Source organism: Ruditapes philippinarum, unplaced genomic scaffold (genome assembly GCF_026571515.1).
Source record: "Ruditapes philippinarum isolate M1 unplaced genomic scaffold, ASM2657151v2 ctg6274_1_1_1_1, whole genome shotgun sequence".
NCBI classification, from domain to species: domain Eukaryota; kingdom Metazoa; phylum Mollusca; class Bivalvia; order Venerida; family Veneridae; genus Ruditapes; species Ruditapes philippinarum.
The window spans coordinates 61,578-205,756 of NW_026863885.1; the positions used below are offsets into that span (position 1 = coordinate 61,578).

General features: G+C 33.8%; 3 protein-coding genes and 1 long non-coding RNA gene across 4 annotated transcripts; 2 read left to right on the plus strand and 2 right to left on the minus strand.

The window, feature by feature from the left end:
- Window positions 1–40,696: 40,696 nt before the first annotated feature.
- LOC132723655 (uncharacterized) lies at window positions 40,697–75,689 on the minus strand. Its single transcript, XM_060708416.1, has 5 exons — window positions 75,392–75,689; window positions 74,800–74,962; window positions 73,877–74,030; window positions 41,671–42,034; window positions 40,697–41,107 (listed from the first exon to the last, which is right to left on the minus strand). Exons 1-5 carry the CDS (start codon window positions 75,687–75,689, stop codon window positions 40,809–40,811), a joined length of 1,278 nt encoding a protein of 425 aa, XP_060564399.1. The 3' UTR covers window positions 40,697–40,808.
- A 9,909-nt stretch (window positions 75,690–85,598) lies between these two features.
- LOC132723656 (myb/SANT-like DNA-binding domain-containing protein 4) lies at window positions 85,599–86,504 on the plus strand. Its single transcript, XM_060708417.1, has one exon. The coding sequence runs from the start codon at window positions 85,599–85,601 to the stop codon at window positions 86,502–86,504; it is 906 nt and encodes a 301-aa protein (XP_060564400.1).
- Window positions 86,505–87,455: 951 nt separating this feature from the next.
- Window positions 87,456–89,002, minus strand: LOC132723657 (putative nuclease HARBI1). The gene is made up of 4 exons (XM_060708418.1): window positions 88,953–89,002; window positions 88,576–88,726; window positions 88,065–88,383; window positions 87,456–87,652 (listed from the first exon to the last, which is right to left on the minus strand). The coding sequence occupies exons 1-4, from the start codon at window positions 89,000–89,002 to the stop codon at window positions 87,456–87,458; spliced, it is 717 nt and encodes a 238-aa protein (XP_060564401.1).
- A 6,112-nt stretch (window positions 89,003–95,114) lies between these two features.
- LOC132723659 (uncharacterized) lies at window positions 95,115–96,739 on the plus strand. The gene is made up of 2 exons (XR_009624776.1): window positions 95,115–95,392; window positions 96,533–96,739. It is a non-coding gene; the product is annotated as an uncharacterized LOC132723659 (long non-coding RNA).
- Window positions 96,740–144,179: the final 47,440 nt, after the last annotated feature.

Sequence of the window (144,179 nt, forward strand, 5' to 3'; positions counted from 1 at the left end):
GAAATCTCCATGCGTCTATGAAACCCAATTCACAAAGTAAGTTTTTAACTAACGAACACCAATTTTTCCTATTAGGATTATAAAGAACATCATTATATAATATGGAATGCCGGTTATGGAATGCCGGTAGGGACATGCCAATTTGCTTATTTGCCAATTGCTGAATTGCTTATTTGCTAATTGCCGATTTGCTTATTTGCCAATGGCTGATAGTCTTAACGACAAATTTGCTTATTTGCCAATTGCTGAATTGCTAATTTGTATGGAAAGCCATTCTGCCATGCGAATTGCTATTTGCGAATTGCTATTTGCGAAATGACAAATGCGAAATGATATTTGCTTATGGTAAATGCAAAATGCTTATTGGCACATTGTTATTTCCGATCAATTTCCACCATTAATTCAGACCGCTGTCTTTCAGGAAGGTAGGTATACGTAGTAAACAGATATTTGCGAAGTAAAAATAAGATAAACAGTAATAAAGAATATTTTTCACATGTTTGGGTTTTTAAAGCTTCAATTAAGGCGTGTTGAAGGATATGATCTACGAGTCAGTATCCTCAAAGTACTTAATGCAGGAGGTACTTTGTACCAAGAATGACCAGATATTACAAATAATATTAACATAATAATATTTACATAAGCAATTTCTTTTGTATGCAGTGTTTTTCCTATTAATTTTATACAAAATATGGCATATTTTGAGGAAAATTAAAGTTTTATTTATCATATTCACAGAAATGTAACCAGTGGTTTTGTTAACGATTTGGACCCAACATGACATTTTAAATGTGTGTGCCAATGCTTATCAAATGTTTATCCTTTTACTGTGTGATAAATATTGAATAGAACTTTAGTATCATTAGCAGTAATTGACCATTTATATATGTTTTTAACTTTTTCATCAATTGTTTAAAAGTCATTTCCGGTATTTCGCTTGTATATAGTGTAAATAGTTATTAAGATTAATAAATATCCAAGCTACAGTTTCAAATACTTTTGATATGAAAAGGTCTGTAATAGATTGTGCTTTGTGAATATTTAATCATCTCAAATTGACCAAAATGTCACATATTGTTGGAAATTCCATGAGACGCTCTATTTTAAGGAAACATTTGCTTTCTATTTGCTTGCTTGCTAATATAAATAATAATACTCTTTCAAAACATTTTATAGGTAGTGCTCCTACTTTAGAAGAATTTATGGAAACTCCTGTCCTTAAAAGCATCAAGAAAGATGCCAACAAGTTCTCTAGTTGTTGCAACAAAACAGAAAATAAAGGTATGATTTTTAGCTCCAAGAATATTTCAAGATATTGTACTAACCCTGGTGTCGGCAATCGCGTCCGCTTCACAGCTTGGTTAATTTTTGCGGGCAAGTACAGTAGCCATTGTCACAAAGATATCAATTTTTAAAAAAAATACTCATTATGACAGCAGGCAGCTGTTATTGTAGATAAAGGTTTAAAACTTTGACCAAAGCCTTACTGAAAAGCCATCCATAGTAATCTGACAGTTCCTATTGTTGATAGTAAAAACTTAGCAATAAGTTCTTGATAAATGATCTACCCGAACCAAAAAATACATACAAAAACTGAAGATAGAAGACTGGGTTTGATTTAGACTATTCATTGACATTAATGGTAATGAACACTGCCAATGCCCTGTAGCAAGTAACTATAAATACTTACTGTTATTGTTTCGTATTGCAGGCTGAGGAGTACTAATAATACGCTGTGGGGTGAAGGAGAACAAAGCTGGAGCTTAAGTTGATGCGCTCTATAAAACACAAAGTATTGGAACTGCACTTAGGTTGTAATGATGACTATGAAACTGTGAGAAACAGACTGCTAGTAGATCTTTAATTTCATGATGAATGTTAAAATGAGGGTTATATTATCCTTTTAATTATGGTGGACGAGATGTTTGATGAAGATAATTTTTCTGTTTTTAACTACATTTAACACAATAAGAAGTATGTTGGAGCCACAAAATTATACATGGGTATGCAAAACAAACCACTAATGTACTTCAGTGACTCTGAGGAAAAAGTGTGTCCAGCTGAAATGTCAGCAAAACGAAGCAAACCGGGAAATGTAGGTTGAGCTAATGCGTCATCGGAGCAAAGTGGCTCAGCAAATGCGCAAACGGAGAAAAGTGTGTCAAGAGAATTCAAGGACTTGAAAAGTAGAGGTGATAATTTAGAATCAGTAGATCGATTACGTCGATGCTAATAAATTATGTCCAGTATATGCCACCGATCCAAAAAATAGTCTGTTACTGTAAAGAAATGTGATGTGACTTGCTGGAATCTTATGCCAGGACTTAAATAAAATGATGGTCATTAAAGTTGTGGATCATTTTTACCTTCTTTTCTAATATTTAAACTTTTTTATACTGATATTGTAAATTTTGATTGTATCTCTGTCAAAATCTCTAATATAATGACAACTTTGAATACACGAGCTTTGACTGTAATACGACCAGCTCTTGTTTTAATTCTGTTCAATAATACAAAAGAAATTATTTCAAAAGTTTGCTTTATTTTTTTTCTTCAGAAAAATCAATTGCACTGCCCTATTAAGGTCCCTTCATATCTAGTTTTCTTTTTTATTTATTTACATGTTAAATAGTTTAGTGTCATATTAAATAAATATGTAAGGAAATGAACGCTTTCATAGTCCTTTCTTTCAAGACATTTTGTTAGACGAAAATATATTTGTTTAAAATTTTGGGTATTCATATAACAAGAATTTATAATGTTACTTCCTATTACTAGAACATGTATGTACTTCACCTCTTATTTTATGTACCGAAATGGTAATGGTGTGAAGTTTCCCTATACTAGAATGAGTTGGGACATTTATCATGTGTATTAGTTATGAGTACAATTTAACAGAATTTATGTGTGGGTTGATTCTGATTGTATTATTATTTCAGTCTTTGCTGTGTATTTTTTTTATTCTAATGTGCAGTCATTTGATGCCAAAACAACAATATGATGCTACATGTATGTTTTCCCTTGAATGAGTCCGAATAAGTACAGGGTTCAACCTCGTTGTCCGTTTGTCTGACCGTCCATTTGTCTGTCCGTCACACGTTTGTGTCCGCTCCACAACTCTTCTATAAGAGGTATTCACTTGAAACTTGATAGGAAGCTATATCACATGAAAAAGTGCAGTGCAAAAGAACCATAACTCTTCCTTTCATAGTTTATGAGTTATTGCCCTTTGTAAATTTTATACAAAATTCTTGTCCGGGCTATATCAAAAAGTATAATAGATATCAATTTGAAACTTTGTAGGTAGATTAATTACATATATGTGAAGTGTTTTACACGAGAATCATAACTCTTTTTTCATAGATTAAGAGTTATTACCCTTTGTAAATTTCAAAAGTTAATACATGTCCGGGTCATATCTCAGATAGGTCAATACATCTCATCCGCACATACGCAGAAAAAGATGAACACTTTTGCAACATGCAGCGCTGTTGAAAATAAATATAAGCGTTACAATTTGGCCTTTATGTTAAAAGAAACATTCCATTCTGTAATATATGAGGCGAGACATTAAGCTACTTCCGTTTCTGAAATGACCCGGCCAGTTTAAAGTTTGGTTTGAGATCACAATGTAAAAACATTCTTTTAATAATATAAAACTTATTAATATCTCATATTCTAGCTTTATATTTTATACTGGTAATATTCAATCATAGCATTTGTATCAATGGATTATCTTTTGATATAATATCTGTATTTTAAGCAAGATTTTTTCCAAATTCATATAGTGTTACCCATAAAATTTAAACTCTGCTTGGAGATACCTAATTTTTCAATATGCTAATAAGTTTGTTAAGTTAAACGTGTGTTTCTTTTGCCTACTTTTGGATATTTTGTATCTTTATTGTATTATAACGTGCATGTTTCTGAGATTTACAGAAAGAAGAAAAAGAGATTGTGTCACTACGCAACATAGTGAGTCAGAAGCTTTGCTGCTGTTGTTGATGATGATGGAGATTGCTAAGTTCAGCTTGTTAATTTGTAGTTTATAATCGACGTGTTTCTTCACTTGAATTTGATTCTGATGTGTTCTCTCCTTTAATTTTGTTCTCTGTTTGCATCAAATAAATAAGACACATGATTTTTACAAATTTGTTGGTTTTTTCTCAAATATCTATCTACCATTACTGTTAAATCCCTCTCAGGGACAAGTACAGTCGTCCTGTTTTACCCATATAGAGGGAGAAGGGGAGTTCCAATGAACTGTGCAGGCACATAGCACTCTGAACCCACAATTCATTCATTGATACGAACTTTTACGCTATTTCTAATGCTCGAAGAAACACCAAATAGGTCCCCGTCAAGGATCGAACTTGGGAACTATCGCATTCCATGCGAGCGTCCTACCAGTGGACCAACACGTCTCAATTTGGGGGATAGCCTATTGTTCTAGGAAAAATGTTAGTATTTTGCATTTTGACCAAAAATTAAGTCCTCTTTTCGCCGAGGAACATGAATTCATACATGGAAATACATACTGGAGAGATACCAATTAGTTTTAGTACTGTTCAGCCATGTCGTTTGTGTAACATGTTCTATAATTATTGCCAACTTCGCAGCTTGTTTATGAGTTACATATAATGCTTCGATAACCATATACATAATAAATTTAATGAATTTACTTGTTCAATCTAAAATTGACACAGATGCGAATAATAACCCCCGCACAACAAACTTTAATTTCATTTTATACATAAAATGTCTAAGTTCAAGGGCACATAACTCTGCAATGCCTGAATTGCCAGTCATGCTTATATTCACTTGATGATTATGATATAATTCAAGATTGAAGCCAGTCACTTAAGAAATGTGAAAGCAGTTTGCTCCACAATCTTATATGTTCAAATAATACATATGTGCATGTCTATATTCAAGGGCATCTGCAATGCCTGGATTGCCCTAACTGACTTTTGTAAAATGTATATCTTCACTTCATGATGATGATGTATTGTAAGTTTGAAACCAATCCCTAAAGAATTGTGAAAGAAGCTGGCGCCACAAGAGTGTAGGTATATATGCATACAGACCAACCGACCACCCCAACAACCGACTCAATAATTCCCCTTCTCAAACTTTTTTTGCGGGAGTATTATAATGGTTAAATAATGTATATGTATAACAAATGAATCGATAATTCTTTATTCTTAATTTTACTAAGACAACATGATTTTATTTACATGTATTCCAAATCTTTTCACTTGCATATATTTCCATGATCAAATTTGAAAACAGTTCAAACGCTCTATCAAGATTAGTTGGCATCTGCCATCTGTATTGTTCAATGACAGAAAGGGCCCAGTCGGAAAAACATTTTTGACAGCAATACTGATTACGTTCATAACAGTTTTTATTTGCAAGCAATGATCAACCTCCACCTCATCAGCAACTTTGCTCTGCTCGGTACAGCAATACAATTCAGCAATAGTGTACATCATGTTTGGTATTTCAGAAACAGATCTTACATTCTTCATCTTTCGCACACGATGCTTATTCCAATGGTATGCATGATGTTGAAGTTCATTACGAATTGCAGGAATGAAACAGAACTTCAAGCAATATATATGAAGAGCGTTGTCTGTTTGCAAAACACCACTCAAATTAATCCATGCACGTCTGTAACAGGGATTATCTCAAATATTGCCAAAACCATTCGATCCTTTGGTTGTGATTCGATGATCTATCCATTACAGCACATCTTGTAAACATATCATTGTGGTGAGAACGAAGAAGCGTTTTGACATCAGCAATATTTACATATTCTGTAGCCAGTCCATATGAACGGAACCTTAATTCTTAAGCTCACGAATTAACTTTAAAAAGTAGGTGCAAGTCAGACATGGATTTTTGTTTGTTTCGTCTACTTTGAGCCAAATCAACCTTCTGCTCCAACCATCTTTTGCCTCATGAATACAAATCCCTAAAGGCTTTAATTTGTCGTTTCCATCTATATGCCACATATTGTTTGAACCTTTAACTCTCTGTAATTGATGCAGCTCTTTGTGGATCGTTACAGATACAGTGTATTACGTCCCTTACAGTTGACTAACAAAACCGGTGGGGTGATTTTAGTGTAAATAATTTAATACCGAATCTTAGAATGTATCTAGTCCGACTATTAGTAGTACATGTAACTGTAAATGGAATGAGAGACACGAGTTTAATTTGTATGTGCCAGTTTATCAAAGAACAAAAGATAAATTCGTCAATTTGCTGGTCATCCATTCAAGTCCCGGCCCAGAGAGTAAGAATTAAGCGCATATAGCAATAACATTTCGCATTTGTCATTTCGCAATAATCATTAGCAAATGTCATTTCGCAAATTGCATTTCGCATTTATCATTAGCAAATGTCATTTCGTAAATTGCAATCGGCATGGCAGAATGGCGTTCCATAAATTTGCTTATTTGTTAACCGCTGGTTTACGTATTTGCTTATTTGCCAATTGCTAATTTGCTTTTTTGCAATAGAAAAAGTTTACACTGTGCCGGAAGTATATGGAAAATCTGACTACAGACAACCAGTTGAGTCAGATCTGTTAACTTTTACCAACAGTATTCTTGTAAATTCAGTGTTTTTCCAAGAATACTGTTGGTCAATGAATTTAGTTGCAGTGATGCCTACGCAGATATATGTCTACAACTGATGGCTGACATGTCCTTGAGAACACAGACGCTTGGGGGTCTGATCCCGTACCCCAACGTGATACGTGCCCCTATAAACACTCATTTTAAAATATTTTAATATTTAAACACGAATTGGACATCGTTAAAACTGGTTTTCAAGCAATTTTTACATATACCGGTATGAAAAAATACCATATACCACCAATTAAGTCTCAATAAAGTACTTAATGGTTTTATCGTTGTAACAAATGTCCAATTCGTATTTAATAAATATTAAAATAATTTTGATATAGTGTTTACAGACGCGTATCACGTTAGGGGCAGGATCTGACCCGCCAGCATCTGTGCTTGAGCATGCCTTATAATGTGTTGCAGCTATAGATCTGTTTGTGCAGCTTAAGTCAGAGATTGATGGCATAATAAACACTTGATTAGTCATATATAAGTGAAAATTATTGGGTAAAGATTGAAAATAAAAGAACTTGAAAACAAAACTATTTCTTATTTTATGGCATATAAAATGTCGTTATTCTCAGCAGATTTGTCACAGAGGGCCTCATTTTAGTGGTACGAACACATAGTATCACAAATGATACATTTGGTACATGCTTAACACGGGTGTTTGTCTTTGCACTTAAGCAATATGCTGCGTTTTTAGCTCTGTAAGATTTTGAGATCACTTATGTCTGTTTGTGCATCAACATTTTGCTTTGGTTCAATGTTTTTGAAATTTGGTCACACTTTTCCATTTCTTCATGTTGTACTTTTACATGCTATCAGGTGACCATGACCATGATCATGACCTAGGGTATCATGGACAAAGCCTTTTTGAATATTGTGTATTCATGCTGCCTATTTAATGCTTATGTGAAGTTACAGTTAGATATAAGCAAAAGTAACAGAGATATGACAGAAAAACAAAGGCTTCTCAGTACAATACATTGGTGACCTTGACATTCAGTATATAACGGGCACAGCTTCTTCATGTACATGTACTTTGTATGCATGCTTGTAACGCAAAGTTTATGCAAAGTTACAGTAAGATGCATGAATCAGCAAAAGTAACAAAGATATGACAGAAAAACAAGTTACCAAGAAAACCAATGCATTGGTGGGTAGAACAGCATCCCTATTCTCTGAATAGTGGAGCTAAAACTGAAACTCGAGATAATTAGAAAAAACAACTACTTTCTGAAACTGAATTTATTTTTTTCGAAATTGATTAAAATGTATCCATCTGTCTTTCTACCTATATTCTAGGTAATGATGGATTGATCATAATTGTCACAAGTTATAATTAACAAAACTCTATAAACATAATAACATGATATAGGTTCATGAGCTTGAAATAAAGTCTACAAAGACTTGTTATTTTATATCAAACAAGAACTTCGCGAGTCGGACGTGTCGCCTGACAATAGCATAAAAATTTATATATATAAGCAAATAAGCAAATCAGCAAATAAGCAAATTGGCAAATCAGCAATTAGCAATTAAGTAGTTGGCAAATAAGCAAAGTGGCATGTCCCTACCGGCATTCCATAGCCGGTAGGGACATGCCACTTTGCTTATTTGCCAACTACTTAATTGCTAATTTGCTAATTGCTGATTTGCCAATTTGCTTATTTGCCAATTTGCTTATTTGCCAATTTGCTTATTTTGCCAATTTGCTTATTTGCCAATTTGCTTATTTGCTGATTTGCTTATTTGCTTATACATGTATACATAATTTTTTATGCTATTGTCAGGCGACACGTCCGACTCGCTAAGTTCTTGTTTGATATAAAATAACAAGTCTTTGTAGACTTTATTTCAAGCTCATGAACCTATATCATGTTAATATTATGTTTATAAGGTTTTGTTAATTATAACTTGTGACAATTATGATCAATCCATCATTACCTAGAATATAGGTTGAAAGACAGATGGATACATTTTAATCAATTTCGAAAAAAATAAATTCAGTTTCAGAAAGTAGTTGTTTTTTTTAATTATCTTGAGTTTCCGTTTTAGCTCCACTATTCAGAGAATAGGGATGCTATTCTTAGTAACTTGTTTTTCTGTCATATCTCTGTTACTTTTGCTGATTCATGCATCTTACTGCAACTTTGCATAAACTTTGCGTTACAAGCATGCATACAAAGTACATGAAGAAGCTGTGCCCGTTATGTACTGAATGTCAAGGTCACCAATGTATTGTACTGAGAAGCCTTTGTTTTTCTGTCATATCTCTCTTACTTTTGCTTATATCTAACTGTAACTTCACATAAGCATTACATAGGCAGCATGCATACACAATATTCAAAGAGGCTTTGTACATTATACCCTAGGTCATGATCATGGTCATGGTCACCTGAGAGCATGTAAAATGTACAATATGAAAAAATGGAAAAGTGTGACCAAATTTCAAAACCATTGAACCAAAGCAAAATGTTGATGCACACACTGACATAAGTGATCTCAAAATCTTACAGAGCTAAAAACGAAGCCTATTGCTTAAGTGCAAAGACAAACACTCGTGTTAAGCATGCACCAAATGTATCATTCGTGATACTATGTGTTCGTACCACTAAAATGAGGCCCTCTGTGACAAATCTGCTGAGAATAACGACATTTTATATGCCATAAAATAATAAATAGTTTTGTTTTCAAGTTCTTTTATTTTCAATCTTTAACCAATATTTTTCACTTATATATGACTAATCAAGTGTTTATTATGCCACCAATCTCTGACTTAAGCTGCACAAAAAGATCTATAGCTGCAGCACATTATAAGGCATTCTCAAGCACAGATGCTGGCGGGTCAGATCCTGCCCCTAACGTGATACGCGTATGTAAACACTATATCAAAACTATTTTAATATCTATTTAAATACAAATTGGACATTTGTTACAACGATAAAACCATTAAGTACTTTATTGAGACTTGGTGGTATATGGTATTTTTTCATACCGGTATATGTAAAAATTGCTTGAAAACAAGTTTTAACGATGTCCAATTCGTGTTTAGATATCAAAATATTTTAAATAGAGTGTTTACAGGGGCACGTATCACGTTGGGGTACGAGATCTGACCCCAAGCGTCTGTGTTCTCAAGGACATGTCAGCCATCAGTTGTAGACATATATCTGCGTAGGCCTGCATCACTGCAACTAAATTCATTGACCAACAGTATTCTTGGAAAAACACTGAATTTACAAGAATACTGTTGGTAAAAGTTAACAGATCTGACTCAACTGGTTGTCTGTAGTCAGATGTTCCATATACTTCCGGCACAGTGTAAACTTTTTCTATTGCAAGAAAGCAAATTAGCAATAAGCAAATACGTAAACCAGCGGTTAACAAATAAGCAAATTAGCAATTCAGCAATTGGCAAATAAGCAAATTTGTCATTAAGCCTATCAGCCATTGGCAAATAAGCAAATCGGCAATTAGCAAATAAGCAATTCAGCAATTGGCAAATAAGCAAATTGGCATGTCCCTACCGGCATTCCATAATATAACGTATTATATACTTTTTAACATATTTGTGATCTGACATATGCTAATGATTAGACAAATTTATCCAGAAGAATTATCGTGGCTTAAACTTTCAACTTGCACTGATGTCTTTGATTGGTCTGAGAATATCTTATGTAACATATACTAATAAAGTTGTCTTACTTTTATACTGTATACCATAAATATCTCATCGTCTATTTTTTTTTTTACTTTATTTTAATCAATGTATCAAAATTTAAATGAACATAAAAAGGACGCTGTTATTACATTTGTAAATGTTAGGTGCATTTTATTACATAAATTTCGACTGTATGAACAATATTTTCTGATATGCTCTTTCGGTAAATTCATCAGGTAAATCGAACAAAGTATTTGCGCATACTACACACGTATTCTGCTTATATGATTTATGGCCGAGTTATGTGCCTTGAATAAAAAAGATGTATTTTTTGTGTGTTGCCAGCCCTACAGAAGCTTGTCTGGACCATTCCTCAGAAACCTACGGTGCAATTTAAACCAAACAGACATACTTTTTCTACTTTTTGCCTTACTACTATTTTTCCTGTAAAGTTTGAATTTTTACAGGAATGATCAATACCAAGAGTAATTGTGCATATCATCGGCATTTTCCGGTTCAATTATTTTGTCAGAGTTATGGCCCTTACATGATTTTTATTTTTAAAATTTGTCCGGGTTACTCCTACTAATGAAACATTACCCTCAAGTACTAGCGCATAAAAACAAGGGTTTTCCGGTTCAATGATTTGTGGCTGAGTAATTGCCCTTGTAAATGATTTTTGTGTCTCCTGCTACACAGTTGCAGCAACATGCAATTGCCTATCATAAGGCGACACTTGTGATCACTGATAGCTCTTGTTATAATGCTAAAAGGAGTGCCCAGTGCTATCTAAAGTTTCCTAATGTAAGTTGTTGTACGAAAAACGGAACGACTGTACAATATTTTGATAACAAATATAAACCAGTTTAGAATGCCTTGTAGCAATAATTCTATTTCAGAATGTGACCTTTATTGTTTTAACAATCACGTATCGGTCATCTTTTGGCTATCTCCTAAATTCAGCATGTATCTTGGTAATCTTTCCTTACATTTACCAGTTTTACGGAAAAAAAGAGCAATGAACCCACATATCACACCCGTATGTGTAAATAGGTAGGAACTCACAAGCTATAATTGAAGATGGTTGGGTAGGCCAAAGACATGCATGTATATAGGCTATATTTTAGGTGAGGGTCCATCCACCCGGTGAGGCACAAAAAGCAGCTTTTGCCGTCGATTATGACTTGGGAAATATCACCAGTCATGCCCCTATAGGGTTAATTTTGAAGTACAATTTAAAGTGTTGATAATTTGCCTTCATGCAATTTCCACGTAGTATCAGCCAAAGATATGAATTTTGAGCTTAAGTACATGTAGGCCACTGTGCGGCGGTCAATAAGAATCTAAATGTACAATTATCCGAGACAATAATCTTAAAAGGGCTCAATAATCTTAAAAGGGCTCGCGCACCCTAGTACACCATCCTCGTTGACTCTCGGCTTTAGTCAGGACACAGTAGTGCGACACCTGCAATTAATTTCATGCCGCCTTATACGTAACACAGAGCTGTAGAAAACATGCGAACTTGCAGTCTTACATGTAGCATTGGTTCTTCAATCATCTGCCGATGCCCTGTGCCTTCTTAACGACGTACTCGAACCGAGGGGAAGAGAGGTGGCCATAGACATATGTAATGTTATGTGGTTTTGTATATGAGTATATCACAAGTAGACAAACGTATAACTCAAATGAGAAATAAGATACACAAGTGTGTTCTATGACTACAAGTTTAATACTGAAGATAATCTCTTAACAAGAACTGTTGGACTACTTTCTAAGCATGCGCATGTCTACATTTATATAAACAGTCTCATATTACATCTCTCTTCTTTTAATAAAATAATTTGATTGTATATCATAACAAACAGACATTTAATATTAGAAATATGTTTTAAAAGTTTAAACACTGATAATATTATTGAATCTGTTTTAGAAATTATTTTAGCTATTTCATATATAAGTATAATTAAAAACAATCATTACGAACTAATCTATTTATTTACACAATGATCGTTTATCAGATGTATTATCATCAGTCAGTTTACTTCTGATAGGTATCATTCTGATAACGAGTACTAGGCTTTACAATTCTCCCAGACCGTGTTACATAATTACCACATGTGCTAGCCAGTGGTTGAGAGTTAATAGAAGGGTCACTATTTTGTGGGAAACTTTTATCAGGTAATTTGATCTTTTGTGTGCACGATGAATCAAGTGCATTAGGGAGAAAATCGGTTGTTTGATTTTCTTGGGTTTTGATTAGAAATTTCCTATTGCGACAGTAAATTGTGCCATTTTGCCGGCTCGCCACGGCGAGCCGGCATTACGTTAGGATTTTACTGAGAAACAACCTAAAACTCCGAATCCATCCAAAAATTTAAACGAAGCTTGGCTTCCAGCTTTCTACAAAATTTATCTATCAGGGCTAGGATCAAAAATTATTTAGCCAATCAAATTTAATCTTACATAGCGTCAAAAAACCTTCAATTTTCACGCCATTTTTAAAAAGCAGCAAGTATTATTTTGAGCGCAAAGATATACTGATAATTAAAATGTTTGTTTTCATGAATTCTTTTCAATAAATCATATTTACACTGACTTTTGATTTAGCGATCTCACCTGTTCCTCTGTAGTAAGTTTTCGTTTGGTTAATTAACATAAGTGTACATCTGGTTCTGTGCATTTTTTTTCTTTTTCCTTTTTTCCGGTCATTTTATCCTTTCCGGTATTTAGTGTATATATTTACTGGCCGGGATCCGGGACGCCCGGACTGGCCGGGATCCGGGACGCCCGGACTGGCCGGGATCCGGGATCGAATAAGATTTAGAGGAAAAACTATTAACTATATTTGTGTTGATTATTGTCGTAATGAAAGGCCATTAAACGTTAAGTTTTTTTTATTGTATGTAATGAACGTTAAATAAATTAAACTTAGGATATAAATATATTTAGAGCTATTTATTAACAAACTTAAAATGCGGAAATCACAATACTAACAATTATATGCCTAATTAATTGGAAAAATCAAAGACTATATTCTTGAATTGGTCAAATCCCGGGATTCCTATATGTTTTAATACGATCCCAGTTTTTTTTGAAAACTTTATTCTTGGCCTGGCCAATTCCTGGGACCTCTATATATTTTTATACGATCCCGGCTTTTCTGAAAACTATATTCTTGAACTGGTCTATTCTTGAACTGGTCAATTCCCGGGATCCCTTTATGTTTTAATACGAAAAACATATTCTTAGACTAGTTAATTTCCGGGATCCCTATATTTTTTAATACGATCCCGGTTTTTCTGGCTGAATTCACTGACAACTTATGTTTACTTAAGGACTTGTGTCTGTCACTCATTCCAATACTAAATAACATATTATGTGTACAACTTAACTTCGTATAAAGGGACATCTTTATGAATTCTACCTATCTAACATTTTTTGGTCAAGGTCAACAGGCCATATAGTAAATGTGCATAGACATAGGGACTTCATTTTATCGAGTGTAGAACAAAAGCCCCCCCGGACGAAAGCCCCCCGTCTAAAAATGACAAGGTGGACAAAAGCCCCCCACCATGAAATTTTCAAATAGGACAAAAAGCCCCCCCCCCATCAAAAATACAGGTAGGACAAAAGCCCCCCCCCCCCATCTTTTTTCACACGCACAGGTGCTCAAATTCATCAAATTTCACAAAACTTTTAAATGAAAATGAAATGAATTTTGTTTAAATGTTTATTTATAATGTATATATTGAAGTGATAACAAAGCTTATGATAACAAATTGAATAATGCATGCATGCGATACCGAATTCATAGCTTTTCATATAACAACAAGGGTCAGAAGAGTAGTAATGTTTAATGTCTTTTGCAAAGGGATCAAATTAATATCCTTAGCACGATGTCAACTACATGTGATGTCCATACATATCTTTTAAACACATAAAAAACACAACTTGAATACACTATATGAAAATTTGATTGACTAGGGGGGGGGGGGGGGCTTTAGTCCTACCTTGACTTTTTATGGGGGGGCTTTTGTCCTATGTGTAAATTTCATGGGGGGGGGGGGGCTTTTGTCCACCTTGTCATTTTTAGATGGGGGGCTTTCGTCCGGGGGGGGGGGCTTTTGTCCGTATCCCCATTTTATCTGTTTACATGCATCTTCATATATACTCATATTCCTCTTTGTTAAACTGAGAGAACTGGCTTCCATCACTTTTATTTTGATGTTCGCTCAAGTCTCTTCAGCTAACAGAACTGTCATTTTTACATTTAAACGCACCCCTGGAAAAAAAATTACGAAGCGAGTCGCTACTAGCTTTTTTAAAAGCTAACCTTGTGTGTCTTTACATTGTATGACCTTTCTCTATTCTTTGAAGTAACCTTTCCTGGTACCCATTTTTTACCAAATTGAATACGAACTGAGTCATTTGCTTGAAGTGGACTTAGACTTTTTGAGTTTTTATCAAAATAATATTTTTGTTTTGACTTGATTTTCTGCATTTTTGATTTAACCACTGATGGACTAACTGTCTGGGGCGGAAGCCTTTTTTTTCAGAAATTGGAACTACAGACTTTGTCCTTCGTCCCATTAACAACTGATTTGGGGTATAAACACATTCTAAAGGTGTGTTTCTGTATTCTAAAATACATACATATGGGTCTTGCCTAGATTCTTTTGCCTTAGTTAAGGTTTTCTTAGCAATCGACACACCCTTTTCAGCCATTCCATTTGACCTACTATGATAAGGTGATGACGTAATGTGAGTAAATCCCCATGATTTCGCGAACTCGGCAAATTCTGCTGACGAAAATTGCGGTCCGTTATCACTCATGCAAATATCTACAATTCCATATCGAGACATATGTGCACGAAGTTTTTGTATTACGGTATTTGATCGAGTATCTGGCAAATAGTCAATTTCAAAGAATCGACTATAATAGTCAATTGTTATCAAGTAATTCTTACCATCATGAGTAAAAATATCTGTGCCAATTTTCTGCCACGGTCTATCAGGAAACTCATGACTTATAAGCGGTTCATTTGCATTTGAATTACGATGCGAGAGACAAGTACTACACTGTAAAACAAATTCTGTGATTTGTTTAATCATGCCGGGCCAAAAGAAATTTTCTTTCCCACGCTCAACCGTTTTGTTTACACCAAAATGCCCAGTGTGTATTTGACCTATAATTTCAGAGCGGAGTGATTTTGGGATAACAATTCTTTGACCTCGAAATATAAGACCATTTTCATAACTTAGTTCATCCCTATGGTTCCAGAACTCAAGTATATCTGATGGGCACATTGATCTTTCCTCTGGGAACCTTCAATGATTGTTTGTTTTAAAATGACCATTTGTTTATCACTGCTTGTTATTTCTGAGATATTTTGCAATTTTTGATCAGTGAAGTGGAGTTGTTTACATACAGTATGCACATGTGTGTCAAGTCCTTGAACTACTTCTGACTGCGAATCTGATATACATTGTCGAGATAAGCAATCACTGACCGGGATGTGTTTGCCTGGAACATAGATAACTTTAATGTCATACTTTTGTAATTGTAATGTCATACTTTTATAATTGTAATAACATTCTCTGCAGTCTAGGTGGTGCGGCTGACAATGGTTTTTTGATTATAACAGCGAGTGGTTTGTGATCTGAGTGTACAGTCACATGTCTCCCGTATGTGTATTGATGAAAACGAGTACAACCATACAATATGGCTAATAACTCTTTCTCTATTTGAGCATAACCCTTTTCAGTTTCGGTTAAACTTTTCGACGCATATGCAATCGGTCTGCCATTTTGCATGAGACACGTGCCTATTGCGTCCTTCGAGCTGTCAGACTCTAATGTGAGTGGTGCTTTCGGGTCATAATAACCTAACACAGGTGCTTCAGATATCATGTGTTTAACCTTTTGAAATGCTCTATCATGTTGCTCTTCCCAGCAGAATTCGACATCTTTTCTCAAGAGGCTCCTGAGGGGAGCTGTCGCATCCGCGAGATTTGGCGCAAATTTTGCAAGGTAGTTAACCATACCTAAAAATGTTTCTAATTTTGGCCTCGTATTTGGAAGACCTATTTCGCTTATAGCTTTGACCTTGGACTGGTCTGGTTTAAGACCATCCTTGCTTATTACATGACCGAAAAATGGTACTTCTTGTACACTAATTTTGCATTTATCTGGGTTTAATTTGACACCCTTTTCTCGTGCGCGCTCAAGCACGTGCTTTAGATTTTTATCGTGTTCTTCCTGCGTGCGACCGTATACAAGAATATCGTCGACTATTGCAGTTACGCCCGATAGTCCTTCGAGAATTTCGCTTATTTTCTGCATAAATAAGTCACCGGAAGCCGATATACCAAACGGAAGTCTAAGCCATCTATACCTTCCGAACGGCGTGTTAAACGTAGTTAGCATTGACGAACGTTTGTCAAGCTGAAAGCTCCAATATGCATGCGTTATATCAAGAATACTGAAAATTGATGCGCCGTTTAGTTTTGATGTAATATCTTCTAAAGTAGGCATGGGAAAATGTGGTCTACGAATTGCCTCATTTAATGCTTTAGGGTCAAGACATATTCGTAATGCCCCAGTTTTGGGCTTTTCTACAACGACAAGGGAATTAACCCAATCAGTAGGCTCATTGACTTTTGTGATTATCTTGTCTTTAATCATTCTGTCAAGCTCTGATTTTACACGTGCTCTTAAGGCGTCGGGTATTCTACGTGGTGGGTTTATAGTCGGTACTGCATTTTCCTTTAAATGCAAACTGCACTGACCATCAATAGTTCCAATACCAGAAAATAGGTCACTGTATTCTTTCATGACTATTTCTCTGGTAAGAAATGTTTTATTCTTGTCAGGGAGGGAGTGTTCCACAGAAAATGTGAACTTAATCAGGCCAAGGTTTAATGAAGTTTGCAAGCCTAAGAGAGGGGATGCATTTCTATCTACCACATAAAACTTTGCAATCATTGACTGATTTCCTAAATAACAAGTCAACATGACTGTTCCCAAGATTGAAAGTGCTTCACCTGTATATGAGGTTAATTTCCAATCAGGGGCCTCAAGTGGGGTACTCAAATTCAGTTTTTGAAATTGTTGCTTGGGCAGAATGTTTGCAGCACTGCCAGTGTCAATTTTAAATGATATTGGGCATTTGTTTGGGCCAAGACAAATTTCGGTTCTAACACAGTCTGGAGAATGTAAGCTAGTACTCACCGTATTAATTGAGTATCCATCAACTGCATTGCACAAGTTTTCTTCAATGTCACTATTGTCCCCTATTTGATTGACACTTATAGCGTTTTTCTGTGATTTGCACTGCTTTGAAAAGTGATTCATTTTGTTACACTTATAGCATGTAGCCCCTTTTGCCGGACAGTTTGTTCTCTGGTCATGTCGCGTGCCACAACGTCCACAAACATTTTGTGATCCATGTCCTTGCATCCTTCCCGTCTTAGTGGGTCCATTTGCTGATTGTTTTCTTCTATAATGCCTTTGCGCCTTAACAGCGTCAAATTGGTTGTTGCGCGGCTGCCCCCATGGTTGCCATCTGTTTTTGGCAATATTCGTAATTTTGTTTTCACCAAAAAAAATCAAATAAAAAATTAATTTTTCTCAATCTGCAAGTCATGTTGTATTTATAGTCTAGATTGAAAATTGTGTGATTTATTGCCATAATTTTAGACATTATTCCAAAATTGTAATTAGTCAGACGTATTAGAAATATTTACAGAATCTATATATTTTGAATTATATTCTTTAGCTTCATAAGATAACTAATGAACGGGTACAAATTAACAAATGTATTCTGACATTTTTGGTAATAAAACATAAGGATATATATAAAAAAACTGAGCTATATGGCAATTTATTTGTACACAGTTCTTAAATCCTATTCTGACAAGACGCTAGTCTAGATATGTTATTTCCTAAGCCTCTAAATTATATATCCCGTATTTCATAGGATAATGTTAAATAAATTTTTATTCTAATGTAAAATTTTGTATAAGAAAAGCAACATTATAAATTTCTTGTTTATTTCCTGTCAGTAATCATCATTTTATGTTTCCGTTAAATTACTCATTTCTGCTTTTAGGTTAAACTAATAAAAAAAAATCTTAAGGATTGACCAACACTGTAATGTTTGAAATATGTTTGAAATATGTTTTTCATAAAGTATGTTCATGCACGACAGTACTAAATACAAGCTCCTTTGTATGCCACCCATCAAAATAAAGCAAACATTAGATTTTAATATGAAAGTGTTTTTGATTTTAGAAAAACAACCGCAGATGCGTCGACCTGTGCCGACTTGAAAGTTTAACGATATTCTAAAAGTGAAAGTTTGGTGATCCGGCATGAAACAATGTTGTTAATTTCAATGAAAAGTGTGTTACAACATCTCATAGAAGCGCATTTATTATTGAAACATTGATAATATTGATAATATGCCATACTCCTTTTCCAGATACTTTCGCATGAACTGAATACACTACAATATAATAGCAATCATTGTATTCAGCCAATACCTATTTTAGTGCATTCATTTAAGCTACCTTACAAGTAAATAAAAAGCAGAAGATTGAGCATAAAACTGCATTTGTATAATAAATGCAAGCAATAAGTTGTAATGTTGCAAAGTGATTACATAATAAAATATTGATCTTGTAGATAAGAGATTCCATGCATAAAAAATAATGTGAAGTAATAATGCAGCTATTGAAATAAAATGATTAAAGGGACTCCACTGAGGTTTAAAAGCCTAAAGACATAACATTTGAATTTCTTACATAAATGAGCCGGGGCACTTTAAACCGAAATATATGCAAAGATAGTTCAGAAATATACTTTGAAATAATTGAAAATCGTATGTATATGCTTTTCTTAGTCCGATCTGAGTGAAAAGCGTTTAAGCGCTTTTCATTTTTGGTCAATTATTTACAAGTGAATAATTATTCTAGAAAAACGAAGTGCGCGAATGATCTGAATTTTTACACAAAGATTAGAGGTCTAAACCTACATCAAATGGTACATTTAATAAGGAAAAAAAATTCAGTCCCATCATATCAAAAAACCTCAGTGGCGTCCCTTTAACATATTTATTACAGTTTATCAATAAATATTCTAATTTAATCTAATTAATGATTTATCTTATTCAATCCCGAATATTAAGGCATTACTTGTTTATAACGAAAGTTGTTTTAAAAGAGTTGAAAGAGTAGATGCATAACCTATAGAGGTCAGAGTATTGTTTGAAAAAATATATGTTTGCCTGAATGTAAATAATTCAAAATAATTTCAGACGAAACGCATTATATTCTTTGCTATCCCCTGTACTTCAACATATTTTAGAAAAGTCTTCTTTTAATAAATTCAGTAGTTCTCATTTACTTTGTTGATAAGGAAACCCTCTTTTGTCAACAAGAACAAAAAGGTAGCAATCTTTAACGAAACTGGAAATTTTTCAAGGTTAAACTTACTACTACCGTGTTTTTGTCGATATTTTGACGATCAAATGAAATACGTTGTTTTGATGTACGAATATAAAAGATGGCAAGCATTGCGAATGATATTACCAAACTAACTAATCCATACAAAATATAACTAGTTTATTTTTGTAACGCGTGTGTATACTGTGGACATTCATTTAAATCAAACAGATTCAATTATCAATGTTGAATAATTGCTTTATGATTATTTGAACATCATGAAAAGATCGATTTGTTTATTCTTCATTTATGAAAAAATGAAAAGGGACATAAACATTGTATATTTTATAACTAAGTCTTGTACTATAACATTCCAAACAATTACTTGAAAGTGTTGTATAATATCCAAAATGACTGTTTAAATATATAAATATATCACGAATATAAATTTAAGGCCGGGGCTATAAACATTGCTAACGTCTGTAATATAATGTATGAAATATGCATACTAAATAATTGCTGTAAATTCTGTTACATAGTATAGATAATACAATGTGAAAATATGTGCGTTTCTGTATATATTTGGTTAACGTTTACGTCATTGCAATTATGATGTTTTTAATGTATCGGTAATTGCTAGGTTTAAATTAATTTCCGATTTTACTGACATGTAAGAGTGTAAAATAAGTAATGAATATTTATCAATCAGGACGAACGTTAATGTTTTTCAATTCAGGATATTAGTTTAAAAAATAAAACAAGATTCTCTTGCAGTTGACAGCATTTTACATTTTATTATTCAAAAGCATATTATGTCTAACATAAATGTTCATTTTGCGGACCTTTCTTCAACACTACTGTTCTTTGTCCAAAAGTGATTGTAATCAATTTTATACACACTTTACATGTTAATCTGCTTGATGACAAAAAATCATGACGTGTATATACTTACATGACAAGTATTATTTCAACCATTCAGTAGAGGAAACTCTCATCTGTTTTGATTTGTTATTGGCGTCCGCGCCGAAGCGCGGCGCCCTTATGGAATGAAATCAGATTTTGTGAATGGGCGACAGCAACTTCTCGAGCCTTTTATTATGACCACATAATAAAAGCCGATCATTCCGATCGGTATGAGGGTGCTTGATTAAAAAAATGTCTCGATATGAACAATGAATGGCGAACTGGAGAATTTCACAATGCATGAAATAACCTTTTCCGTCTCTTCGTTTTTTTTATTTATCATTTTGTGAGTACACAGTGGGTTATTAAGGTATGTTAAAATATAATGATGAGTTGATGACCTAAACATTCCGCAAATCTATTTATAGAGGGATGTACTGCTATCGGTAATTCCGGTCTCTCCCGGTCTATTTGACCGGGATTTTACTAGTGACCGGCGAATAGACACGTTTATTTGTCCGGTCTCTCACGGTTTGGAGTAGATGTTTGAATATCGTTACAGAAACAGAACAAATATTTTACAGATAAATAAGCTTTTTTCCATAAATGAATGTGTGTCACTTAGTTTGGTTACAATAATTAATAAACACAGATGAACTCATTATTATACATAACATACAATTCGAAAAAAAAACAACAACAACAACAACAACAATGCATGTTTCATTTTTATCTTTATGAGATAAAAAACAATAAATATGTGCAATAATTGAGAGCAAAAGGTACATTTTTTACGGTATTAATATGACCACTATCAACTTTTGAAACATTTTTATTTAATTTGTTATTTCGTGTATTAGTAAAGATGCCGAGGAATTATTCAAATTACAAATTAGATTTTATGATTATTCAATTGGATTGATAATTTAAAAAATGATAAAGAAAAATACAAAATGTACATGTACATTGTTTAAGAATAACAATACAATAGTATTATTTATTGAAAGATTAAGATAATTACTGACTTTTTCCAGTTAAGTTTTGATTTATAATCGTCAGTCAATATGACAATTGAATTCTTAAAATTTATTTTACAATTTTGATAAAAAAAAGAGTAGTAAACGTAAAAACTCAGTATTAAAAAAGCCACATAAAACACAAAAAAAGAGAGAAAAAACAATATTCATAAAATCTGTATTTTTTTATATTAAATAGATAATTATTACAATTATTGTATAATATTACCAATTTCATGCTCAACATGATCAACATGGTAATATAACCAGTGTCATATTTTTACTAAGTGTTGAACAGATACCTTAATAGGGGGTCTTCGCTAATAGCGATAACATTATAAGAGACAATTCCAACAAGTTTGTTGATCATGCGTTACACATATGAATTATAAATGAACGTAAACATGTATATCCGTTGCTATTTACAATCACGATCATAAAGAAATAACAAGTAATATTCTAAATCTCTAGCATGCCGAATCAAAGTTCATAATGAACAATGTCTTTCGTCCGTTCATTCTGGTAAAAACAAAATAACCATTGAAAAGTTTATAAGAATATCTTGTCATCATATGTCTACTAGTTTATCTTCACTTTCTGCATTTCTTGCTTGGACGCCCTTTGATGCTTTGCATCAATGCTCTTCTTGTTAATTCTTTAGACTAATTTTATTTCATGATGATGTTCCTCGTCATATTTTGCCTTATGTTTCTGTTTAAGACTATTTATTGACCATGTCTCATACTGGTAGAAATTTGAGACTTATAGTCCTAGTTCTTTGGTAAGATATGTATATAATATATACGTCATATACTATCAGGTACTTCATGTCAATTATTTTTGTCCTTCTGGCCATTAATTCCAATACTTTATTTTGTTTTGTTTTTGCCTTTACGGGTTGAGGAATCAGAATTGCAGCCACCGTTAGAACCTTCATGAGGCAAAATGGTTTTCAATTATTTGAATCAGTGCAACTCTTACCTCCAGTAGGTTAACGGTTTTGGCTCCTGTTTGTAACACCTGCCGGTGATATGTGGCGTGAAAGATGTTGTACATAACGTTGTCTCTCGTGAACAGATTTTACAAAGATTTGAAGTTAAAATGAAATGAGAATAGCCCATAAAGAATATATAGATTAACAAATATCTTTTTCAGTTAATAGTTTCTCATTACATCATAAAGTGGCGGCTGTCAAAATTCGCCAACATCACATCAAGCTGGACTGTTAAATCGCGTTGCAAGAATTCAATTTGAATACAATATTGGATTTTCAAGGAGAAGAATGCTTGGAAATGAAATCGTTTTGCCCGAAACGGTCTGTCAAAAACATAGATTGTCATATGAGGCGTTAATAATAAATTTTGCTAAATAAATGGATTTTTATTTTTAATCATTTTCTTCGAGTAACTATATAAAGCAGCTTTCATTTAAGGGTTAAACAAAGAATGTCGGAGATCTAGTTTTTATATTTCTTTTCGACGCACCACCAACACAACATTTTCAATTTTGCCATGCTGGGCATTCTTTAGGGATTCTGTTTTTTTTCTCTATTTTATTGTCATATCAGTGTTATGTGTTATTTGTGCCGTGGTATTCTAAGGTTGACAACTTGTTGTTGTTAATTGATATGCATTAATTTCATGAATTGTACAACACCGGCTTATTGCAATGGAGATGAACGTTCTTTCCATCCAGCTTTATAAAAACATCACTTTTATTCAGGGTTAATGGTATTTTAACGGAATCATATTTCGAATCCGATCACACTCGTCCGCATTCAAAACTTGCTCCATGCAATGCATACGCAGTCTTTGTTTGGCATGGACAAACATTGCACAAAGTACCGTTTCATTTGAAAAGCACGTCTTCTTTATTCTGTTCTTCTTTAAATAGCCAGGCAAACCGGATTTGCAGCTGAATTTGAACCCTTATATTAAACAGTGTTGCAGACGACGAAAACAAATTTCACTATTAAATCATTTTTTCTGAATTTTAGTCTTCTGTGTGTGACATCAGTTTTAAATATTCTGCAAAATTGGCTTGCTCTGACTTATTATTCTAAATGTTATAAAAAAAATTATTTGACAAAATACAAATCACACAATGATAATTCCTAGCAAAATATGTCTGTGATGGGTTTAATTTGGGATGAATGTCGTAAAATCAGACCTCCAATTTTTCATTTTCACAACAAATGATGCCTGAGGTCAGACAACCGACATATTTGATTTACGACTTAGTCTATATAACATAAATTTATCTGATGTAAATTAACAATTAATCTGTATTAATACGATGTTATTTTACTAGCCTGTGTCGAATATGTCTAAGCTATATAAACAAATCAATTAATTGTTTAGTTTGTTATAGCCGACTTATTTTGTTTCTATTCATGTGTTCACTTTCGAAACACTGTTCTTTAATCCGCCGTATTCGGTATTTTACATAATGAGATTTGTTCTTCAATCTGATATTTCTCTCGCTCGTATAATATACGAGATATTTTATATTTGGTTAAAATAATTCGATTTATTTTGTGTTTCAAATTAACGACAAACCTCTATCACAAAAAACTAAAGGATAAATAATATTAAATTCTAAATTGATATCAAAAAGGTAATTTATTATATACATTTTATTTTGATATACTAGTATATCTCTGAACCATGTTTAAATATAAAATATATTCAAAAGGCGGGCAACAAAGTATACCAAAGAGAAATTGTAAGCACATACTTATATCACAGTTTGGAGACCTTTCGTATATATATCCATGCACAGTGCGTTAACTGGATAAACTGCAGGTATAAATTAGATGTACTCCAGAGCATGCCCATTGATTGGCTCATCCTTGCTACGCCCCTCGTACAAATCAGATATCTTCGTGTTTCGCTTGTAAATGGACTTTAAGGTATATCTATTTATTAATAAAATGTTAACACTCGATCATAATTAATAATACATAATAAGTTACTAACTTCTTATCTGCACGTAGACATATTTTGTTTAACAACATTTTATTTTTCGTGTTAAATTTCATTCTCAAACAATTTGTTTGCATTTTTAATATTCAATGTTACATTCAATTTGGTACTTTTTATAAAAAAATGATTTTTCTACTTTTAACGTATAAGGAAACTTTCATCTTTCAAATTCCAAAAAGTACGCTCTGTCTAAAATAGACACAATAGACTTTTTTTTCTTAATGAAATGCTCTTCAAAATGGCGGACAATGGTAAACAATCAGTTCGTTATATGTAAATCTGTTCGCTATAAAAACGCCTGATACAAAGAACTAATTCGCTATATGCTTACAAGGAACTCCGGATATAAGGAACAGATTTTGAATGTCCCAATGAGTTCGTTATAAGCGGAGTTTACTGTAAATATTAAACCTTTTTGCTTAACTCTTGATAGGTCATGTAAAATCTAATGCCATCTTCATTTAATACTGTTAGATATTAAAAGACAGATCGGGATAGTTATCCTCGTACTTTGGCAAAACGTTGTCATAATAAAAAATGTAAGAAATGTACAAAAAATAAATCATATGAGGAAAAAAATGTCCACGCTATAATTTCTATAGCTAAACGTCATTTAACAGGCTCAATGAAACCGAGCATGCAACATTTTCAATCTTGCCCTTTAGGCGTACTAAAGGGATTATGTTTAACCATTATATTTTATATTATTTCTTTGACTAAGAAATGTGTACTTTTACATAGGTAACAGTACTTTTTAACACTAAATATAATGTGTATATTGTCGTAAGAATAAAAAGGTGGTAGCCTCATAGTATAGGTCACAAGAGCTCAATACGAAGAGTCATCACCAGAGTTGTTTGCAGCCTTTATAGCTTTTCGCGTCTTAAATACCTTTTGGTGGAATAGTCAAAAAGTAAACATCCGTTTTCCTCGGAAATGATCGCATTGGAATATACATGTGCCAAAATAGAATAACCAGACGAAATGATAATTAAACGAATTTCACCAGTGAAATTTGTGGTAGACATATCTAAAATGTGTTCAAACGCTAACGCCCGGGGAACATTTTCTCCCTCGGGATAATATTTTACTCTAATCCACAAGCCTCTGCGTTATTTGTATACTGGTATACTGTACATCAACTTCAAAACTGTAATGGTCAAAGTCAACTGTAGATAGATATATTTTTAGCACCTTTTACTATTAATATTTGTTATGTTGTTGTCATGAAAAGGACTTATTATTTCATTTTGCATTACACGCAACTGCTTCATTTTATTACTGATTCAATGATGAGTTTTTGTAAGCAAGACCGACAAAATGTCGGCTTTTATTAATGCTAAATCTAGTTTGTTTTTGTGATTTTGTAATTAAACTGACAAGATATAACCTGATGTTATCATGTCTTTTGGTAATAAACTTGAAACACTTTGAGTACATTTCATCCATATACCGTATAACTGGTTATTTCTGCGGATAGCTAATTTCTGCGATATTTTGCGGGTCCCTTCCGACCGCAGAAATTAAATTCGCAAATTTTCGTAGCTTTATATCTAATCTAGTAACCCGTTTGTCACCTCAATTTACCTGTTAAATTAATCAATACACACTACCCGCTGGTAGCCTCTCGCTCTAGTGAAAATCCTAGAAACGTTGCAAAATAAACTGTATTGTATAATTGTATTGTATTATTTTGTATTGTATTGTATTGATAAAGAACTGTGAGGTGTTTGTATCGCGTTCTCGGTGTAGTCAATTATCACAAAGGATTTTACATGTAGTTTACCTCGTAATAAGTTTAGCAAGATTGTGTTTGTAGGCTGTAAATTGAATAGAAAAACGCAGAAATTAAATTTTATAATAGTTATTGACGAAAAGCGCAGAAATTAAATTCGCAAAATTTAGTATACCCATTTTCAGTCCCAAAAACGCAAAAATCTGCACCCGCAGAAATAACCAGTTATACGGTAGTTGAAATTGGATTAAATGGAATACTTCAGTTTTTAGATGGGTTATTTCCATATTCGTATTTCTGTTGTGCGAATTTATAAGGGAGCAAGGTGTATTTGACAATTTGATTGCCGCTCGTAAATCTTTGAACGGGCATGGTTAGTTAATCACATGTAAAAGAATAGAGAATGCATAACTGAATAATGTTACACTAATTGAGTATAAGCTGTTTTTTTTATTAATGTGATTGTGTGTAAACCATGAGATCAGTCGACGCATTTGTTCTACTAAAAGATACTACTTGTATCTGTACAACTACATATTTTTGATACATTGAACTTGCCTCTCTTTGTTGCAATTATAATTGATATATTCCGAACCATTTATTTACTGCATACTTAAGATGAACAACAAAAATATGTTATGAAGAAGACGTAAAATCATACAACTTTAATTTCTAATATGTTTAAAATGTTTAATAAAAAATGTAAATAGGTTTCGAAATTGTGTTCAGATTTATTCATGTCTTGTGTTTCGCTTTTAACGACATCTTATGTAATTGCGAAGTTCTTGTTTAGTACCATTGCTGTCTGGGTAACCTGATTTGCAGCCCGAATTTGACTTGCGTTCATTGAACGCCGCTTTTCCTGGTTGATCTTGTTCATCATATTTGATATTAGGCTGTTTATTCGGTCTTGACCTGGACGATGATAACATGAAGCATTTAAAGACCTTTTTCTCACTTTCTCATGCAACAACAATTTGTTTTGTCACTTTATTTCTGTAGATAACGTTTATTTATATCAGCATTAATTTTATAGGCTAGATGCACGAGCCACTTTGATTGTTAAACAGTTTTTGCCGCCTTTTAGTTTTCGCCGTGGGAGATCTGCTTTAAAAATCTGACAGGAATACAGTCAACCTAAGATTTAAATTATGTAATCTTAAACAAATGGAATTTACCCTCCATGATAGAAGTTTTCTAATTTAAAACCAAAATAATTTATAGTGCAATACAAAACGGCAATCAGTGAAGGGATTCAAACTGCTTCTTGTTTTAAGCTTTAGTGATTTTGAAATAACAGCAATAACTTACTTTAAATGATTGATAGGATTATTTTACATTATATCTTAAACATCTAAGTCAATTTTATAAACAAGCAAAATCTGTCTGTTGTGGATTAAATTGGAGATTAAAATCGTTATTACAGATGATCCATTCTTCATTTACACAGCCAATGATGTATGAGTTCAGACAACCAGCAGAAAAAAGAGTAACGACTAATGTTTTTTGTTGTTATTTTGCTGTAAAAGTAACTGATGTGATTTTCATTTGTCTGCGCCAATAATGTGTTTGTTTGGTTGGACTTGCTTTAACGTTTGTTTTGTTTTTATTTGATTTTTATTGTTGAATTCTATTTTATTATTATCATTATTGTTGCTATCGCAAACTATGTTACTCATACCCTTATGTATGTTTGTAATCGTTACATATACATTTTCTGTAGGATGCCTTGGAGTTGCCAAAGATGTTGACAATTTTAAAAGCCAAAACAAATAAAATTTTATAGAAAAACAATGAAATTTTAAGGACAAAACATTAGTGGGATTTAAATTATGCATAATATAATCTGGTTTGTTCGTAATTACTTGTTTGGTTGTTGGTTACATTGTATGTAAAATTTTATAATGTAATATATAGTGTTATCATACTTCGATTATACAAATACAATCTGTAAAAAACATTCATCTTGAAAAAAAGCGCTTAATATATAAGTGGTGCGAAACAATATTGAAATTGTAATATAATTGATAACATGTTGAAACTGAAATCGAAATAGTTAAGTTTTCCAACATTTTACAGAGAACACTAAAGACTTATATTTTTCAATTTGCTTTTAGTACATTACACAATAAAAACGGAAAGGTTTTCACTGGTAGATTGTATATTGATTTATGCAATACACTTTTGACGTTCCTTAAAGTTAACGTTTTTTTAACTTATCTTAACTTAGCTTCAAATCGCACATTGCTAATGTGTAGAGCAACAAGATAAATTTATACAAATTAGAAACTATTGTTCAATACAAAATTACAAATCAAACAAATTTTATGTTTAAAATTGCTATTGTATAGCACGCGACTCATCTGGTGACTCCCCATGCCAGACGAAATTTCCGGCATTGGTTAAATTAACGAAAACACCAGTCTGATATGATAGAATGTTTGGTACGACATAAAATGGAAAATGATAAATATCGTTCACAATGTTTTAACTTTCTTATCCCGATCGTCAACCTTTTACGTAAACAATTGTTCTTTAGCGATATCTCTTAAGTTTTAATAATTTTATGGTCGATTCTCGAAAAAGTTATAAGGTAAAAAACATGAATATTGTTCATAGACAGAACAGAATGTTCCAGAACAAAATACATTGTGCTTGTTTAAAGTAGGCCAATGCTGTTGTGCATGCGCAATTCACTTTTGAGGCAATACACTACTATTTTTATTTCATACAAGCATTTTGAAAGTATTCTTTTTAAAAAATAAAACAATATTTTGCAGCAGATATATAGCTTTATACACTTTAACGCCATTCTTTTATATGTTACTGTGAGAATTCGGACTAACAAATAGTTTTCTAGGTTTCCTATGTCACATTTTTTTATAATTTTAACCGATCTGAAACTGATATAGGTAACCTATAGACAACGTTAAATGTATATAGTTTTAACGCTTTTACAAAGTAATTTGTGCTATGTTTATGTCCTTAAATGGACAGATTATTTCATGTGTCCGCTGACACGCAATAATTTTTAATGATTTCAATATCAGTTTTTGACAATGAAATCGCCTTTCATTTAGACAAAATTTAACTTTTACTTATTTTGCTGACAACATTTGATCTGTAATTTTGTTTGTCTGTTCGGGGATTAACTGAAAAATAAAACTGAAAATATTTCATCTTATATTTGCAAAAGGAGAAGACATAAGTGCAATAAAATGCGTAAATATTTTAGATGGAATACTTGTATAATATATAAGGCATAACACTATAACGTGGTTATTGCGCGACTTGAAAAGGAACACATTTGTTATCAAAATTACTGCTAGATGTAAGGATCGTTTGCTTAATCAAAGTAGGAGTAATGTTTCTGTGTACTTACAGGTCGGATTGGTTTTCAAAGATTTAACATTACTTTGGTTTTGCAGCTGCCTTCATTTTGTTTATTCTATAAATCTTTGAAGGGACATGGTTAAGTCATCAAACTTGCAAAAATATAAAATACATAATCAAATTATGTTACGTTAATTGAGTGTAAGCTGTTTTTGTAATTAATATGGTAGTGTTTTAAGCATGAGATCCGTTGATGTATTTCTTACATTAAAGAAAACTGCATGTATTATCCCAACTACAACTACTCCGTTGTCTGTCTATATTATATATGGAAATTAGAATTATACATTTAACACACAAATTAATCCTGCAATGAAAGTTTGTTAAAACTATATAATATCCTGGAATAATATGTTTATTCCTTCAAAAGCTAATAATTATATTGAAAATTGTTTTAAGGAACTAAATAAGCATCTCATTTAAGGGTAAAACATTCTTTATTATAGTGGCTGATTTACGCCATGTCGTATTTTCGCTTTGTTGCCTCGAAAAAAATGCAAAAAAGCGAAAACACAGAGAGACGACAAAGTCCAACTTTGTCGTCCCTTCATGTTTTGCTTTTTCGCATTTTCGAAGCAACAAAGCGAAAATACGACAGAAGGAGGGCGCACATATGATACATAAATTCTGTCGTATATTCGCATTCCATCTGTCGTATTTTCGCTTTTTCGCATTGTTACAGTTTCGTTTTTGTTTTTTTTTTCGTATTGTTACATTTTCGGATTGTTTCATTTTCGCATTTTCGCTTTTTCGCATTGTTACATACCTAAACGTTACAGCTAATGATATTTTTTGTACCATTCATTTCTTGTTTGCCTGCGTTAAGTACCGTGAACTAAGACAAGCGCAGTATAATACAATATGATCTAAATACAATATATTTATTGAAATTTTCTATGAATTTTTATTGTTTACCTTTTATTGATATTCGTGCAATATGGGGAAGACAGAATAACCATCAAGAGATCTTTGTTATAAAGACCTGAGGAACGCCTGACATCATGGTATAATGTAATAATGAATAAAAATGATTTTACATATTATTATATAAATTTTAAATGAACTTTATCCAACATGCACTCTACGTAATCAGATAAAGTATTCTTAAAATCTCTAGTACTAGAATAACAGACATTATAAAATGTTTTCCGGGGAAAATACACCTCAGTCTCAGACATATCTATTTTAAGATGTGTGCGAGCAGTGCCTTTATCGTAAATCTCATGTCCCACCCGTCAGCAAAATAAACTGATAATCTAAAGTTGGTAGGAACAAATTACTGTATTAATTATAATAGTTGTTGCATTAATTGATTCAAAACAATCTGAAAGCCTTACCGTTATATTATTTAATTAGTTTACATGTGTAAGGAGCGGGGTGATACTTTTAAATTATACATCTAAATAAATACAACATATCTTATATAGGACTATTGAATAATGAATTGATGTCTCCATGCGCATGTACAACCGGAACGCGAAAATGCGAAAATATAACAATGCGAACATGTAACAATGCGAAAAAGCGAAAATACAACAATGCGAAAATGTAACAATGCGAAAAATCGAAAATGTAACAATGCGAAAATGTAACTAAGCGGAAATGCGAAGAGATGACAAAGTGATACTTTGTCGTCTCTTTGTGTTTTCGCATTTTTGTATTTTGAACGCGAAAAAGCGAAAATACGACAGATGGAATGCGAATATACGACAGATTTTATGTGTCGTATTTTCGCTCTCCTTCTGTCGTATTTTCGCTTTGTTGCCTCGAAAATGCGAAAAAGCGAAAACAAGAAGAGACGACAAAGTCCAACTTCCAACTTTGTCGTCCCTTCGTGTTTTCGCATTTTGAGGCGAAGAAGCGAAAATACGACATGGCGTAAATCAGCCTACATACTTTATATTGAATCATTAAAAGGGTACAATGTTATTTAAGCTGATCATTATCTTTCACCATATCATATTGATGAAAAATAATATTTAGTAATGTATTTGGAACATTTATCACGAGTCAGCTGTATTTCAAACAAATGAACAAGGAAATATGTTTAAAGCACATATAGAAAATGTTTCGTTGTATTCAAAATTGAATGTTTCAGATATGTCTATACTATCAGAAATATATTGTCTAAACACGTGTATATACCAATAATAAGAATTTATTGTATAACATTTAAAGCCCAGTTACTTTTTAAAGTATGTTTCTCTAAACACTGCATTATATTAAAACGTTTTTTTATGTATAAAATCGGCTGCCAAGTGTACGAAACAAAGTGTTTGTAAGCATTGATATACTGATTACTGAAAAAAAAAATTATAGTGGAGTGAAATTACACAAGATCTGGATACAATACTATAAAAACATACCCTTTATTATGAGAAAATATACATATTATTGATTTTATAAGTTATAATAAAATATAAATGGCGCAAAAATTATCAACCTCAGCGCCCCCTGAAAGTCTGAAATAGACTTACAGCATGCATAATCTTAAATTAGAAGCATGAATTTTATCGACACAACAGGCAATACTGTTATCTAAAGTACTTTTTACTTACCTTACTTTATAAGATGATTATTGTAAAGAAATAAAGGTCCAAACACATGTCAAACAAATTTGAATTATGTAAAATTCCAAAATGTTTAAATAAAACACACTTTGTTTGTTTGTGATTCGCTACACAAGGAATAAACAGTCAGTGGCTTAGTTAAGTGTAGATGATTATACCTCTTAAGTAAGATTTATAAAGTTTTCAAACGATATAATTGTTGTGCAAAGCACATTATCCTTTATTAAGGTTAATTTATTCACTACGAATGGAATTATTTGAAATGTCTTTATTCACAAATACTCACAAGCGCTTCACCATATCTCCCTATTCTATCATATTATAGATAAACTTTGCAATTTCCCAATATACACGTTTGCACCTCAAAACAGTATTGGAATAATGCAAGACAACGGGGATGAAATTATCAAATTATCGTACACAAGAAACTCGATGTTTAATCGCTTAAACTATTTCATCTGTTTTGTGATAAAATGGACGGAGATAAATTTTGGTAATACCTACGGAATGTTTTGTTTGATAAAATATTTTGATAACATAACAATGAGATTCAAGCATATTTTGAATAGTGAAAGCTATAAATAATCATATCTAAAATAGTTGTCTATTTGAATATTTTCTATCTCAATGGATGTTTTAGATCCGTTGCAATGGATGTTAACGTGGATATTTGTTTTGCTTTGATTCTGTGTCAACACAGCTGTAATATATAAGGCATGACTAACAATCAGCAATAAACGAGCAAAAATGTTATCAAAACTTCTACATCAAAATATTCCAATAAGAGTATATTTTTAAATAATTTATAAATGCATTAAATTGCTCTATTTCTTTCTTTATTTTTGATTGATTTATTTATTTATCATTATTATTTTTTGTGTGTGGGGGTTGGGGAGGGGTATTTGATTGAAATATTTTGAAAATACCTTGAAATGTAAGTCGATGTTTTTCGCTTAGAATTTATTATCTCTTCTGACCGCCATCTTGGTAGCCATATGCTTAAGATAAGAAGATAAAGATATCTCATAATTCAATCATTTTCATGACAACTGACAATGAATCTTCTACATATTGGTGCAATAAATATATTTTGCTTCATATGTATAAAAATGCTGTTCATTTTTTTTTGGGGAGGGGGGGGGGTTCATAGTTTTCCAATTATATTATTATATTGAATATTGACTCCAAACATGGCTGTTGCATTTAGGAAGGGAGGTAAACATTGTAAAAATTGGAAACAATCTTTATCTTTTCCACGCTATTTAGAAAGGGAGGTAAATATTGTAAAAAAAAATGGAAGCAATCTTTACATTTTCCATGCTGTTATAGCTGTAATAACGAGTTTAATTGGAATTCATGTTCATTCCATCACTACAGTTGAAAGTGGTTGAAAATGTATAATAAATCTAAATAAGACAATAAGAATAATTTAAGTGTGTGCATGCTCATTCCAAGTTTACATTAGTTTGCTGCTTTTGGAATTGAAAAAATAACACACATAATTGACTTCCATAATGATATATTGAGGCTCCTTATTACAAAAATAAGATAGAAATGTCTTCATGTGGACCACAGATCATGTAAAAGAAATTAAGGTTTTTCATGTAGCTATATTTGTTTAAAACATTTATTTTGGTTTTAGAATAACAAGAAGTTTAATTTCCTTACAATGGAACGCTTAACCAGCTTGCGGCAACACATCCTATCTATGGGACCAATGCAGACTTTGACAAGGTGTGCATATGTCCGATATTCAGTCAGTATTTATTGGGAAAATTATCCTAGAATCATAAATGGTTGTGTGGTTGAGCTGATCTATTGACCATATTAGTCAAGGTAAAACCAAAGGGTTGGTTAGCTTTTTCGCTTTGGCCATCAAAACGGTTGTATTGTAAGGATTTATTTACATAAACATTAATCTTGTGCAGAGGTATCGACAGCTCAGCATGTTGTCCCAACTTGCATGCTATGAAAAATGGGTTTGAACTTTTCTTCCTTATTAATACATAATCATTTCAAGCGATATTTAAGTGTTCTTCTTTAAGTATATACCTGTATACTTTTCTTTCTATTTATTTCATTTTTATATACAATATTTGACTCAAAATAACTGAAGTTAATGATTATGTTGCAATATTATTCAATTTAAAAATGAATCAATAGCAAAGAGATAATACCATATTGGAATCAAAATTAAACAATGCAAACACACTTTATGTTGCAATTATACTCTAAATAATCATAATTGATTGATAGATCAATAAAAAAGAATAACCTTTTTTTCAGGCATTATATATAAAAGATTATGATTTTCCAAGTTTGCTACATTTCTTCACCAATCTCATTCTCAATTGTGTGAAATGAGTTTTTTTCGACAAGCAATAAGTGTTTTCAACTAAGTTAACAAGTTAAACTTTGTAAACTAAAATATATATTATATGTTATTGCCCCTATAAGGCAAAACAATCTCAACTGCTTTACATCCGAAATATTATTGTACTCAACTTCAGCCAGAAAAATAATTAAATCAGTTTGGTCGCCAATGCACCAGACAAGTGCCTCCCTTCTTTACTAAATTCCGATGATTTTCTTCTTAATGGAGCCCGATGTATTTATTGTTTTGTATAAGTAGGGAATTGCGTGCATAGATGATATAGTCAAGACATCTTCCAAAACCTTGTTAAAATGAAGGAGAAGATGTTGCAAAAAAGATTTGTTTTAACTGACATATCAATGTTTTTCATGTTATTTAATGATATATTTTGCAGAAATTGTTTCCAACATTGTATTTTTTATCATAAATAGTGTTCATCTAATGTTGTGATTTCGAGTTTAACTTATATGATCTGTTATTATGGCAAATGCAGAATGATAGATTACTCCAAAAACATTTTGTTTTCTTATATTTTATTACGATGAGAAGTGTTTGTGCCAACATAATGTTACATGTATTTTGAGTCTGTCTTATATTTGCCCAGTAACGATGTTCGCTCACGCAAATTATAATGCATTCAATATATAACGATCAGCCGTCAAAAGCGTATGTAATTGACAGGTTGCATGCTTAGTTTTGATATTATTATTCGGCTGCAAATATGTATCAGGCTTAAATAAAATCATGCGTATAAGAAGAGTTTTCATTGGTCATTTTAAGATTACAAAATGAAATCTGGGAATCTCATTGGCCATTCTAAAATAAAATGTAAAAGATAGTTCTTGCCATTATGAAATAAAATGTAACGGATAGTTCTAAAATAAAATGTATATGATAGTTCTTTAACCTTTTTGTTTTTGAACAGAAAGAATGCATTATGCTTTTATAAACTATGTTCTCAAATATGTATTATTTCAGATCAAAGTACAGAAAATATATTCAGAGAGCATTAGAAGTTAGGTTAAATTTTACACAGCCTGGATATGAAAGGGGCTTTCATGAGATATATGTTATTGTTTTTGACTAGGAACTAATTCATCTTAAAAACACATGATCCTCCGATTGAAATATTGAAACAGGACTTTTCACCCTATTCTGACGGGATTTTTATACTTTGTTAGGTTATATGGAGATCTACCTGGACTGTTGTTAAAAAGACTTATGTTGAGCAAGTCATTGCCCTTGATTTATAACAATAGATCTACAATTATTAGGTCAGACTTTTATGAAACAGACAAAATGCCAACATAACCCCTTATTCTCATTAACTTATATCTTAAAATGAGATTGCAAAAGAAATAAATCTGACTGATGTAAAAGTTGAAAAAAGAGAAAAAAATCAGTTATTTGCATAATAATCAACAATGACCGGCCTTAAACCCCGACGATTTAGCCTTTGCTTGTCGTTGCGTATTGGTCTCTATTACAGTTAATTATCATTTCCTATATTCAAATTTGTATGGCGTCTGTACCAGAATGTCCAATTGATTGATTAACACATACCATAGACTTTTTTATATTTCCCAAGAGGTATATGTGTCTTAAGAATGTGTTCTTAAATACAAAAGTACAGCCAGTTGATTGTTACTTGTTTTCATCAATGACACGGCTGATCACGGTTTTGGATTTATGCCTATGAAGTGACATTTATTTTCAATAAACTAATAAAAGGAAACAAATCATTTGAAAAATTGATTTTATGATCTATATTTTTCATTTTGTTAGGGTTTTTTGTTGTCTTTTTTAAATTACTGATTTGACAACTAAGAAGGATTATCAATAATTGTCAATTTGATGACATTGTTCGTGTGGCTGGATATATAAATAGCACTCGTGTTTCAGAAAAACTTTCATCCTATGGTCTGTTTTGTATTCAACTCATGGGTTGTAATCAATAATGTGCTTATATATTATATACTTCCAATAACACAAATTGTTAAAATACTCAGTCCTATATCCCAACAAATGTTAAATATTAAATATTTTTGAAAAATAAATATAAATGAAACATGTGGACACATATAATATAGAACAGTAGTACAGAACACAATGTTATCCTTTAAAGTTTAATAAGGTTGTTTGATAACGTACTCTATATATGTTGAAAAAAAGCTCCTGGTTACCATATATCATACTTGGTATATTTTACTTTATGGAAAAAAAAAAGAAACTCAAAGAAGGTCTTGGAATAATATTCTCAAAAAAGAAAGTTTAAATATGTGAAGAGTACATTTAAAATTGGCATTATTGCTATGTTTTCTTTGGTTTTCATTTTTAAAATTCATTTTTACTGGTTGATAATAAAAGAATACACATTATGATCCATGGCCATAACGTATTATGCACACAAAACTTGCTTAAACACATATCTAACACTTAATTTTTATTACAAAATCGTTCTAAAATATTATTAAACGATTATTCTTAAATAAAAGAAGAGCATGTCCATCCCAGATAGCATTCTATATGGGACCCATGTGGGGCCCATATGGGCACCTATATGGGTCCCATTTGGGCTGCCCATATGGGCCCCATATAGGAAGTGCAACCGGGTTCCAAATGGGTCCCATCTGGGCAGCCCTTATACTCAATATGGGATTCACATGGGCCCCATCTGGGCAGCCCATGTACACAATATGGGCCCCACATGGGCCCCATATGGGCAGCCCTTGTACTAAATATGGGTTTCAAATGGGCAGCCCAGATACTTCCATTATGGGTAGATTTTGAATTCCGGGGTAGATCTATATTCAATTACTTCAATTACAAGTTTGCTGAACGTTTAGATAGCAACTGCTTGCTACAGAGCATGATTCTTGTACTTGCGTTAAATATTCAAATGATGTTTTAACTCATTCTGTTTCCTGGAACAGACAGATTATGGCACAAAGCCTTTATGATCATGCAAGAAAACAATACACAATGTATATGCTTTAACAATGTAACTTTATTTAGTAATCTCACTTATGGTAAGTGTATATCATATATATACAGATTCTCAATACATTCTGTGGACGCCTGATGTCAACAAAGAAACCTTTACTTATGTAAATAAACTTAGAAAAGTGTACAATATAAAAATCTAGTAAACTGTACATATTTGTAAATCCACAGAATTTCATTTTGACTACATAGTTTTTAATTCAAAAATACAGAAATATTAATTATTATTCAAAAAGTCCCAGGTAGTAAATATTACTTTGGTACACTAAATAAGCAACATGTAATTGAAAACTGTTTATAATGTACGAACAAAATAATTAAAAATGCAGTTTTATAACATTAGATACCTTACAGATCACTATAAGGAAAAATGAAACTTATGCTAGACACTGGTAAAACTTTACAGAAGGTCTTTGGAACTCCAAGAAATATATGTGTATAATGTTTAAATTTCAGTGAATCAACAGTATGACCCCAAATGTCTTTTTAACTTTCTACATGATTCATAGCAAAAGTATTATACATTTACTGTAATTCATTACAAATTTCTATCTACCAATTACTTTCATTTTCAAATGATACAGATCTACATCAATTAATATAAAAAGTTGTTCATTACAACCATGTATTACACTTTGGTATTGTAGTGCTGAAGAAAAAAATGTTATGCATCTCGTGAAAAGTAACAAATATAATAAAACAAAACCTTGGCACAGTTGTAATACTGTTCATAGATGTGTAAACAAAATATTATGCAGCTGATGAAAAAAAATTCATATAATTAACAAAACCTTGGCACGGTTGTAATACTGTTTATAGACGTGTGGACAAAATATGCAGCTAATGAAAAGTAACAAATATAATACACAAAAGGTTGGCACTGTTGTAATTGTCAACAAAATATGCAGCTAATGAAAAGTAACAAAAAGTAATACAAAAAAGGTTGGCACGGTTGTAATACTGTTTATATAGACGTGTTAACAAAATATGCAGCTAAAGTAACAAATATGATACACAAAAGGTTGGCACGGTTGTTACAAATTCTGTTAATAGACGTGTAAACAAAATATGCAGCTAATGAAAAGTAACAAATATAATACACAAAATCTTGGCACATTGAAATACTGTTTATAGACATGTAAACAAAATATGCAGCTGATGAAAAATAAAAAATAGTTTGTACAAGTTTGTAAAAATCAATAATAATTAAAATGTGATATTACACAAAGATCAAATTTGTTGTGAAGAAATTCATTAAAAAAACTTGTCAGTAAAGATAGTTGGTTTCAGTAATTTCTCCGATATTATCAAAGTTTCAACAATAACAGCAATAAAGATTACAAGAATCATCATTGTAAAGTATTTCAACTTTATTTTCAAGGTTAATACCACATCTATATATGTGTTCCCTGTTAGTGTCAAGTTTTGACAAGATGTTATAATTGTATTGATCACTATCAAAAACATTCCCCAAGCATTTAATGTCTTGATTTAAATAGTAACAATGTTTTTTTGTTTGTTTGCTTCATTTTACGCCTTTTACGTCATATAGGCGGGTAGTTTCCTAACCATCGTTTCTGGAGAGTTACACCAGTACTAGACTACCTTCCTCCGTGCAGTAACAATGTTTAATGGAGAAAAAAAACAACAGCATATAGACAACAGAAAAACAGCATATAATGTCAACAACAAACATAACATAGCAGCAGAATATACTGACTAGAAGGCAAAATTTGACTAGACAAGAATTTTGCATTTACAAGAAAGACATGCTATGCTGATGACCTCAAACATTAAAATTAGCAACAAAAAGTATAACAAGATAAACAAATGAGCCGCTTACTGTAGTTCTGACCCTTATCACATTTTAAAAATACCTTGATACATATTGACTTTCAATCAGTGGAATAACTTATATGCAGATGAAGTAAAGGTTTGAAAATGTAAAATAAAAGTCATTTATTTTATGCTTTTGAGTGTATTACTGATGTATCCGTGAAAAATATATTTGATAATTTCACAGTAAAATGATTAAAATTTCAAACTTTTCTATGACGAGACTACTTTTTAAAGATTTTATCATCATTCAAATTTTTTGAATTCAATAAATAATATCATGGCTATTCAACGTTGATTGTCAAACTTATTTTTCAGCCCAAGACTTCCTGTATTTATGAGAAATGGGACTTAAATTCAACTAAAATTGATGTTAACAGTGGGGAAAACAGATTTAATATTAACGTTAATATTGAGGAAATTTCATTAGCATAAAATAAAAAGACACTTTATTGTTTGTTGTGTAAGATGTAATTTTATATCATTGAAGGAACTTTAAAAAACAGTGTTCTCACGAGCGCATAGCCACTCATGAGAATACTGTTTTTAAAGCTCTCTTGATGATATAGAATTTCATCTTCGAACAAACAAACAAATATCCTCTATAAATTTGCATTTTTAAATTAAAAACATGTCTAGTCACTTCCTTCATTTTCTTCAGGTAAGGTCTCTGACACTTTGTTTCTTGCTTTTCTTCCCCCATCGCGGTCCCGCGCCCCAGCCATCCACTTTGAAACCTCTATTTCAACATCCTTCCTCGTTGCAGCCTTTGTCGGCAAGTTCCTTTGGACACATTCTACAAAACAAGCATTCTTATCCTTAAAGAATGAAATGAAGTGAAATGAAGGTATTGAAACCATTCAAAGGTCATAAGCCACCTTGTAGCATTTTGAGCAGTATAAATTGGAATATAAACTAATTCTGGTATGTTTTACCAAATATAGATGTTTGTTTCCTGGTTTTACATAGCTTTTAACAATATTTCTGTGATATAGCTGCAGTCAGTTGTAAGCTGATTAATTAATAATTAATGTTGAAAACGAGGCCAACTGCCCATGTCTTGTGCTCATGGCTATTATAGCATATATAAATAACATAACTGTGTCAATATGAATCAAAAGATTAAAACATGCCAGTTTTTAATTCTGAAATTAATGCAGCAAAGTGTTTGTCCACTGTGCAATATTTTCCAACATAAATATAGCAGAATGATTATACATTATCATCAAGTGCTCACCACAGACCATTATGTTATTTCGCTTTTAGGCCAGTGGATATGGGGTATACTTTTTTCAGTTACTAATGGAGCAACATACATGACTAACACTATGCTTACCACAGATGAGAGCATTGTCTGATCTCCCAGAAGCTCATCGAATGCTTCCATCTGCTCAGGATAACGAATAGGGAATGAGATATCTTTCGGAAGTTGCAGCGGTTGGTCATCTGCTGCTGACCTTAACAGCATTCGCTGCACCATCCTCTTAATTTCACGATTCTTCTCTCGCATTGTCTCCAAGACTCGGAGAATCTGTGTAACAGCAGCTGAAAAAAAGGATTCATAATTCTAGGCCATATACTTTTAGAGCTATGTGTGGTCTGGATCCATGCTGGTCGCAAACCCATTATGTTGGTTTTGTCATGACCCGGCTCAAATGAAAAAAATCCAGTATTTTAAATTTTTCCTTGGCTTTAACAGTAATTAACGCTAAAATCTCAAAAGGATTGTTGAGTGTGCAAGGTCACAAAATGTGAAAATGATAAGAAATCATGAATTAAACTTAACATATTTTTGAGCCTAGGCATGTCATTTGGTGAAAATAAACATTCTTGACTCTTCCAGGGACCGTAACTTTGGATAACAGTAGTGGGGTCAGGCAAGAATATGCGCACAAATTCACATCATGATAAAGACTAACACAAGTAATCATCAATTTCTTTTGAATATTTTTTGAACTAGGGGCGTCACAAGGTGAAACTTTCCATTTTTGGCTGTGTCACTCAATCCAGCTTGTTATAACATTTATTGACTTGTTTTGAGAATATAACATTTAATAAGTATGTACTGTAATAATAAATATATTTATAGCTCCGAAGTTTATACTTACTGGGCCCAATAATCTGCCCACGGAAGGGTGTATCAGAAGCACCTTGTATTGGAGAAGCACTTTGCACATCACTGCTGGCCTCTCGCAATGCCTGTGCAGATAAGCGAGGCGGAGATGAAAGTAGGCTTTGTGACTCTTTGGGCGTTGTTGCTTGGTCAATAACTTGTGGTGGCCTACTCTCTGTGTCTGTCTCATTCTCATCAGTGCCACTATCCGATTCATACAGCCTTTTTGATGGCCTATAAAATACATATACATTAAGTGAGTTATTGCGCCAAGTGACAATATGATTATGACCCGTAATCAGCTGGCAAACATGTACTAGTCTATGTTTACGTACCGAATTGTTGTGCCGCAATTTTGTCTACCAAGGATTTTTAGCATGAATGCGTTTGTTTCCCCGATAGATATTTCATGAACGGGAAGGGCTAAAGACTTGGTCCCATTTGGAAGCTTAATACAAACGTGAAAGTGATAAAAGATTTTTTTAATTGTCTGGACAATTGTTTTCACAACGGCCCCGGAAGTATCTCCCTTGCTTGCAGGCTCGAATCTGGAGTTTCTGGCCTTCTCTTAACTTAAAGTATGTTTTTAAAGGGGGGTATAATTTACAATTTTTTTCGGTTTTTGACCTTTTAAAGATGAACACAGGTTTAATTATCTTTCGGGTCATATTTTTTCTTCCCAGGTCCGATACTCGTGCCTGTGCAACATAGGGCTTGGTTGGTACTTGGAAAAAATACTTGAATACACCCATAAACACTTTTCATATGAACTACGTAAATAACCGAGGTATATCGAGTGAAAAAATACGAGTTGTTTCCCTTATCTTCGAGTAAAATCGATATCTCTTACGCTAAAACAATACAAATTAAGCCATTTTTAAACCGCTAGTTTGTGGTGATTAAATGTCTGATTTTAAAAATTATTACATCAATGGAAAGCTTGGGATCTTAGCTTTGCCACAGTATATAATTTTACATATTTTTTGTCACCAAAGTATTTAAATTAACTGTTAAACCTACCATATGACCATTTTACATACGATTTATACAGCGAGATACGCAACCGGTTATCTTTACTCGAAAACCTACTGATAAGAAAAGCCTGTCGTCTGCTAGTTGGGGAAAGTGTTTATTGGTGTATTTGTAATAATAAGTATTTGCATTTAATATTTTAAAATGCTTATGAATGAAATATTGGTTCAAAATGGAAGGGACTTCTAAGGCTAGGAGGGGTCACTGGATTATGATGGTGTCCCTTTAAAAAAGGATCTCTTAAAATTTAGTCTAGATAGAAACAATATTATTAAAATGTTAGTGTCGACTCCGTCACAGTTAAGTTATTCAACAATAACAACTATACACATCCATAGGTCAGCTAAAGTGCCTAATAGTGGGTGTAAATTCTAGAAAATGTCGCAAATTAAACTGACAAACGACTATCGCGAAATACCATGGCAAAGACAAAAACAAAAAATAAATGACGGTTTACACTTACCTACATACACAATAAATGTGTAAGGATATAAAATGAAAGGTCGTTATACGAAATCGTGGTTAAATGTTCCGAATTGAAACGAAATATTGTTTTCGTGTACAATTTTACAAGTTAACGTTTCAATACACAATTTGATTTTAAGCGGCAGCGGAAATGCGCATGCTCGAAATAAATTTTTCATCAAATGCAGATTTTTATAAATTATTTCTGAATTAATAGTCTAAAACACATTTTTATATTTAGATTATAAAAATTAAAACCAATTTAAAAACTAAACAAATTAATTTCTCGCACATGCTCAGGCATGCTAATATTTATTGGGTTGCCCGAATGGGACCCATATGGGTCCCTCATGGCTTGTATATATGTTAATGCTACGATTTTTATAAAAGATAATAGCAATTTATGCCAAGGTGGTCACACTATAGCTCAAAGTAAACAAGTTCTAAAGAAATAAATAAACGAAAAATCGTTTTTCCTTATAGTGCTGTAATATGGGACCCATATGGGTCCAATATGGGCGTACCCAAAAGGACTTGCCCATATTGGTCCCATATAGGTCCAATATGGGCATACCCATATGGGCTTGCCTAGATATAGCCCATATGGGTCCCATATATGCATGTTTGCTGGGATAATAAATCATTCGCACACAACATTTTTAATTTTGATTAATATTGTTCTTAAAGTTCCTTGTTAGTATAGTCGTAATTTATATTAGCCGAGTTTTCCTTGTACATAGACATTTACTGAATTTCCTGTGTAGATAAAGAAACACGAACATCTTAAATGAAAATGAATATTTGCAACGAACAAAAAGTTGTGCGTAGTAAATGTATGCACGTAACCTCAAATGTTTCAAGAACTTTTGTGGATGATATCTAAATAATTAACTGCACACTGCAATAGCAAAGCGCTTTAAACAAAACTGTAATGTAAAATCATCATTCTAGTGTTAACTTTTTAAATGACATTGTATCGATACCATGGGATCATGTGATTGTAAGTAGTACGTCTGGTGAACAGCTTTATAAACTTTCGTTCCAAAACAATAGACAGTAAAAGGCAAGTTTGATTCGACGATAGAATTATCTGTATTCTGCATCGGGCAAAACAGTTAATCAATCGGATCCCTTATGTTCCAGACAAAAACTGTCACTCTTAATCTTGATCATATTTCATCCCATGAAGACAGTTTTATTCCCTACCTAGCACCGCAAATGGTGTGATTTATTGCAAGCATCAAGACTCCATCTTTAAATTCGCGCCAATTTGAAATATAAGTATTAAAACTATATATTTAAAAAACTGATTTCAACAGCTGTCTTATTACTGTCTTGTCACATTTATATTTGCGCTGGTTGTGTAAGTGAGAATAATGAAGCTTATATTTATCCAATTTCCTATCATTTATCATTGCAAATTATACCACTACATGTTATTTAACACTTGGCCTGCAGAATATACCAATGCAGCCACAGTTTAGCACTTCAGCTGGCAAATCTACAAACGTGTCGTTCGAACAAAGCCTGCACTGTTTGGTTTTCGGGCAAGAAATTATTGTGAATGAACTCAATAAATGCCCAAAGAGCTAAACAAATAAATTTTCGTTTACACTTAAAAATATATGAATGACAATTTATGTTTGTAACGCCCAACTGAACACCTTGATTTGCAAAATAATAAATACTTATGCTCTACCAGTTTCATTCAATCTTTTCTTTTGGCGTCCATGTTTCTTAAAATATAAATTCTACTAATGTTCGAAAAGTATATCAGATTAAACAGAGTACTAAGTAGTAAATGAAGTGAATTTGAAAAAAGCAATGTGTCTTTTAAAAGTGAATTGGTCTACAATGGACGGTCTATTACTTCATCGATCGAAGTATGAGGGCGATTCGCGAATGAAATTTTATTTGCTTGGACATGACTTGGCATCATAGCCTTTAACAAACTACATTTGGCTTTTAAGTTTATCTTAACCAACCAGAAATTAGCAATAAATGTAAAACATTCTTGCTCAATGAAAAACCACTCGACCAAGGCGCAATTCATTTGTTAATTAGAGTATTAACAAATCGACATTTTGCATAAAATGGCCATTCATTTGAAAGGTTCGTGTCAATACTTTTCTTTACTGCGTACTTGACTTTATTATAACATTTAATTATCATTTTCTGTATTTGATTTTGTATACAAAGAGGTGTCAGACTGACTGATTGATTAACATACTCAACAGACGTATTATATTTCCCCAGAGATATATGTTTGTATAGAACGACCAGAACACCCATTAGATACAACATTTTCTTTTCAACCATTTTTTACGATATTGATAATAGGTACTTAATTTAAACGTTTACGGGCATTAATTAACTGAACTTAACTTCTGTTTATTAAGAAATGAATCGGTGGCAAACTGAATTTAAAAAGGCTGTTAATTATCGAGATTTTCTTTGATATAGATTGTTTTGAAAATTGCTGTGTTTGCAATTACATTTTACAATCCCAATGGTGGAGTTAACATAAGATACATAAAAGTGTGTTTAAAGTACAAAAAGTAGTTTATGTTATTTCAAGAAATATTAATTAACGCTCTCTATGCACAAACATCAATAGCATTACTAATCTAAAAACAGTTAGTTTAGAGCGAATCAGAACACAATCTTGAAATACATATAAATGTGTAATTTAAAAGTAATTACATTCTTGAACAAAAACAGGAATGATATTTGGAAAATACTACAGCAGGCGTTAGAATTTATTCAAGCACGTACAATTCCTTTGTCTGTAGATAATATAAATTGTCCACAGCTAATAAGAGCCCCTACCACTAAAGTAGCGTAGAAGTGCAAGTCGAAAAGGTGAAGGAGCTTATTGTTTTATTTCATTCGTACATATCCCCCTGGGGGGTCCGTGGCCGAGTGGTTAAGGTCGTTGACTTCAAACCACTTGCACCTCACCGCTGTGGGTTCGAATCCCGACAGGGACTTTGCATTCTTTCATGTGAGGAAGCCATCCAGCTAGCTTACGGAACGTCGGTGGTTCTATTCAGGTGCCCGTTCGTGCCTGACATGATGCACGGAAGGGCACCCGAGGTCTTCCTCCACCAGTAAAGCTGGAACGTCGCGATATGACCTATACTGTGTCGATGTGACGTAAAACTCTAAAAAAACAACAACAAAAAAATATCCCCATACCGACCCCAATAATGATTTCTCGACGGCAAAGTGATCTCTATAATGTTTTTTTTTTAATTTTTATTATTATTATTATTATTATTATTATTATTATTATTATTATTGGTTTCAGTAGTACTACTAAGATACCAGTAAGTTAATGGGGGTGCCTAGCGTTCTTTTCCAACACAAAAGCTGTTCCATGTAAATGACCTTTGCATGGACATTCAAATTAGTTTAATAAAAATATTTTATTATATGCGTCTATAGATATCAACATTATAGATAAATTTAGTAAGGAAACACGTAAAAATGAATTGACCCGTTACAGTATATCTCAAACTGTAGTACATTATCAATATGTTTTCTGAGAAAAAAATTTAAGAAATTCTAACGCAATCAATATACATGTATTTTCAATGCTTTGTAATACTCATTTCCGCTCAATGGAAAATTAATTTACTTTAATCACATTCTTTAATCTTCAAACAGAAATAAAGACGCGATTGCAAAATCGAAATTCAATCAAGCAAGGCCAAGTATTATGTCAAATTTTTGGCATTTTGAAACAGTAGAAGACAATATAATTCAAAGACTCTAATTGTCTGTGATCCAGGCAAAACACTGTCAATCTCAATCTTGATAATATTCCATCTCAATAAGTTCTTTTGGTTTTTTTAATTGTATGATTTATTGTCATAATTTTAGACATCATTCCAAATTTTTATTAGTCCGAAGTATTAAAAATATTAACAGAAACTATGTATATTTTGAATTATATTCTTTAGCTTCATAAGATTCTTTATGAACAGTGTACAAATGTATTCTGACATTTTTGGTCACAAATCATAAGAATCTACAAACAAAAAATATTTAGATCTTATAATGTATTGTGCAATATAGCAATTTATTAATACACAGCTCTTAAACCCATATCTGAGAAGAGGCTATCTATATATATACTTCCTCAGCCGCTTAATAATATATCCCGTATTGCATAGGAGAATGTTTAAAATATATATATTTATTCCTATGTAAGTGTGTATAGGAAAAGCAACATTTGTCGTGATTATAAATTTCTTATCTATTTCCTGTCAGTAATCATCATTTCATGTTTTCGTTAACCCATTACTTCATATACACGCCTTTTAACGCCTTTTTCACCCCCCCCCTTTTTGTTGTCTCAAATGATGAAAAAATGCCTTATTTAGGCCCCAAACACTTGTTTTTGTTTGAGAAATGTTGTTAAAAAAAGTGACCTCTTTTTCGGCGCGGCCCCCCAACCAAAAGATACATCAGGGGGTTGCCAGAAGGGGGATGTGCCCCCTTCTGTTTGGGGGGTTTGAAGGGGGGCGGAGTCCCCCTCATCGCCAAGAAAATTTTGGACTTGTGAGAGGCTGTAAATGACCCCAGATTGATCATAAGGTAACGTGTAACCAACGCTGAAAAGCATTTGACTCTATCTCAATCCATTGAGAAGTTGCAGCACTTTGAAATCAATTTTGATGGAAAAAATCAACGCAAAATAGTGATTTTTGGCAATTTTGAGATGTCCCCTCGTTGCCATGGTAACAGAAAATTTAAGCCTGAGCATGTTGTTGCAAGGGCAATGGTCCAGTCAACATTTGTGCCAAGTTTGATTAGTGTTGAAGCAGTTTTTATAGTATTATAGCAATTTGAACTTGTAACGGGAGACTTTTCAATGAAAACAGCCATTTTTCACAAAATGCTCATGAAGCAATGGGTTAAATTCATCATTTCTGTTTTTAGGTCAAGATTATAAAAAATACAATTCCTAAGGATTGACCAACACTACAATGTTTGAAATACATGTATATGATTTTGTATTAAGTCTATTTATGGACGACAATACTAAATGCAAGCTCCTTTTTATGCCACCCATTTTAATGTTAAATTTTATTATGAAAGTGCTTTTGATTAACAACCACAGATGCGTCACACTGTTTTGAATTGAAAGCTTGACGATATTCTAATAGTGAAAACAAGTCTCGTGGTCCGGAATGGAACAATGCTGTTAATTTCCATGAACAGTTTGTAGAAACATCTCGTTGATTCGCATTTATCATTGAAACATTAATAATATGCCATCCTTCCTTTTCAAGATACTTTCCGATGCACTGAATACACTACAAGATAATGACAATAATTGTATTCAGCCAATACCTATTTTAGTGTATTCATTTAAGTTACCTTACAAGTAAATAAAAGCAGAAGATTGAGCATTTACTGCATTTGTATAACAAATGCAAACGGTCAGTTTAAACGTGATTAATAAAATATTGATCTTGTAGCCAAGAGATTTTATCCATAAAGTAAATAATGTTAAGTAGCAATGAAAATACTGAAATAAAGTGATTAATGGCATCATATTAATGACAGTTTTTCAAAAGTGTTTCATCAATTAATCTTCTAATTAAATGTAATCAATAATCAATCTTCTTCAAACCAAATAAAACATATTTAAGCATATTTAAGGAAAGGTCTTCTTTCAATACATTCAGTAATTCTCATTTATTTTGTTGATAAGGACACCCTCTTTTGTCAAAAACGAACAAAAAGGTAGCAATCTTTAGCAAATCTAGAAACATTTCAAGGTTGAAATTACCACTACCATCCTCATGAGTTTGTCGATATTTTGACGATCAAATAAAATAAGTTATTTCGATGTACGAATATAAAAGATGGTAAGCATTGCGAAAGATATTACCAAACTAATTCAATCATACAATAAATACCTAGGTCATTTTTGTAACGCGAGTGTATACTTAAAATATTAATACAAGTAAAACGCATTCAAATGTCAATGTTGAATAATTGCTTGATCATTTGAACACCTTGCCAGAATATATTTGTTCATTCTTCATTAATAAAAAAGAAAATTGAAAAGGGACATAAACATTATATGTTTTAATGACGTTTATAACAATTTCGTGAAAGTGTTGAACAGTATCGAAGCAAGACTGTTTAAATATATAAACATATCTCTGATATAAATTAAGGCCGATGCTATATATCATTACTAACGTCTGTTGTATATTGTATGAAATATGCATGTTAAATAAATGCACAAGTGATCACCATAATAAGACGATGTGCAGAGCGCAAAAAATTGGTTGCTAGACTCAAGGTCAAGGTCACACTTAAAGGTCAAATGTTAAAAAGTCTTCATTTCATAATAAAAAGTCAACATTTCGTGTCCGCTCCATAACTTTTTAACCGCTGTAAACGTTTGGAAATAACTTGACACAACTGATCATCATAATGAGACAATGTGCAGAGCGCAAAAATTTGGTTGCTACCCCTAAGGTCAAGGTCACACTTAAAGGTCAAATGTTACAAAGCCTTCATTTCACAATAAAAAGTCTTCATTTCGTGTCCGCTCCATAACTTTTAAACCGCTGATTTTTTTTTAAATAACTTGGCACAAGTGATCATCATAATCAGACAATGTGCAGAGTGCAAACATTTTGTTGCTATCTCCAAGGTTAAGGTCACACTTAAAGATCAAATGTTAAAAAGTCTTCATTTCATACTAAAAAATCTAGATTTCGTGTTCGCTCCATAACTTTTTAACCGCTGTAAATATTTTGAAATAACTTGGCACAAGTAATCAGCATAATGAGACGAAATGAAGATTTGTGTTGCTACCCCCAAGGTCAAGGTCACACTTAAAGGTAAAATGTTAAAAAGTCTTCATTCCATAATAAAATTCTACATTTCCTGTCCGCTCCATAACTTTTAAACCGCTGATTTTTTTTTTAAATAACTTGGCATAAATGAGACGACATGCAGAGCGCAATAATTGGGTTGCTATACAAAAGGTCAAGGTCACACTTTTAGGTCAAATGTTAAAAAGTCAACATTTCGTCTCCACTCCATAACATTTTTACCGCTGAAATTTAAAAAAAATAAGTTGGCACAATTTATCATCATTATAAGAACATGTGCAGAGGGCAATAATTGGGTTGCTATACCCAAGGTCAAGGTCATACTTAAAGGTCAAATTATGAAAATCTACATTTCGTGTCCTCTCCATAACTTTTAAACCTCTGAGACATTTTTTTAAATAGCTTGGCACAAGTGATCACCATAATGAGTACATGTGCAGAGCGCAATAAGTGAATTGCTACCCAAAGGTCACACAGGTCAATGTAAGAAAGTCTACATTTCGTGTCTGTCCATAAAATTTTAACGGCTGCAATGTTTGTAAGATAACTTGACAGAAATTATCACCATTATGACACTATTGGCAGAGTACAATAATCAAGTCACAACCCTGAAGGTCAGGGTCACATTCAAAGGTCCAATGTAAAAACACATATTTTTATGTCAGCTCTATAACTTATTGACAATTCAAAGATTTTAAAATTACTTGGCACAAATGATCCCCATTATGACACATCTGCAGAGCTCATCATCCAGGTTGCTACATCCAAGGTCAAGTTCATATGTTCTCCATAATCATTTGACTATATGGACAATTTTAAATAACTTGGCACAAATTATCACCATCGTGAGACTGTGCTTATGATATGCATGGCACAACATCAAGGTCATGGTTGGTAAAACGTCAAGAAGTACGCATTCATCTTCCCTGCGGAAGGGGATTTAGCTGTCCTTCAGACTGCCTTGTTATTATAACATCTGACTAAATTTCCTGTTATGTGTACAATAAGCACGACTTAAATGATTATTTGATTTACATTTACAGTTAAATGTTTTATATACAATGACATGTAATTTTCCAGGTACAGCAGTTTTTATTTTATAAATAAAAAGCATATTTAATTCTAATATGAGTGTCCATGTAGCGGACCTTTTTTCAACACTTCTCTTCTTCTGTCTAAGAATGTCATGAAATGATTCTAATCAATTCCTTACGCACTTTACATGTTTATCTGTTTGATGGAAAGAGAACCATGACGTGCATTTAACTCCTATTAGAACTATTACTATAAGCATTCATTAGTCTGAGCAAACTTTCATCAGATTTTAATTCATTCTTTAAACTAATTTATTTCATGATCATGTTCCTCGTCATACTTTGTAATATTTCAATTAATAGTTCGCTGATAGTTGCATCAATACTTTACTGTCGCTACATTTATATCATTGGTTTCTATTCGATACAAGAGATATGCTTCAAAGCAATTTTTAAGTTAAATTTGAGATAAGTAGATATGGGCCAATAATGTATGACTGTGTCAACCAATTTTCTTGATACCTTTGATTAAATACAATGTCCGATTACACATTACTATATTTCAGGAAACATTTGTAATAAAAACATTTCTTCAGTTTTTTTTAATATGGAACTATTGTTTCACATGTATTTAAATGTTTCACATTCTTAGAAGCTACAAGAAAAAACAAGAGGGCCATGATGGCCCCGAGTCGCTCACCAGAAACAATTGCTTTTCAGTAAAAGATAAAATACTACCTAAGAATGCTACAGACACAGTTTGGTGATCATCCATCAATTAGTTCTGTAGAAGCAGACGTTTAAAGGTTTTTCTATTTTTATCTTTTAAAAGGGCCAATCAAATTAAAATGAGCAAATTTGAAACTAGAATACCTAAGAATAATACAAATTTTGGTGATCATCCATCATTTAATTTAGTAGTAGAAGATGTTTTAAGGTTTTTCTATATTTAGCTATGTTGACCACTAAAAGGGGCCAATTGAAATGGCAAATCTGAGGTAAATCTGCCCATCAGTTTCATAGAAGAAGATGATTGTTGACGCATGACGCCGGAGTATCCCCCTTTGATACTATCGGTTCTGGTGAGCTAAAACAATTAAGCTTTCTTAAATTATTGCTATACCAAAACCCTTTTAAATAAGGTTGTTATACGTATTACAATCGACATGAGCAAAATGTAAAAGTTTCCGTGTTTGTTATTAAGATGGTCAATTATTTCAGAGAAGGAAGCGCACCAGAAATGTCTCTTATCTGATCAGCTATAATTATCAAGTATTTCTTTTTGATTTGCTTACTTTGTTTTCATTTCTGGTTAAATGTTAAGTCGAAACGATCCTACACTTATATAGTACAAGTGGAAAAAGACCAGAAATGCCCCTGTTTGAAATGAGCATTTGACACTCTTTACAGGATATTTGTATTAAATTCGCAATTTTATTCATCATAATGTGGACACTGCTCGCTTTATTCTGATACAGCACGGATGATACGTTTTGCTTTTTATAACATTTTGATAAGATACAAATCTGTCGTACAAAGACAATTATCGCTAAACTGCTTTAATCTATACCTGTGTGCTTTACATATATATGTAATAACTTAGCGATATTTCCTCAACGCTGCCTTTCCTTTAAGAAAACACAATCATATTATTGTACTTTACTCCTTCAAGGCATCATCTGTATCTTACCAACATTACGTGTGGGTTTTAATTACCTTTTTTATTTGTTTAACTTTATCTTAATTGCTTTAACCACTCTCGAGTTCAATGTGTTTTCCTGTTCTTTTTATTCAACAAAAAATTTAACATTAATCTGTTTAAGAAAACTATTTCCGTATATTAACTGCAAGTCTGATCAAATGTATATTTTATTAGTTTGTATTGCATTTAAATTGTGTTGTTGATACCAAAATGTTAAAATGGTTTTCAATTTCTTATTTAAGTTACATTCTCACAGTGCATGTACATATGAATATTTAGAAATGCTTTGGGTAACTAAATTTTTGAATTATCGTGGACATTCATTTTCAAACTGACCTGGCGTACCCATATTGTCTTTAAAGAATCTGAAACTAAATACATGTATAAAATTTAACGCTGCTAGTAAATATTTATACGTTGATGTACGAGTATGACTTTGTAAATAATAAGTATTTACAGTAATTGTTTTACTTTTTTATTGTAATTATTTCCACTATACCTTAATTATTAAAATTTACTTTAGTTTATTTGTATTATTTCTATCACTTTCGCATTAGTTTTATATATAATCGTGCCTTATGTTACTGTTTCATACTATTTATTGACTATAATACATACTGGCAGAAAATTGATACCTATAGCCCTAGGTTGTTGGGTAAGATATGTATATAATAACTTCATATATTATTATGTACTTTATCTCAGTGTTTTTGTCTTTCTGGCCATTGATTCCACTACATTTTGTTTTGTTTTTGCCTTTAGGGGTTGAGGAATCAGAATTGAAACCGGCGTTTCAACCTTCATGATTGTAAAAGGCGACTAAATGGGTTCCAATTATTAGGGTCTGCGCAACTCTTAGCTCCAGTATATGAGGTGGTTTTGACTCCTGTTTAGAAAAAAAAATCCGGTTTCGGCGCCATATGACCTAATTTGTGCTGGTGCGCCGTAATACCAAACAAAAAAAGAATACATCCTGCCGGTGCTGTTGGGCGTGAAAGATGTTGCTCATTGCGTGGCCTCTCGCGAGAACAAACTTTATAAAATAAGCAGTTAAATTGAAAGAAGAAAAACGCTAAAAGAATATATAGATTGACAAATATCATTTTTCAGTTTATAGTTTCCCAAACTATCTTAAAATGGTGGATGTCAAAATTCGCCAACATCACATCTAGCTTGACTGTTTAATCGCGTTGCAGGAATTCAATTTGAATACTATATTGAATTTTCAAGAAGAAGAATTGCTTGGAATGAAATTGTTTGACCCGAAACAGTCTGTCAAAACATAGATTTCATATGAGGCGTTATTTAAAGATCTTGCTTTATAAATGAATTGTTATTCCTATGAGTATCTATATAAAGCAGATTTATTTCATTTAAAGCAGCATGCCTCTAGTTTCATGCTAATTTTCAAGAAAATTTGAAAATGTATTTATCACTATAATATATTGTGAAGTTACCAAAAGAATACAATTTACGTATTATTAATGGCACTAACAACCCTTGTAAATTACCAAAATTTTGTCAAAATACACAAAAGGACCTTACTGCGTTAGTAAGGAAGTAGAAATATTTAATATGGTTGTGTGTTGTAAGGTGAGACAAACCAATGAATACTGTAGCGAATGGCTTTATTTTTGCTATGTTTTATATATTTTTATCATTCGAAAGCTATGAGTTTTACGTACGTAGACCATACTTCTAAAACAAATCATATGAGCTTGATGTAGATGTAAGTAAGGTATTTCTTTTGAAACATTAACTTATTTCAGATAATGCTTTTTTCAGCGTAAGAGCAATTGCTTTTCCCCACAGAAACCTTTCCCCACAGAAATAGTATCAGCATTGGTGATCTCTATACCCGAAACGTCATTGTGGGGTTAGTTAAAAGGTATTGTAGGTCCAAAGTAATTGTTTAAGAAATAAAAATAGGTTTTGTTTAATTTTTTTTAGGTGCCGATACGACAGAAAGAAAACTAATAAAACGTAATGTAATAATGTTTTTTTTGTGATAATAAGTGATATAAAATGTATTTTTATGTTACGTGTTTAGATATATTTAAAACATCGACAGTTTTAGATGCAGATATTTAACTATATAGTGCAATTGATAAAGGAAGATAATTTTATTATAACAATTTAAGAAGTTAAATCTGATTAACATGTTTGTTTGTTTTGTGTTGTTGTTGTTATTACAACGTATTAAGAACGAAATTTGACAAAGAAACTGTATTATCTGGGTAAATAGTTTATAGAAAAATAAAATCGTTAGCACTTGAACAATGTGTCAAATTCAAATACTATTAACATACAGATAAAGCCTTGCTGTTAGCAATTTGAATTATAATCATTTCTGCATAGAGGTACATATGATTGATGAATGTCCTACATGATTTAGTGCAAGGTATGAAATATGTGTCTGGTCTGTTTGATTCAAAAACGAATGATAAATACATACTTTCTATGTATAAATACTCTCACTAGTATCTCTTCATTTATTACGACGTCTATACATATCAAAACTACACATTACTGCAACATTTTAACAGTTTCACATAATTAAGGCATAAAGCCGCATATAAGTCTACAGTATGGAATTAGCATTTTCACTCCCCCTGAGGTATGTGACGTTCATCCAATCGCCAGTCTAACCGTTCCTCACATTCTTGTCCAGATGAATGAATTTTATTAAAACTTTTCCACATTGATAGAGACATTGAGAGAAGGAGAGTTTGCAGTGTCACGAACCATTATTCTACATTGATTAATTGTGATTTCTCGCCCTTAAGTAAGAAGTGCTTGTCCGGTGGGTAAATCCTAAACAGGCAATGAAATATTATTGTAACATCATTAGTTATAGAGACTAGTTTCACTGATAGTTCAATTATTTTCTATATAATTAATTATTAGATATTAAATTATCATTTAGGGAGGAAATTATGCAAGGTAGAATTATAATTCTAAGAAACTGCACTTTCTGTTACTAATCTGTATCACTGTATGTGTTTCATCAATTCAATCTCCGGACAGGTTTTATTAAGAACATGTATTATCCAGGAAGATAATACCCAAAAGGTAATGCGATGACTTTAATGCGGTGACTTTCCAGCTAAGTTGTTGAATAAAATCTCTAGACCTTCCGTGCATTATTTAAAGTGCGAGTGGGCACCTGAGTAGAACCACCTCGATTCTGCTTACGTGTCAGTTAATGTCTGAAAACATCTTAATTGTAAACATTGCGTTTGACGTATTACAAATGAAAGGTAAATGACGATTACATGTCACTAACAAATAATGCTTATATTAATTACTGAATTGTAAGTTCATGACTAGAAAGTAATGTAGTTTCAGACATTAACTTTGATTAAGTAAATGATTTTCTTTGAGGGTAAGTTCCAATATTATAGGAACTCTAGGTCTATATAATTTTTTTTTAGATAATACTACTATATTAAGTTAAAGACTTTTGCTTAAATGTTCTCTGAAGGTAGTTGAACTATTATTCAATCTATATCTTTTTTAAGCACACCTTCCTACATTGGCAACTAAGTGAGTGTTTCCTTATCCATTTTTATGGAAGTACATTGCATTATATCCTCAACAAGAATTTGTAGCAGAGTTACCAACGTGCCCCGCCTCGGGGAAGTTTTATATGAAGCATAACATTGTGCTATTTCAAAAGATTGAGGTATGGATCTAAGGATTTTCAGTCCAAAACTATGAACAATGCTAGATCAGCAAATGCAACAATAAATTTATTAAAGAAATAAAATGAATGTTAAGCATTGACCTCTTAGTGTGACCTTGACCTTAGAGGTAGGAGTCCAGGTGTTGTGCATGACATATCGTCTAATATTGTAACTCTTTTCAAAATCCCTTGAACTATGAAGAAGTTACAGATGGGACACAAAATATACCCTCTAACAATCTATGTTAATCTTTGACCTCTTGGTGTGACCTTGGAGGTAGGGACCCATGGTTTGGACCTGACATATCGTCTTATTATTGTGATTATTTGTGCAAAGTATTTTTTAAATCCATTGATCTATGAAAAAGTTATGGACTTGACACAAAATATACCCTATAACAGACTATGTAAATCTTTGACCTCTACATGTGACCTTGACCTTGGAGGTAGGGACACTGGTGTTACACATGACATATCATCTTATCATTGTGACTATCAATTCAAGTATTTTCAAAATCCCTTGATCTATGAAGAAGATATGGACAGGACACAAAGTATAGCATATAACAGACTCTGTTAACTTTTGACCTCTAAGTGTGACCTTGACCTTGTAGGTAGGGGTGCAGGTGATGTACATGACATATCTTCTTATTATTGTGACTATTTGTGCCAAGTTATTTCAAAATCCCTTGAACTATGAGGAAGTTCTAGATCGGACACAATATATACCCTTGAACAATGTTAATTTTTGACCTCGAAATGTGACCTTGACCTTGGAGGTAGGGATGTAGGTGTTGCACATGACACATCGTCTTATTATAGTGAATTTTTGTGCCAAGAATTTCAAAATCCTTTGATATATGAAAAAGTTATGGACCGAACACAAAATATACCCTATAACAGACTATATTAATCTTTGACCTCCAAGTGTGACCTTGACCTTGGAGGTAAGTGACAGATTATTACGCATGACACATCAGCTTATTTTTGTGAACAATTGTGGCAAGTATTTACATAATCCCTTCAAAGATAAGAAAGTTATAGACCGGACAAGACATATACCATCAAATAGACAATGTTGACCTTATATGAGCAAGTGCGACCTTGACCTTGGAGGTAGGGGTCTGATTGTGGCGCATCACACTAGCAAATAATTGTGCCAAGTTATTTCAAATTCCTTTGATATATGACAAAGTTATGCACCGGACACAAAATATACCCTGTAACAGACTATGTTAATCTTTGACCTCCAAGTGTGACCTTGACCATGGAGGTAGGTGACCGGTTGTTGCGCATGACACATTTTCTCATTATTGTAAGCAATTGTGGCAAGTATTTACAAAATCCCTTAAAAGATAAGAAAGTTATGGACCGGACACGACATATACCCTCAAATAGACAATGTTGACCTTGAATGAGCAAGTGCGACCTTGACCTTGGAGGTAGGGGTCTGATTGTTGCGCATGACACATCGTCTTATTATAACAAACATTTGTGCCAAGTGATTTCAAATTCCTTTGATAAATGACAAAGTTATGGACCGGACACGAAAGTGTGACGGACGGACGGACGTATGGACAGACGGACGGACAGAGCCTATTTCTATATCTCCTTTTTTTCTTCGAAAAGGCGGAGGACAATAAGGAGTACTCCTGTAACGTCATTTATATTGTTTTGCGTTAAACTATTTCATATAATTTCCAATCAATTTCTCCTACCGACTCAACTCAAAATATTTTCTAATTTCTTATGACCCATTTGCAGTCAATATTGGTACCTATGATGCAATTATTAAGCTGCATTTTATTTTCAATTCTGGCAATGATGTATTAAACTATACTAAATGAGTTCTTTATGTATTGCACCAAACGAGTCTATATCAGGCGTTTTTACCCAGTATTGTTATAAACATTCTTAATGACGTTATTGACACACACTATTACCTTTCATTGGAGTTAAAGCATGATTGTGAATGAGCACAAACTTTTATAGTTACAATATTTTTGAAAATTATTATAAAGTAAGTTAGTTTACTTCCCATTAGCTGAACAGTATGAGACTTCATTAATATTTATAATTTCTAGGTTTATTTCGTAGTTGATCATTTAACATTAGTAGCATTATTATGACGAATTCATATCTTACTATCTATCATTAGTACCTGGGTATTTCACGAAGTCTTCGCAAACAAAAGTCAATGGTTTGAAATACATATTTTGTTTCATTTACTGTTTAAACAAATGCTTTGTAGAATAACTACTTCAATTCTAGAATAACATAACTTATCGATTATTAAGTTTAATAATGGCTGAATACATTTGCACCGCATAATATTATTTGTGAGAACAATTCCATTTCGTAATGTGTCTATAACGAAGGGCATAAATGTCATTTACATGCTCAAGGGGGAAAGTTGTGACAATGTAATTAAGACTGTTTTTGATTAATTCCTTCGCAAAATTCTTTATAATGGGAGTATTAAAAATGAGTCCTTGTTTTTAAGGTATTAGCACCCTAATGCATTACCTCCGCGTTGAAGAGTATTCAAATAGGCTAGAATTACTGTTAACTACATTGAAAATGAGGGTTTCAATCCCCAGAAGGGTCAACTTTTTTTTTCTTTCTTTTTTTCTTGTAACATTATTTATGTATCTCACATGTCCCATATGGAAAGAAAAAAGTGTTTAATTTTGAATTTTTAATTTATATAGGTATTTATTGGCTAAATTATGCTAAATCTAGTAATAAATATGGTACCTGATATTTTCAAAGTGTAATATAATCAAAACTAGACGGTAAAAGTATTTAATATTTTACAAGATCAACCAATATACTTTTTAAAAAAAATTAGGGAAATTTTGAAAACAGGCATTCATTTGGGTAAATTTTAAGGATTTTTTAAAAAAGGCTCCCTAAGTAGAAAAATGGTCAGACAAATGGTAAAAATGGGTGGGGTAGGGTAACATTTTTATACAGATTTCATAAATTTTAAGTAGAAACCATAATTTTGCTTATGTGGATTGTTAGCTGAATGGTACTATTTGTTTCTTACCAAATATTCATGAGAAAACATTTTTCATTAGAATGTTATTGCAGATTATTTAAAGGTTCCTCATTTCTAAAAAAGGGCCCTCATAACATCCTAGCTTGAGTTCAGAAAAGTGGCCATAACTTGATTTCCGTACGGTAAACTTTGTTTAAATTTTGCATACAGGCGTACTTTAAGGTATACATCTGACCTATGATGTCATTTCTTTAGTTCCTGATAGTGCCCATTAGGGTCCTAATACCTTAATTCATGATTGATGAAACCATTGTTTTAAGAAAACACTGAACATATATGTAGAATAACTGGCATAGAACACACACTAACTTTTATAGAACTTACATGTCCATGAAATGAGATATTGATGTTTTATGTAGAAATGTACTAATAGTTTTACATGTGATTGTTTTGTTCGAGTTAAACTATAATTAATTTATTGTAATAATTATGATAATAATAATTATTATTGTTGATTTTATTATTGTATTTACAGGATGATAATATTAAACATTTTAAAAGTAAGAGGAAGACCGTATCCGGGTGATTAAGATCACTTGCCCCTCACCGCCATGGGTTTCAATCCCCGAGAGGGACTTTTTATTTTTCATGTGAGGAAGCTTTACAGCTAGCTTTTGAGACGTCGGTGGTTCTACTCGGGTGCATGTTCGTGTCTTAAATATTGCATTGAAGGGCACCTTTGGTTTTCCACCGCCAGTAGAGCTGGAAAGTTGCCATATAACATGTGCTGTGTTGATACGACGTAAAAGCCAACCAAACATACAAATATGAAATAGAGAAAAACAGAATCCCTAAAGAAAGCCCAACACGGCAAAATTGTAAAATGTTGAAAACACCTTTTAACTGCTTGATGTATTCTAAAATATCCTTTATATATCAATTGATTTGTAACTTATAATGGTAAAAGTACATTACATAAGATAGGAACGACATTGGATAGTGTGCATTGTCGTATTGTTAAAGCCAACAGGTTGAGTTTTCTTATAACCCCCGCCGAGTACTGGTTATTATTTAACACAACAACTGAAGACATAAGGCTTTATTTATATATTAATCATGGCATAAACTGTAATATTCTTTGAACGTGAAGCCTTGTACCTTCAAACAAGAAGAATTTTTAAGTTTTCACTATATACATATAAGGAAAATCTATGACCCCCTGGAGTGGGGCCAATTTTGACCCCAGGGCTAAAATTTGAACAATTTTGGTAGAGATCCTATAGGTTATATCATATACCAAATATCAAAGCTCTAGGCCTTGTACTTTCAGACAAGATTTTTTAATTTTGCATTTTTGAAACTCCTTTTCTGGCCTGTGACCTACTTATGCAACAGACCGAACCATTTGATCAACTTTGGCAGGGGACCACCTAGGATCATTCCTGTAAAGTTTGTTGCTGTGTGTCAAATACTTTTTGAGTTACATGCGACACAAGTTGAAATTGCAAAATTTTACTAAGTCAAGGGCAATAACTCTAAAAAAATATCCAGACAAAAATACCCAGGTGCACAACTACACATGCTGATCAACATTCCTGTAAAGTTTCATGACTCTAGGTCAAATAGTTTTTGAGTTATAAGCGACACAAGTTGAAAATTGCAAAATTTTACTAAGTCAAGGGCAATAACTCTAAAAATACTAAAAATATCCAGACGAAAATACCCAGGTGCACAACTTCACATGCTGATCAACATTCCCATAAAGTTTCGTTGAATTTCAGCCATTAGTTGCAGAGAACTACTCCGGAAACAAAATTCGGACGGACGGATGGACGGACAACGCCAAAACTATATCCCCCTCCCGATTCCATCGGCGGGGGATAATCAGTTCAGTCTTGTGTTCTTGTTTTCATTCGAGAATCATATTTGTGAAAGAGAACAAACCTTTTTATGACAAATAGCATTTCAGACAAATTAATAATTACAACTCTCATAAAATGTTCTTTTGAAATTGAGAATAATTGTTATAAAACCCCGAAGACATTGCCAAGGCAGTTAAATAGAATCGGTTTTGTCCTTGTAAGTATCTGTCTTTTGCATAGTGATAGGACAGCGTGTACGTAACCTAAACTCGGCTTAATACAGTTTTAAAGGTACTAACAGTTGTATCCTATCAACGTCCATTGTATATCCTTACGTCATTTGAGTTCATATGTAAGTCAGTAAATTCGTAAGACAAAATGCTATAAAGAGAGATATTTACAAGTAACTCATAACCTTTTTATTCATAATTATTTTTTAGTAGATTGTACATTTTGAACTCAAAAACGATTGAATTTTCGTAATAAAAATTGCTATTGTTAGCTTGAGTTAGGGCGAAGAATGCGATAAACATGGAAACTGTTTTGGCATAATTATAAGGTCACAGTCCGAGCCCTCAAAGTCAATAGATGACAATCACTGCCAAAAACCTCTACTCCTCAGGTTTCAGGGTCAGGGGCCCATGTGTTATTGTTTTTTTTTTTATCAGAAACTGTTTTTTGGCAATGAAAGGTTGTCACGTTGTCCTTTGAACCCGTGGTCCAAAATTCAGAGGGGTCATGTACAGCTCAAGACCAATACTTCTTTGAAGTTTGTGTGCATAGGGCCCATATTGGTTGTCAAAATTATAGGTTGGAAACTGTTTTTGGCATACAAGTTAAATTTGACCTTGGACTTTGACCCTACTTTAAAAAGTCTATGTAATTAAAAAGTGTATATGTTAGTTAACTTATTATTTTATTTTATTTCTTAAAAAATGAATATTAAATCAGATTGCATTTGTGTAACAAGAGCCACCGTCAGGTGGGGGCAACGCTCGACTTTTTCTACCAGAAAACAGTTTAACAAATCTTTAAAAAATGATTTTTATTGTCGAGCTGCTTGCTGTGAGCTAGACTTAATTGCCACTTTTGGCGTATACTTCAGTGTATGTGTGTCCATGCGTCCGTCCTTGCGTCCGGATTTGACCGGTTTATATCTTGCTTATTCTTTAAGGATAACAAAATAATTTGGTACAAATGTTCACCATTATAGGGTGGTGTGTCACACACAAAACTCATATCTGCTGCTCAAGGCTTATAGGTTCAGGCTTGAAAAAGGATGAGCAGGCTCAACATTCTGCCTGTAGGCATGTCTTGTTAAATCAAGTTTTTCCCTTTTTTTAATTTTTAATAGGTTATCTAGTCAAACCTTGTTGTTGTTGTCAATCGCTATACACATAGCCAGATTACAAATGTGATCGAAGACCAACAAGAGATTTCCAACAATGCAAAGACCCACAATTTTAAATGTTATATGAATAATTAGTTTCAATTTGTTTGCTATACTTTATTTTTATCTCCAAAGTACCTCAAAGCACTGCAATTATTAATGTAAAGCACAATCATATTCAATGTTACACAATCATCTTTAATATAATCAAAGGCCATACAACTATTCAGAATGATATAACCTTTTGGCAAATAGCATATTGCATAGCAGGAATGATAGAGAGATAGAGAGATAAAATTTCAATTTATAATTTAATGATCTCAGACGGAATCACATCTGTCAAATCCATCAGACACGATGGCTAAATTCAACTTGACCTTCATCATATTCCTATGGCATCCATATATTAACTTAGAGTTGAATGTGTACAAGTGTTGGGCAGATAATGAATTGAAACTGAAAATTTATTATTTCCTTCAATGTTAAAGGGGCATTTCTCTGCCTTATTTAAAAAAAATCGTGTATACAGTATATTACATGGTAAAATATTTGGTCTATTAGAATGGCTATTTAGAGGCAACACATTATCAAGTATAATTGACTAACCGAGCAAAACTGAATAGCACATATCAATTTATGTTAAATGTCAAGCTAGCATTAAGTTAAATTACAATATTTATGGGGTGGAAACAGTTTTGCACAAAATGTACGGTTCTGTTCCGATACTTACTACAGTATTTTACGTACATTTTCAGATATTTATTTTTCTTCTTTAGACATATTAGTAGTAACGTCCAAATAAACGTATACCAAGTAAACTCAGGCCACATTTGGTTATAGATCGATTGCAAAATTGGATAGCACTTATTCAATAACATCTGACGCCTAAAAGCTTTTTGTGCCAATGTGTAATCGATTGAAACAAATGGTAGGAACAATATTGTGACAACGCATATAAATGTTAAAAATTATATTACAAACCTTATAACGAAATATATACTTTATAATCGATATGTATTACTTAGAAACTATTGTTGTCAAAGATTTTGCATACTAAAATACATTATGTATATTTAAAATCCTTCTTTTAGGAGGAAAAGAAGGAAATTGTATTGTATTTGCAAAATGGACATACAAACACATGTTTAGATTTACGTTGAAACAAAATTTGGTTGCAATATCTTGTCCTGCTTTCTACAATGCTGAAATGCTTAGTCATACAGTCTTCTTAATGTATATTTGTCAAATGGCAATATGCTATATACTTTGTATGAAAATTGTCTAAAGTCGACTATTTCTTCATGTGTTTCTCATGAAGCATAAAAGATGCTCAATGGTCCAATATTGGCACATTCTTTAAGTTGATCTAGAAATGCGCAATATGGCCTATACTGTGTTCGTGAGTCGTAAAAACCAAACAAAAACGGCAGTTTAGATAGCGCTACAAACAATGGCGTAAACACTAATTTACTTCTTTCATTTAACTCCTAACTCATCTTTACTCCTACAAAAACATTAAATAACAATTTGCTTATTACAAAAAAATATCGTGTGAATAAAAACGGAAAAGATTTTATGTAATTAAATGTCTCTGGGATTATTGTTTAAACTGTCCTTGTATTATAGCACGTACAGGGTGCTTTTTGCATGCCAATTATAGCCTCAATTTCTATCACAACACTGTAAAACTAAATGACACAGTCAAGTTATTGCATAATCAAATCGTTCCTATTAATTCCATCTTATGATTTATAATCGGTCTCATCTGTTTGTGACCTTTAAAACTTTTACAAAATAAAAGATATCAAACTAAACAAGGAGAAAATATATCGTTGACATTTGGTGCCGTCCTTACAATTTTAATACCGTCAGTTAGACAAAAATGCCAATTAAATTATGTTTATTACGAGACAATGTCACTTTTTACAGTAGTTCAGCATTGAGACAATGTCACTTTTTACAGTAGTTCAGCATTGAAGCCTTGTATAAGTACCAATAATAAAGCTTTGCAATTGATACATAATTTTGCTTTTTAATTATTTTTCATGAATGGACATAACACATGCACCAGATATTAACAGAAGGGCGGATATCGTTTACAGAATGGCACCGGAATTGGATTACACACCTGATGCTAGAAAGCTTTTTACTTCTTTGTATACTATGAAAGTCCTCAGATATGAAATACAGAAAACGTGCGGAGAAGAGGTTTATTCGTACATATTATATTCATATCGATAAAGGCCTAGGTTCAACATGTAGAATATATATATGATTAATGTGTATCTTACAATTGTTATATCTTTGTTAAATTAATAAGGTTTAATAAAACCGAGCCTGCAACATTTTCAATTTTGTTGTATTGGACTTTCTTTAGGGATTCTGTTTTCTCTATTGTATTGTCACATCCGTGTTATTTGTGCCGTGTGGAGGCTCTAAAAAGTCTCCCCGTACATTTAATCAATGATGTTATATTTCCGATCCTTGAAGATCGTTCAGCACGTCATTATTGTTGTGTATACATGTTATGTGGTACTTTTAGTTTCTTCTATTTGGACATTTTCAACTTGGGTGGTTCCAGTATTCCTACTTGAATACTGTATAATCACCCTTTAATATCCATTAAAAATAAAAAATCTGACAATATCATGGTAAAGAAACTTCTTTTACGATTTCATGATATACTAAAAACAAAATATGTTAAATTATATTGGATTCCAAGCCATGTAGGAATACGAGGAAATGAAAAAGTAGATGCTTTAGCTAAACAATCATTAAATTTTCAAAAAACTGACTTATTGTTACTTGCTTGTGATTTTAGACCGGCTATAAATAAACTCGTATCAGCTGAATTGAAAGCAAATTGGGACAATGCCGTTTTTAATAAACTTCACGATATAAACCCATCTCTTGATATGTCACCATCTCTATCTCTGTCAAGCCGCCGTGATCAAACAGTTCTTCTTCGATGCCGAATTGGACACACTAAAATTACCCACTCTTATCTCCTCACAAATGACAATGCCCTTTCTGTGTAGGTTGTAATGAAAATTTTACTGTCAAGCATTTTCTTCTTGAATGTCATGATTTTTCACAGGCCCGTAATAGATTTTATTCTGTAAATTCACTCAAAGAACTTTTTAATACAATTCCATCAAAAAACATAATTGATTATTTAAAAGAGATAAACTTGTATTCTAGGATCTAATTGGCTCATTTCTGTTGTCATTTACAATTTTTTACATAATATTTTAAGCCTATTATAGCATTCGGCACGATATGGCCAGTTATGTGTTGACGTGCCGTAAAAATCCAAACAAACAAAACAAAATCACCCTTAGGATATGTTGCCTGCTTTTTAAATTTGTCTTTTGACGTCTTATCTGTGATATGCAGGCTTCATAACCTCTGATCCCCTTTCAAAATTCCATTTTATTTGGTTTCGCCCATTGTTTTCTCGTTTAGGGCAAAGTCATTCTTTTACTTGGGGACCATACGCCGCTTTTCATGGAATGGCACTACAGTGTCACATTGAAGGTTCCATGATGACCGCCGTATGAACACATCTGCGGATGTTTCTAAATTCAAAATTTCGCCATTTTCGTGTTAAATGTTGAATTCTGCTTGCCGGTGCTAGGGGGCGTGGACGGTAACTTGCACTTTCCAGTACCGTCCATGAACAGGCTCAATTAAACCGAGCCTGCAACATTTTCAATTTTGTTGTGTTGGACTTTCTTTAGGGATTCTGTTTTTCTCTATTATTTAATAATTATGTACATATTTATAATTATTTTTGGGAGATGATCTTATTAATGAAAGCTTTCTTTTAGCAGTGTTTGCCTTAAAATGAAAGATGAATAGGTTTCGATGAGTCTGTTAAGGCGCCAGCTTGTGTCACTAATTTCACAGGAGCTCCTAATGCTCTTTTCATAAGAATGTATTGATGGTTACATGTAAATGATCGTTGCAAAGACAGTATAACCGTTTTAATTATAATTATTTCCTTGATTGTGTCCAGCCATAATGTCACAATATAGATTCGCCTTAATGATGTTTGGAAGCCGTAAAATGTTGTAAAAATGTAATTTTGCTGTTTTAACTGCTATCGAGGGATCACTATTTTCCGAAAATTTAAACATCACAACAGCAGGTTTCAAGTTTTGTGTGGCAGCCATAAAAAGTTATTCCGTACTTCACTTCAGTGTTATTTTTTCTGGTCCTTCGGGATCAGAGTCCAGCACAGTTTTTACATGTGGCGGCTGTAAAGTCTTCTCGTACTTTTTTCCAAATTGGGCGGGTCCAGTATTCGTACTTGAAAACTGTATAATCACCCTTAGGATATTTCGCCTGCTTTTTAAATTTTGTCTTCTGACGTAATGTCTGTTATGATTGCTTCATAACATCAGATCCCCTCTCAAAAGTATATTTTAATAAGTTCCGCCTATTGTTTACTCGTTTAAAGCAAACGCATTCTTTTACTTTGGGACCATACGCCGCTTTTCATGGAATGGCACTACTTTGTCACATTGAGGATTCCATGATAACCGCCGTATGAGCACATCTGTGTATGTTTCTTAATTCATAATTTCACCTTTTTCGTTTAAATTTTGAATTCTGCTAAGTCCGGTGCTAGGCCACTATATGGCAGATTAATTTACTTCAATCAAACCCTATGATATTGAAAAAAGAGTGAAGGTCAGATTGTTAAATCAAAATTCAAGAAAGCAAGGTCAATGTTTATGTCAAATTATTGGCCTTGTGAATACTCGTGTAATTCAAGGACTTTTGTTTTCTCGTCTACGGTAAGTATCTTCCCCATTGCCTCTAGTTTTTATTTCTTTGATTAACCGCCCCCCCCCCCTTCCCCCGGTCTCCTTCCCCTTCCTCTTTGTGGGCCTATTATTCTTTTCCTTGAATTCCTAATCAGTTACAAATTATTTATCATTTAACGATAAACCTGTCCGTGCTCTGTCTTTGTCCTGTCCTGTTTTTGTTTGGGGTCCGCCGGGGCTCCTTGCCACTGGTTCTTGTTGCTGGGTCATATGGGGGTTGCGTTCATTGAACGCCACCTTTCCTTGTTGATCTTGTTTATCATATTTTTTGATTGTCTATCTTCCAGACAAAAAATATGATAAACAAGTCTATCTTCCAGACAAAAAATATGATAAACAAGATCAACAAGGAAAGGCGGCGTTCAATGAACGCAACAGTCAATCTCTATTATATTACATCTCAATAAATTTCGTTGTATTTATAGTCTGGATAAAAATTGTATGATTTATTGCAACAATCATTTACATTATTCCCAAGTTTTTAGAATTACTAACAGAAACTATATATTTTGAATTATATTCTTTAGCCCCAGTTTACTTTTTTTACAAACAATGCATGTGTACTGGCTTTTTCGAGACATATTCAATCATAGTATTTACAGATAGTTTAGATATAATACGCAACATGGGAATCTATTAAGCAATGTACATAGCTGATAAAAGCCGCTACTTTAGTCCAATATTATTTTCCAAGCTCTTTAATAATATATCCCATGGTGCAAAAACAATGCTTTACAATGACAAATGATCCATACAATATACCCATTTCTCCCACATTACAATGGGAATAGTCTCCCATTATACGAAATGGGATTTTCTCCATATGTCAAAACAGGATTTTTTCCCAATTATCAAGATGGGCGCGTTTCAACCACATTGAAAACGGGAGATTTTATTTATTTATCTTATTTGGCATTAGTGTTTAAGAGTTCTTTAGTGTTTAAATGGTCAAAGTTTACTAAATTCATGAAAAATCATTGATTTTAGCTCACCTGAGCTAGCTTAGAGTGTGCTTTTAGGATCATTGAATCTCCGTCGTCTGTCGTCCGTTAACACTTTAGTGGTCACATTTTGCCTCAATCATTATCAAACTTGATCAGTATGCTTGTTTAGGTAACTAAGGATTCCCTTGTATCCGATAGCTGTCTCCGAAGTAACTTATCAACCTAAGAAGTTCAGCTAAGCATCCTAGATGAAATACTGCATTACATTACAAGTTACTTTCTTAGCTAGAGTAAGACATTGTCCAACTACGATTCGGATCAGAATAATCCCCAAACTAAACGAGACTTATCTATTTTATGATCACATCTGTGTTATTTGTGCCGTGTGGCGGCTGTAAAAAGTCTCCCCGTACATTTAATCAATGATGTTATATTTTCGATCCTTGAAGATCGTTCAGCACGACATTATTGTTGTGCTTGTGGTATTTTTAGTTTCAACTTTTCGGCATTTTCTAGTTGGGTGGTTCCAATATTCCTCCTTGAATAATGTTGAATCACCCTTAGGATATGTTGCCTGCTTTTTAAATTTGTCTTTTGACGTCTTATCTGTGATACGCAGGCTTCATAACCTCTGATCCCCTTTCAAAATTCCATTTTATTTAGTTCCGCCCATTGTTTTCTCGTTTAGGGCACATGCTTTTTATTACTTGGGGACCATACGCCGCTTTTCATGGAATGGCACGGAAGTGTCACATTGAAGGTTCCATGATAACCGCCGTATGAACACATCTGCGGATGTTTCTAAATTCAAAATTTTACTATTTCACGTTTAAATGTTGAATTCTGCTTAAGCCGGTGCTAGGGGGCGTGGACGGTAACTTGCACATTCCAGTACCGTTCATGAACAGGCTCAATCAAACCGAGCCTGCAACATTTTCAATTTTGCCGTGTTGGGCTTTCTTTAGGGATTCTGTATTTATCTATTTTACCTTGGTAAAGTTGAAGTTTGGTTGAGATTTTATTCAGTCATACTGCTACTGGAGGGAATCAAATGAGATGCGCGCCGGACCATGTCGTATAAATCAGTCTTTAAAGCGCAAAAAATTAATGCACTTAACAAAAAATTAAAATACTCATTAACATATCGACCTATTCACAACAGGTCAAAAAGGGAAGGGAATCCATATGAATGGGTGGGATTTGATTCCCTCCAGTAGCAGTATGACTGAATAAAATCTCATCCAAACTTCAACTTTACCAAAATCTGGAAACAAAGTGATCCCTCGGAAGCATTAATCACAACAAAATTACATAAGAATTGCAGACTCGGTTTGATTGAGTCTGTACATGAGGGATAATGAATAAGTGCAACATCCCTCACGCCCCCTAGCACCGGCTTGAGCGGTACTCAATTCTCAACACTCAATAGTGCTGGCATCAATGATCCCGAAGGACCAGAAAAATATAACAACACTGAAGTGAAGTACGGGGCAACTTTTTACAGCTGCCACACAGCACTTGACACCTGCTGTTGTGAAGTATAAAAATCTGGAAACAAAGTGATCCCTCGGAAGCATTAATCACAACAAAATTACATAAGAATTGCAGACTCGGTTTGATTGAGTCTGTACATGAGGGATAATGAATAAGTGCAACATCCCTCACGCCCCTAGCACCGGCTTGAGCGGTACTCAATTCTCAACACTCAATAGTGCTGGCATCAATGATCCCGAAGGACCAGAAAAATATAACAACACTGAAGTGAAGTACGGGGCAACTTTTTACAGCTGCCACACAGCACTTGACACCTGCTGTTGTGAAGTATAAAAATCTGGAAACAAAGTGATCCCTCGGAAGCATTTATCACAACAAAATTGCATGGAACTTGAAGACTCGATTTGATTGAGTCTGTACATGAGGGATAATGAATAAGTGCAACATACATCATGCCCCCTCCCACCGTACTCTCTTTTCAACATTTAAAAGTGATAGAATCAATGATCCCGAGGGGCAAGAAAAAATATAACAACACTGAGTGAAGTCCCGGGCAACTGTTTTACGGATACCACACATAACTTGACACCTTCTGTTGTGAAGTATAAAAATCTGGAAGCAAAGTGATCCCTCGGAAGCATTAATCACAACAAAATTACATAAGAATTGCAGACTCGGTTTGATTGAGTCTGTACATGAGGGATAATGAATAAGTGCAACATCCCTCACGCCCCCTAGCACCGGCTTGAGCGGTACTCAATTCTCAACACTCAATAGTGCTGGCATCAATGATCCCGAAGGACCAGAAAAATATAACAACACTGAAGTGAAGTACGGGGCAACTTTTTACAGCTGCCACACAGCACTTGACACCTGCTGTTGTGAAGTATAAAAATCTGGAAACAAAGTGATCCCTCGGAAGCATTAATCACAACAAAATTACATAAGAATTGCAGACTCGGTTTGATTGAGTCTGTACATGAGGGATAATGAATAAGTGCAACATCCCTCACGCCCCCTAGCACCGGCTTGAGCGGTACTCAATTCTCAACACTCAATAGTGCTGGCATCAATGATCCCGAAGGACCAGAAAAATATAACAACACTGAAGTGAAGTACGGGGCAACTTTTTACAGCTGCCACACAGCACTTGACACCTGCTGTTGTGAAGTATAAAAATCTGGAAAACAAAGTGATCCTCGGAAGCATTAATCACAACAAAATTACATAAAATTGCAGACTCGGTTTGATTGAGTCTGTACATGAGGATAATGAATAAGTGGCAACATCCCTCACGCCCTCTTAGCACCGGCTTGAGCGGTACTCAATTCTCAACACTCAATAGTGCTGGCATCAATGATCCCGAAGGACCAGAAAAATATAACAACACTGAAGTGAAGTACGGGGCAACTTTTTACAGCTGCCACACAGCACTTGACACCTGATGTTGTGAGTATAAAATCTGGAAACAAAGTGATCCCTCGGAAGCATTAATCACAACAAAATTACATAAGAATTTGCAGACTCGGTTTGATTGAGTCTGTACATGAGGGATAATGAATAAGTGCAAGCACATCCCGGTCTTCCAGCCGCCTGAGCAGCCGGCGGCGCGCCCGCATCTTTGAAGTCGGCTGACATTGCAGTTAAACTTTTATATACGCAATTCTCTCATAAAGGTATCAGCTCAACTGATGCTGGACGTGAGATGCGGATGGCTATCCTGTTATGTGCATGAGTGGAGAAGTTACTTCAATGATCCGGCGACATGAAACCAAATAGTCAGACCGACACTGAAGTGAATCGCTAAGGCGGGCGGTGAGGGGATAGACTTGGGCACACTTGTTCTTATACATGCATGCCTCACAGCACTTGACACCTGCTGTTGTGAAGTATGACAAGATTGTGGAACAACGTTGATTAGTTAGTGGCCGTTCGGGATAGCTGGTGACGTTGGATAGACGCCGGCTTCATACAGAGTTGTGGTAAGTGCAGGCGTTGAGGTTCGGCTAACTAGCAGCGGTCGATGTTTAACGATTGCGGACACACGGGAGATGTCAGTGTATTTGAGAAAAGTAGCGGGCCTCGTAATCATTAAACGAGGACTACGTGAGTGCTTAGACGTGCGTCATGCAGCTACGCAACAGCTTGCTACTAGGGCGTTCGATACTAAGACAGATCTGGAGTAGCTAGGCCATACTGTGGACGAGAAGGACTAAGTATTACACGTATTAATATGTGGCGGGTAGTAGTGGAGATTTGGTAAGGTTCCAACGCTATTCGGGGTGAAAGCACATAGTAACTTTCACAACAAATCAATTCTAACACTGGTGATAAAGAATTAGGGTCAGGACTCGTTTGATGATGTCTCTTTGTACATTGAGGGATATGAATAGAGTTGCATAACATCACGCTCATCGCCTCTATGGCAGTTGGTCTTTGTTGAGAGATGTTGATACTCACATATTTCTCAACAGCTACACAATAGTGCTGCAATCCAATGATCCTCGAAATGCGAGCAGAGAAAAGTATATACAACACTGAAGTGGAAGGTACGAATGGGCACTTTTTACAGCTGCCTAGCCATACAGTTTGTTTCCCCACAGATTTTTTAACTCCTTCACAACATCAACAACACAGGCAGGTGCAGCATCTTGACAACGGTTTGCTGTCTCTTGTGAAGTATAGAAATATCTGGAAACAGAAGTGATCCGTCGGAAGCATGTAAAATCGGAGCATACGTTAAATTACATAAAGAACTATGCAGACTTCTGGTAGGGTCAAACATTCTGGAAACACAGTTGATTCCCCTGCGGAAGCATTTTAATCACAAAAGTAACATAAGAATTTTGCACTCAGACACGTCGGTGTTGTATGATGTCGTTACATTATGAGGGGATAATGATGAGTGCAACATCCCTATTTATTTCGTCCGGGCGCCCTTACTGCACTCCGGCCAGGCTTGAGGGTACTTCAATTGATATCTGCCCTCTTCAAGTGTCTTCGTAGCCAATCACTTTTGATAGTATGTGGTTTGGCATCATTGGCACGCTGAAGGAATCAGACAATATATAATAACACACTGAAGGTGAAGTACGCGGCGCAAACTTATTTACGGGCCTGCGGGTCCGGGTTACAACGGCAAGCTTGGTGGAACACCGAGTGCGGTATGTGGTGTGGTATAAGTTACATAAATTCTGGAAAAAATGTGATCTTCCACTCGGAAGTAGCAGATTACTCCATCAACAAACTCAAAACATGAAGATCAAAAAACCGAATTGTCAGTGCAAATTTTTGGAATTGTGACATTTGAGTCTGTACATGAGGGATAATGAATGAGTGCAACATCCCTCACGCCCCCTAGCACCGAAGTCTCGTTTAGTTTGGGGATTTTATTACGTCATACTACTGTCGGTCTCAAATGACACTTCAAAGCTGTTAAGGCATTAAGCAATACGAAGTAGGCATAATACTTATACCATAATTTAAAATAAATCAAAATACCTGATAACTGTAATTAAAAGTCTGTATACTGTTTCATCTAAATTTATTCTTGAAGCACTGCCCTTGCGAAACTACCCTTGTCTTCATTGATGTGTATAGATTTATCATAAAATTGACCGAAAGTCTTTATATTAAACCATCCAGCAATCGACAAAATATGTTCTATAGGGACATTCCTTGCTTTTGCTCTAGATGTTACTGACCCTCGAATACTATGTGGCTTAAAAATATTAGTGTCAATTCCTGAAGCACATAAACTGTCTTAAGCCATCTACTGACTGTATCCCTTGACTCATTACGATATGGTTTAATATAACTAATAAAAAGAGCTGTTATGTTTCCACGAATAGACTGTGTGCAATTTAAGTATTCCTTCAAGACAAAAGTTACACAAAGACGCCTGTCAGGCGGATATGACCTCAACACTGCCTGTGTATTATCAGAACCTGGTCGAGAATGTTTTAAAACATCACTGTACAATAAAATAACAGAATCCTTCTGCTTCTTCATATTTCTTATATCAAGAAGATGAATTGCCTGAGTCCTACAAGCAAGTGTTAATGCAATAAGCATAACTAATTTCAAAGTTAATAACTTCAGTGATAAACTTTTCACTGGCGATAAAGACCTTAAATATTTTAAAACCACTGAAACATCCCATGTTTCTTTATAACGAGGTACAGATGGCCTCAAATTGTAAACACCTTTCATAAATCTTATGACAACGGATGAGATCCTGCTGCAAATCCATCCACAAGAATGCCAATCGCTGAAAGTGAGCTACGGGCAGTATTAATTCCACTATAACCAATGCCAGATTCAAAAAGTTGAGTTAAAAACTCTAAAACATAATTTACAGAAGAACAAATGGTACTAATTTTCCCCTCATTACAGAACTGAAACCACTTTTTGACTGTTGAGTTATACTGTTTTCGTGTTCTATGTCTCCATGAGGATAAGATTATGTCAACAGTTTTCTGATGGAAGTTTTCTTGAAGAGAGAGATCTCCTGATAACTTGCATGCTATTAGCACTATTTTGTCGCTTAAAACATGATTCTTGTCTGTTCCTGGGAGAATTAGTTATTTTTTCTTGCGTGGAAGAATAACTGGAAAGTCAATCAAAAGATTCATCAAAGGAGTCCACCAATTCTGAGTGGTCCGTCGAGGACAAACAATCAAACATGTTGCCTTGTCTAGGCGAATTTTCTGCAGACATTTCATGATCAAACTGAAAGGTGGAAAAATATATGAATATTCAGATGACCAATTTAAAGAAAAGCATTGACATATTTGGCCTCTGGATCTGGGTACCAAGATACAAATTTATCTATTTGTTTGTTAAGCCTAGACGCAAACAAATCAATAGTAGGATTACCCCATTGATCAATCAATTTCAGAAAAATTGTTCTATCTAGCATCCACTCTACATTTCCATTAAATTTACGAGAACAAATATCAGCTACATTAGTTCTTCCTGAAATATAAGAGGCTGACAACTAAATACTTCTATCTATACACCACAACCAAATTTGCTTTGCAAGATCATTACATAACATAGACTTAATTCCACCCATTGCATTTATGTAAGCCATTGCACAAGTATTGTCAGTTTGAATTCTGATGTGAACATTTCTCATGTCTTTACAAAATGCTTTCAATGCATAATAAATAGCCAAAGTTTCTAAATAATATATGTGGTTATCAGCTTCTTTTTCTGTCCATCTACCACCAATTGACAAATTATCTTTCACCGCCCCATATTCATGAGACGACGCGTCGGTGGTTATAAAAACAGAAGGACTATCATGAGTAATATGTCTCTTTTGTGAACGCAAATTACAAATCCACCAAAGTAACTCAGATTTCATAGACAGAGATATCTGCATAAAAGCATCAAAATTACCAAAATTTATCTTCAACAGCTCAATTTTCTGCCATTCAATGTGCCGATAATGCAACGGCCCATACTCAACTGCAGAAAAACTTGCAACTAGTAAACCAAATACTCTGGCCACTTTCCTTATAGGAACACTTTCTCGTGACCAGATATATAAGCACTCAGAAACTATTTCAGCAACTTTTTCTGATGGTAAAGTAACCAACATATTTTCAGAGTCAATAGCAAATCCTAAAAACCGTATCTTTTGTGTAGGGACCAGCACTGATTTCTTATCATGAATAATAAATCCAAGATAGGACATTAAACTCACTGTATCGTCAATATTGTGTTGACAAAGTGAAAAAGTGCTGCCTAGAAGTAAAGAATCATCAATATAACCTGTATTAACATGACCTTTCTGTCTTAATGTTGAGTAAACAGGCTTATGTCAGGTTTGGTAATACCCTATTTAAACAGATCATAGGAATTCCTATGGGTACTAATTGTGCACCCCTGGTCGCCGATTTGTTTTTGTACTGCTATGAAAGAGACTTTATGTTGAGTCTCTCGGAAGAGAAACAACAAGATGTTATAGTCGCATTTAATAATACTTCCAGATACCTTGATGATATTTTTAATTTAGATAATCCTTATTTTGATCAAATGGTGTCTGACATTTATCCGCATGAACTACAACTTAATAAAACGAACTCTTGAAATTTTAGTACATCATTTTTGGATCTTCATATTACTATCGAACAATAATTCTATTCACACGAAAAATTTATGATAAAAGAGATGACTTTGACTTTTGTATAGTTAATTATCCACATTTGGATGGAGACGTACCCCATGCAACATCCTACGGGGTTTATGTTTCTCAGTTAATTAGATTCGCTAGAGCTTGTAACAACGTAAAGGATTTCAACGAGCGGAATATTTTTATTACCAGCAAGCTTCTAAAAACAGGGCTACCGCTATCATAAATTACGGAAATATTTTACTAAATTTTACAATCGTAACTTTGATTTAATTTCTAAATTCAATAGTGATTTAAAAACTCTTCTGCGACAAGGGATTAGCCAGCCTGGATTTTATGGCGATGTGGTTTACAAACTTCGTAAGATTTTGGGTCATGGTAATTTTTCTGCTGTTTTTTACTAAAATTATTAAACGTTTTATTAAAAGAGGTTATGACCCTACTATTTTAAGACATACTGCATGTTTAGTGTTCAACCCTTTTACGGTTGGACACTGCGCTTTCCTCTTTTGATTGCATCTGACGGACCAAGTGGGAGACTCTATGATGGATAGTTCGTAAAGCCCTTTGGGACTGAATTGTCTTAATGTTCGTCTTCTGCCTTGCTTCGTCGGGCCCTTGTAGGTGATTTTCTTGTTGCTCTGTCTTCCTTTAGGACATTGAGTACTTTTGTTATGGTCATTGGGTTTACTTTTATATGTTTCTACATGATCATTTTAGTGTTTTTACTTATTTAACCTTTTGTAACCATGACAACTGTTAGAATTTCACTTGGCGGGGATTCATTTATATTTACACTGTCTCGTTTATAGGAACATGGTGGGGCTAAGAGCGAGGTTTGGTGCACCATTAACCGGTTTAAACTCCCCAGCAGTCATTATTATGCTGCTGACCGTTCCAAGGCGGCGCCCCACTGTGTTCCTCAGATGTATGTCTATGTTGTTTCATACTGTTTTGGTGACACTTTTGCTTGTGTCCCTTGTTGTTTTCTCGTCTACGGTAAGTATCTTCCCCATTGCCTCTAGTTTTTATTTCTTTGATTAACCCCCCCCCCTTCCCCCGGTCTCCTGTCCCCTTCCCCTTTGTGGGCCTATTATTATTTTCTTTGGGTTCCTAGTCAGTTACAAATTATTTATCATTTATTGATTAACGTGTCGTTGCCCTGTCCTTTTTATGTTTGGGGTCCGCCTGGGCTCCTTGCCATTGGTTTTTGTTGCTGGGTCATATGGGGGCAACGTTCATTGAACGCCGCCTTTCCTTGTTGATCTTGTTTTTCATATTTCATCAATTTAGTAAATAAACGAGGGGCTGATGAAATACCATTTGGAAGAGCAGTGTATTGGTAAAATATGAAAAACAAGATCAACAAGAAAGGCGGCGTTCAAATGAAACGCAACCCCATATGACCCAGCAACAAGAACCAATGGCAAGGAGCCCAGGCGGACCCCAAACATAAAAAGGACAGGGCAACGACACGTTTAATCAATAAATGATAAATAATTTGTAACTGATTAGGAATTCAAAGAAAATAATAATAGACCCACAAAGGGGAAGGGGACAGGAGACCGGGGGAAGGGGGGGGGGTTAATCAAAGAAATAAAAACTAGAGGCAATGGGGAAGATACTTACCGTAGACGAGAAAACAACAAGGGACACAAGCAAAAGTGTCACCAAAACAGTATGAAACAACATAGACATACATCTGAGGAACACAGTGGGGCGCCGCCTTGGAACGGTCAGCAGCATAATAATGACTGCTGGGGTGTTTAAACCGGTTAATGGTGCACCAAACCTCGCTCTTAGCCCCACCATGTTCCTATAAACGAGACAGTGTAAATAAAATGAATCCCCGCCAAGTGAAATTCTAACAGTTGTCATGGTTACAAAAGGTTAAATAAGTAAAACACTAAAATGATCATGTAGAAACATATAAAAGTAAACCCAATGACCATAACAAAAGTACTCAATGTCCTAAAGGAAGACAGAGCAACAAGAAAATCACCTACAAGGGCCCGACGAAGCAAGGCAGAAGACGAACATTAAGACAATTCAGTCCCAAAGGGCTTTACGAACTATCCATCATAGAGTCTCCCACTTGGTCCGTCAGATGCAATCAAAAGAGGAAAGCGTAGTATCCAACTGTAAAAGGGTTGAACACTAAACATGCAGTATGTCTTAAAATAGTAGGGTCATAACCTCTTTTAATAAAACGTTTAATGATTTTAGTAAAAACAGCAGAAAAATTACCATGACCCAAAATCTTACGAAGTTTGTAAATCACATCGCCATAAAAACCAGGCTGGCTAATCCCTTGTCGCAGAAGAGTTTTTAAATCACTATTGAATTTGGAAATTAAATCAAAGTTACGATCCACGCCAGAGAGGTAACTGGATTAGAATAGATAAATACAGAATCCCTAAAGAATAGATAAATACAAAATCCCTAAAGAGAGCCCAACACGGCAAAATTGAAAATGTTGCAGGCTCGGTTTGATTGAGCCTGTTCATGGACGGTACTGGAAAGTGCAAGTTACCGTCCACGCCCCCTAGCACCGGCTTAAGCAGAATTCAACATTTAAACATGAAATGGTAAAATTTGGTATTTAGAAACATCCGCAGATGTGTTCATACGGCGGTTATCATGGAACCTTCAATATGACACAGTAGTGCCATTCCATGAAAAGCGGCGTATGGTCCCCAAGTAATAAAAAGCGTGTGCCCTAAACGAGAAAACAATAGGCGGAACTAAATAAAATGGAATTTTGTAAGGGGATCGGAGGTATCTGCGTATCACAGATAAGACGTCAAAAGACAAAGTTTAAAAAAAGCAGCAACATATCCTAAGGGTGATTAAACATTATTCAAGTAGGAATATGGGAACCACCCAAAAAGAAAATTTCAAGAAGTTGAAACTAAAAATTCCACAAACACAACAAAAATTTCGTGCTGAAGGATCTTCAAGGATCGAAAATATAACATCATTGATTAAATGTACGGGGAGACTTTTTACAGCCGCCACACGGCACAAATAACACGGATGTGATCATGAAATAGAAATATACAGAATCCCTAAAGAAAGCCCAACACGGCAAAATTGAAAATGTTGCAGGCTCGGTTTGATTGAGCCTGTTCATGGACGGTACTGGAAAGTGCAAGTTACCGTCCACGCCCCCTAGCACCGGCTTAAAAACTTAAAAAATCTTCTTTTAAAGAACCCAAAGAGCTAGAGCTAAGATATTTAGCATGAAACATCCTCTAATGGGTGTCTACAAAGTTTGTTCAAATTAAAGCCCTGGGGTCAAAATTGGCCCCGCCCCAGGGGGTCATTGATTTTCCCTATATGCATATAGTAAAAACGTAAAAAATCTTCTTTTAAAAAACCCAAAGAGCTAGAGCTAAGATATTTAACATGAAACATCCTCTAATGGGTGTCTACCAAGATTGTTCAAATAAAAGCCCTTGGGTCGAAATTGGGCCCGCCCCAGGGGGTTATTGATTTTCCCTATATGCATATAGTAAAAACTTAAAAAATCTTCTTTTAAAGAACCCAAAGAGCTAGAGCTAAGATATTTAGCATGAAACATGTTCTAATGGTGTCTACCAAGTTTGTTCAAATAAGAGCCCTGGGGTCAAAATTGGCCCCGCCCCGGGGGTCATTGTATTTCCTTATATGTGTATAACAAAAACTTTAAAAATCCTCTTTGAAAAAAACCAAATAGCTAGAGTTTAGATACTAAGCATGAAACACCTTCTAGTGAGTGTCTACCAAGATTGTTGTAATAAAAGGCCTGGTGTCAAAATTGGCCCCGCCCCGGGGGTCATTCATTTTCCTTTTATGTGTATAACAAAAACTTAAAAAAATCTTCTTTGAAAAAACTCAAATAGCTAGAGTTTAGATATTATACACGAAGCATCTTCTAGTGAGTGTCTACAAAGCTTGTATCTCGTGATAAATATCTCGCACGAGATAAATAAAAACGCATAAATGTCACCTCTGTGTGACCGTAAAAATATTCCATCCTATAACTTGTAATCAGAGATGCTAGGATACACTGAATATTTATTTCAATATTAAAATGGGACAAATTCACAAGTCTTTTCGTTATACCACGAAATTATCAAAAGTAAGTAATAGAAAGAGCATCGAAACACGAGGCTATCTGATTCGTACGAGGGGGCGTAGCCCCGAGTATAATATTAATCAGATTGCCGAGCGTTTTGATGTTCTTTCTCTTTTGTATCATAGTCAAACATAAAAACACGTTCCCTGTTGTCAAAGTATGAAACCCCAGAAAAAATAACCAATGAACGGGCATCTGAATATGATTTTTCTGTCGCTTTCCCTTTATCTTCTGTCACAATAAGTAACCCCAGCAAAAATGAGCCAATCAATGGACATGCTCTGGAGTGCGGGTAACTAATACCTGCACTCCAGTTAACGCACTGTGCATGTATATGAATACGATTTTTCAACAGAAAGGTCCCCAAACTATGATACAAACTTTGTATACACTAGTCTTGGTAAATGATTTGGATTTTCTACAACCCAATATAGTCCTTCAAAGAATTTTCTATAACCCAATATAGTCCTTCAAAAAAAGAAGGCACATACTTACTGTTCAGTTTTCTTAAAAGAAACCCATGTATCGCATTCTAGTACTGACTACTGAATGTAAAACAAATGCGTAAGAATACATGGATCATATTGGATGAAAAAATATTGTTAACTCTCTAGTGACTACTGTTTTGATCCAAATATCCTGGAAATTGGTCTGAAAGTTTGTTTTGATGATTTCTAGGTCAAGTTTGAATATGAATTACCTTAAGTCAAAAACTAGGTCACGCAAGCCCAAATATGTAAAAACCTTGTTAACACTCTAGTGGTCACATTCTTTGCCACAATCTTCATCAAACATTTGTCAGGATGCTTGTCTAAGTAATTGCTGGGACGAGTTCGAACACTCTAGTGGCTACTGTTATCCTGGAAATTGGGTGTGAAATTTTGTTTTGATGATTTTTAGGTCAGGTTCGAGTATGGGTTATCTGGGGTCAAAAAACTAGGTCACATCGCACAAATATAGAAAAACCTTGTTAACACTTATGGTCAAATTTTTGACTCAATTGTCATTAAAATTGGACAGGATGTTTGTCTAAGTCACTGGTACTTGTTGCTGGGTCGTGTGGGGGTAGCGTTTATTGAACGCCGCCTTTCCTTGTTGATCATGTTTATCATATTATTTGTCAGGTCGATTGTCTAGTTAATGGCTCAGAGAAGGTAATGGGCCATCTCTGATGTAAAACTAGGTCACAGGAGCTAAAGTAAGAAAAACCTTGTTAACTCTCCAGTGGCTAATATATTAATTCAAATATCCTCGAAATTCGTCAGCAAGTTTGTCGTAATGATTTGTAGTCCACGTTCGAATATGGTAACCATCCTCTAAAGGTCACATTTTGACTCTATTGTCATCAAACTTGGTCAGGATGTTTGTATAAGTCTAAGTAACTGCTGAGTTCGATGGGTAATGTGAGAGATTTAGGCCCTCTTGTTTAATACAATAACGACTTTAATTTAAAAAAAAAATAACATTTAGTATTAAATTATCAATCGATTAGCTGTCAGTTGGACGTCAAAATAAAATATGGTAAACAAGATCAATACTATTTATCTTCCTTCTTTCTTTCTTTTTTTACGCTGCACCAACACAAAATAGATCATATGCGATTCTTGAGCCTGCAACATTTTCAATTTTGCCGTGTTGGGCTTTCTTTAGGGATTCTGTATTTATCTATTTTATGATCACATCCGTGTTATTTGTGCCGTGTGGCGGCTGAAAAAAGTCTCCCCGTACATTTAATCAATGATGTTATATTTTCGATCCTTGAAGATCGTTCAGCACGACATTATTGTTGTGCTTGTGGTATTTTTAGTTTCAACTTTTCGGCATTTTCTAGTTGGGTGGTTCCAATATTCCTACTTGAATAATGTTGAATCACCCTTAGGATATGTTGCCTGCTTTTTAAATTTGTCTTTTGACGTCTTATCTGTGATACGCAGGCTTCATAACCTCTGATCCCCTTTCAAAATTCCATTTTATTTAGTTCCGCCCATTGTTTTCTCGTTTAGGGCACACGCTTTTTATTACTTGGGGACCATACGCCGCTTTTCATGGAATGGCACGGAAGTGTCACATTGAAGGTTCCATGATAACTGCCGTATGAACACATCTGCGGATGTTTCTAAATTCAAAATTTTACTATTTCACGTTTAAATGTTGAATTCTGCTTAAGCCGGTGCTAGGGGCGTGGACGGTAACTTGCACTTTCCAGTACCGTCCATGAACAGGCTCAATCAAACCGAGCCTGCAACATTTTCAATTTTGCCGTGTTGGGCTTTCTTTAGGGATTCTGTATTTATCTATTTTATGATCACATCCGTGTTATTTGTGCCGTGTGGCGGCTGTAAAAAAGTCTCCCCGTACATTTAAATCAATGATGTTATATTTTTCGATCCTTGAAGATCGTTCAGCACGACATTATTGTTGTGCTTGTGGTATTTTTAGTTTCAACTTTTCGGCATTTTCTAGTTGGGTGGTTCCAATATTCCTACTTGAATAAATGTTGAATCACCTTAGGATATGTTGCCTGCTTTTTAAATTTGTCTTTTGACGTCTTATCTGTGATACGCAGGCTTCATAACCTCTGATCCCTTTTCAAAATTCCATTTTTATTTAGTTCCGCCCATTGTTTTCTCGTTTAGGGCACACGCTTTTTATTACTTGGGGACCATACGCCGCTTTTCATGGAATGGCACGGAAGTGTCACATTGAAGGTTCCATGATAACCGCCGTATGAACACATCTGCGGATGTTTCTAAATTCAAAATTTTACTATTTCACGTTTAAATGTTGAATTCTGCTTAAGCCGGTGCTAGGGGGCGTGGACGGTAACTTGCACTTTCCAGTACCGTCCATGAACAGGCTCAATCAAACCGAGCCTGCAACATTTTCAATTTTGCCGTGTTGGGCTTTCTTTAGGGATTCTGTATTTATCTATTTTAAGCCGTGCTCTGCCTTGTGCCCTTTCCTGTTTGGGGTCCTCTTGGGCTCCTTGCCGCTGGCTCTTGTTGCTGGGTTGGGTGGGGGCTGCGTTCATTGAACGCCGCCTTTCCTTGATGATCTTGTTTATCATATTTTAATCAAAAAATATGATAAACAAGATCAACCAGGAAAGGCGGCGTTCAATGAACGCAACCCCCATATGACCCAGCAACAAGAACTAGAGGCAAGGAGCCCAGGCGGACCCCAAACAAAAACAGGATAGGGCACAAGTCAGCACGGACAGTTTAATCACTAAATGATAAATAATTTGTAACTGATTAGGAACAAACAATTATCATAGTATTGCAAGCAATCCATAAGTCCCCTGCCGGTTAAAACCCCAGCAACATTCTGAAGGGCCATTGGCCATTCACTTATGTCTCTATTTTAAGTAAATTTGTTGAAAAAGTTCTTTACAAGTGATCACAGGAAACAGTTTTTATGTACAGACAGACAGACGGACTGAAGGGCACTCTAATTTTTTTTTTAATCCCTGTTATCAAAATGTAACATTTTTAAAAGCAAAATTCTTAAAAAAGGAGATAACACTTGAAATAAAGATGCAAGACGTCATACACGATGTGAGTGTAACAAAGAACAATTAGTAATTAAGGTGTTGATAATGAATGTTTATTTTGAATTTGAAGTAAAAGAAAGTTTAAAAAAACAATATTTTTGTCATGAAAATTCAAGTTCAAGGGAGGAAATTCTGATAAATTTTGTACTAGAGTTGTAAACCTTGTCACATATGATGTGGTTGATGACTAGAAAGTTTGGAGAAAATACCTTAAGAAATAAAGAACTTAAAGTGAAAAAAAGGTAAAAACAAGAATCAGAAATCTTGAAATTCAGTCTATTTGTTGCCATATCAACCAGATTTTTCAACATAGGAAGAAAAGAAAAGAATGTGCATAATCTCCAGACTGACATCTACCCATATTTCAAGTTTCATAAAAATATTTTCAGTACTTTTTGCGTTATCACTGGATCCAGGTTATGTGTAAAATTTGCCATATTTTCAGTCTATTTGTTGCCATAGCAACCAGAATTTTCAACACAGGAAAAAAAGAAAGAGACGTGCATAATCTTCATACTGCCATCTATCCATATATCAAGTTTCATAAAAATATTTTCAGTACTTTTTGCATCATCACTTGATCCTGGTTATGTGTAAAATTTGCCATAATTTCAGGTTATTTGTTGCCATAGCAACCAGAATTTTAAACATAGGAAGAAAAAAAAAGACGTACATAATCTCCATACTGCCATCTAATTCCATCAGTAATTTTTGCGTTATCGCGGGATCCAGTTTTGTGGACGGACTGACGGACGAACGGAGGGTAAACCTAAAGTCCCCTCCGGTAAACAGGTAGGGGACTAATTAAAAGAAAACATAGGCCCACAAAGTCAAAGGGCACAGGGAAGGGACAGGAGACAGAGGAAAGGGGGGGGGGGGGGGGGTAATCAAAATAAAAACTAGGGGTGAAGGGGGAAGATACTTGCCGTAGACGAGAAAACAACAAGGGACACAAGCAAAAGTGTCACCAAAACAGTATGAAACAACATAGACATACATCTAAGGAACACAGTGGGGCGCCGCCTTGGAACGGTCAACAGCATTATAATGACCGCTGGGGAGTTTAAACCGGTTAATTGTGCACCAAACCTCGCTCTTAGCCCAACCATGTTCCTATAAACGAGACAGTGTAAATAAATTGAATCCCCGCCAAGTGAAATTCTAACAGTTGTTATGGTTACAAAAGGTTAAATAAGTAAAACACCTAAATGATCATGTAGAAACATATAAAAGTAAACCCAATGACCATAAAAAAAGTACTCAATGTCCTAAAGGAAGACAGAGGAACAAGAAAATCACCTACAAGGGCCCGACGAAGCAAGGCAGAAGACGAACATTAAGACAATTTAGTCCCAAAGGGCTTTAAGAACTATCCATCATAGAGTCTCCCACTTGGTCCGTCAGATGTAATCAAAAGAGAAAAGCGTAGTGTCCAACTGTAAAAGGATTGAACACTAAACATGCAGTATGTCTTAAAATAGTAGGGTCATAACCTCTTTTTTATAAATCGTTTAATGATTTTAGTAAAAACAGCAGAAAAATTACCATGACCCAAAATCTTACGAAGTTTGTAAATCACATCGCCATAAAAACCAGGGGTTAGTATCTCGAAGCTATCGTTATATTTGCGTTTACGAACGTGCTAACGATTGACGGAAGGTTGGTTAACGAGAGATTAGCGCGGGTATCTCGAAACCGCTAGTTCAGCAATCGTTCGTTGCTTACTCGCTAGTTATTAAATATTGCGCTGTGTAATCATTTCATTACCACGGATATCGTGTGTAAATACATGGACAGAATGGCCGAATCAAAACGTAAGCCGAGATATTCAATAGACGAATTGCAAATACTAGCACAAGAGGTAAATACACATAAAAATATTCTCTTTGGTAAATTCAGTGATGTCTTGTCAATGGAAAAAAAGCAAAAGGCATGGGCAGAAATAACGAGATGTATAAATGCTGTTTCACAGACCGTCCGAACGGTAGATGATATTAGAAAAAAATGGAACGACTGGTCGAGTGTTACTAAAGGAAAGGCGGCAAAGCGGAGGCAATCTTTAAACAAGACTGGCAGCGGACAGCCTGATACTAAACCACTGACTGAATTAGAGGAACTCGTAGTTTCTATAATTGGCGAGACTGCCGTAGGTGGATTTAAGGGAGGGATAGATACAGCTCTTGTTTCTGAAGAAGCAGACTTTTGCGCCGATGAGGGTAAATTAGAGTCATCAAGTTACGATCATGCTAAACCGGAAAGTTACGATCATGCTAAACCGGAACATAGTCTCATACTCACACGACACTTGCAGTATCCGGTCTGTCTGTCGTCTAGCAGTATAGACCTGTCATGCGATGAAAATCCTGATTGCCTTGATAATATCAGTTGTGCTAATAAACCTACGAAAACGATTCCTTTTAAAAAGAGAAAAGTCGTTGCAACTGCATCTGCTGAAAGCTATGAAACTGACGTAACTTCAATTGAGAGAGAAAAACTTAAGATAGACAATGCACGACTAGAAACTGAGGAAAAACGTCTAGAAATAGAACAACAAAGACTGAAAATTGAGCAGCAACGGCTGCAAGTGGAGACAGACATTTTGAACATTCTACTTTGTCAAGGCCAATATTCTAGCCGAGCATCATCTCAATACCCGGCACAAAACCTGGGGCACGATAACTCTACCTCATTCTTCCGGCTATAGCCACATGTTGTTTAAGGGTGTAAGTATACTGTCAAGATTTAAACTTGAAAATGTTGCTCACAAATTGCAAATATCTAAATGAATATTTATAGCGAGCACTTAGTAGTTTCGTAGTTTCTATTTTAAATAGTCTGTTCATTTAAACACATATGAGGACAATAAATTAAGATTATAAAGGTAGTCCATAAGTTTGCTTTAGTATACAATGTAAAAGATGAATATATACTGGGATAAGCAAATAATAATAACTTTTTTAAAAGTTTACCATCAAGACACATATGTACACAACTTTTTTCGAAACCCCGCTAGCTACATAGCTGCAATGACGCCATGTGCATAACAATGACGTTATGAGCAAAACAATGACTTCATGAAATGTATTTTGAATTTTTATGATACCGCACGTTTGTAACGTCGAATTTCATTGGATAAACATGACAATTATATTATTAGTTATAAAGGTTTTTTAACAAGTTATAATTATGGCACTATTTTAACGTTGTTTGGAAATATATGGTTATATATTGCGGCTCGGGTGATATTTACAGACAACCGTTTATATAGGGTCATATAATCTTTATAACTGATAATATACACGGCTGCTGTTAATTTATGGATGAATTTTCATTTGTCTTAAATCAAAATTATAATAGTTAAAATTTAACAGCTGGTGTTCGCGAGTGAAATATATTTCATTCGAAAAGTTAAACAAACTAAATTATATATCATTGATGCCTTTTTGTTATACTTATTTTAGCGGCGTAACAATATAATGCACTTTTCTTCATGATGTCATTAAATCATTACGTCACAGTGTCGTTTCTTTATAATTCTGTAAAATAAATCGGATGTTTGTTACATTTTCAACATGATGTATGCAGATATTTATTTATATTTGCAGATATTTATTTATATTTTCTTGTTTTAACACTTCTAAGAACGGTCGAAGATTTAGCTAGCGTGTGAAAACATCTCCCGAATAAGGTTATCGCGAACCTGTCTACCATCATCGTTGTTGTTGTTTTCTCTATAATTTTCATTGTTGTCGTCACCATTGACGTCACTGTCATTGTCGTCATCTTCATGGTTTATTTTGTCATCAATCAGAGGCAAATTTCTCGAAATACACATGTTGTGAAGGACTGCAACTGCAGTAATAATCTTAGCACATTTTATCGGGGTGTAAAATATGATAAACAAGATCAACAAGGAAAGGCGGCGTTCAATGAACGCAACCCCCACATGACCCAGTAAGTCATGTATCCACCTGACTTGTTGAGACACTTGAACCTCATTTTCCAAATGCCAAATGTACGTTCGATTACACAACGTGTACGTTTGTGAGCAACATTAAATCTCCTTTCAGCCTCTGTATTTGCAGTAAGTAATGGCGTAAGTAAGTATGGTTTTAACGGATACGTACTATCACCCAAAATCCATGTATTTTGTAAATTAATTTTTTCGATCTTGCGACGCATTCACAGTTATTCCATATAAATGCATCGTAAGTCGACCCTGGCCAACGAACAACTATATTTGTGAATAAATTGTCGCCATTACATACAGCCTGGACATTTATTGCATGGTATCCCTTTCTTGTCACATACAAATGCTCATCGTCAGTTGGTGACTTTAAAGGTATGTACGTACCGTCGACGGCACCAATTACATTTGGAAAACCGCCTATTTCATAGAATCGTTGCTTTGTATTTATTTCAGTACGTGAAGTCGGAAACTTAATTTGTTGGGGAACTTGTCTAATAAGTGATTCAGAAACCGCGTGAATACTTCTTGAAACAGAGTGAATAGACACTCCATGACCATCCGCGAGGACTGACTGAAAGCTGCCGGTTGCATAGTAACGCAGAGCGACAAGTACCTGCAGCGACACCGGAAGAGACTGACTTCGTCTTGTTAGTCTAAGAAGTTGTTGCTGGGTTTGTGCCCTGTCCTGTTTTTGTTTGGGGCCCCCCTGGGCTCCTTGCCATTGGTTCTTGTTGCTGAGTCATGTGGGGGTTGCGTTCATTGAGCGCCGCCTTTCCTTGTTGATCTTGTTTATCATATTTTGTGCACATATTTCAAGAATGGTGATTCTATCCAACCGATATTTCTTTAAAAGCTCATGATCGGTCATCACGTCGAAGGGATTCATACGATCTCTAAATATCCGGGGAATATTGCGACGTCTTCTGTTGCCGTCACCTCCAAAAAACACGAGCCATCTGAAATTGTGAAAACGATAAGTGAATAAAAATAAAAAAAAGTTCAGTAAGAAATGTTTGAATTCATAATGTCGTTACCCTATGATTAAAAAATATTTTACCTCACGGATAGGAATTGCAGTCACGATACAAAAGACAAAATCTTACCTTTGCTAGTTTGTCTACTTTAATTATCTGTGTTTTATACAAGTTGTTTTCTGTGTATTTAAAGTAGAAGCATACTTACTTTTGTGTCAAAGTGATAGTAACGAGAGCTTTACGACACCCTCTTGGCATCCGTTAATAATTGGGCATATTAACGATTATTCGTTAATAACGAGAGATTCGAGATAGTAGTGAAAACCTTAACCAGAGGCTTACGATAGTCGTTATGCTAACGATAGCTTCGAGATACTAACCCCAGACTGGCTAATTCCTTGTCGCAGAAGAGTTTTTAAATTATTGAATTTAGAAATTAAATCAAAGTTACGATTGTAAAATTTAGTAAAATATTTCCATAATTTATGATAGCGGTAGCCCTATTTTAGAAGCTTGCTTGTAATAAATATATTCCGCTCGTTGAAATCCTTTACGTTGCTACAAGCTCTAGCGAATCTTATTAACTGGGAAACATATACCCCGTAAGATGTTGCATTGGGTACGTCTTCATCTAAATGTGGATAATTAACTATACAAAAGTCAAAGTCATCTCTTTTATCATAGATTTTCGTGTGAAAAGAATTGTTGTTGATAGTTATATGAAGATCCAAAATTGATGTACTAAAATTTCAAGAGTTCGTTTTTTAAAAAAAATTATAAAGTTAAATGTTAAATGTTAAATGTCAGACACCATTTGATCAAAGTAAGAATTATCTAAATTAAAAATATCATCAAGGTATCTGGAAGTATTATTAAATGCGACAATAACATCTTGTTGTTTATCTTCAGAGAGACTCAACATAAAGTCTCTTTCAAAGCAATACAAAAACAAATCGGCGACCACGGGTGCACAATAAGTACCCATGGGAATTCCTATGATCTGTTTAAATAGGGTAATAAATGTTGTCTAAAAGAAAAGAGAGTGCTCTACAAACTTCGTCACAGGTCCACATAATATAATGTTTAACAATACCGTTAGTAAAAAAAAACTTATTCATTATCCCTCATGTACAGACTCAATCAAATTTCATGTAATTTTGTTGCGATTAATGCTTCCGAGGGATCACTTTGTTTCCAGATTTTTATACTTCACAACAGCAGGTGTCTAGTGCTGTGTGGCAGCTGTAACAAGCAATTATCATAGTATTGCAAGCAATCCATAAGTCCCCTACCGGTTAGAAAATTCTGGAAACAAAGATCTCGATCAACATTCTGAAGGGCCATTGGCCATTCACTAATGTTTCAATTTTCTCTATTTTAAGTAAACTTGTTGGAAAAGTTCTTTAAAAGTGATCACAGGAAACAGTTTTTATGAACAGACACACGGACTGAAGGACACTCTAAAGTTAATATTTGAAACATCCCTGTTACCAAAATATAACATTTTAAAAGCAAAATTCTTAAAGAGGAGATAACTCTTGAATTAAAGATGCAATTTCATAAAAATTTTCAGCTCTTTTTGACTAATCACAAATATTGTTATATTTGCCATGTTTTAAGCCTATTTGTTGCCAAGGCAACTGATATTTTTTCAAAATAGGAAGAACAGATAAGACATGCATAATCTCAAAATAGATAAATACAGAATCCCTAAAGAAAGCCCAACACGGCAAAATTGAAAATATTGCAGGCTCGGTTTGATTGAGCCTGTTCATGACCGGTACTGGAAAGTGCAAGTTACCGTCCACGCCCCCTAGCACCGGCTTAAGCAGAATTCAACATTTAAACATGCAATAGTAAAATTTTGAATTTAGAAACATCCGCAGATGTGTTCATACGGCGGTAATCATGGAACCTTCAATGTGACACTTCCGTGCCATTCCATGAAAAGCGGCGTATGGTCCCCAAGTAATAAAAAGACTGCTATCTACCCATATGTCGAGTTTCATAAAAATATTTCCAGTACTTTTTGAGTTATCACTGGATTCAGTTTATGTGTAAAATTTGCCATATTTTCAGTCTATGTGTTGCCATAGCAACCAGAATTCTCAACATAGGAAGAAAAGAAAAAGACGTGCATAATCTCAAGACTGCCATCTACTCATATGTCAAGTTTCATAAAAATATTTCCAGTACTTTTTGCTTTATCACTGGATCCAGTTTATGTGTAAAATTTGCCATATTTTCAGCCTATTTGTTGCCATAGCAACCGGAATTTTCAACATAGGAAAAAAAAAAAAAGACGTGCATAATCCCAAGACTGCCATCTACCCATATGTCAAGTTTCATAAAAATATTTCCAGTACTTTTAGCGTTATCACTGGATCCAGTTTATGTGTAAAATTTGCCATATTTTCAGCCTATTTGTTGCCATAGCAACCAGAATTTTCAACATAGGAAGAAAATAAAAAGACGTGCATAATCTCCATACTGCCATCTATCCATAAACCAAGTTTCATAAAAATATTTTCAGTACTTTTCAAGTTATTGCGGGATCCAGTTTTGTGGACTGACAGACAGACGGACTGACAGACGGACGGAGGGTAAACCTAAAGTCCCCTCCGGTAAACCGGTAGGGGACTAAAAAGTTGCCCCATACTTCACTTCAGTGTTGTTATATTTTTTGGTCCTTCGGAATCATTAATGCCAGCACGAATAGAGTACCGCTCAAGCCTGTGCTAGAGGGCGTGAGAGATGTTGCACTTATTCATTATCGCTCATGTACAGACTCAATCAAATATGATAAACAAGATCAACAAGGAAAGGAGGCGTTCAATGAACGCAACCCCCATATGACCCAGGCGGACCCCAAACAAAAACAGGACAGGGCAAAGACAGAAACCGAGTCTGCTATTTTCATGTAATTTTGTTGCGATTAATGCTTCCGAGGGATCACTTTGTTTCCAGATTTTTATATTCACAACAACAGGTGATAAGTGCTGTGTGGCAGCTGTAAAAAGTTGCACCGTCCTTCACTTCATTGTGGTTATATTTTTCTGGTCCTTCGGGATCATTGATGCCAGCACTATTAAGTGTTGAGAATAGAGTACCGCTCTAGCCGGTGCTAGGGGGTTATGGGATGTTGCACTTATTTATTATCCCTCATGTACAGACTCAATCAAACCAAAAAATATGAAAAACAAGATCAACAAGGAAAGGCGGCGTTCAATGAACGCAACCCCCATATGACCCAGCAACAAGAACCAACGGCAAGGAGCCCAGGCGGACCCCAAACATAAAAAGGACAGGGCAACGACACGTTAATCATTAAATTATAAATAATTTGTAACTGATTAGGAATTCAAAGAAAATAATAATAGGCCCACAAAGGGGAAAGTCTACTATTTTCATGTAATTTTGATGCGATTAATGCTTCCGAGGGATCACTTTGTTTCTAGATTTTCATTGAACGCTGCCTTTCCTTGTTGATCTTGTTTATCATATTTTACACTTACACCCACATATATCGCCAAGCTATTGCTGTAACTTTGAACATATTATAGCAAAAATATTATCAGCACCATTATTCCTGAAAATTTGTTTGTTTGGTTTTACGGTGCACCAACACAAGAAAGATAAAATGGTGCATAAACAGGAAAATGACTTCGGCAAACCCCCAGTGTTACAAAGTGCAGGCTTCATAACCTCTGATCCCCTTTCAAAATTCCATTTTATTTAGTTCCGCCCATTGTTTTCTCGTTTAGGGCACACGCTTTTTATTACTTGGGGACCATACGCCGCTTTTCATGGAATGGCACGGAAGTGTCACATTGAAGGTTACATGTTAACCGCCGTATGAACACATCTGCGGATGTTTCTAAATTCAAAATTTTACTTATTCACGTTTAAATGTTGAATTCTGCTTAAGCCGGTGCTAGGGGGCGTGGACGGTAATTTGCACTTTCCAGTACCGTCCATGAACAGGCTCAATCAAACCGAGCCTGCAACATTTTCAATTTTGCCGTGTTGGGCTTTCTTTAGGGATTCTGTATTTATCTATTTTATAATTAACATTAACAGATATGTCAAATATTAAGTATAAAGCAGCTTTCAAATTCAAAATTTTACTATTTCATGTTTAAATGTTGAATTCTGCTTAAGCCGGTGCTAGGGGGCGTGGACGGTAACTTGCACTTTCCAGTACCGTCCATGAACAGGCTCACAGTACCGTCCATGAACAGGCTCAATCAAACCGAGCCTGCAACATTTTCAATTTTGCCGTGTTGGGCTTTCTTTAGGGATTCTGTATTTATCTATTTTTATAAATTTGTGACAGCAGGTGTCAAGTGCCGTGTGGCAGCCGTAAAAAGTTGCCCCGTACTTCACTTCAGTGTTGTTATATTTTCTGGTCCTTCGGGATCATTGATGCCAACACTATAAAGTGTTGAGAATTGAGTACCGTTCAAGCCGGTGCTAGGGGGCGTGAGTGATGTTGCACTTATTCATTATCACTCATGTACAGACTCAATCAAACCGAGTCTGCAATTCTTATGTTATTTTGTTGTGATCAATGCTTCCGAGGGATCACTTTGTTTCCAGAATTTTGTACTTCACAACAGCAGGTGTCAAGTGCCGTGTGGCAGCCGTAAAAAGTTGCCCCGTACTTCACTTCAGTGTTGTTATATTTTCTGGTCCTTCGGGATCATTGATGCCAACACTATAAAGTGTTGAGAATTGAGTACCGCTCAAGCCGGTGCTAGGGGGCGTGAGTGATGTTGCACTTATTCATTATCACTCATGTACAGACTCAATCAAACCGAGTCTGCAATTCTTATGTTATTTTGTTGTGATCAATGCTTCCGAGGGATCACTTTGTTTCCAGAATTTTGATTTTGATATCCAAATGTATTATATTGCCTGGATTAATGTAGAAAAAAAACATGATATGATAATGGGTACCTCTTTCTGTTATATTAAGCTCTTGAAAATTAAACTTAGAAGAGACACCATTTTCATGTTAAATGTTGAATTCTGCATAAGCCGGTGCTAGGGGGCGTGGACGGTAACTTGCACTTTCCAGTACCGTCCATGAACAGACTCAATCAAACCGAGCCTGCAACATTTTCAATTTTGGCGTGTTAGACTTTCTTTTTCCCTATCTTAGAAATTTCACATATATTTCTCTATAATGGTCTGTTTGTGTTATTATTTCATGTTTAAATGTTGAATTCTGCTTAAGCTGGTGCTAGGGTCGTGGACGGTAACTTTGCACTTTCCAGTACCGTCCATGAACAGGCTCAATCAAACCGAGCCTGCAACATTTTCAATTTTGCCGTGTTGGGCTTTCTTTAGGGATTCTGTATTTATCTATTTTATGATCACATCCGTGTTATTTGTGCCGTGTGGCGGCTGTAAAAAGTCTCCCCGTACATTTAATCAATGATGTTATATTTTCGATCCTTGAAGATCGTTCAGCACGACATTATTGTTGTGCTTGTGGTATTTTTAATTTCAACTTTTCGGCATTTTCTAGTTGGGTGGTTCCAATATTCCTACTTGAATAATGTTGAATCACCCTAAGGATATGTTGCCTGCTTTTTAAATTTGTCTTTTGACGTCTTATCTGTGATACGCAGGCTTCATAACCTCTGATCCCCTTTCAAAATTCCATTTTATTTAGTTCAGCCCATTGTTTTCTCGTTTAGGGCACACGATTTTTATTACTTGGGGACCATACGCCGCTTTTCATGGAATGGCACGGAAGTGTCACATTGAAGGTTCCATGATAACCGCCGTATGAAGAACACACCTGCGGATGTTTCTAAATTCAAAATTTTACTATTTCATGTTTAAATGTTGAATTCTGCTTAAGCTGGTGCTAGGGGGCGTGGACGGTAACTTTGCACTTTCCAGTACCGTCCATGAACAGGCTCAATCAAACCGAGCCTGCAACATTTTCAATTTTGCCGTGTTGGGCTTTCTTTAGGGATTCTGTATTTATCTATTTTATGATCACATCCGTGTTATTTGTGCCGTGTGGCGGCTGTAAAAAGTCTCCCCGTACATTTAATCAATGATGTTATATTTTCGATCCTTGAAGATCGTTCAGCACGACATTATTGTTGTGCTTGTGGTATTTTTAATTTCAACTTTTCGGCATTTTCTAGTTGGGTGGTTCCAATATTCCTACTTGAATAATGTTGAATCACCCTAAGGATATGTTGCCTGCTTTTTAAATTTGTCTTTTGACGTCTTATCTGTGATACGCAGGCTTCATAACCTCTGATCCCCTTTCAAAATTCCATTTTATTTAGTTCAGCCCATTGTTTTCTCGTTTAGGGCACACGATTTTTATTACTTGGGGACCATACGCAGGCTTTCTACTGGTCCCTACTTTTCCCTACTTTTTTCTTTTGATCCCTACTTTGCCCTACTTTTTTCTGAAATAGCCCTATTATCCCTACTTTTTCATTTTGAAATGAAATAAAATAAAAAGGAGATATTTAAAATGGCATTTCAGTAGTATTTTCAGTTGCAATTGATGAGTAGTTCAGGTGTGTGTGTGTGTGTGTGTATCTCCTTGTGATGTCCATCCTTGAAAGACTCATGGTGCCTTGGCAAAACATTCAGCAACATTCTGGCTATGAGGTAAATACATGAAACCATACTGATTGTTTAAATAACTACTATTTTATAATTTCCATGTTCCTCTTGTAAATGAATGCATACTTCAGTCTAGTTTGACACTGCCAAGTGCTTATTAACGTCCAAGATAGGTTTATAAATATTCCCAATAATGCATTAGCTGAGGGATTCCACAGTTGTCATGCTGTACTGATTCAAAAGAACATATTTTTTTATTGGTTTGATTTGTATTTGTGTCATTTTCCCCATGTCTATTAGACCATATATGTACATGTTACTTGAATTTTTAAAACAAAGTCATCAAATTAAAGCATTGGCAGCTGTGGGTATCAAACACTGCATTGACCAATTGCTCTTGTGTCTGAGTAGAGTTACAGCAGTGTGACTTATCAATTTAGATTCCAAGCTTTTAATTGTCACTTAACAAAAATCTAACATGTGCAAATACCTTGGTATTGCTTCATCACTATCCATCAGATGGTTGTGCATTTTGTCAACATGATATAATGTTAAGCTTAATCATGAAAATGACAGGTCTTAAAAATTCAAATCATTTCATTGTCTTGTTGACAATAATGCACAACAATCTGGTAGCAAGCTTGTCTCAGCTAGATTGTATTTACAGATGTAACTATGCATGTTTGGCAAATCAATCACAAATTGTATGTATATGTACATGTAACATTTAACATTATCGTTTGACAGGGTACTGAATCATGCATACATGTAACATACTTGTACCTCTTGTTTGTGTTAAATTGTTCCTTAAAATACTACACTGTGGCATGTTTGTCATAACCTTTGCCCTTGCAATATATTATAATTTTATGCAACATATTAACATGAATATACATCAGTTTAACCTACATGTACATGTAGCTCATACAGTAACATGCAGTCCTGTTCATATAGCTTTTAGTGTACATCCTGGTGTTGGTATTCACAGCTTGTTTGCATTTACCTTGACTATGTAATAGACTAGGATCTAGTAGCTCTCGCCTTACTAATGTGAATGTTCTTAAAACTATGTGCTAGATATACTCATTGTATGTTTGTTTTGCTGATTATATTTGTCCTTATCATTGTAAACAACATTTTGTATTGGTGCACTTGTATTTAAAGAGAAATAAAAAACAATTTCAGGTGCCTGTCTTTCAAGCATGGACTGAACTGAAGATACACACAGCCTGATGTGGTCTTGGTGATGGTAAGTCTTAACTAAAACGGTAAGAAATTCCTACTTTATCCCTACTTTTTAACATCAGAAATCCCTACTTTGCCCTACTTTTTGGTAAAAAAATGCCCTACTTTTTCCCTAGTTTTTTTGGTAGAGGCAGTAGAAAGCCTGCATACGCCGCTTTTCATGGAATGGCACGGAAGTGTCACATTGAAGGTTCCATGATAACCGCCGTATGAACACATCTGCGGATGTTTCTAAATTCAAAATTTTACTATTTCATGTTTAAATGTTGAATTCTGCTTAAGCTGGTGCTAGGGGGCGTGGACGGTAACTTTGCACTTTCCAGTACCGTCCATGAACAGGCTCAATCAAACCGAGCCTGCAACATTTTCAATTTTGCCGTGTTGGGCTTTCTTTAGGGATTCTGTATTTATCTATTTTATGATCACATCCGTGTTATTTGTGCCGTGTGGCGGCTGTAAAAAGTCTCCCCGTACATTTAATCAATGATGTTATATTTTCGATCCTTGAAGATCGTTCAGCACGACATTATTGTTGTGCTTGTGGTATTTTTAATTTCAACTTTTCGGCATTTTCTAGTTGGGTGGTTCCAATATTCCTACTTGAATAATGTTGAATCACCCTAAGGATATGTTGCCTGCTTTTTAAATTTGTCTTTTGACGTCTTATCTGTGATACGCAGGCTTCATAACCTCTGATCCCCTTTCAAAATTCCATTTTATTTAGTTCAGCCCATTGTTTTCTCGTTTAGGGCACACGATTTTTATTACTTGGGGACCATACGCCGCTTTTCATGGAATGGCACGGAAGTGTCACATTGAAGGTTCCATGATAACCGCCGTATGAACACATCTGCGGATGTTTCTAAATTCAAAATTTTACTATTTCATGTTTAAATGTTGAATTCTGCTTAAGCTGGTGCTAGGGGGCGTGGACGGTAACTTTGCACTTTCCAGTACCGTCCATGAACAGGCTCAATCAAACCGAGCCTGCAACATTTTCAATTTTGCCGTGTTGGGCTTTCTTTAGGGATTCTGTATTTATCTATTTTCTCATGTTTCACATGCTCATCATTACTAGAATGGAGCATTTCCTCCTCTTCTTCTGAGAGATTTCCACCATGCATATCAGACACAAATCAGTGGAGGGTTTCATAATCATTATATTTTGACAATGTTTCAAACAGATTATCTTAAAAGTGGACAAACTAATTTTTCTGTAAGAAAATCTTTCATTGTCAGATTCGAACGCTGTACAGTATAACTGGTATATATCTGCTTTAGTTTTGTCACTTGGCAGAAGCACATTTCTTCATTTCAGTAATTTGGCAATCTACTTGGTAAAGGTAGTCCATATTGACTACCATAGGTAACAATAAAATGCTTTATAGCTTGAGTTTGTTCAAGGGTAACAGCATAGTGTGGTACCATGCCTTTATTGCCAGAAGAAAGTCAGTATCTAACGATTTCGCAATATTGTCATTAGTTTTTCTTCCGTGCAGACCATGGGCAAAAGGAAAAAATTGCGACAAACGGCAAACTCTGTAAAAAACTAAGTTTGATGTGGCCGATGCCTTACATTTCCAGTAGGTTTTGAATCTGGGTTTTTTCTATGGTGAAATAACTGAACTGTAATGAAAAGGTCCAGTTCCCCTTTAGACTTGTCAAGGCATGATAATCTATAATTAATCACTTTCTCCCATTCAATTTCTTCTGAACAAGGTTTCCCATTAAATAGTCTTGTACAGCCACAAGTATTTGATTTAAAATTTTCCTGTAACACATATTCTCTATCACAAGGTGCACTATTATCAATTGGCTCTATTTCAGGCTGTTTGTTTACAGATTCATCATTAGAACAATCTTAATGTATATTCTCAATATCATCATCATCATCAAAATTATCATCACTTTCTTCTGAGAAATTTACATCATTACGGCTGCTGTCATTCAATTTAGAATTGTCAAAATATAACTGATGGACGATTTCGAATTCATCAAAAAATTCCTCATTTAAAAAACTAGTTTCCTTATATTGTATGGTACTAGCTGTACTAGTTATTGAGTATTGACTTGCCATATTTAATAGAAATTCATTTTGACAGTACTATTATGAAATGTCACAGATATATTTAGCTCCATGGAAATGTTTATAAACAAATTTGGTGGTCAGTAGGTCGTTCCACATTTTTGTTTTATATTAATACTTCCGGCATATAGAACTCCCAATTAACATAAAAATACGATAATTTACATTACTAACAGTAATGATTATTCACACAGATACTAGTATTGGTTAAAAAAAGTTGAGCTTACCTTGATATTTATCAAAGCCATGTTTATAAACATAATATATATCGGACAAACTTTACCACACTTCGCTTGTGTATTGTGTATACATACTTCGCTTGCTTCTCTAGACAGTCCACCTACCGGCTGCATATAAATTTATTCCAAATATGTGTTTGTTTGATTTTACGCCTTTTCCCAACAGTATTTCAGTCATATAGGCGGGTAGTTTCCTTACCATCGTTCCTGGAGAGTTACACCAGTACTAGACTAGCTTCCTCCGTGTTAAACTACCAAAGCATCTCCCGGGGATCAAATATGATAAACAAGATCAACAAGGAAAGGCGGCGTTCAATGAACGCAACCCCCACATGACCCAGCAACAAGAACCAATGGCAAGGAGCCCAGGGGGACCCCAAACAAAAACAGGACAGGGCAAAGACAGAGCACGGACAGGTTAATCATTAAACGATAATTAATTTGTAACTGATTAGGAATTCAAAGAAAATAAAAATAGGCCCACAAAGGGGAAGGGTACAGGAGACTGGGGGGAGGGGTGGGGAGTAATCAAAGAAATAAAAACTAGAGGGAATGGGGAAGATACTTACCGTAGACGAGAAAACAACAAGGGACACAAGCAAAAGTGTCACCAGAACAGTATGAAACAACATAAGACATACATCTGAGGAACACAGTGGGGCGCCGCCTTGGAATGGTCAGCAGCATAATAATGACTGCTGGGGAGTTTAAACCGGTTAATGGTGCACCAAACCTCGCTCTTAGCCCCACCATGTTCCTATAAACGAGACAGTGTAAATAAAATGAATCCCCGCCAAGTGAAATTCTAACAGTTGTCATGGTTACAAAAGGTTAAATAAGTAAAACACTAAAATGATCATGTAGAAACATTTAAAGTAAACCCAATGACCATAACAAAAGTACTCAATGTCCTAAAGGAAGACAGAGCAACAAGAAAATCACCTACAAGGGCCCGACGAAGCAAGGCAGAAGACGAACATTAAGACAATTCAGTCCCAAAGGGCTTTACGAACTATCCATCATAGAGTCTCCCACTTGGTCCGTCAGATGCAATCAAAAGAGGAAAGCGTAGTGTCCAACTGTAAAAGGGTTGAACACTAAACATGCAGTATGTCTTAAAAAAGTAGGGTCATAACCTCTTTTAATAAAACGTTTAATGATTTTAGTAAAAACAGCAGAAAAATTACCATGACCCAAAATCTTACGAAGTTTGTAAATCACATCGCCATAAAAACCAGGCTGGCTAATCCCTTGTCGCAGAAGAGTTTTTAAATCACTATTGAATTTGGAAATTAAATCAAAGTTACGATCCACGCCAGAGAGGTAACTGGATTAGAATAGATAAATACAGAATCCCTAAAGAATAGATAAATACAAAATCCCTAAAGAGAGCCCAACACGGCAAAATTGAAAATGTTGCAGGCTCGGTTTGATTGAGCCTGTTCATGGACGGTACTGGAAAGTGCAAGTTACCGTCCACGCCCCCTAGCACCGGCTTAAGCAGAATTCAACATTTAAACATGAAATGGTAAAATTTTGAATTTAGAAACATCCGCAGATGTGTTCATACGGCGGTTATCATGGAACCTTCAATGTGACACTTCCGTGCCATTCCATGAAAAGCGGCGTATGGTCCCCAAGTAATCAAAAGCGTGTGCCCTAAACGAGAAAACAATGGGCGGAACTAAATAAAATAGAATTTTAAAAGGGGATCAGAGGTTATGAAGCCTGCATATCACAGATAAGACGTCAAAAGACAAATTTAAAAAGCAGGCAACATATCCTAAGGGTGATTCAACATTATTCAAGTAGGAATATTGGAACCACCCAACTAGAAAATGCCGAAAAATTGAAACTAAAAATACCACAAGCACAACAATAATGTCGTGCTGAACGATCTTCAAGGATCGAAAATATAACATCATTGATTATATGTACGGGGAGACTTTTTACAGCCGCCACACGGCACAAATAACACGGATGTGATCATAAAATAGATAAATACAAAATCCCTAAAGAGAGCACGGAGGTGGTTTTTATTCTAAATTATTTAGAAACGGGAAAACCTGTAAATCATGCGTATTATTGATAAGGGTTGTTAAAAAAGTAGTTGACAAATCCTATAATTACGCGTATTTCAAAGGAAGGTATGAAAATATACACATGTAAACTCGCGTGACTTTGCAACCGTTTTTTCTCACAAAGATCTTAACCTCAATTGGGCCAAAAATCGCTGAGCGCGTCACATTTAAACAACAACACTAGGGGTCAATTGAATCCATTTTACCTAAAGGAGCTTAGACATGCGTAGGCTCAAGAAGTTCAAAAATAGAATAAACAGAATCCCTAAAGAAAGCCCAACACGACATAATTGATAATGCTGCAGGCTCGGTTTGATTGAGCCTGCACATCAAACCTATTTAGGCACCTCTTACGGTCACGTAGATTGAAGACCTCGGCGGCCACTCCAGAGTACAAGAATCGATGTTTCGTAGGCTAGCTGGATAGCTTCCTCACAATTATGATGTTATCAAAAGTCCCTGGTAGGATTTAAACCCGAAGAGATGGCTGCAAGTGGTTTGAAGTCATCAACCATAGCCACTTAGCTACGGACTCCCCATCTGATCATCTACTTTGTAATTGCGTGTCCCTTTATATTAAGCAAAAATATAATGAGCACAATACCTTAAATTTTATTTGTTTGATTTGATGGCACAGTTTAGGTCATGTGGCGCCGAAACAGGAAAGATGCCTTGAGTACCGCTCAAGCCGGTGCTAGGGGGCGTGAGGGATGTTGCACTTATTCATTATCCCTCATGTACAGACTCAATCAAACCGAGTCTGCAATTCTTATGTTATTTTGTTGTGATTAATGCTTCCGAGGGATCACTTTGTTTCCAGAATTTTTTACATAGGTTGTTCAATCTTTAAGCATCACAATGGATCAAAATCACCTCACCTAGAGCTAACGGATGTATATACTCCGGTAATTCAAACCCATTTGTTTGCCATTTCAATCACGCAGTGAAAAACGAAGGCTGATGCCTTAACCCTTACAGGCATCCTCTCAGCCACAAGGAGATTAGTGGAGCTGGCTTTAAATAAAACAAAAGGAACATAAAATACATTTGTTACATTCTGTTTTAAATCAATAATATGATTTTTATTCAAAATGACAGGTTTAACCTTCATATCTGGTACAAAAAATGCATGTACATGTATATATAATGATTAAAATCCAAACTGTGTACATTAACTCTCACTAGGTTTGATGTATCGTTAATATTTTTCTGTCTGTCAATGTTCGAAAGCCGAAAAATCCCTTTAGGGTGAAAATATAACAATATTGATTGCATTATGGGGAGACCATGTACGGCCGCCATACGATCAACAACACGGTTGTGAGCATAACATATGATCAACAAGGAAAGGTGGCGACAAGCATTAAACTGGAAAACCAGTGTAATATGAGCAACTTCCGATCAATCCTTTAAAGTTTCATTCAAATTGCATTACTGGTATAAGGAAGAAGTCCGGATAAACTTTCACAATAAAAATCACTAAATGGTCAAAACTGGAAAATACTGACACAATAAATCATTCTTTTTACTCAACACGGATGTCAAATATATAACATTTTCTTAGCGAAACGAAAGTTAAGACACATTGTAATTAATTTATACAAAGAAAAATCAAATATGATAAATAAGATCAACAAGGAAAGGCGGCGGCGTTCAATGTTTAACCAGCCTCAAAAGTAATAAGTATTTTTGAAATAAATAGCATGACCTTGGCGGAACAAAACCTATCAAAATTAATCATGGAAGAAATTTACTTTTGTCTAGGATTTTCGGTCCTATGGTCCAGACAAACTGTGATGGACAGAGAACCCATTGCCTTCATCACTTTCAAATCACTTCATGTGCTGTTTATTTTCTTCATTTAACCTTTTTTAGCTCACCTGTCACAAAGTGACAGGGTAAGCTTTTGTGATTGTTTTTCGTCCGTCGTCCGTAAACTTTTACTTTAAATGACATCTCCTCATAAACCGCTGAGCCAATTTCATCCAAACTTCACAGGAATGTTCCTTTGGTGGTCACCTTTAAAATTGTTCAAAGAATTTAATTCCATGCAGAACTCTGGTTGCCATGGCAACCGATAGAAAAAACTTTAAATATCTTCTTTTAAAAAACCCAAAGAGGTAGAGCTTAGATATTTGGCATGAAACATCTTCTAGTGAGTGTCTATCAAGTTTGTTTAAATAAAAGCCCTGGGGTCAAAATTGGCCCCGCCCCGGGGGTCATTGATTTTCCCTGTATGCATATAGTAAAAACTTAAAAAATCTTCTTTTAAAGAACCCAAAGAGCTAGAGCTAAGATATTTAGCATGAAACATCTTCTAATGGGTGTCTACCAAGTTTGTTCAAATAAAAGCCCTGGGGTCAAAATTGGCCAGGCCCCAGAGGGTCATTGATTTTCCCTTTATGCATATAATAAAAACTTATAAAATCTTCTTTTAAATAACCCAAAGAGCTAGAGCTAAGATGTTTAGTATGAAACATCTTCTAATGAGTTTCTATCAAGTTTGTTTTAATAAAAGCTTTTGGGTCAAAATTGGCCCCGCCCCAAGGGGTCATTGATTTTCCCTATATGCATATAGTAAAAACTTATAAAATCTTCTTTTAAAGAACCTAAAAAGCTAGAGCTAAGATATTTAGCATGAAACATGTTCTAATGGGTGTCTATTAAATTTATTCAAATAAGAGCCCTGGGGTCAAAATTGGCCCTGCCCCGGGGGTCATTGATTTTCCTTATATGTGTAAAGCAAATACTTAAAAAAAATCTTCTTTTAAAAAACCCAAAGAGGTAGAGCTTAGATATTTGGCATGAAACATCTTCTAGTGAGTGTCTATCAAGTTTGTTCAAATAAAAGCCCTGGGGTCAAAATTGGCCCGGCCCCGGGGGTCATTGATTTTCCCTGTATGCATATAGTAAAAACTTAAAAAATCTTCTTTTAAAGAACCCAAAGAGCTAGAGCTAAGATATTTAGCATGAAACATCTTCTAATGGGTGTCTACCAAGTTTGTTCAAATAAAAGCCCTGGGGTCAAAATTGGCCAGGCCCCAGAGGGTCATTGATTTTCCCTTTATGCATATAATAAAAACTTATAAAATCTTCTTTTAAATAACCCAAAGAGCTAGAGCTAAGATGTTTAGCATGAAACATCTTCTAATGAGTTTCTATCAAGTTTGTTTAAATAAAAGCTTTTGGGTCAAAATTGGCCCCGCCCCAAGGGGTCATTGATTTTCCCTATATGCATATAGTAAAAACTTATAAAATCTTCTTTTAAAGAACCTAAAAAGCTAGAGCTAAGATATTTAGCATGAAACATGTTCTAATGGGTGTCTATTAAATTTATTCAAATAAGAGCCCTGGGTTCAAAATTGGCCCTGCCCCGGGGGTCATTGATTTTCCTTATATGTGTAAAGCAAATACTTAAAAAAAATCCTCTTTTAAAAAACCCAAAGAGGTAGAGCTTAGATATTTGGCATGAAACATCTTCTAGTGAGTGTCTATCAAGTTTGTTCCAATAAAAGCCCTGGGGTCAAAATTGGCCCTGCCCCGGGGGATCATTGATTTTATTTATGTGTAAAGCAAACACTTTAAAAAAATCTTCTTTTAAAAAACCCAAAGAGGTAGAGCTTAGATATTTGGCATGAAACATCTTTTAGTGAGTGTATATCAAGTTTGTTCAAATAAAAGCCCTGGGGTCAAAATTGGCCCCGCCCCGGGGGTCATTGATTTTCCCTGTATGCATAAAGTAAAAACTTAAAAAATCTTCTTTTAAAGAACCCAAAGAGCTAGAGCTAAGATATTTTGCATGAAACATCTTCTAATGGGTGTCTACCAAGTTTGTTCAAATAAAAGCCCTGGGGTCAAAATTGGCCCGGCCCCAGGGGGTCATTGATTTTCCCTTTATGCATATAATAAAAACTTATAAAATCTTCTTTTAAATAACCCAAAGAGCTAGAGCTAAGATGTTTAGCAAGAAACATCTTCTAATGAGTGTCTATCAAGTTTGTTTAAATAAAAGCCCTTTGGTCAAAATTGGCCCCGCCCCAAGGGGTCATTGATTTTTCCTATATGCATATAGTAAAAACTTATAAAATCTTCTTTTAAAGAACCTAAAAAGCTAGAGCTAAGATATTTAGCAGGAAACATGTTCTAATGGGTGTCTATTAAATTTATTCAAATAAGAGCCCTGGGGTCAAAATTGGCCCTGCCCCGGGGGTCATTGATTTTCCTTATATGTGTAAAGCAAATACTTAAAAAATCTTCTTTTAAAAAAACCCAAAAAGGTAGAGCTTAGATATTTGGCATGAAACATCTTCTAGTGAGTGTCTATCAAGTTTGTTCCAATAAAAGCCCTGGGGTCAAAATTGGCCCTGCCCCGGGGGATCATTGATTTTATTTATGTGTAAAGCAAAAACTTTAAAAAAAATCTTCTTTTAAAAAACCCAAAGAGGTAGAGCTTAGATATTTGGCAAGAAACATTTTCTAGTGAGTGTCTATCAAGTTTGTTCCAATAAAAGCCCTGGGGTCAAAATTGGCCCCGCCCCGGGGGTCATTGATTTTCCCTGTATGCATATAGTAAAAACTTAAAAAATCTTCTTTTAAAGAACCCAAAGAGGTAAATCTTAGATATTTTGCATGAAACATCTTCTAATGGGTGTCTACCAAGTTTGTTCAAATAAAAGTCCTGGGGTCAAAATTGGCCCGGCCCCAGGGGGGTCATTGATTTTCCCTATATGCATATAATAAAAACTTATAAAATCTTCTTTTAAATAACTCAAAGAGCTAGAGCTAAGATGTTTAGCATGAAACATCTTCTAATGAGTGTCTATCAAGTTTGTTTAAATAAAAGCCTTTGGGTCAAAATTGGCCCCGCCCCAAGGGGTCATTGATTTTCCCTATATGCATATAGTAAAAACTTATAAAATCTTCTTTTAAAGAAGCTAAAAAGCTAGAGCTAAGATATTTAGCATGAAACATGTTCTAATGGGTGTCTATTAAATTTGTTCAAATAAGAGCCCTGGGGTCAAAATTGTCCCTGCCCCGGGGGTCATTGATTTTCCTTATATGTGTAATGCGAATACTTAAAAAAATCTTCTTTTAAAAAACCCAAAGAGGTAGAGCTTAGATATTTGGCATGAAACATCTTCTAGTGAGTGTCTATCAAGTTTGTTCCAATAAAAGCCCTGGGGTCAAAATTGGCCCTGCCCCTGGGGATCATTGATTTTATTTATGTGTAAAGCAAAAACTTAAAAAATCTTCTTTGAAAAAATCCAAATAGCTAGAGTTAAGATATGAAGTTAAGCATGAAACACCTTCCTGTTAGTGTCTTCAAAGTTTGTTCAAATAAAAGCCCTAGGGTCAAAATTGGCCCTGCCCCGTGGGACATTGATTTTCCTTATATGTGTATAAAAAAAACTTAAAAATCTTCTTTGAAAAAAAAAACCCAAATAGCTAGAGTTTAGATATTAAGCATGAAACATCTTCTAGTGAGTGTTTTTAAAGTTTGTTCAAATAAAAGCCCTGGGGTCAAAACTGGCCCCGCCCTAGGGGTGTCATTGCTTTTAACTATATGAGTATAGTTAAAACTTAAACAATCTTTTTTTTTTTAAAAAAAACTCAATGAGCTAGACCTTAGATGTTTAACATAAAACATCTTCTAATGGGTGTCTACCAAGTTTGTTCAAGTGAAAGCCCTGGGTTTTAAACTGGCCCCGCTCTGGGGGCCTATATACAGGTGAGCGACTTCAGGGCCATCATGGCCCTCTTGTTTCATTTTCTTTTGATATTTGAATTGCCATTATTACATTTTCATTGTTAATGTGTGGATTTTGAAATGTTGGTTTAAACTTTGGGAGCTGGTTCACCTTTTGCAAATTTGGCTTCTTTTCTTGAAGTTTTAAATTTCAGCACCAAAGTGCCTCCTCCTCTCCAAAGCTGCCGCTTATTCTCCATTTTTCAATTTCCTTTTCCTTTTTTTTCCCTCCTTTACGTTTGGGTTCATAAAAATTGGCTCTATAGACAAAAAAGAGAAAATGAGAATCCCTAAAGAAAAGTCCAAAATTGAAAATGTTGCAGCTCGGCTTGATTAATGGACGGAAGTCGTCCGGAATTCGTTAATGAAGAATCACTATCATCTTACATCCTCATCATAAATTTATAAGACTCTGATATACCTTCAAGCATGCCTCTTACATTTTCCAAAGTTGATTTATAGTCGGATATTCACTGCATGTTTACACTTTGAGTTCCTTGTGTTGTTGACTCACCAATTGCATCTCAGAGCCGGCAATATTGGGCCATTTACATGTTTCATATGGCAATGTATCGTTAAGAACACTTGATCAATGTCTTCATGAGTATGCCCCACCATTAAAAATGACAGCTTCACCTTAAATTAAAGAGTGAAGATAAAAACAATAAATTTGTATCCCTAGTGTCATAATATTTAAATAAAATAGAATCTTCATCGAGGTAGCTGTTTACATGTTTCATATGGCAACTTATCGTTAAGAACACTTGATCAATGTCTTCATGAGTATGCCCCACCATTAAAAATGACAGCTTCACCTTAAATTAAAGAGAGAGGATAAAAACAATAAATTTGTATCCCTAGTGTCATAATATTTAAATAAAATAGAATCTTCATCGAGGTAGCCATTTACATGTTTCATATGGAAACTTATCGTTAAGAACACTTGATCAATGTCTTCATGAGTATGCCCCACCATTAAAAATGACAGCTTCACCTTAAATTAAAGAGTGAAGATGAAAACAATAAATGTGTATCCCTAGTGTCATAATATTAAGGTAAAATAAATCTTCATCGAGGTAGTGCATATAATTCCATCCGCCACCTGGGTTTTGTCGGTTTGAGTGTTGCGGTCATTACCACTATATGTCATAAACTTTATTATGTACATAATCTCTACTGAACATACTCGATCATATAGTCTGCTTTTTCATGTTTAACTTGGTTATTCTACGGTGGCACAAAGGTGACATGTGTGTGGTTTTATTTAGTCGTGGCCACGAGATAAATACCAATCAGATTACACCATTTATATGAATTTCCCTAGTTAACATGACATGTGCTTTAGTACAAGGATGCCCCTACTTCACCAGCCTGTAAAAGTGCCATTTATACAACTTATTGACTGTTCAATAATTTTACATTTAGCGTCACAGTGACCCTGATTTTTGAACCAATGGCCTAGAAATTATTAGATGTCACCTACTGATCAGGTGCAATGATCTTTCCGGGTTATATAAACCATGACTTATCCCTTCTAGACAAGGATTATACATGAAGTGTCATGGCGACCTTGACTTCAAACATCCTAATAGGCTATCTACTGTCTATGTGCAATGTCCCTTCCAAATGAAATAAACCAGGACTTATTCCTTCTCATGTTATCGTATAAACAATGTTAACAGGCCGTAGTACGTACAAATTGACCGATTCGATCACAAAATTGTCACAACGAAGGGCCGTAGTCAAAATTATTGTCTGATGGGCCTTGGAAAGTGACTTTCTAATATGATCCTGAAGACAAGTTCAAAGTGAATATCTTTAGTATTTTCAAAGATTAATGTTGCATGTAAAGTAAAAGTAAGTTAAGTTTAAAAAATAAATAATATAATTTATATAGTGCATTCTGATTGGTTAATTATCTCGTGGTCACGACTTAGCTATCCCGTGGCCACGACTAAGCTATCTCGTGTCCACGACTTGGTAACTCGTTGCCACGCCATAGTATCTCGTGGCCACGCCTTAGCTATCTCGTGGCCACGACTTTATAACTCGTGGCCACGACATTGTATCGCGTGGCCACGACTTAGCTATATCGTGGCCACGACTTAGCTATCTCGTGGCCACGACTTAGTAATTCGTGGCCACGACATAGTAGTATCACACACATGTCACCTTTGTGCCATCGTATTATTCCCAATTCAAGGATTAATTATGTCTTTTAATTCTATCTATTTTATTCTAAACTATATTATTTATTCACGAAAGTATTAAGACAAAATGATTAATTCTTGACAGTTGATCAAGATATGTCATCAATTAATTACCTCATTAAATATAATCGGTAATCTCTCTTATTCAATCCCGAGTAAATCATAACACATCTATACAATAAACAAAGCTGTCCTAAAATAGAGTGTAGTCCATTGTTAAAGTCAGTTTCGTATGACCGATAATGTTTTGATTCGCAATAAAGTATGAATATTGTCTTTGGCGTATGTTTACAAAGTTTCAGACAAATTCTGATTTAAAAGAGAATTTTATTTGCCATAAGTAGCTGCTTCCCGAACTTCGTCTAACACCGTTTCAGTATACAAGTAGTTCGTCTCTATTACACGTTCAAGTCTTGACTAAAACCTTAAGGAAAAATCATGATATTTAGAGAAAGTTTTATCGCGTTCATTAATAAAAGTGGTTTTAAAAATGACAACTGACGTTGAAATTAATGACTTGATAAAAGAAGACGGATGTTTTATTTATTGTATACAGAAATCAAGACGCAATACTGCTCAATGAATGGCTTTTGTGTCAGAAGGGTAAACAATTGAAATGTCTGAAATCGTCAGATACCCGTTGGAAGATTTCAACGGTTTTGTTGTAGTTCATTTTGCTTTCATTATGATTTCACATATGATTTTCGCATTATTTGCGAGGATACATTTATGCGGTAGTTGAATCGTCATAGAAAGTACATTCAGTAATATTGACCAATGAATGCGAAGTTATAGATTAACCGTTATGACGATTGTGGCGTCGGTCGCAATAAATGATTTTTCTGCCACCGCAGCATCTGCGATGCGGTGGCATATAGCGATTCACCTGTGTGTGTGTTTGTTTGTTTGTTTGTTTGTTTGTTTGTGTGTTATATAGATTATATAGTGAACTTAAAAAATCTTCTTGTGAAAAACCACTAGTTCAATTTCAACCAAACTTGGCAGGATTGATCCTTGGGTGAAGGGCTTCCAAAGTTGTTCAAAGAATTTAATTCCATGCAGAAATCTGGTTGTCATGGCAACCAAAAGGAATTATAAGAATAAATTTAAAAAATCTTCTTGTAAAGACCCAAAAGACCTAGAGCTAAGATATTTTGCATAAGGCATTGTCTGGTAGACCTCTACCAAGATTGTTCAAATTATAGCCCTGGGGTCAAAATCGGCCCCGCCCCGGGGGTCATTCATTTTCACTATATGTACAAATAGTAAAAACTTAAAATACCTTTTTGTAAAGACACATAGGCCTAGAGCTTAGATATTTTGCATAAGGCATTGTCTGGTAGACCCTTACCAAGATTGTTCAAATTATAGCTCTGGGGTCAAAATCAGCCCTGCCCCGGGGGTCATTGATTTTCACTATATGTACATATAGTAAAAACTTAAAATACCTTTTTGTAAAGACCCAAAAGGCCTAGAGCTTAGATATTTTGCATAAGGAATTGTCTGATAGACCTCTACCCAGATTGTTCAAATTAAAGCCCTGGGGTCAAAGTCGGCCCCGCCCCGGGGGTCATTGAATTTCCTCATATTTACATAGTAAAAACTTATAGTAAAAACTTTAAAAAAAATTCTTCTAGCAATTGACAAATGCTAGAGGTTAGATATTTTGCATGAAACATTGTGAAGTGAACCTCTAGTAAGATTGTTCAAATAATAGCCCTGGGGTACAAATTGCCCCCTCCCCGGGGTCATTGATTTTCAATATATACATATAGTAAAAAATAAAAAAATCTTATTGTCTGAAGGTACAAGGCTTAGAGCTTTAATATTTGTTAAATGATATCATCTATAGGTACTCCACCAAAGTTGTTCAAATTTTGCCTCTAGTGTCAAAATTTAAAGTGAACTTTGATATCAGATGACCTAGATTTTGACAAAGTGTATTACATGTTGTCCTTTGATGCAGTCATGAAATTTAGGCTATGTGAAATAGGACCTTCACCACCAAATTCACTAGACTCTAGTGCATTGATATATTCCTACTCTGATCTTTTATTGAGTTAACAATATATTTAACCACTAATCTGATAATAAGAATTAGATATGCATTATGACAATCTTCAATTGTATAGAACCAAAAAAAAATATGTTCCTACACTACTATTTAGTATTGTATTAATGCGGTGGCATAGCATTTTTCTCAAATGCAATCTTCTTTCAATTCTATGTCAAATCTTTTATTATTAGATTCAAATTTTTTCGTTCTCTTTTTTGCGAAGAAGAAGCGTTATTGAATAAGAACATTCTTTGTTGGTTTTGCTGAATTCACTAACCATCAATCATTACTAGGGATTATTTGGGCAACACTATATATAAATAAAATACGGGTTGATACGTGCTTTTAATCAGACAAGAAATAAAACAAAACAAATGCAACTCATTTCATATAAACTTTATCAAATGTTATATTGAAATTTGTATTTTGCTTTAGGCTTTATATAAATGAAGTTTGACTTTAATATTGGACTTTTTCCTTATACAATAGGCATTAATTGTCGTCATTGTAAATATTAAGATACATAAATATATTGACGGGTTCTATGGATAATACAAAAGGATGTCAAGTGTTAAATGGGTCAGTGACCTACACTGAACAAAATTTCTAACCGATCACCCTGAGTTTTCGCTTATATATGAAAAAGAATAATACCAATAGATCCGACTTTTATTTTATTTCGAAGAGAATGAACACATTGAGAATAATAAAATTATGACATTTTTCTATTTAAATAATACTTTATCGATATTTAAAAAAAAGTTATGAACAGCCACTCACCAGTCTGATAGAGGCTTCAGCATTCAACATTCCAACTGCTACGGCACGATCCTGCATCGACATTCGTGCCATGTTTTTTGTTTTTTCACTTATAAAGTTAACAAGGATTTATGCAATGTAAAATTTAATACTCACCACACTCTGCACGAAAATTTCGTGCCAAAATGTGTAAACCGCGCCCTATCTCCCGCGTGAGTGCATGGAACCATATTAAATTATTTTTCATTCCACAAATCGGTAGAAAATGACACAAAAATCACCTCTGCAAAATTTTATAAGGATCTATTGACCCGTTATAAAATAATCAAAATTTAAAAAGTGATCGGTTAGAACTTTTGTAAAGTGTAGTCTTTTTGACATTTGAACGTCGATTTGTATAAAATAAGATGATTGATTTTATTACATCAACAATGAGATTATCAAATTCTATTCTTCAGGGGGTGGGGGTGAGTTATTCTGTCTAAGAACTTTTCCTAAGTAAAAGAGTAAGGAGAGTTTTTTTCTTGAAACTCTCCCATGTTAAATCTTATTCTAGTCCAGATTTTAGTCTCACACATACGATTATATATGAAACCAACCCAGTACACTTTTCTAAATGTCTCAACTCTTCTTTCTAAAATGAAAATTCATTCTTAACGCTTCGCGCGTTTATCTGATTGATGAAAAGTGAAACTTGACGTGCAGCTTCTCCCGTGGGAATTGTGATTCCGGCATTGCTGACAAAGGACAACAGATTGGTATCTGTTTTGATGTTCTATTAATTTGTTATGCTGAACACATTTCGTGACATATATTCCTTATCAGCTTTGTTTATTTTTGTCAATATTTAGGTTAAATGAAACCTGCATCTTATAAGATTAAACGCACGCGACACTTTACAAGAAAACTGAGTCTGCAATTTTATCATCCTTTTTTACCGATTTTTGTCGTAGAATATGTGTCAACTGAACTGTTTCTTAAACAATGTTTTGATTTTTTGTTCTAAACTATGGTACATTGAGTATAATGTTCAATTGTCTTCCACAACTAGATCATGTGAGCTTGAATTGGACTGGACAGTCATTTTGGTAGACCGGTCATTGCGATATGATTACAAATGAGTTAAAATAGACAATAAAAAACTCTCTCCTGAGCTTTTCCCCGTTTCCATTTTAAATTGAAAAGGGGGGTTTTTTTAAGGGTTTACCCAAAGGGCTTTGCCAAACTTTTGTTTTATTTTTCGTACGTTTTTTTTTAAATTTATTGTTTTGTTTTGAAAACTTTTTCCCAGGAAATTCCTGACTAAATCGTTTTTGAAAATTAAGATTTCAAATGTTTATTATTCAAGGTTTTCAGTCTTTATTTTTGGTTTTTTTTAATTTTTTTTCGGGGATGAATTTTGATAAAACTTTTTAAATCTCACAATCTTTTAAAATTTACATTTATTCATATGATATCATTCATTTTTTTAAAAAATTTTTGGTTTTTTTTGGGGTTTGAAAACAGATTTTTTGTAAAAATACTGAATACAATGAACACATGAAAATATATGTCCACTAGAGTCATGGCATCTCTTTTCTTTATACATTGTACATGTAAACATGTATTCAATTCTGATTATTCTAAGCAGTTGTCATGCAACTAACATAATATTTTGATTTATTATTTTAGTAATCAATTGCAATATCACATATTGTGACTTTAAATATGTGTTTTCTCGTTCATGTTATTGAATATGTGCCCGATCTATTCTTTCGGGATATTGAAATACATTTTAAATATTGATACAGTTTTAGTAAGTTAGGTCATTTCATCATAGAATGGCAACATCAACACCTTGCCAACATTTTAACGATACGCCAAGATGCACATTAAGATTATATCTGTCACTAAAATACGATGTTTCAACGTACGAATATAAAAGATGGTAAGCAATGCGAATAATATTACCAAACTAACTCGGATATCAAAAGTAGGCTGTACATACACGAAATGTGGTGTTCTATATTTGTAATACATAAGTGACAAATAGTAAAGTAAGACGTACAAATCAATATTGAATTATGTAAGGAAGCTTTTCAATTATCGATGTATTCAATCTTCTTTTATTTATAAAACGAAATATTACTGAAAAGGCACAGTATTATCTAATGATTTATTATGTTTGTTATTACATTCCCAACAATTACATGAAAGTGTTGTATAATGTCGAAGTAAATGACTTTTTAAATATATCGCTGATATAATTAAGGCCGAGGCAATAAATCATTGCTAACGTCTGTAAAATATTGTATAAAATATGCATACTAAATAAATGCTGTCTTTTCTGGTATTGATCGTATGACAATAACCTAAGATGTTATACAATGTATATTTGGTTAAAAAATAAAAAAATACGCTAACGTTATAATGATGTATAAAATACGGGTTACTGCAAGGTTCAAATAAGTTACGATTCTACTCGCAAAACTTATCAAAGTTTTTACAAGTATTTGTTGCAGATGGTGGTAAAAATGTGCAATTTGTTAACATCCTTTGTCATAAAACACATACTAAAGCTGCCGAATGCTCAGTTTCGCATACATAAATGTTTTCAGAAATATTTCTCATTTGCTACATTCAAATTACAAAGAATAACTTTGACAAATATATATCAACAATTTTCAACATATTCCTATCACGTTTAAAGCAATGTCCGTTTTCAATAGTTTGACGATAAAAAAGTCAATTTATTTTGATTGTACTTATAAATGGCAAATTAAGTGAAATAGTGATGTTTCATGAGAGAATATAGTGATATTCAATGAGAGAACTTTCGTACACACTTTGGTTTATTTGTTCCTGAGCTTCTCCTAATGATATGTATCAATTATTTATTATTTCATGCGAAGAATCTACCCAACTAGCTTAAGGAACATCGGGTTTTTTCTGATATTTACAGTGTGAGTGCGACGTAATACCTATCCAGAAACATTAAAAAGATAATGATGTTTTATTTTTCTCTATATTTAAGTAAACGACAGCTCATAAATAACAGTAAATACCTTAACTGTACTGGATCAACTTGTTTTGTTTTTTCTCTCTTCATTTTCCTAAGCGGGTAACAGTGCAGGTGGAGCTGTTCCCTACATATATTATATTGATGTTTTTGTCACATGTGAAATTTCCTAGAGACATTTTCCTTAGCTCATCTCTTAATGATTTTATTGGTTATGTTAGCAATACTTTATACAATATCATTTTTTATGTTCTTGAAAATAATGTTTAATGACCGTTTAGAAATTCAAAAAGAAAATAAAAGATTCTATTTTTTTTTAAAGTTGCAAACTATTATATGTTGTGCTATGGTAATAAGTAATTGAAAATTAAACTATTAAATCGTCATGATTCATGTATTAATATTGGTGTTCAGTTTGTAGTTTCCATACTACCATAAAATTGCGGCTTTAAAAATATGTCAAGATCACATCTAACTTGACTACGTAATCGCGCTGAAGGAATTCAATTTGAATACTATATTGGATTTTCAGGAGAAGAATTGCTTGGAAATGAAATCGTTTGACCCCAAACAGTCTGTCAAAAATATAGATTGTCATACGAAGGGTTATTATAAGATTGCTTCATACAAATGAACTACATACAATTTGCTCTGTTTTTTTATATGAAACAACTTGTCTTAAAGGGTTTTATGCAAAAAGTATGAAATATATATAAATTATCATTGAAGTATATTAGAATGCATTTCAGCAAATGTTGCTTAGGCTTTTATTTTAGAATATATAACATTTGTAATTGTTAATTCATCTTATTTGATTTTAAAATAATAAAAGCTCATCAAATAATTCTTAAACGTTTATGGACGTGGGTGTAAAAATGTCATTAAAAGCAAACAATTAAGGAGCCATATTTTGCGCTATTCAGTCAATACTAGTTTTGATAGTTTCCCTTAAAGTGACAATTAAGTTTTTAGTGTGGTAATGACATTGAGTCTAAAGTTTTCTATTATTAGTAATACTTATATTAACGTACGAACAGAATAATTCAAATGAACCTGATTTTCACTTTCAAAAACTACCAATATTTTGTATTCCAGTCATGACTATAAGTTAATTTTTGTATATTTAGTATCAAATTATGTAGATCTAATATAAACCATATATAGAATATCAATTTTTACAGCTTTTCCGCACAAAGAAAAGGGAATATTATCATTTTCGTATCATATTACGGTTTAAATACGATAAATATGATAAAAAAGAAAAACACTCCCGATTTTGAGTTCGAATTATCTGCCCCGTTCTTGAACTTTACACTACCTGCAAACAATGCCTGATTTTATCATCTTTTATGTAACATTGGAGTCACTTTTATGTTGCATATATAACACGGGCAAGAAAATTGCATATGTACATGTGAAAGATAACTTCGACTTTAAATTTATGTAAATACATTTATATTTACTCTAAAATGTTTGCATACTTTTATGAGAAGGTAAATTTATGTGACATTTTAATCAGTATTTAGTTTTTACTTTGTTTCTGATAATATATACAAACTGTATATACTATCTGAAGCAATAAATCGTTGTAGTGGATGTTAAGCTTGCGATGCCTAAATCTATAAAATGAACATAGATATTTTAGGAAAATTTATAACAGTAATGGACAACACATCTCAATTACATGTTACAAATTGTTTTCTTTTTATTTATTGAATTATTCCATCCAACTTTACCTAAAATAATTTCACGTTAAACGAATATCATTTGACAAAGAAATTGGATTTTCTAAATTAATTTTCTTGGTAAATTAATATATTATTTGTACTTGAGCAATTTGACAAATATTTGAGAGCATTATATTAAGATAAATATCTTACAACATGTAGTATAACTTACTTTGTAACAGTGTCCAGTGATTTTTACCATTCAAAATATAATTCAAATAAAGATTTTTTACACTATGTACGTAGTTCTACAGAACAGGCATTTGGCAAACATTGAATATAAATTGAATACAAATCCTGAAATATGAGTCTATTCAGTCTGATTGCAAAACAAATACAAGAAATAACTACATAAAAGTACTTTTTATTACATAATTAAAAATATATTCAATATTTCTTTCTTTATTTAAACGTTTCGACTAATCAAATCGTAAATAAGGTACTCCGCATTCTGTCTCGATTTCATTATACACAATAAAGGAATATAGCCGAATATAAAACTGTCTAAAACTGTATCAGTTGCATTTTGTGCTCCTTGACGAGAGAGAAAAGTGGCCGTTTTACCTATACTTACTTCCGTCCAATAATCTGTCGATTCCTCTCCCACACTTTTGACCAGAGGATAACTTGAAAAGTTGAAAATGAATTTGATTACAACTCCAAATGTGATTGATATTGAGAAAGGAAAACTGTTGTGTCTAACACTAAGGAGCTATATAATTAAACCTTGATTTATTTTAAATTATCTCCCTGTAATAAAAGACAATAATTATCCGCAGTGTAACATCTGATAGTTACAGAGACACTAGTGGTAGAAAGTACAGTGTAAACAAACTATAACTCTACAGGATTGCGAAGTTTCAAGGAGACGTCATTAAGTAGTTAAGAAGTTATACTGCGCGGACACACATTAGTAAGCAATTATCCTACTTGTCATATGAAAGAATCCCAAGTCCCTCATAGGATTAGAACCAATAGCACTTACCGCTGTGATTCGAATTCCGCCAGGGACATTGAACTTTTTATGTGGCGATCTATGTCATGCTAGCTAACCAAGGGCTAATTATTATACTCAAGTGTCAGTTCGTGCAATTTCTTATTACAAAAAAAAATTGGCAATTTAATTACGCTTACAAAAAAAAAATATATAATACTGAAATGTTGGTATACGTTATAGGTTCACGACTAGAAAGATACATATTTTTCAGAAATAAACGTTAATTAAGCAAGCAACGATCTTGTCATATTAAAAAAAATGTGAGATGGGTGCTTAATGAAGTTATAATTAGAGGCACTTTGACTCCATAAAAAGATTTTAAATTATAGTGCGACTATATTTAGTTACAAACCTTTGCCAAAAAAAGTGCTCGGAAAGATGTTGAACTATAATTCAATCTGAATGTTTCATAAACACACCCTCCTATATTAGCCACAAAGTGACTTCATCCTAATTTCATTTCATGGAAATACGACGCATTATAACTTGTACTTAGTTCTGTTAGGTGCTTCTCCTTTAACATCATTTAATAGCCACAATAAGGAAACCTTCCCCGGTAAACTGCTGTTTATGCACATAATATACTGATATCCGATGGTGTTCATGATACGTTTTATCTTCATAGATTTAAGCTTTTCATTATCCTCTTAATTTGTTAAATGCTCGAGTTAATTTTGTGACCACTTAATATAAAAGTGCATATATCTATCCATAGAAGCTGCGTCTGAAGTACTTAACTATCAACACATATTTTAGTCCGTTCGGCACAACCCCTAATACAACAAAGCCATCCATATTCACACAAATAGTATACGCCAGACCTGAGAAGTAAACAGAAAGAAACATAAGACTTTTTCAAACGGTCATACGTATAGGTATATCAAATAAATGCACGTAAAAATTCATTTAATGCTGGCTAAATACAACTCTACAAGGAACTTTATTTAGAAAATATTTTAGATTAAGAACAATTTTCTTTTCCAACATTGAAATGTAGCTTTCTCTCTTTGGTGATGAAATAAAATAAAATAGCTCATTTTTGTTGAAAACATTATCAAAATCCTGATTTTACAGTCCTTCCTCTGTAAATAATGCACATTTGTAATAGAATTCTAAATGAAAACTCAAAGATTCAATGCAAATGCTTAATGAATTGTGATATATACATTGACTTGAAATATGTTTTGTGGATAAAATGGCATTAATTTATTAACATTTTTATAATGATTGAAGTGCATAAATAATAAAGAAAGTACATTGGATATAATCTGTTGTCATGTTTTTAATGAAAACATGTTGAATTCTATGTTGTTTTCTTTTTTATTATTTCTATTATTTTAATAATCATATTTTGTCTTTAATGTTGACACGGACAAAACTGCTTCTGGTGCAAACTATTTAAGAAGAGATAATTACTAACCGCTTAAACTTTCAAAGCCATAAAAAAGAATTGGTTTCATAATAGTAAGTTAATGAAAGTCTGTGAACATCAAATGTAATTAACAGTTAGCAATCATTAGAGTGATGTGAAAATAAGGGGTTAAAATGCATCCTTTTTTGTGATCATAATTACATCATATTGTTTTGCGATGATATATGATACATATGTAATTGACATTAAAACTATTATTTACTTGTTGTAGAATTTGAATAATTGTGTTAATAAAAGTGTCATGTAAATAATCCCAAAGACTCTGGGTATATTAAAATACCGAATACATTGTTCAGCTCTAAAGGTTGGTTAGAATTTATTATAATTAGTCATATATGCAAACATTGTACAAGATTTTTCCATGATCTAATATACTGATCTCGTGTTTCAGTCGGTAACACATTTGGCTGATAAAAAGCTTGTAGGCGTCAGTTTTCATTGTAAGTGTTACATTGAATTAATTTTGTCATCGATCTATAAGCAAATGTGACTTAAGTTTACTAGATATAAGTTTTACAGGATGTGAGGAATAAACTTTACAGACAAACTTGTATGTCGTAGAATAATTGAAAATCTGAAGCTGAAGTTGTGAATTCATGGAATTCATTAAGTTGAAATGGCCCTACAGGTGTTTCGTACTAAACAGTTTACATTTCATAAAGTATGATAAAATTAAGAGATCATTAAATTTATATATCATTTGAAAGACCACATATCATATGTACTTACTAATCACACTTGACACATTGATGATCACCTTTATTCGGTTACGGTACAAAAAACGATTATACGAGGAAATTGTTGTTCATTTTCAGTGGACAATATGCACATCTTGAATGAAACACAGACTGGCCTTTAAATACGTTAAGGAAAATTGATTCTTTTTTATTTCTTTGCCAATGCCTGTGAGCTCTTAATAACATTTTATGTCATCCCAAAGAGCACCATAGGAGTTGTAATTAATTCCACTGAAGTACTGTTTGTCAGAAATAACTTTCTTAATGTTTGCATCGAGAAAACAATATCTGGATAAAAAAGAGAATATTACATGACCTCCAGAAAACTCACCAAATTAGAAGAAAGGGTTTGTTTTAAAGTAAATATCTGTTTTTTACCCGTTCTTCAAAAAGGTCATAAGTACATAATAAAACTATGCGTATTGTTAGTTAAAGATATACTATGCTCATATTTGAAGTAAAGTTATTTTACCACAGACTTTTATTAAAATCTATGAAATTCTTATTGAATATATCTAATTTGAATAAAAGAATGTAGAAACTTTAAAGGGAACCTTTATTTACTATTATGGGTCAAGTACAGTTAGTCTGTTCTTTAAAAAAAAACTGGCAGTTTTTTATGACACTATATATTCATAGTGTGGCCTCCTATAGTGTGTGGAGTTTAAACATGTTGATTTATATTTAGAAAGAGACAGTGTAGCAATGTTTAATGTTTAACATTTTCAAATATCAAATTTGAGCATGATATATTTTGAACTTAACTATGTATTTACACAAATTAAGATAACTACACGTAAATAAATATGTTTTTATTATATGGCACAATTACACGAAACAAGGTTTCTATATATTTCCGCTAGTCCATCTGCTCATAAGATCAGCCGATTCAAGACATTTGCTTTAGATCATTTTATTGAATTATGTTGCTATCCAAAGAAAATGTTAGAGCCGTCTTGAATGAATACTTTCCAGTGTTTACAGGTTAATACAAATTGGCGGACTGGCTATCCAGTTGTCTCGCCGGGATGATGCATAGTTACTGGTTGAGCTGGTTTACACTAAAGAACAAATGATACTATTTTTAATAATGTTTGCGAGTCATTAACCTAGCAATGAATAGAAAAGCTGTCGGCTTGAAACTATAAAAGTCCATTTGCAATTACTTTGTTCAATGTTCGTTTGGGGAAATGATTGGTTTAATAACAGCTGAAAGTGATTTGACTTTTCGGAACTTCAACAATGTTTAAATCTAAGACACAATCAGTGTAGTTCAATAATATTTAGAGGTTGAAACTATGAAACAAATTGTTGATCAATTTTCAAGAACATAACGAGTGAAATTAATAATTCAAATCTTTATGCATTATGTGTTTACAAGATTAAGAAACGCTTTTATTTATAAGACTGTTTTATTTAAAAAATAAGAAGGAAAAAAAAACAATTATATCTACTTGATACTAAATTAACAGTTCAATACAGTAAAAAATGAATATGAAAAACCTGATTAATAAGGCAATGATAGAACTATTTTTAAGATAGATACTAATAAATCACATTTATCTTCTACATAAATATATATGTAAAAACATTTTGATTTATATAAATCACTTTTTATAACTTTCAAGAATGTTTCTAATAAAGACAATATTTGAATATGATAAAGAGTAGAGGCTCAAAAAACATTACCCCCGCTTGAATCTTGCAAGCGGCATTATATTGCTTCATTGTAGACACTTAACGTAATGGCATTGTTCACATATAAGTTTAAATATGACACAAATGTAAATTAATCGATTTGAAACAATGTTATTTCTTGAAATGGTGTTATCTTACGAAATCGGAATACGTCCGGTTAGAACAAAAAAACACCAATACAAATATTTCAGAAGTAAATTTTGTAAAATGCTAAGATAGTTATGCAATTAACATGAGAGCATTACAATTTAAAATATAATATTACAATAAAAAGTTGAATACTTAATTTCACGAACAATCTTAAAAATTATTTTATATGACTATGATGTAATATAACAAGTCGTTTTGAAGATGGTTAATCAATATTTTACCGTTGCCCTTTGACGTTCTTCTTGAGTTAGTTCAGTTATTTATGTAGAGAACATTCGTTTACACTATGTACTTCACATGTTTCTGAATTTCATATATGGAGGTTTTTCTAAATACACAACGAATCAATATTTCAAGCATCAGGTGTGCAATTTAATTATTGTTCCATTCTATAAGCGATAACTGGCTTTTCTGAAATGTTAGGCGCATGTGTTCATGTCACATTATAACTATTCGTGAAAATGATTTAAAGCTTAAAAAATTATCACTTCTGTAAAGCTTGAATGCTAAACTAGTAAAAAAATAGTGACAAAAGGCCATCTTCGCATAATGTCATCTTATTGGAAGTGACGTTATTTAAGGCATAAGAACAGTGCGAAATCAAATTAAATGCTATTAACTGATAATAACTTATTATCTTCTTGTTTAGACAGTTACGTATTTGTTTGTTAAAGTATCAAAGGTCAAACAAAATGAGACTGATCATAAATCATTAGAATAATTTCATAGGATAATATTGCGATTTGAATTAACTTGACACAACTCGGGGTTTTGTGTTTGTAGCATTATGTTATTATTTGAGACTAGAATGCACTTACATAAGGCAGACCTCGACGTGCTTTATTACAAGCAAGTCTAAACAAGAATCCTAGAGAGCTTACATTTCATAACATTTAATTACATTTTAGTCATGAGACATGTTTGTAGCAAACGGACTTTTATTTTAAAGATATCGACTTTTAGTGAAAGAGATTACAGTTATTGCCATTGTTTGAAGTGTAATATCTACAATGAAATATTATAGTATTCAATATAATTAAAGGCACATTCTTTTTCCTTCTATAGAAATGCAAACATGAGTTTTAATTACAGTTAAATAATGGTTTTAGACCAGTTGAAGAAAGAAGCACTGAATGTAAAATTATTTTTCATAAAAGTAGCAAAATGTGAACAAAGCAGTATTTTGTCTTCCAAACAAAACACTAGTTTAACATTACTACTTATGTACTAATTGTCAAAAAGCAAAAGAAGCAAAAGATGGTTTCGGTATTTAACCAATAAATTACTTTTTAGAAACTTCAACAGAACACTAATAAAAATAAAAAATTTTGTGTTGTCTGAGTTTGTTTATAAAAGTGCAACTCCCTCATGCCCCTTTGCACCGAGTTAGCTTGCAGTGCCACTTTAGCAATTGAAATGATATTTTAAAACTAAAGTGTTACGTTCATTTTCCAGGGCCAGAACAAATCTTTAAATGATTTAATCAAAGTACACTTAGCAGAATAAAATAGTTCTATTGACTCGTAGATGACATGGTTATTTGTTATTCAATTTGACTTTCTGTAACCAAAATCAGAAAATAGACGTTGGTGATATTTAGCATTGTTTCATTTCAATAGTAAAATAATAATTCTGTAACTGCCTACAATATGGCAAAGAATAGTGAAAAACCTTTAATATCAAATAAGATAGAATACTAACAAATGACTTTTATATCCATCAAACTAATTGCAATTTAAAACTATTGAATATGTTTAGTGAATGTATCACTCTACACTATGAAATATATGGTATTTAATTATTATTTTTCAGTTGTTGTTGTTGTTGTTGTTCTTTTTTTTTTTCTTTTTTTTTTTTCTTTTCCTTTTTTTTTCGGGGGGGGGGGGGTAACAATTATTGTCAAATGACATGTATTCAGTAGAATAATTGACGCACTATCAAATATATAAATAAAAATTAATGTTAGATTGTTATAAGTATAGGTTAGTGTTTAATAAAACGTATTAACAAAAATAATTGGTCAACCGCAGGCACGGGACCAATTATTTTTGTTAATGCGTATTAATAAAAACATAACCCTATTTAATGATCAACATTATTTCTCAACCAAAGACGAGGCCTTTCTCGAAACTGCGTCAACATTGTCTCCGATTGCCCCACCCTTTCGTAGTCTTCACAAAATAGTGATATAACACAAACACATGTATACTCTACAAGATGTCTACACCTAGTCAAGTTTCTTACATTTCGAATTTAGATAAGCTAAAAATGGCCATTTCAACATATAATCAGGAACATTTTTACTGAAATGTCTTATTACGATTGCCTCGAATTTATACCTTTGTCTACAGTAAGAATATCATTTTGACCTTATCAATTGATACAAATTCGTTATTCGATGCAAGTTATTCACTAACATTTAAAAAATCCCTATTGATTTGCTCCTTTGAAAAATAGATCGCTTTTTTATTTTTTGTGGTAGTTTATTATTTCCGCTTAAGACGTACCTACATATTTTACATTTCAGAGTGCAAACCACACCTCTAACTCCTCCCTAATATAATGCATTACATGTAATGAAATTACTTAGAATGGTTAGACGACTGGTTAAGTAAATTTTATTTACAGTTAGTACACATTAACCAAAGTTAGACTAAACAGAAATTTGAAAAATACTGCAATGTGATTTGACAAAAAATTATGTTGATCACTAATTGCAGTCGTTGTTCAAAGTATTAAGATCTATTAATCATATATCTTACGTTTTACGATTTAATAAGTGTATTATTTGTTGTTGACTGAACGTTATAACAAAAATGACATTGATGTGTTCTAGCTAATAATTTTATCCGACCTAGGCGTTTAGACAAAATGACACAATAATGACAAAAACTGATTATCAGGAAGATGATCATTCCATAAGAGAGAAAACGAATTATTTTTAGGGGGTAGATATAATCTTTTATTGTCAAAATATTTGGAGTGCTGTTACAAGTGTTCCATTGAATCATATCAAAGTAAGATAACCAATCTTATGAAGAATATATAGGTCAGTAACAGGACAATATCAGGAATGCTGAAAACAATCTATTTAGTATCATTTTGTCAGATATTTGTTGTTAAAAAGTGCCAATTTTTGACGATTCGATATATCTTTTGCTGTGGTATGTGAAAAAACATAATGAAAGAAATAGTTCGTCAATTATCAGAGAATGTTAATCCACACGAGTGTCCTTAAAAGAGATCATATATTGACATATCACAAATATGATGAAGGTATGGTTAAACATCGTAAAGGCGTAACTTGATATCACAACCAAATATTGTTCAATGTAAATCTAAAAATTTGTTCATATTTAATATTACAATGCAGTTTAAATTCTTCTAACATAAGGGTTTTATATTCTCCCTGTATACTTATTCCATTATAAATGAAAACAATGTAAAAGTTTATATCGATTATAAAGACTTAGTAAAGATTTTGTTTAAAGTGCTATAATGATATAATTTGTAACATTTATATTCTTTCTCACAATATTATTTCCACCGTTAGTTTCAATCGATTACACATTTTGCACAAAAAGCTTACAGCGTCAGATGTTATTGAATAAAAGCTATCCAATTTTGTCATCGATCAATAAGTAAATGTGACACGAGTATACTTTGTTCACGCTTATTCAGAAGTTCACTGCATTCCGTAGAAAGATTATAAACCTAAAAACATGAAAAGGTATATCAATAACTGTAGAATCGAAAAAACATACAGTTTGTGCAAAACTGTATTCAGACCATTAATATGGTTAATGTTACCAAATGATAACTTAACATTTAACATTGACTGTTCTGAGCTAAATGTACTTGCTCGGCTTGTCCGCTATACTTGATAAAGTATTGCCGTGAAATGGCAGTCTTATGGACCAAACATAATTCCAGGTGAAATATCATAAATATAACTTGTGTGAATAAATGAACATGAATTTCCCATGGTAAGAAAATAAATGTTTTCATTTACTCTTTTCAGAGTAGTAACGATACTAAAAAAGAAAAAGAAGCGGAAGAAAACAAGCAGAAGAAAAACAGTACAATGTTGTAGTAAGAAAGTACATTATATTGAAATTTTCTTCTTTGTAGAATTCAAGTTTCATGCAATATTGATTCTGATTTAATTTTCTTTTAATTGATCAGTCTTTATTTTTACTGTTTAAAATGAGATTTTGATTTACTATTTGACTGGTGTATTGTAACTAATATTGAGGTAAATTATTTTGGTTTCACATGTTTGAAATTGCAAAGTTTACAGGTCATATATTTCATGTACTAACTTACCAAAACGTATAATACATTTACGTACTGATGAACTCAAATAAAGTAAGGACACATAATGGACGTTTTAAAGGTTCAGAAAATATTAACGTCAAATTATCGTATCGTCGTATTGTATTGACATTATTTTCAATCTAGAAAGATTACATTGAAGTAACCATACAACGTAAGCTATTTGATATATAATACAACTTTGACTAAAATGACTGAAATGATAACAATATAATATAGACTGATTAATGATGACATTCCATTAATTGTTCTATTTAATTATGATACAACTTATCTGCTAGGAATTTCCTCTCCAATAAAAACAGATGTTTCATATTGTAGGGTAATATATTCAATGAAAAGATTGTAGGCATGCTTACGGCTATATATGATGGACGGGTGATTGTGAGGGTAAACTTAAAATGTACTATCATTGGCTTATATGAACAGTCTCGTTGGCGATAATTATTACTTTTATTTTGCCAACTTTTCAGCACTAGCATAATCGTTCCACTTGTAACTTACCAACTACCATCCCGCTTTCCAATTATAAATGAGACGTGTCATGACAAAACCAACATAATGCGTTTGCGACCAGCATGGATCCAGACCAGCCTGCGCATCCGCGCAGTCTGATCAGGATCCATGCTGTTCGCTATCAGCTTCTCTACTTGTTATAGGGTTTGTAAGCGAACAGCATGGATCCTGATCAGACTGCGCGGATGCGCAGGCTGGTCTGGATCCATGCTGGTCGCAAACCCATTATGTTGGTTTTGTCGTGACGCGGCTCAAATATTTATTACCCTTCCAGATTTTTTCCGCCTTTTTGATTGGATAATATTGATCACCCGAAAGAAATTGATATTACCGAGCCAGACGGGTTATATACACACTAAATTTCCCGCTGGGTACCCCACGTTGTAAACAACATGCGTTGTGGCGATGCGCGTACGGTTTGATTTTACGCGATGTGAATTCCGATTTACAAGCACTTTTTAACTGTCAAATACCAAAATAGAGTAATGATACATATTCTCATCAGTATTTAAAACAAATATGACCTTGTGAAAGCTTGATATTAATTCAAAAGAAGTGCTTTCAACAGACTACTTCTTTTCTCTTATTTACATTCGTTAGGTTCGAAAGAAAATACGTCATGTGTTTATGTGACGTCATATTGGGTGAAGGGGTACCCTAAAGAGAATCTTATTTCGACGTTTCATTTGAAGTAGCAATGATTTGTTTTAAAATCGTCTTAACTTGGCAGGGGAAGGGTAATAAAATTATTAATTTGGTTTTGGAGTGATATATGTGGATATATTACCTGCCAAGATAAAATATCACCCTCGCCTAACGGCTCGGGTGATATAAAATCTTGACAGGTAATATATCCACATATATCACTCCAAAACTAAAATAACATATAATATAGATAGGCAACGACTTATGACTTCGTCATAATTAAGTCCATAAAATTATTTATATTCTTTGACATGACATTTTAGATACGAAATTCATTGTAAAACATGGCATATTATGCATATTTAGGAAATCTTCTCGTTTTCAAAGCTCATAGCTTTGTATTTTATTCTACTAGCTCTATTAAATGTAAAAGCTGCTTGCCTCCTAATGAGTCAAAATATTTCAAGAAAATTAAAACTTGTAAAAAATGTTCTAAGCTTTGAACATATTCAAAGATTCTTAATAATTTACATTTTTTGTGCAATAAATGACTGATTTTGCAGTATTTTAATCATATTCCTACTGTGTGACTAGCAAAGTCAGGTGAATTTGCATATTTTGACATATGTTTTGTAATTTAAGTGGATTGTAAGTGTCGTTTGCAATGCACAAATTACTTTCTTTGGCACTTCACAATATATTACTTTTAAATACATTTTTATGAATATAAGCATAAATCCGGAGGCATGCTGCTTTAAGAAATGGGAACAAGTGTTGACGGCATATAATTCAAGTCCTTCAAGCATATGCGATAAATAAACATAAATGATTTGTCATGATCGCAAACAGTGACAAGTACACTAATATTTAGTAATATCATCTCTAATTCTGTCTGTAGATTTGCCCTTAAGAGTAATGCATTATTTGCACCGGACCTTTTCAATATTATAAAAATATAACAAGTTTAAAGCTATTGCTATTTTAAGCGAAACCACTGTCTTAAAATTACGAAGCGTAATTGCGTTTTACAAATTGCCTCAAGCGAATTCTCTGGAAAAAAATCCCATTGCAAAGTAACCTCTAAGTAAAATAAAGAAATAGCTTTTTGCAGTCAAAATATGTATTTAGCAGATTATACTTTTTTTCATATCATATATTAATCAATCGTCAAGAGTAATAAGAATTTGAATAATCTTTTTATGATCAGTCTCACTTGTTATCGACCGTTGAGACATTTTCAAATTACAAAAAAAAACTCTATTTAAGAAAGAAAAGATATCGTTGTCATTTGCCAACAAAGAAAGAAATTAATATCATCTACTAGTAATTGATTAACCGCTGTACTTCGATCTATTTAATGCCATGACTGGAACAGATGACATTTATCAACAAAGGATGTATTTTTGTCACTATTGAGCATTAGTTTTTTAATTATTCCATGAATGTAATTTATGAAACATGAACATATGCGCCTGACATTTACAAAAGGTCAGGTATCGTTTACAGAACGGCTCCAGAATTGAATTTAACACCTGATGCTAGAAGATCCTTAGTATATGGAAACATTTTATTTTGTAAATACTGCTATGTTAAAATAAAAGAAATATTCTATATATAATAGATAACCAACATCCTAATATACAGAGGATAGCAAACAACATTGAAGATCAAACTCTTGTCGATTTGTATTTACATTGTATCCCTCAGCAATTGACACGTTAATAAATGATAATTAGCGCATTGTATTTGAACTCATTTTCATTTACAGATTTGTCGTGAAATAAATTGACTGTTTACCCATGGATTGTTACATTTGTTTTATATTCTATTTTAAAATATAAAGCTCTCATTTTAATTGTATCACTGTTTCTGAAATTTTACGAAAACTTTGGAAATAATTTTACCAACATTTGTATTGTAGATTCGTTTATGTTTTCTTTCTTACTGAACGTGTTTCAATTTTGTCAGTTAACAACGTTTCTATAAATAGTTATGTAACGTATATAATCATGGCCGATTACATTTGTATCGTATTTAAACATTTATGAGAACAATTCCATTACGTAAAGTGCCTACGATGAAGCAATATAATGTCGCTTGCAAGATTCAAATGGGGATTTAGTGGGAATGAAATGGAAATTGGTTTTGTTTATTCCCGTTGCATACTTTCTATTAAAAGTATGGAAAACATGTCCTGATTCCCAGGCTCTAGTTTATATACTATTCAAACATTGTCTTTAGAAACATTCTTTATTTTTATCTTAAATTGTAGAAAAGAAAATGTTTTCACAAATATAAAATAATTACTGGCGATGTAAGACATTGTTGTTTTAGTAATCAGCTTTTGCATATCCAGTACATATGATTGTGTTCCTTTTGTTTAGAAAATGTCACAAATAAAAGCTTATCTTCTCTTTATAAAGACAGAATGATTGATTTTTTAATTATTTATCTGTGTTCATTAATATGTTAATGGCTCGCAAATAGTCTCAAAAACAGAACCGTTTGTTTTCAGGTGTAAACCAGATGTATTATCCCGGTGTAATATTTTGATAGCCAGTGATTAGCAAATTAGTATTAAACGGTAAACGCTGGAGAGGTTCATTGAAGGTGGATGAGAAAATGTTTTTACAGCTTTTAAAGTGTTCTTTGGATAGTATCATCATACTATTTAAAAATTTTGATAAAAATTAGACCTTCAGAAGTGTATAAAATAGAGAAATACAGAACCCCTAAAGAAAGTCCAACACGACAAAATTGAAAATGTTGCAGGCTCGGTTTGATTGAGCCTGTTCATGGACGGTACTGAAAAGTGCAAGTTACCGTCCACGCCCCCTAGCACCGGCTTAAGCAGAATTCAACATTAACACGAAATTGGTGAAATTTTGAATTTAGAAACATCCGCAGATGTGTTCATACGGCGGTTATCATGGAACCTTCAATGTGACACAGTAGTGCCATTCCATGAAAAGTGGCAGTCAAGTATAGCCGATGGTTCAGTGTCTAGACATGGGATCCTGGATTTGTTTAATGGAGTCTTACACTGACAACATATTTATCCTCAAAATTGTGAGATGCGTCTCGTTATCCTAATTTTTGAAAATTCATGAGTTAACTAATAATATGTATAGTTTTATAAAAGTGCAAATGACGTATTGGAAAGACGTGTGGAAAAGCATGTATAATTACTAAAAATTTCATCCGATATGTTGAAATTTCTGAAAATAGAGAAAATAAGAACCCCTAAAGAAAGTCCAACACAACATAATTGAAAATGTTGCAGGCTCGGTTTGATTGAGCCTGTTCATGGACGGTACTGTAAAGTGCAAACTACCATCCACGCCCCCTAGCACCGGCTTATTAATAAGCAGAATTCAACATTTAAACATGAAATGGTAAAATTTTAAATTTAGAAACATCCGCAGATGTGTTCATACGGCGGTTATCATGGAACCTTCAACGTGACACTTCCGTGCCATTCCATGAAAAGCGGCGTATGGTCCCCAAGTAATAAGTCAGGTTATATCATTTTCTGTTATTAAGAGAACAGTTTTTTTCCGATTCAAACATGACAAAGTCATTTCTGACAAAAAATTGCTTCAGTGGAAGAACATTGTAATTACAACTCCTAAAGTGTTCCTTTGGCAGACAGACACGCATTTGTATACAGAGCTAAAAGGCAATGCCATAGCAATTCAATATAATCAGTTAACCTTAACGCAATTAAAGGAAAGTCTGCACCCAGACTGCCCAGTCAACATTGTCCCATTGTAATCGTTTATTTTGTAACGTTACTTAATTTGGGTTTCATCATGTCAACAAATTAAAATATTTGTGAAAGGTACATTTAACGCGGAGTGTTTAAAACTAAGTGTATCAATTTAATGATATTTAATATTTGATATATTGGAGTGATATAATTGACCTACCTTCCAAAATCATACCAATTATGAAACAAGATTTTTCTGTTCTTCCCTTTTTTTGGGGGGTGTCTTTTTTCACATATTTGTTTTTTCACAGATTTGTTTTTGTGTATTGTATTACTTCTGCAAAAAAGTGATGATATTTTTTTATAAAAAAGCATAATTATTACTTTATACTTTGTTCATTACAAGTATATGTAGTACATTGTTTAAATTAAACAGCAGGTCCAAATCTAGTGCATTTTAAATAGCATTTTACGTAATCATTGTATTAGTGTTTATAAATGGGTTGAAATGTAAATAACGGATATCGTTACAATTTAAAAGAATACAAGCTCTGTTAATATAACAGTGCTATATGAAATGTAAACAGTTTTGTGTCACATTGTCTTCTTTCTAACTCTAGAATTTGACAAACATTTTCAGTGTTTTAGCTTTTTGTTTTACGTATATCTGGTATAATTAAGACACGTTTGCTTATAGGCCGATGACTAATTTGGGCAACACTAATTCAATAACAACTGATGCCTAAAAGCTTTTTTCTGCCAAAATGTGTTACCGACTAAAACAATTGATAGTAAAGTAAATAAGATAAGATAAGGGGAAAACATGTACGATGTTCGCATATACGATAAATGATAATTAGTTCTTATCTACTTTCAGGGCTAAACAATATTTTCAGATTTTCATATACTCAAAGTTATCGGGAATGTTTAAGTAAAAAAATTGTAAGCACAATTATTCAAATACTGTTATTACCTTGAAATTAAAAATTATAGAATTTGATTTTTTAAAAATTGTAATCGTCTTGAGCAATAGAAATGAAACATGCCATAAATATTATTTATCTCAAGACAATCGTATCTAATTATAACAAAAAATATGCATTCGAACTAATTGTGTTCACATCACAGTAATGTTTGCTCAATGTTCAATCAAAATTTGATGTTCATTCGTTCATTTTATTTCATTATTTTTAGACTTTCATTATTTCAATTTTTAACAGTTACGAAATACATTATATAATATCACATGTCCTCATTTAATAAATACGTATGTATGTCTTAGTATCTTAATTCAGTTATTTATACTGCAATTTCGATTTAAATGTTTGCCAATAGGTACTGACATATACAAGAAGTTTTAAGATTTTCTTTTTAAGATGCCCAGTACAGATTGCAATCTAGTCTAAGGCATAGATTAAGAGCCATTGTTACGAGGTCTTTTCACATTTTTCTGCTAAATTGTGCCAGAAATTGCATGAACATAGTTTGCCTCGCAGTAATATTTTAAACAAAAATAGCTTTCAAAGCTTTATGCTCAAAACCTTGTCCTACAAAATAATAGCGGATATTTTCACATTATACCATGGATTTGTTGAGCGTACAATATTAGATAAAAATCATTTTATTGTCCGCAATTCATCATTTCTGAGTAGTTTTGTCTCGTCTACTATGATAAACACCAAGGCCAAATAAGTTCTTAAATAGAAAACCAATCAATGTCAGCTAGTGTCTTAGATGACATGGTAGTTGACATGATATCAAGACATCATATAACTTTAAGAGAATTAGACCAACATATACTGAATGAAATAATTACTTACCACAGACTTTGATGTATCGTAGTATTTGATATCCTATTAGAATGCTGCATTATGTAAGACATTTATATAAATATGATGTTTAGGCCTTGACATTATCATATTTGAATGTTTATTAATTAGCTGGATTGATGAAAACTGATTCTTGCTGTTTGACCTTTCGTCTTGCGATAAGTCAAATCATGTACACTTTATGACATTTTGTTTGTGAGGAGATTGACTCTTCTGACATATGAAAAATATGAAGGTAGAAAAGCATAATAGTATGATGATAGTTCTATTACATTCAATTCCAGGGGGAAAAATGTCAAGTTTTAAAGAGTTAATTTTAAGACACCCCCCTTTTTCCAGATCTTTATACTAATTTATATCTTTAAAGCAGTTATCAATTGTTATCTGGCAGCTGTACAAATTTGCTCAGCACTTAAGGTTCACTTCTCTTGCCTTTCGGGATCAGTGTTTCCAACAAGTCACTTTGTTGAATATTGAAAAGTGCTTAATCCCGGTACGTGGAGGCGTCAGAGATAAGAGTACTTTACAATTACACTCATGCACATAACCCTATCAAACTGAGTTTGCAATTGTCATTTTAAACTTTGTTACATTGTTCTTGACTGATATCCATTTTTTCTAGTTTTCTTTTAATTATTTTGCAAGAGCGTGCTTTTATCGTTGATCATGACAATTCATCGTTGTTGCTGTATTGTGTTCACTGTATAACCCGTTCATTTTATGAATATGATTGAAATCTCTTTGATTACTTACTAGCTTAAAATATATTTAAATGTATCCGTAGTAGGACAGTTTTTAGAGCCTTGCCGAACAATGTTTTATTTGATTAACATTACTCTCAAATACAATCAATATATATGGTTGGTCATTAAGCATACGCCAAGTCTAAACATTCTTACAACTTTTGTAAAATAAAACGCGAATAGTATTTTTTATATTAATGACTTTGAAAAATAATTTACACATCATTGATATAAATCTTCAATTTTGGGGCAATTTTTAAAATAAAAAATACTCAATTTCTCTCATAAACAAAAATACAGCTTCATATATCTCGGCATTGCATTTTCTGGTCTGAAAAAAGCTCGTTGTTGTGTGTAAACATGAGAACAGACAAAATAACAAAATGCAAAGATTAAGGAGCTTTTGTTAAGTATTTTTTGGAATTTCGTAGACACTCCAGACAGCTTATAAAATGTATAAATATTCATAATTCATAAATTACTGTGCAAGATTAATGCATATTAAGTCTGTGTGAATATCTTTATCAATATATTTTTGTCTACTTACTTACATATTGGATTGGTTAGTGTTAGGTCATTTAGTGTTGACATTTATACAATATATGAAAATGCACAATTTCTTTTCTCATATATCTACATAAAAAAGCACTCGGGTGGTTCCAGTATCCATCGCTTGAATACTGTTCCATAATCCTTATATATGTTGCCTTTTCTACTTTGTCTCCAGACAGCTTATCTGTGATATGCAGGTTTCATAATCTCTGACTCCCTTTCATAATTTTATTTTATTAGTTTTGCCCTTTGTTTTCTCGTTTAGGACACACGCATTATTTATTACCCGGGGGACTATATGTCGCTTTTCATGGCATGGCGCAAACGTGCCAAATTAATAGTTTCATGATAACAACCATATGAACACATCTGCGGATATTTCAGAATTCGAAATTTTACCAGTTCATGTTAAATGTTGAATTTTGATTAAGCCGAAGCTGGTGGCTGTGGACGGTAGCTTGCAATTAGCACTGCAACCCAGCCTGCAAAATGTTCAATTTTGACGGGTTGGACTTTCAATATTAGGGATTCTGATTTTGACTATTCCATAATACAGAAATCTTTAATAGAAATTCTTCTATCGATGGAAATATCCATCTACTCTAACTAAATTGTAATGTAATTGTAAGTGCTCCAGAGGGTACTATATGAACGCATTTACAACTTAAATACACAATTTACAATTTTCGTTAACATTTTAAAATAGACTGTTAGTTAAGAAATTACATAAATGTGTCGTGATGGCAAAAACTATTTCTGATGATCACTTGCTATGCTGGCGTGAATATTCCTTGTTAACTTCAATTGTTTTTACAAACAATATAAAGTTAGTTAATGTCGATAACGTGTAAATTACCAGGCATTATTTTTTATTATCTGTCAATCTTTTTTTCATTTCTAACATTTGATGTTGCTATGGTAACACTGACACGATATAAGAAGCAAAATGTTCAAATTTAATAAACATTATTTTACCAATCACTGTCGCATCTTCTCTAAAAGACTGTGTAACTATAATAAAAATAGTTCAATTATTTTATTTTATGAGTGACAAGAACTTCTCTGTTGAGAAATTGTGTCAATGTAAGCAAATATATATCACCTAATACTAACCAAAGAAAATCACAATAGCATTGGAGACGTAATGACAAAATATTTGAGTGCTATTAAAGTAAGAATAAGTGAGTGTGCTGAACATGTGTGTATAAGTCGAGATGATCCAATAGCAGTCAAAGGGAAAATAAGCCTCGTTTTAAAAAGAAATGATGAAAAATATCCTCACTCGATTGCTTTTCATGCTAGTATTATTGTTGCGATATATGACATTAATATTAATAATATTCTCAATCATAGGCTGAAATGAAATGTGAATTTTGAACTATTTCAAAATCCTTGCACTTGTAATTCGCATATTAAATAGAAACTTAAGATGTTTATGGAAAAATGCCATGTCTTGGAATTTTCCAGTATATAAGAACATTAAAGTTTATTTTGATAAAATTTTTATTAAAAATTATGTCTGACAATCAAAATCAATTTAACAGATGTACAGTTATAAGCAACTCCGGATTATTGTGAACTGGTAGACCATTTGTACTTTCGGTTTCTACAATCTCAATAATAAGTATATAAATAATGCACTGTTTACTTTTATATCATTCTATAAATTTACTTAATCTATGGGGACTTTTACTCGATGTATTAAAAATAATTTAGTCAACAACTCCCAGCATTAAATCAGTATTTAGTGACATTTTTAGTTTCTTAGCGTAGGTTAGACCAAGATATCGTTCTGTATGTCTGAGGTCTGACAAAATAGGCCGAGAAGATGCGATTGCGTTCAATGCCGTCCTCAAATGGGAGTTTACCCAACATAGGTTTTACCGGAAACCAGCATATCTTTGTATTAACGATGCACATTTCGGGGACCAGTATGAAGCGAGTCATTGACCTGTATCACAAAAAAGAGGGATCTTTTTTTTAGATGATTTCATTTCATAGTGTTACATTTATCAGCACAGTATATAAACGATTTGAACCCCAACCGGATCTTGTGAGAAGATGTCAGTGTCAGCCATTTTCTAACGCTTAGCTTGTTTAATATATTGGTATTTATATTGATACTTATGGACGTTAGGATAGTAAATCTTTATCTATATCGTAGAAGAGAAACTGTATTAAGCGTTTTAGTTATGCACAATATAAATGTTAGCATTAAAGTTATAAAATAATCGAAACTCACGAACTGCTTTCAGGTGATCAACACTGAACACTCGCAAAAATCGGTCTTATTTCAAGGTTTATTTAGTTAAACATTGAATTGTGATATCGGACTACTAAAATAATCAATAACAAACGATTATTTAGTCATCTGCAAAAAACATTGCTGTATTTTGAACATTAAATTAAAAGTTTAACCAAGGAGGTCAATTCCTTAAACTGAACGTTACTTGCTGGTGATTGTGAACCCTACTTGTGAGTATACGAATTTTATCTGTACCCTGACTTGTGAGTATTTTTAAAGATTAAATTGAGAGAACGTTAATTATTTAACGCATTTATTTGTTTATTAATAGGCAAAATGAAAGAATTCATTGCCCCCTTTCTCTTCAAAAAAATTCGGAAACACTATTGTTCATAATTTGGACATCAGAACAAAAGCTTAAAATAACAATTTCTCAGCTTGACAACAATAACAGAAACATTAAAATCATACACGAAAGACTATAGAATTATTCCAAAAGAACTGAAAAATTAAAAAGGACTTTAAAAGCAAATGATATTACAAAAACAGTAAAAATTTTAAGACAAGAAGGACTTGAATCAAGAAATGTCAAAAAATCAAAACGCCTGTTAAAGATGTTCACATATCGACAAAAGATACGTTTTTTAGTACAGATGACGTAGAGTTTGAGTTTAAACTTGGTGTCAACTTATTCCACCGATCCCACATATCTTAGACACTGTCAAGACTGTAAACTATTTAAAAATAAGTGGAAATAAACTTGCAAGAGTGAAAACTACCCTTTAGACATTTAACCACAATATTCAGGAAACTCCTTAAAATGATTTATTAAGAGTGTTGTCGTGCATGGCAGAAAAAAGAAAGTCAAGGCATTTATGAGAATATAAAACCGTGTTTCAAAAAGCATATTGAAAACAACATGTTGAAATACTAGTAAGTAATCTGCCAAAAAAAATTCTGTGATGATCTTTCGAGGAGGAGGGATTGATATATGACGTTATACAACGGTCACGTCAAAAACATCAACAATGCCGTTGAACTTAATAGTAGAAACGTTTATAGTACTTATGTTATATCTTAGCTTTATATCTTTTTCAAAGAAAAATGAATGGTAAAGATAGGATAAGATAAGATTTGTTGGATGATAATAACTGTCAAGAAATAATTTTCTTCCTAATTCGTATATGCTGGTATTTCCATGGAAAGTGAAAACATGATGAAGGTGCAATATTGGTTACATATATAGAACTAAAAGATGTGTCATACTCTTGTGACACAATAACTTCATATTCTGCAAGATATAATTTGGAACATAGGACAAATACAATAAAAATCATCAAAAGTGACTCGCAAGTTATGGTTCAGTGAAAACACAAGTAGGGTACAGATCATTAAAATTGTTTTAGCAAGACGGGTACAGTTATCAGAATGTTCGCCTCTATTATATACTATGTTTTTATCAATATTAAAAGATATCTACACAAGTGTCTGTGCGGTAACACGAGGTAAGACAATAAAGTTAAGATTAAGATATGAGTTATAGTGAAATAAAACAATTTAGGCATCAATTTGCTTGTGTAATCGGCGTGTGTTGACATAAACAAAACACGAAGCGAAGAGCACAGCGTTTTATGCGCATAAATTTAAAGAAGCTGGTTATGGATGTATCTATAAGCAAAGAAAAAATATTTTTTAATATGATCCAAATGTTTACATACCGTCACAGATTAAATGCAAGCCGTCTTAAAAAGTTTTATGGGTCACCCCGCCTGTTTGTACGGAACTGATGTTGAGCTCTTCTCACAAGATCCGGTTGGGGTTCAAATCGTTTATATACTGTGATCAGGTATACGAGCCGGATTCCATGTTTAGTCCTGCTTTTGTTAGGTGTCCTGCTGGGCTCCTTGCCAGTGGTCCTGTGTTGTGGGTATTGCGTACAGTGAACGCCGCTCTTTCTTGTTGACCTTGGTTTTCATAAAATACAAGGTAACTTTTCAACCATTGATGCATACTCGAGGCTAAATGAGCAGTCGTAATTTGTACTTGTTCAAAATGTGAATTAATTGTAATAGTGATAAAAACAAGAGGGTCTTGGTGGTCCTTACTTTTTTTACCTGAGTCTAACCTCTACGGTTATTTTAGACATGTTCGTTCTTAAAAAAAGTGATTACATCTAGAAATCAAACAAGCAATTATCAAAGTATTACCAGGTATACAAAAGTCCCTTGCTATTCAGCTCTTGGTATATCTGTGTCATAGTACTGTATTAAATTTACCTGCCTGATAAGTAAATCATGTTTATACAACATATTTTCAAATTTTCTCAGGATGGATATATTTAACTAATGTTTGAATTTTTTCTACTTTAAGTAAATCGGAATAGTTCCAAAAATCTGGAAACAAAGTGATTCCTCGGAAGCATTGATCACAACAAAATTACATGAAAATTGCAGACTCGGTTTGATTGAGTCTGTACATGAGGGATATTGAATAAGTGCAACGTCCCTCACGCGAGCGGTACTCAATTCTCAACACTTAATAGTGCTGGCATCAATGATCCTGAAGGACCAGAAAAACATAACAACACTGAAGTGAAGTACAGGGCAACTTTTTACAGCTGCCACACAGAACTTTACACCTGCTGTTGTGAAGTATAAAAATCTTAGAAACTAAGTGATTCCTCGGAAGCATTATTCACAACACAATTACATGAAAATTGCAGACTCGTTGAATGAGTCTGTACATGAGGGATAAGGAATAAGTGCAACATCCCTCACGCGAGCGTACTCAATTCTCAACACTTAATAGTGCTGCATCAATGATCCTGAAGGACCAGAAAAATATAACAACACTGAAGTGAAGTAAGGGGCAACCTTCTAAGTTCTTTTAAATTGATCCCAGAAAACATTTTTACGGGATGGACGAACAGATAGTTCGGACGGACGGAGGTCAAACCCAAAGTTCCGTTCGGTTAAAACTTTACTTTTAGAATAACTAAATTGATTTTCATGGATTTGACGTTGTGACCTAGTTTCAACCTGAGACTACCAAACTATTACCAACACTATGAATAAGTCACAAACTTGAACACTGTAAACAATCTTTTTTTTTAATTTTAGCTGGTGACTTGTTTGTAATTAAAGATGAGCCAAAATTAGGAACTCATCTTCACAATGTGACGTTACAGCTTTATTGCTTGCCGTTGCAAAATAGACGTTAAAATACATTACGATGGTTGTAAGTAAAGAACCCACAAATTTTGCAAATACAGAATCAACAGGCGCTCTCACGCTTAAGTGACGAATGCCCTCTACAAGGTTCTTTAGTATTGTATAAACACGGAGGAGGAACTGTTACACGAAGGAAATGAAAAAGAAGTGAGAATAAAAGTAACTAGTTGCTTAATATGTTTATTGTGAAAAGAAGTGCTTCGTTAGCAACCTTACAAACTTGACCTTAGAAGTAGGGATAGATGTGCTAGAAATGTATGCCAAGTTATTTTAAAATCCTTTAATGCATGACAAAATAATTAAACAAGATCAACAAACAAAGTCGGCGTACATGAACGCAACCAAACACGACTCAGCAACAAGGACCAGCGCCCAAACCTCATGAGACCAAAACAAAAACAGGACGGGCATAAGACAGAGCACGGACAAGACAATAACCCTTACAAAATACATAAGATGAAAAAAGATAGTAACCGACATGGAAATAAAATACAATTGATTGATTAATAGGCCCACAAAGTAAAAGGGCACAGGGGAAGGGGAAGGGGGAAATTAAAAAAAAATAAAAATAGGGGCTAAAGGGAAGAAACTTACTGTAGACGAGAAAAGTTACAGTTCGGACAATAAAGCTTGGAGGTAGGTAATGGTCCTTCAACGCGACACGTAGTCTTGTGTGCCATGTTACTTTAAAACTCTTCAATGCATGACACACCTTGAATTTCTATTTTGATGATGAAAATCCTGCAAAACAATAAGTTTGATCCTTGCAGGTAGAGAAATCTGTATTAGACGCGACACATCGTATCAATGTGGTAGATATATATGATTAGGTTATATAACTTTTCATGCATTACATGAAACCAATTGACCTTTGAGGTAGGGACATGGGTCTTAGACGCAACACATCAACATGGTGTAGTAAATATTTGTACCGAGTTATTTTAATATCCTTCAATGCATGTCAAGGTTACAGTCCGGAACTGTTTTGTTGTCTTATAATGTACCTACAACCTTTTAAGTGTGATCTTCACTTTTTAAGTTGTGACATGGACCTTAGAGACGTTGTCTCTTTGTGGTTTAAATCATTTCAATGCATGACAGAAGTAATAGTCCTGTCACAAATGAGTTCCTTCCAACTCTTTACGTAAGAATGAGTACCTTCAAACTATAATTGTGACCTTGAGAGAGCTTGGAGTTAGGGACAAGGAACATATCGTTTTGATGTGGTAGACATTTATCCCAAGTGTTTTGTTTGTATGTTTTAATCCTTCCATGCGTGATAAAGTGACAGTACGGACACCAATGTGTATCCCTTAAAATCTTAACATGTAAATGTGAACTCTCAAATAGTGTGACCTTGACCTCAGAGGTAAAGACGTGGTTCTTCGACGCAAAACATTTTCAATTTTGCCGTGTTGGGCTACGTTTGGGTATTCTGTCTTTCTCTATTTTGACGTGATAGACATTTGTGCCAATTTACTTTTAAAATGCATTTATGCATGACAAAGATACAGTCCGGACAAGAACTTTTATGTAAGTTTGGACGCGTGGACGGGCAGGCAGGCAAACAGACAGACGAACGAACGGTGCGATATTAATATGCCACCCTTTGATGCCTTTACATTAAACTACATTTTTTGTTTCATAATTATGCTTATTGTCCCCCGCCTTTTCGAAGAAAAAAAGGGGGTTATAGTAATAGGCTCCGTCCGTCTGTCCGTCCGTCCGTCCCACTTTCGTGTCCGATCAATAACTTTGTCATTTATGAAAGGAATCTGAAATAACTTGGCACAAATGTTTGTTATAATAAGACGATGTGTCATGATTAACAACCGGTCACCTACCTCCAAGGTCAAGGTCACACTTGGAGGTCAAATGTTAACATAGTCTATTATAGGGTATATTATGTGTCCGGTCCATAACTTTTTCACTTATCAAAGGAATCCAAAATAAACTTGGCACAAATGTTTGTTATAATAAGACGATGTGTTCATGCGCAACAACCAGACCCCTACCTCCGGGGTCAAGGTCGCACTTGCTCATTCAAGGTCAACATTGTCTATTTGATGGTATATATGTCGAGTCCGGTCCATAACTTTCTTATCTTTGAAGGGATTTGTAAATACTTGCCACAATTGTTTACAATAATAAGACGATGTGTCATGCGCAAAAATCGGTCACCTACCTCCAAGGTCAAGGTCACACTTGGTGGTCAAAGATTAACATAGTCTATTACGGTTATATTTTGTGTCCGGTCCATAACTTTTTCATTTATCAAAGGAATCTGAAATTAATTGGCACAAATGTTTGTTATAATAAGACGATGTGTCATGCGCATCAACCAGACCCCTACATGCAGGGTCAAGGTCGCACTTGCTCATTCAAGGTCAACATTGTCTATTTGTTGTATATGTCGTGTCCGGTCCATAACTTTCTTATCTTTGAAGGGATTTGTAAATACTTGCAACCATTGTTCAAAATAATGAGACGATGTGTCATGATTAACAACCGTCACCTACCTGCAAGGTCAAGGTCACACTTGGAGGTCAAATGTTAACATTGTCTGTTACAGGGTATATTTTGTGTGTCAGGTCCATAAACTTTTTCATTTATCAAAGAAATATGAAATAACTTGGCACAAATGTTTGTTATTAATAAGACAATGTGTCAAGCGCAACAACCAAAGACCCCTACCTCCAGGGTCAAGGTCGCACATGCTCATTCAAGGTCAACATTGTCTATTTGATGGTATATGTCGAGTCCGGTCCATAACTTTCTTATTTTGAAGGGGATTTTGTAAATACTTGCCACAATTATTCACAATAATGAGACGAATGTGTCATGCGCAACAACCGCGTCACCTACCTCCAAGGTCAATGTCACACTTGGAGGTCAAAGATTAACATAGTCTTTTACAGGTATATTTTGTGTCCACTCCATAACTTTTTCATAGATCAAAGGATTTTGTAAGTACTTCCCACAAATAGTAACTATAATAAGACAATGTGTCTTGCGCAACACCTGCATCCCTACCTCAAAGTTCAAGGTCACACTTAGAGGTCAAAAGTTAACATAGTCTGTTAATTATATTTTTTTGTCTGATCTAGAACTTCTTCAGGATTTTGAAATAACTAGCACAATAATCACAATGATTAGATGATATGTCAGGGCGCAAAACATGCGGTCCCTACCTCCAAGGTCACACTTAGAGGTCAACGATTGACATAGTCTGTTATAGGGTATATTTGTGTCCGATCTATAGGGGATTTTGAAAATACTTGGCACAAATAGTAATATTAATAAGACGATATGTCATGCACAAAACACCTGCACCCCTACCCTCCAAGGTCAAGGTCACACTTAGAGGTCAAATTCCGTGTTTCATTTTACTAATATTTCTTTAATAAATTTATTGTTGCATTTGCAGATCTAGCATTGATCATAATTTTTGGACTGAAAGTCCTGAAATCCTTACCTCAATCTTTTGAAATAGCACAATTTTATGCTTCATATAAAACTTCCCGAGGCGGGGGTCGTTGTTACAAATTCGTTGTTATTAGTTATCATAATCAAAATTTAGGCCAATTTTCAACAAAATCCTTTTGATGAAGAAGTCGAAATTGTGATTGCGGGCAATCATCTGAAATGTTAAGTAAAAAATATGATTATACTCCCACAACAAAATGTAGGGGGCTTATAGGAGTCAGCTGGTCGGACGACGTCGGTCCGTCCGTCCGTTGGTCCACTTCGTGGTTTCCGAACGATAACTAGAGTTGGCAATGAGGTATTGTAATCAAACTTGGTATATAGCAACCTTATGTGGAAACCCTGGTTGGCATTGCATTGGACCCCCTGGGGCAAAGGCCACTGTAACTAAAAATAAAAAATGGTTTCTGGACAATAACTAGAGTTAGAAATGAGATATTGTTCAAACTTGGTGTATTGCAAGCTTGTGTGGTGTTTGGTATTGCATTCGGACCCCATATGGTCAAGGTCTTTGTTACACTTACTTAAACTAGAAAAATGGTTTCCGGACAATAACTAGAGTTATGAATGAGATATTGTAATCAAAATTTATATGAAGATCCTGGTTGGTATTGCATTAAGACCCCTGGGGTCAAGGTCACCGTTACTAAAATATAAAAATGGTTTCTGGACAATAACTAAGTTAGAAAGGGGATATTGTAATCAAACTTAGTATAAAGCAAGTTTATATGAAGATCCTGGTTGGTATTACAATTAATTGAAATAATTCCTTGTACATAGTTGATACTTAATAAACTTGAGGTTGAGTTCAAATTTTTCTTCAAACTACTTATTTTTTCAAAACGTTGCTGGTGGGGGTATTAATCACCTTCAGTGATAGCTATAGGTTGTTTTCATTTGAAGTCGGGACTGCGATTTTTTACGTTATATTACAGTGAAACAAGCGATTATTCGTTATTTACATGTCGTTTCGGTAAGCAAACCTTTATTCATAAATAAAAGAATCCATCTACCAAAATTCAACAAAAATGATATCTTTTGGTAATATAATTACATAGATATTTGGGGCCGCTAGTATAATTTTGGTCAAATTAAAAGCAGGCACACGTGAATTTAGCCTTTACTAGCTAACTTAAAGTTTTGAGTTGTATATTTGGTAATGAAAATTTTTGTGTCGTTAAAGTATCTAAGAACAACTTCTGTTAAAGAAATTACACTGCGCTCCCAAAACATCCAAGTTTAAATTTCTGACATAGGTAAACTTGTGTACTTAAAATGGGAAATATGCAACAGATAATAAAACCTATTAAACAGTTAAGTATCGCATTTATTTCCCTATATATGTGAAAATATTATGTTACTAGGCTTTAGTAATGCTCAG

Bases quoted from the DNA above. Each gene is read 5' to 3' on its own strand.
- LOC132723655 (XM_060708416.1), bottom strand. From the start codon at position 75,689: ATGTCCTATCTTGGATTTATTATTCATGATAAGAAATCAGTGCTGGTC. The intron at 74,031-74,799 runs GTACCCAGATCC...ACTTGCTTGTAG, and splicing joins ATAGATAAATTTGTATCTTG to GACTCAGGCAATTCATCTTC. The intron at 42,035-73,876 runs GTAACTTTTGTC...AATCCTTGGTAG, and splicing joins CGCCTGACAGGCGTCTTTGT to ACAAAATTGCGGCACAACAA.
- LOC132723656 (XM_060708417.1), top strand. From the start codon at position 85,599: ATGGCCGAATCAAAACGTAAGCCGAGATATTCAATAGACGAATTGCAA.
- LOC132723657 (XM_060708418.1), bottom strand. From the start codon at position 89,002: ATGCCAAGAGGGTGTCGTAAAGCTCTCGTTACTATCACTTTGACACAA. The intron at 88,727-88,952 runs GTAAGTATGCTT...TCACAATTTCAG, and splicing joins ACTATCACTTTGACACAAAA to ATGGCTCGTGTTTTTTGGAG. The intron at 88,384-88,575 runs GCACAAAATATG...GTGTCGCTGCAG, and splicing joins TCACCATTCTTGAAATATGT to GTACTTGTCGCTCTGCGTTA.